Source organism: Pyrgilauda ruficollis, unplaced genomic scaffold, assembly GCF_017590135.1.
Source record: "Pyrgilauda ruficollis isolate IOZ18807 unplaced genomic scaffold, ASM1759013v1 scaffold3, whole genome shotgun sequence".
Classification (NCBI taxonomy): domain Eukaryota; kingdom Metazoa; phylum Chordata; class Aves; order Passeriformes; family Passeridae; genus Pyrgilauda; species Pyrgilauda ruficollis.
The window spans coordinates 21,702,698-21,834,589 of NW_024524377.1; the positions used below are offsets into that span (position 1 = coordinate 21,702,698).

The following is a 131,892-nucleotide window of genomic DNA, read 5'->3' on the forward strand; positions in this document are numbered from 1 at the left end:
GAGTATGACTCATCAGGAAAAAGCCTTTCTCACATAGAGAAGATAGAGATTTCAACATGACACCCTACATTCTAGATGAACATATTGGCCACTTGGTTATTTGTTGTTTGGATAGTTCTCAATTATGTTGTTTAATCTTAAAAATTTGAAAGCTCAAGGTTGTACCTTGTTTGCTTTTTCCCCAATGTAGAATGAAGGCCAAATGCTTGAAATAATTTGCAAAACAGAATTCTTGTTTTACAGCCAATCTCACAGCTGACTTCACTGGAGTTATTTAGGTGAATAGGGGAAGCAGATTTTGACCACAGTAGCTGTCTAGACTAGTAGATTTAAAAGTGGCAGGGAAATGCTTCCAAGCACTGGATTGTCTACACTGTTAAATGCTAAAAGAGTCCCTGACACACTCCTGGCTTTTCCCAGCTACAGCAGTTCCAAACAATTCTCAGGGACCTTTCCCCATAGGTAGCATGAACACAAACACCCTTTGGACAAGTGAGAGAGTTTTATAGCATGGATGTGGGCCAGTTAACACCATATGCCAGAGAGCAGTCACAAGTAAGTTTAAATTACTGGTGTAGAAACAATCAGTGCAGATCAAAAAAGAAAATCAAAATCTTGAACCTTCTCTTCATGAAAGGAAAGAGAAGGGGCAAAGGGTGGGAAGGGGAAAATACCAATTATTTAAACAACCATAATTTTTAAAATGGAATATTCCCTTCACTCATCTGCTTGATGCTAGAAAAACCTGATGTTTCTTCTGCCCTTGTCCATGTTTTATTTTTATTTTATATATATATATATATAGAGAGAGAGAGAGAGAGATAAAATATTATTGTTTATTTTTATCTCATTTCTTTATTTGCCTACTTTGTAGTTAGATATCAAGAAAAAAGACAATTTAAAAATGCATAGGTCTAATTTATTAATAAGCTTCTCAACAAAAAGTGCAGCTATATTAATGCTGAGCAGGCCTTTGTCCAACCTAAACATTCTATTGAAGTTTCTGTGTCAAAGGGCAAAAAAGGCGGTGCTTCAAATCCTTCTCCTCAAAATAATCTATGGTCAAGAGAAAAGAGGCTTTTGAATAACGAAGATTGGCTCAGTTGGGGAACTAAAAGCTAAATTGTGTCCAAGTCTTTGCAGAGATACACAAGGGCAGAAGGGCACCTTCAGGCATTCGGCCTCGGCGCAGCGTCGAGCACAATGGCAGAGATTGTACTGCTGGAGTGACAGGACCCGGCAGGGCTGAAGCTCCTAGAAATAAACTGGAAGAAGTGGTCGCCCTCTCACCCACTTCACTGCACCATGAGTGCCACTGAACTTGAAGGAGTTTTCTGGCCCCTAAGTACTTCTGTCTGTGCTGCTCACATTCACCTTTGGGATTCCTAGTACTGCAATAAATGTGGCACGGTGGGAAGTGCCTGAACTCTCCACTGTCACTGCTGTTGCCCAGGGTCCTTTCAAGGACCCTTCTAGAAAAGGCAGTGTGTGCTATCCTGTTAGAAACAGACTCCTTACAGTGGGAATGGCTGCTAAATTCAGTTTGAAGTGGCTCACAGAATCAAGATCAAGATTCTGTTTTTCCTTTATCTGTCCTAATTGGAATGAGGCAGCACCCCAAGTAAATGGCCACTGATAGTTTCCCATCTGTGCACTGCATTCTATCCCACTCTGCTTTCTGCCAGAGTTTGGGGATGAAAACAGTAGAGTAGATAATATTTATCTTTTCTGAGGACAGCCTGAGTATAAAGGCTGCCTTAAATAATGAAAGGTCACGTGAATTAGTTGTTTTGAGGATTTCTCCAGCATTTCAGAGGGAATTTATTTCAAATCATGTATATTAATAAAGCAAAGCCCATGGTGTTTCCAATCATGCTTGGTGACATGTGCAGAACTGCCAAATGGTCCATTATTTCTAAAAATTATGTGTCCCAAGGCAGTAGCAAACTTGTTTTCCAGACTGTGGGCATCAGTTTATGTGCTACACTTAGCATGTCTCTTTTTCTTGTGTTTTCCAATATAAGTTTGGTTTTAAAAATCTCATTCTTTGAGTAACATTTCTTTTTTTTTCAGAACACATGCTAAAGTGCCTGCTTATTCTGTGTTGTCCTCTAAGCTTTAGCACAGTTCAAGATGCAGAAAAACTGAAGTATAAAAATTAGAGATCTGAAATGTAATGGCTGTGTTGTAACACTACATAAAGATCTATATGTAGTCAAAAAATAAGATATGGCTGCACTTTTATATGCCCCATGTATTTTATCATGTTAATTATCCGTTCATTAATACTAGTGAGAGCAATTATTTTCTTTAGGGGTATAGAATTCCATATAAATCATGGTGCCTGAGGATTTTTAGAGGTTTTGCTTTTGGTTTTAGCATCTACTGGATTATTTTGTACTGTAGTGATAGCATTTCAGACAGCTTACTTAGAAAAAAAAATAGAATTTCCTTGCCTAAGAAAAACCCTTTAAGGAAGTATGTAGCATTTAATTCAGTCAAAACTTCCAGTAATGGCATCTTGTTAAAGATAAAAATACTGTGTACCAGTGACAAATGCTTATCAGGATTTTAGATTTTATACAACAGCAGAGGGAAAAAACATGCAAAATAATGCAACAGGGCACATCACACTTCTTTCCAGATCCAGCAGGTACTTGTGAGCATGTCAGCCATGTTGGGTATTAATTCAGAAACTAAAAGGTATGCATTTTCAATTTTAACACGCCTGTACTTCGGTGCAGCAGACCTTTACTAGGTAAACCCAATTATAAAGCAGTTTCCCCCATGAATTTTGTATTCAGGAGGAATCATGGAACAGATCTCAGCTGACCCTTCGGCCTATAAACTAGAATTCAGGGAAACTCCTTTGATCAAAAACTTAATAAATCATTTACCAAAGAGCTACATTGTTCTCAGCACAGCATGCTCTTTCCAGCTTTTAAAGAGATGACCTCACAGTTTTCTAGAGCAGTGCTTGATAGAGCACACATATCTCTGGCTTAATATCTGACTTCAGGAAAGCCCCTCTATCCATTTGTCTGCCTCACTCATGTTCTGTCACGTGCATCAGCACACAGACATTAACTTTGCCTCAGTTTCTTCATTTTATGGACAGAGATAATGCTAATGACCTCTGTAAAGCTCTTTGGAAACTGCTGATGGAAGATCATGTATTAGTGCTGCTCATGTGTAACTACTCCTCCTTTTCCCTTTCTGGAGATTAGAGTGCCTTGAAAATATGGAAAAAAAAAAACTTTTGTTTTGTTCATAAACCAATAATGTGGTAAAAGGATGAATGCTTGGAGTTGATCAGTTCTGCCCTCACCAGCAGAGCTGATAATAATCAGTCACTTATGTGCTATTTCACAGCTGATACCTCCTCCAAAAAAAATTAATTGCAAAAGTTTCACAGATGTCTGCAGCAGTTGACCAGAGCTCTTGGGTTATTGCTTGTCAGACTATTAATGGGTTTGGCTAACCATGACAGTCATTACTTTCCCCCTCCTGTGAGCTACTTTCTGTGTAATTTATGCATAGGTTTTGCCAAGATTTGACAACTTTCAGGATATTAACATAAAATTAGACTGCAGAGCTGAACAATGGGTGGCATTAAAATTAGCAGCAGTGGAAACCCATCAAAGAGAATTGGTTTCTCTCCTGCTTTGCTTTTAAGTTAATATTTTTTTATTTATTTTATCTTATTTCATTATCATTTTGGAAGGAAGAGTAAAAGGATAAATGCTGAAAACTGTTTTGTTTTGCTAGGTACCTTAGGAACCTTCAGAACAGGGAAGAAATTTCAATTAGACAAAATGCCTGGCAGCATCTTAAACAACAGCTAACCTGAAATCAATCACAGAGGAAGAAAAGTTAGAAGTGTTTTTTTGAAAAAGGGACTTTAAACAGAGCAGATCTCTGCTCCACACAGATTGTTTAGTGAATGCCATTACAGAATGCAATGTGTGTGTTAATAAGTAAGGACATCTGGTAACCAGCTTTTTTCTGATTCATTAACTGACTGCTTCTGTGGCCACAGGGCTTGATAGGGAAGGCTGCAAGACTTTTGCTCATAGAAAATGGGACTTCGATGTATGCTTTGTTCTTTGACCCACCATACCCTCCAAATTTTCTCCTATGCCTCCATGCCTCCTATGCCTCCACAAATATTTCAATTTGAAATCTAGGAGAAAACACTTAAAAGCTTAGAGGAATACTTCCTCCCATTTAATTGTACAGAAAAAAGAAGTCATACTCTACTCCCTATTCCTTCATTGATCTATAGCAATGCACCTCATCAACACACATCAGTAAATGCTGTTCTCTACTTGTTAGCATTTACCATGGCTGTGTTTAAATACTATATTATTCCCCTGTTTCTCAACGTCTATACTTTTTCAAATATGATTCATTACCATGGATGGAATATTTATTAACAAGAATTTAGAAATTATTGCTTTTTTGTAACACTACAGTTTTTGCCAGCCCAGAAGGGTTGTTGGTTTTTTTAAAACCCTCCATGAGATTAACAAGCTCAGACAGAGAAAGTAGAACCATCACATTGCTCATATGAAGTGCTGTTTTTCTTCATATAATACAAGTGAAACAGCTCCAAATGCTCTAGAGAGAATGACTGAGCAAAAGAAATCTAACTTGATAGTACATGTTGAGGGATGAAATGGACAATGAAGTTTCCATATGTTGTTTTTACGCAGTAATTAGAAACTGTCACACACCGTTTCATTTTTTAGTTTCCTTGGGCTTATTTGCATGTATGAGGCTTTCCTTAGAGCAGAATTGCAAACATCAAACTGGCACCCAGTTGAAATCAGAGGCAGTGATACGTGGGCTTCTTCCACCTTATGGACAAGAAGCCAGTGGTAGGTACTGAGACAGCCCAGAGCACAGCTCAGCAACAGCCAGCTGCAGCTTCACTCACCTCTTTGCCTCTGCCAAATTTTCTTTTCCAGGTTGAAGTGTTGGCCGCTCCTGTAGTGTACATTCTTGGGCATGTGGACTAGCTCTTGTTTCCAACAGAAACAAGGAATTTCATATATTAATATGCATGTACATTCAGCAGGAGTTTGGCTCCTTATTCCCTAAGGTTCCCTTGAAAATCCTAACAGTTTCTCAAGGGCAAAACAGGAAAACAGCACTCTGGCTCTCAGTTTTCCTCATGCCTACATGATTTTGACAAATTTTTCCAGCTCTTTGGTAATGATTCCTTTCTATATCTCGATAAACAACTGGTTCACTTAAAGCATCTGAATCTGGCCCTCAGAATTACACCAGAGGAGAAAGACCAACAAAACTGCTTACAGTTTATCTTCATTATCCTGGTGGCAATGATGACAGAGAACTTGGTCATACTGAATGGGGTTTTTTTCCCTAAAATAAGGGACAAATATATGTACATTTTTAGGTCAGCTAAGAAACTAAGTCTGTATGTGTTGTGTAAGCAGGTTAATGTTTTCTGTCTCTGTTTTCCAAGAATTTGTAAAATTCCAGAAAGCTGGATATGTATCTCTCTTGTCCATGCAAGACAGATTAGCCCTCTGGATTGTTGCTAAATCCTAATTCTTAAAGGATATATAACTCAAAGATGCAGGACTGTGAAAAGCATCAAAGGATGTTGATTACATTCATGGTTACATCTGGAAGGCAAAATTCAAAGATCTACCATGAAACTACTTTTTTTTAAGCACTGAACCAGATCCCTGATGTTATTGATGATCTTTTGTTCATTCCTGACTAGGAAAAATTATGTTTGTTTTGAAAAAAATGTCTGAATTAAGTTTTTCAGCAATCAGAAATTTTTTGTACTGTAATAGCACTGAAATGCTCCCCTTTGTCAGCTGCTCTGCAACTTCCCAGAGATTCCATCTTCAGACTTGACTCAGAGATGGCTCTAATATAAATCTAATTCTTCCATACAAATGAGCCTTTGAGAATAGGTCATGCTTACTCACAGTAATTTAAAACTGCATAACATTGATATTTACTTTTATGGGTTTTTTACTGAATATTTTTATTTTTTACCTATAATACATTGAAACTACAACTAGAAGCTTTTTCTAAACATGGAGACAGAGATCCTCAGAAACCTGTGAAGATAGGCTATTGATTTATACCAGAAAAATATATGGATATACTATATATACTATATATATACTATACAGGAGCTTTCAAAGGCAGTTAGAGTATCTTGCTTCTTTTTTGCAGTCAGAAAGACAATGAAAAAATTCAGTAAGGAAAATGCTTAAATGGGAAATGATGTAAAGCTAGTTTGAGAGATAGCAGAGATATCGGTCAGCACACTGGAAGGCATGTCATTGGTTATAGCACAGCTGCTGGAGGTGACTGTGTTGGTATCTGTAGCATGTTGATGTGTGAAGTGCAAAAATGAATCTTATTCCTCAGGAGAGTCCTGCATATGTCACGTATATTGTCTCATTAAGCCAATCCATTTATCAACCCACTGAATGCCAATTAAATTGCACAGGATGGTGCAGGTATATAGTGGGCTGATGGTGCCAAACTTTATTACAGCTGAGCTTTTCTGGCTCAGTACATTCCTGCATAGCAAAATGGCAGACATATCAAAGCCAAATTAAATGTTCTTGAAATAATGCCTTTAAAGAGGAAGAAATGCCACAGTCTGGCACAAAAGAGTATGAAATGTAATGTCACTTCTTAGTGTACTTTTAGTTCCAATGAAGATGTCACGGCTCAGATCCAGCCAGTGCCAAATGTCTTCACAGCGTGCAAATTAGATCAGTGTAATTTCATCAGGATGATGATCAGACTCTGTTGCAGTTCTGTGGCTGCATACACAACTTCTGCTGACTGCTGCAGTCAGACTGGCACAGCTGAGCTAATGCTGCCATCCTCAGAAAGAGACAGACGTTGATTTTATAGCATTCTCCTGATGCCAGAGTCCAAAGGATATTCCTAATATCCTGGAAATAAGTTGATTAGTATTTATTCTGAGGTTTTGACTCAAAGTACTCCCTTTTTTATCTCTGACCACAGTAACGTGAATATTTAATATATTCTTGTTATACATTATCAGATGATCAGGCTTTGACTGAAAGTATTTAAACTGTTAAAATGTGAGCAACAATAACCTAGCTGAGAAATCCATTGTGCCCCACAGTGTCAAGGCAGTGGCTGGGAGAAGATCTACTTCTTTAGGAAAGGTCTAAAGCCTATGATGTGAAGACAAACTTACCCTCTTTGGCAGTACTCATTAAGAGTACTGCCAGATGTACTCTGTTTGATTTAGTATCAGTCACTGTTTTTCTGACTGTTCACATGACTCCTTTGCTGGAGGTTAAGACCTGTATAGCAAGGATGGGGAAAATGAACATTTTCCTTCAGTTCAGAATTAAAAATTCACCATATTAGCTTGACTTGTGAATGCTTCACCCAGTGTATCTTATCTGCTGAATCTTTGGATATCAAACCCTCTCCTAGAGTGGCACACATTTTGTTCTGCTAATGTGGTGTGGGGCCAGTAAACCTCAGTGCTGCAGAAGGACAGACAGATGGGAAAAGTATGGGCTTAAAAAGACTCAGTCTGTCTGCTGCCTTTTTGTATGCCAGGTCTCCAGGTATACAACATGAGCCTGGCTCCTCTCATAAATATCATTGTTGTACAGCGAGTTTAAATCTACTGAGCCAATAATTTGCTGATAAATGCCTTCAGAAGCAGGAACATGGTGTTTGGTGCTTGATAGCAGTCCCAGTGCCAAGGCTTACCTTACATATATTGAAGGTTTGGGTTTGCTTTAGCTTTTTGCATGGAGAATTTTATATGTTAAATTGTTAGATTTGGCGATTTTTCCTCTCCCTAAAGCATTTGGTAAAGAGCAATTACTTATACATATAACAGCTAAAATCCCCAAACACCATGGCACACAGCCATTTGAGGCAAGTTGCCAAGTCTGTAGCTTCAATTAACCTTCATATATCCCCCCAAACTTGGAACACTATCAGAAGGCTATTATGTTCAAGCCTTACTCATGTGGTGAGCACTTAGACACTGAAGTTGAAATCAATAGCACTGGTGGATACATGACTGCTCATGTATTCAGGTTTGCACAAGCCGACTTGACTTTGTAGCAATCTCATCCAGTTTGAAGCAGGGAGACCCAGAAAATTGCAAATACATGGCTATTTCAGAATTTTGGCACAGAGACCAAGTCCATTGTCCCTCATATGGCATCTGTCCTTTACTGACCTATTTGGTCTCAGATAGGAGCCACAGAAGGTGGGTGAAGGGAAAGGAGCACAGCAAGATTTGGATATCCCATTAAATCTTTGAAGTAACCACTGATTCCTGTAATAGCTCTATGTTCATCAGACGTACTGTGCAAATGGGTTGCTCTCCCTGGAGACTGGAACAGAGACACTGTGCATCCCAGATGTTCCTAAGCAGTTTACTTACCCTCCCCTGTGTACATTTAATTCTCAAGATGGATGGAGATGGAGCAGAAATGGGAAATGAAATAAAAAGTCAGTTTTGGCTCTAAAGTGAAAATGTTACTTATGCTCACATGGAAAATGTAAAGCTTCAATAAAAGCAGATAAACACAGTTTTTATGTGGGGGCAGACAAAGGGCTAAATGCCCAGCTGGTACAAACTGGCATAGCTTCACACAGAAGTTGATTAAGCATAGTGCAGCTTGTGCCAGCTGAAGATCTGGCTTACAGTTACTGCTCAGTATCCCTATTGTGTGGGTGAAATCCTATCTGTTTAAGACAGAATATAGCAACCAGTGATGGACATTTCCTGTGCAAAGGCTACAAGAACCTCATAAGATTCAGCCTGAAAATTTACACAATTTTTAAGCCTCATGAATGCCATTACAAATGCCTATAAATTGAGAGAAAGTACTACTACACGGAGCCTGAAGTCTGGGGGAGGGGTGTGTGTGTGTGAAAAGCTTCCTACCAATAGAAAAAGGGAAATCAAATTTAATAGATGTACATGTTTTTATATAGAGTGAGAAATATTTAATCTGTGACATTTTTACTCAAATATTTCACATTTGTGGTCTAGAGGATCTACACTCTGAAGCAAATCAGATCTTTCAGCTGAGACAAGAAGCAATTCACCCAGCCTTTATGTTTGTGCACCTACCCTAATGAGGGGCTAGCACCCCAGGCTGCTCCTGGGGCATGCCAGGACCCAGATGCCAAGCTTGGGAAGACTCTAGCAGCAACATCTGGCTCTGTGGTGAGGTCGAAAGGCAGTTGTGCTAACAGATCTGGAATAGCCTCTGGGTCTGGGCTCTCTCAGGCTCTCCTAGGACACATTTTCCTTCTGCTTACCTTTGTTTTGTCAAACATGTAGGGTTTCCATTTATTACACATTAAAGTAATATGGACAGGCTTTCTATCTGATCAGCAAGGATGTTTCCTGTGCAGTACTTCTTATTTTCCCACAAATCCTTGCCTCAGTAACTGCTGCCCATGTAAACTCTTGCCACTTGATTTTTGCCTCTTTCATTTTATCAAAAAATGCTTTGCAAGATCTAATTGCTGACTGAAAACTTGTAACATGAATTTTTCATCTCATTTAAAAAAAAAAAATTACTTTGACAAATCAGTTTGCTAAAGCAGAAAAACAGCAGGGTTACTAGTATCTTTCGATTACTCATATTTCTGCACACATAGAATTAAACAATACTGATGGTGCAATAGAAGTTGCTTCTGTTAGTACAAATATACTAACAAAAGGCCATTAAGTTATGAAAGTTGCTGCTACATTAGCAGTTGCTACTACATTACATTAGAGGTAAATCCTTTCATGCTAATCTTTAAGACTTTGCTGTGCATTTTATATGCAATACAAAGCTTATGAAAAGACAGATCCTCACATCATTAATATAGAATGAAAAAGTTAAGGACTTCTGAATTCATGGTAAACATTTTTCCTTTAATTGCTTAACATGTACATATATGACCTACAGAAAAAAAAATATTCCAAGGGAACGAAGTCTGTTGCATTTATACTTGTGTGCTTCCAAAAATTGCAAGTTTTCTTTGTATCCTTTGATTTACAAGAAAATTTAATAAAAATGGCAAAACATTTCTAAATATGGTTTAAATGGATCATGGCTTAGGAGCTAACTAGGTAAGCTAAACAATATCTTGCAAATAGGGCACTAGCTTTTGGCCCTGAGCTAGCAAGAAATATGTCATCGCACATCTAAAATTCACTAATATTTAACAAATTAATGCTTACGGAATGCAATTTTTTCCACAGGCAGAGTACAAAAAGAAATATCATGGGATGGCATATGTTAGGTGTAATGTTCTGTGCACTGCTAAAGGTATTCAATAAATTTTAATGCAAGCTGAAATTTGCTTTTATAAGCCACTACAAAGTAAACAAAGAAATATGCCATAGAAAAATAATGCTGCAAGCGTTGTAGGTGTCTAATGGCAAAAAATTATTTTTCCCTTTTTCTTGTGGCAATGAAATAACTATGATAGTTATAATTCTGTGGAACTGAGGAGACCTTATTCTTCATGAATCAAAAAAAAAATTCAAGAAAGCATAAATCCAGAAAACATAATCCAAGGGAATCAGAAAGGACATGTGGATTAATATGGAGAAAAATTAATTGGAGCATTAAATGTTAAAGAAACCATGAAATGGATAAACAAGAGATCTCTAACTTAACATGTTTTTTAGAGATTTATGTGCAGCTCTACTTAGCTACAGGCCAATTCATGGTCTCAGGCTCAGTTTGTCTTGAATTTAGAGTGAAGCTTATGGTACATTTAAGTACTCATACTAAGGTTATATCATGTGTGAAGTGTCAGAGAGCCAGAGCTGGGGATAGAGATGGTGCAGTGCCATGATATTGTGCTGTATTTGAAACTGTCTCATGGAAACTGAGTTGACCGTGACAACCTCATTTATGCAGGTTTGTAATTGAGCTAATTAATAATCTGGGGTTATCACTAAAAATAACTCGGAAAAGAGTGAGAAACAGTTGCTGTTAGTCTGCAAACCATACTTACACACACAAATTGGAATCTTGAGAAGATATTTACTGATAACCTAGTCAGTACAAACTCCCAACTATTGTTCCCTTGCATCTCAAGGAGGAATGTAGCCTGACATTCACAATCTCCTAGTACATCATATACTAAGCTTTTCTGGTTTTTTGCATTCATCTGTGGCTGGGTAGAGGACTGAGAGAATCCATTCTTTCTAAATGAATTTAAAATTACTGGAACTAACATCACAGGGAAATAAAATGTGGAAAAGAATTTTGGCCCCAAAAAGAATGGTAAGTATGTCTGACAGATTTTTCTTTAATGTCCAAACACAGCTGAACTATACTAGGGTGAGTGATTAACTACGATTAAGAGGGGATGTCACTAATTTTTAGCACATAGGAAAAACTACATTTACTCAATGATAAGGAATTTATGACTGACTGTCACAGTCTTGCCTGTCCTTTGCTACACAAAAAGCATCAAAATAACTCCAAAAGAGTAAGAAAAATGATCAAAGCTTCACCCTGAAGGAGATTTCACACCAGTTTCCCTTGACAAGGGATAGTTTATCCTCATAAAAAAACTTGCCTCTCTTCCAGGAAAAACAATGTAAGCCATTAATTTAATTCCCCTTGTGTGACATATTGAAGAAGCATGGCACTAACCCCAGAGGGCGTGGGGGGCCAGCCCTAGGGAGACAAGAAGAGACAGCCACACGACCTTATGGATCAGCTAAGAGTGGTTAAATCTGCTTCTTGTCATAAGTGTTGACATCTAGGTGATATTACACAGAGCTTTATGAAATAAAATCACCTCACTCACTGTTCTCCATATTGTTTTTCTTAAATAATGTGCTCCAGTGACAGGAATTTTTCCAAATCTCTTCATACAGCAGTGCCTAGTAGATGGCTTTGCCACAAGCCCTGACAAAGCAAGTAGAACTGTTTTCTTTATAGAAACCTAGATACAAATACATGTACACTATCTGGTCCACAGCTACTCTTCTTCAGAGATGATGTACCTAGCCCTATCTGATGAGTGATGAGGGTAGGGAATCCTTAGTGATAATAAATGTTTCACATTTTTGAGAGACATATTTTTCAGTGGACTCTGAACTTCTTCATAGGGCACACAACTAAGTCCTACTTCAATTTTCAGCACATCTGTATTGTCTAATTTCACTTTAAGAACAGCAAAGGTTATAGTAAGGTATATTCTAATCCTTGTCTGTTTCTATTTATAGTTGTTCTGCTCATCCCATTCCTCTGATATTACTCCAAACAGCAGAATGTAGCCTGTTCTCTTTAAGTTAAAGGAGCCTCACAAGACTATTGGAAACATGAGCAAAGCCTGTACAACTTTTTAAATGTGAATCCAACATTTCTATCTAGGCACAACTCCAATTTACATGACTGGAGCTAGCAGTGAGACATCCATGACTATGACTTGATTGCTCAGGGTGTCAAAATCCAGATTTGGAGAAATTTTCACAGAATCTTTCTTTTTTCCTGGGCACACATTTTCCTGAACGTTTATAGAGGTTTCAGATTTTATGATTTCTACTATTCCAACAAATAAAATAGTTTAGTTTCTTCTATAATATTTAGAGAAGAACTTTCTTTTTTAATTAACACATATTACAAATTAACTTAGTCCATTGACTAACATACAACATTTGAAAACAAATCCCTTGTTTACAATGGTGCATCTGCTAAGAGTGGTCTCATTGATGCATCCAGCTCTTTAGGACTGTTTTGTTACATAAGTTCTCTTCAAACTGAAAATTAATATGAAATGTTTTATCATCTTTTCTAAATTAACATCCTTCAGTATGCCTCTTTGGTTAATGCAAAGAAGGCACGGATTACAGTCTCTTCCATTGGGTATAACAAGGGGAATAGTCTGTCATAAGATATTAGTTTGGGAATGTATTTGGCAGATTTATGGTGATGACTTTGGAAAATGCTGGGTTAGAGAAGTAATTTCAAGCATTCTTTTCAATTCAAGCAACTTGGCTGCTCTGGGGAATTTCCTCTTATTGGTACCAATATTGACTGTATAAACTACAGGGAACTTGGAGCAAATTCTTGGATGTGCAAAAATGAGCTTTCAAAAAGGCCATATAAAATAAGCCCCTGTCACTTTATAAGTAATAGCATCAGATCTGCTATTTATTAAATATGCTAGATCCAGGAGAACTTTACTTAAAACATCCTTGCAGAAGGGTAAGAGCTGTAGCATGGCTCTGCTCTGTCATAACCCTGAGGTTGATTTACACAGCCTCTGTCCCTGCCACAATTTATTCTAACTTGATGGCCAAGAAGATCAATACTGAGAGAGCAATAACATAGCTATCATTGCTAAATGCTTTTTCCCTTGGGCATTCCAGCCTGAGTAGCTGAGGAAACTTGAAGTGAAAAGTTGACTTCATAACTTTCCAATTTCTTTGATCCGGGTCAAGAAGGGAATCAGAGTAGGAACAACAGAAAGAGTATATGAGACAGTGATCCTCTTAAAGAGAAACAGTCATTTAAGCCCACCCTGGGGCTGGCCTGCAGAACCAAAAGCAGCTAAACATGCTGGAATACTTAAGAAAAGGACTCAATTTTAAAATGTGTGATTGATACCTGAAATTGTTGCTGAATTATGCAAAGCAAACTATTTCATGGCCCAAACTCTACTGGAAAGTAAAACTTTCCTCTGTTGGGAATTATCTAAATTAACCTTGTTGTTTCTTTAAATACTTTCATATCATTTATAGAGACTTGACTGTCATAATAGGTTACTCTAAGGCTTGTGGACAATATACAGATGCTTACCACTGTAGTTCTGTCTGAGGTTAACAGGACTCTGCATGGTTAAATATCACTCATTGCCTTGAGAGTACATAATACCCTTAATTCTTTACACACAGATCAAATGTTAGTATTGGAGAACATCTGTTTCTGCTTATATATTACAGGAAAAAAACCCCAAAGACTGAAAATTAGTAGCAGAGTTGAGAAATTTTCTCTCAGAACTTAAGCAATCATAGTGTTAGCAATCCCTTCTTTCCTGGGTTGCCTGGGCTTAATATTTTTTTAGTATTTCATCACTGATTTATTAGTTAATTCTCACTTTAAATTAAGTAGCAACAGATACTCTTGTTAATACTGAATAAATATATTTTGCAGTTGAACTGTTTGAAACTTGAACAGGAAAATAAGATATTTGAAGGCCCGTCCATTCTGTTCAATTTAGGAATGTCAGCCTATTTCATTCTGTCATGGGGCATTAAGAAAACAGCAGCGGCAGGAACAGAGCCACATCACTCAGTGGCACAAAATCTCCAATCTGTCTACTGAGGAAAATGGCTATAGCAGGTACATGGTGATTTCTGTTCCAAGACTTCTGTTCCACACCACATCACACTCTTTGCAGACACACACCTGCCAAGGGCTTGCCCCACAACTCCAAGTAACATCCAGGGGAGTACAATGCTCCAACAACCAACACATCCACATCCACCCAGACTTCAAGGTATAGTACTGCAGCCTCTTGCTCTGCACAGGCTTGGAGTTGGAGGAGGTATGCCCAGGCAAACTACTTTTCCATGATTTACTGATTTCTAAGCTGGATGGTCAGGAAAAGCCACCAATGGCCTTATGAAATCACTTATTAAACCCCCTAGCACGGTCATTGAAGGGGACAGGCAGGAATCTCTGGAGCCAGAGCCTAAGGATGAGGTGAGCACGTTAAGTGAGCCTCAGTAAGCCACCCAGCTCTGTGGGCTTCCAGCCTTCCCACTCTGAAAGGCAGCAGCCCTGCAGCGGCCAAAGTCCCCAGGGCAAAGGGGGATGGATGAGCCTCTCTCAGGGTCAGAATCCCATCTTGAAGCAGCCCTGGCTCCACTGCGGCTTTGCTGCATGACCAGGCAAGGATTCCCAAATCCAGGGAACCACATCTTTCTTTTTTATTTCCCCTGTGAAAATTATAATGAATACTAAAAATTTCAGTCCATTTGACCAAACTAAAACTGCATGTCTCAACCAAAAAGGATTCTCATGGGAAATTTCTGCCCCGATACAGTAACTTCTGCTCATGGCTGAGAGAGATTTTCTTTCTAGCTTTTCCATGTATCAAGCTTTTTTCAACATATATGTAACAGATACTGATTTGCTAAATTAAGGTTTTTTCAACAGTAGCCTAGTCTTTTTTAAATTCAATGGGAAAAACTCTAGAGTCTTGTCTCCACCATTTATCTGGATTTTTTAAACAGTGTAAAATCACATTATTACATAATATATGTTCCATTTGTCACAAATGGCAATTTAATTTAATACATTAACTCTGCAGTTCGCACATTTTTATAAATACTTAACAAGTAACTTTACAAAAATGTTCATGCTTGTTTCTTCTCATTAATGTTTCATTGTTGCAACATTGTTCAGTAACATAATAAAATTATTTTTATAGCAAGCAAGACATTAAACATTTTATGAGAGGTTTTACTTGGTGAGTTAGCCAGGTATGACCTCCTAGGTAAAAATTCATCTGCAGATGAAATACCTTCCTTTGTGTCCTTCATTCCTTTTTCCACCTACTGCTACTCAACCACTGTATTATACCTTCATTAAGAAAAAAATTCTAGAGATAATGGAGAAAATATTGTATCAGCCTCAATGTTTTCTCTTCTTTTTCTCTACCTGCTTCCTCTTCAGTATGGGAGTCATGCTTAGAGCAAATATCATCTGGACTTTTCTCATGGAGGGCAGAAGGTTATCATGTAGATAACTCCAATTAGTGCAATAATGCCTCAAATTTTTGATTAGAACATGTCTTATCTTCAGAGAGAAACTAGACCTGTGTAGGTAACAAGGAATAAATAAGCTGTGTTCTTTTCTTCTTGTTCAAAACCAAAGTGACTTGCACAGTTTCAGATTTATTCCATACATTCATGAAAGCTGTTTACTCCCTACATTTTAGAGGGAGCTGCTCGTACTGAAGCTTTTATCTTGAACTACTTCCATCTGGCTTCATTTCCAACCCACAGGTACATGACTTGATCAAACCTTTGAGTTAGAAACTTGTTCCTGTGTTTTCAGCCCATGTAACTTCATTTTAATTTCTAGCAAACATAATCATATCTAACAACAATGCTGACAAAACCTTCATCTGAATACACCAAAAAATACTATGTGCCAGCAATCCTGAACTTCTTCCTTTGCCCCATTCTCCCACCCATTTTATTGTGTCCTCCAGAAATCAGCCCACTTTTGCACCTATATAAAATAATTTCTGTGGTCTTCACTTGAAATCAGATATAGTTTTCATTGATAAGCACTGCTTCTGCTCAGTAGTATTTAAAGAATTTTAAGTCTTCTTTATTGTTATTCGTAACTAAAATCTCTCAGTTACATCAAGCCCCTTCACAAAATTTTATCCACTGCCAAGGTATATGGGGATGAAAATGCTCAGTCTTCCAAATTCCCAGGCCTTACGGAAAAGCAGCCTGGAATGGCTTTTCCCTGGACCTTTTAAAAAAGAACTCAGCTATGCACTCTGTAAGGCAGCAGAGTTTAGATTCTCTCAGGGTATAGTTTAGGGCAAGTTAGAACACAGTGGGAACAAAAAACCAATAACAGGAAATAGGAAGAATTGGTAAAAACTAATCTGAAAAAAAGACATTATATCCCTTCTACTCCCTTCCCTTAAAAAATATCACCAAAGCTGGAAATAGAATTATCTTAATTTGTTTTAATTAAAAGTTTGTAAAGAAGAGGGAAATTATGTTTCATTGTTGGAAAACAGTGAATCCTGTTGCCAGAATATTGCTGTATTGAAATGGGAGTTAGTTTGACTGCTTCACAATTTTCCCTGCTTTTTACAGGCTGAGATGCTGGTTTGCTTGTACCTTCCTTAATGCATTTTATACCATTTAATATAAGATCTTTGCAGCTCAGAAGCCTTTTTTCTTGCCCATCCCTGGAAACATAAGCTAGCTAGTACTGTGCTTATTTGAGCATATGGAGATAGATGAAGTCAAACTACATGTTTGAAGGAGACCAGAAAGACCTATCCAAATAGAAATAGTTCACTTTAGCTGCTGTGTCACCTCATTGCCCTCTGAGATGGTTAAAGTACTTGGCAAACTCATGTTACAAAAATTCTAGTTAAGAAGAAATTAGCTCAAGAATCTAAAATCCTAGCAGTGAACAGGTTTTATTTTTCCATAAGCCCCACAGGAAAATTCCTCTTGCTTCAATCACTTTCAGAAAGACCAAAAGAAGCATGAATATTTTGACATTACATCCTCCTGATGGACCTGGTTTTGCTGAAGTTTAGAAATCAATTCAGTAAGTGCCTAGCTTTGGTTGCTTCAAATATACTCTGCATAATAACAGATAAGAAAAGTGTTGTATGGAGCAAACAGAAGACAGAAGATAAGAAACTAAGCTTAGATACAGAGTAAAGATACTGAGTCTTTTCATGTTTCTTATATGCATGCTATTTATTGTAGTTGATTAAAAAATCCAAAAATGCCTTGCCTTCCTGGTGTTGCTGTTTTATGCTACATGCTATGAGAATGAGTGAATTACAACATATTTCAGTTAGTAAGGAAAACCATAAATTTACAGTGAAAAGAAAAATATGCATCATAGGACATAATAAAGAGGAAATCCGCTTTGTTTTCTATTTTATGCTTTACTTTCAGCTCAAAAGCATCTTAATCTGCATTGAAAGAAGATCACAAAACTGAGGAATGTTTCAGTACAAACGAATGCCTTAACAAAAATACCATTTACTAGAAGTAGTGGTGCTTTTTCTTTCAAAGGAATTTCCCCAGATTCATTCTGCTTTAAAAGTGCATGAAATTTACACTAGGGCATAAAAACCAGTAAACCCCCACCACATGCTATCCTGAAAACTGAGATGCAGCAGTGTATGGCAGCTCTCATTCACAAGATAGGAGAAATACCATTTCTGTGGGGTTGCAGTTGACACTTTTAATGTTGAAAGCTGTGCCTCTAGGAAGAAAACTGATTCTACATGGATATCAGAGCACGCTTTACCTTGGATGGTCACCCGGGAACAGGGTCCACAAAAGAAGCATCTAAGTAACCCTACCAGCCACCATTTCTCTAACACAAGATGATAAAAATAATTAAGCAAAGGTTTGTCATGCAAGCATGCTTAAAGCCAATGATGGCTGTAGAAGATCTGAGCGTGATTCAAAAGGGGAAAGAGCAAACTTGTGTAATATGGAAAAAACGACAAACAGCATCACTAGCTGTTGGCTGAAGGTTGGATTCAGTACCCATAATAATTAAAGAATGTTAAAAAATAATTCATGCTAGCCTACATCTCTCAGATCCTATGATTTTCATTCTAAATTTCTGAAATTTCCTACTTAAAATATGTCAGATAATTTGGAGTGCTCTCCAGTGTACCTTGACTCCTGAAAACAAAAACCAGTAGGAGATGAAAATTGGAACATGAAACTCACAAAAAAAGCACATATGAAAATATTATACATCTGGCATTTTTGGAATCACACCATCACCAAAGAATGTTTTATTGTACGCACAGCTAGAGTTGCTCATGTTGTAGGGAGCACATTCTTGACTTGTTTGCAACACAGAAATGAATGGCTGAAAATGAGAATTGAAACCTTGTCATCTTTTTCCTTCTAGCAGAATTAGCTGAACATTCAAAATTAACACTGTTTACTACATGTCAGTTTTCCTATTAGAACTGAACCACAAACCAACAATGATTTTACAAAATTTGCTTGCTATTCATCACTGCTCATTGACACTTGTCCAAACAAATTACTGCCTACCGATTATCTGAAATGCAAGGCTATTATTTGCACACAATTATATGTGATAGATCACTAAAGTCACATGTTATTTAGCTGTTAATTAGTTGATCTCTGTTCCATAAAAGTGAGCATACCTGAAAATCATTTCCCTTTAAAATCCCTAAGTCATTAGACAAAGATCCAGTTCCTGGTTTACAACTGGAGGTTTGTTTTGGTTTGGTTTGGTTTTTATTTGTTTGTTTGGGGTTTTTTGTTTGGCTTTTTTTTTTTGTTTTTATTTTGTGCTGAAGGTATAATCTAACTAAATAGAGACATCTTTCCTGGTAATATACGAAGATGTCAGATTTCAAAGCTCATTCTGGTCTGCGTAAGCTGCCTAACAAATTTTTCATTTCCTTTTTCCTTCACATACAAGTGTCAAGTAATAGGAGAGATGTGCTTGATGTCATTCATATACACTGTTCACAGACCTTGCTCTCACATTGATTACCTATATGTGCACACTGGTCTCACTCTATCCCTCCTCAATGGCGCACCATTTCAGACACCTGTTTCATGCTTGGCTTGAAACTTTTGCCCCTTGTATTACCTTGAAGAGTCATACCTAATATTGCTCTTACTTTGCTCACTTTAGAACTCATTACACCTGCCCTGAATCAAAAAACCTACATGTCGTGATTATCAGTTCAGTGGGTGTAGCCCTGTAGTGATTACTTTACTGGTGGTTACCAGTTCCAAAGGCTGTAGCACAGAGTCCTGCTGGAACCCTGGGAATCCCAAATAATCCTCTCCTCCTGCCAATGAAAACTTGGACAGAAGACAGAAAACTTAGACAAATGTTAGCTTTATGATTCTCTCTGCAACAAAGATCCCCAAATGCAATTTTACTGATGAGAGGTTGCAAACTTTTCAATAACTATTTATGTTTTCTTTTCAGAACCTAATTATTTCTTCTTTTCAAAAAACTCAAGGATGAGTTTTAGCTTCAGATCTACTGCATGGATCTGAAAGAGTTACATGTGATTTGTACTCGGACATTATATTTATGTTAAAGTTACTATAAGCAGTCTGTTTCATCTGGCATTTCACCCTGGTCTCTAACTTTCTATTCAGGAAAAACATTCACTTCAGACAATGATACTTTTATGGAAGAACTAAAAGTGTGAGCCCAAGATTTCCTTCCACTATGTTACAATGGTGTATCTATATTTTAGACAGAAAATAAACACAGTTTTCTTTCTTTCTGATATAAAGAAAATATAATAAATTTTGTAGGTTCCTTAACATGAAATCATGCAGGCCAAATACTAGTAATAGTTCAAGAAAATATGTGATTTATATCTTTTATATGGGGGGGTCAATATGATATTCAAAGTACTTCTAATAAGATTTGAGTTAAAACTGTCCTGACACAAAGATTTCAATATATTTCCTTAAGTAAGAACTTTAAGTAAGTATTTTCTTTAGTGTTCTCTAATAGTTCTTCTTTGTTAAAGAAAAGATTCAGTGGCTACATGCTGTGGGCATTTCCTCTGATTTTTTGAAGTAATTTCCAATGCTTTATGATTATTACATTTGTATGTGACAGTGATTATAGCACAAGAGATTACTGAAATACAAGTATTTTTAGACATCAGGGAGTTGTACATAGTTCCTGCATCTGTTAAGATCCTGTAAAAACCGAGCCAGATGCTGCGTGGTATGCAAACACTCTGAGTTGCAGAGATCATGTGTGCAAAGACTACAAAAATACTCTAAAAAGTAACTGTGATTATGATCAACATGACAGGCAGCTAAGACTGAATTCTGTCCATTTAAATTGCATAATCCACACAAGTTTATGGGAAAACTTCAGGTGTCACTGAAACTGGTCCTACTTGTGGCAAAATTGCTCTCAAATATTTAATGTCAGAAAGGATTGCTAACAGAGGCAAGTGGAGGAAAACATTTTAGAAAGATAAAAATAAGCACCTACTGCTCAAGGAGTGATTGAAAATAATTCACCATACCAATTCTCAGCAGGTGTAAATCAGTTTAACTCCAGTGACCTCTCATCCCCAACCCTCTCTCAGGCACACACCATTTAGCTTTGAGACACGGAATAAAAGTCTGCAGTCTGCCTAACAAACTGTATTGCTGCATGTTATGGTTTTTAATATATGATCTGCATGATTTACTACAGTGTATTTCTCTACAAGTCACGGCTCACTGTAAGCTCAGCTGGCTGTTACAGCCTTAGATGGCAAACATTTACTCCTACACATGCATCTATTGAAGTCAGACCCTGTGCTCAACTGATTGGATCCAGAGCTGCAATTCTGATCTAAATACCAGAACTATACATGACACTTCCTTTGTGTTTATGAATCTGCTTCAGATATCACCCCAGACTTACACAAAACTTTCCCTACTTGTAAGTAGCACAGTGCTTGCTGCATTCTCTCTTTACAGCTACAACCCTTGCTGAAATACAGTTTGCCATGTTTAAAATGTAATTTTAAAAGATGCATAGGCACCAGTTTTAACCCTTTTAAAAGATAGCTATTTCCCCTTTCATAAGTGTATGTGTGTGTATACAACTGTATCTATAGCTACATTTGTATCTACATCTACATCCTCCTGTATTTAAAGTGCAGGCTGCCAAGGATGAATATTGAGCACATTACTCTTTAATATTTTCATAAATGACTTGGATGATGGGATCAAGTGTACCCTGATGAAATTTTCTGATGATAACAAATTGATGAGGGAATTTGACATTTCAGAAGGGAGGCTGGAAGAGTGGGCTAAAAATAACTGTAAAGGCCTTGAACCTGGGAAAACATAATGCAGGAGCACGGCACAGGCTGCGATCTCCCTGGGGAGCAGCTCTGTGAAAGGGACCTGAGGATCCTGGTGGGCAAGCAGCCCAGTGGGAGTGAACAGTGCTGCTGCTGCTGCTGCTGTGGCAAAGAAAGCCACCAGGAAGGACACTGGGCTGCATCAACAAGGACATCACCAGCACAGAGAAAGAAATCATTATCCTACTCCTATCCCAGCATCTTCCACCTGAAGGTGCTACTTCCTGGTCACACTTGGAAAACTGTGTTCAGTTTTGGTCCCTGATACATAAAAAAAAAAAAAAAAAAAAAAAAAAACCCCACACAAAACAAAACAAAACCCGAAAACAGGCTGAACAGAATCCAGAGAAGGCTCACAGAGATCATCCAAGGACTGGGAAGCCTGCCATATGAGGAAGTGCCCCAAGAACTGGGCTTGTTCAGCCTTGGAGAAAGGTTTAGGGGAGACCTTATCACCTTATTCCCATATTTAAAGGATGGATGGATGGATGGATACAAAGATGAAAATTCCCTTTTCACAAGGACTCAAATGGAAAAGAAAAGTGGTAATGGTTACAAGTTGATCCTGGAGAGATTCCAATTGGACACAAGGAAAATTTTTCACAATGAGAACAACCAGCCATTGGAATAGTCTTGCCAGTGAAGTGATGGATTCCCCATCACTGCACAGTTTTAAGATTCAGCTGCACAGGGTGCTGAGCCATCTTGTCTAGACTGTGCTTTTGCCAAGAAGATCTAGATGATCCTTGAACTCCCTTCAAATCTGGTACTCTACGGTTTTATGATTCTTTGACTCATCACACTTATACACTCCAAACAATTCATGACTGTAAGTGAAACATTTTTGTTTCCAGATTACCCTATTTTTTCTCTTAAATTTTAATGTCAATATTTCTTTTTGCTTTATTCTTTGTAGAAATTAATATGCAGAGGAAGGAAAAGCAAAACCCCTTGTGAAAAATTACCTATTGCTTATACTTAACAGCTAGCAGACACGAACCATGATTAATAGAAGGAAATTACAATAAAACAAACTTCAGGGAACACTAACGTTTGCACTGAGATTTCCATCAGTCAACTTGTTCCATTTAAACATGAAGACATTAGAAAAGCTACAGTTCTCTTCTCTTGTGGAAAGCAGGCCCCTACTACCATTAACTTTTGGGATTGTTCTACCCTTCTCTGAAGAACAAACCTGAAATCCAGCAGTCATTGCAGCTGCTAATGGTTTAAAAAGCACTTTTTATAGAAACTTTTAAAAAATATTTAACATTTTATGGCTACATCACACTGAGTGACTGTGAACACTGGACCTCATTATCTGTTTTGGGGCAGAATTGTACTACTGGACTGACACACGTGACTAAACAGAGCTATTTGATTTCACAGTCTGCACAAACTGTGTCTAATAGCGTTTTCAAGAGCTAAACCATGAAAGGAGAAGCAACCAACACAAGATGAATACTCAAAAAACTTCTGAAAACTGAGATGACACAAATCTAAGTTTAATTTCAAAAAAGAAGACATTTATGGCCTTGAAAACCAGAGATAAACAAAAGAAAGGATCTAGACAAGAAGAAAGATAGAAAAGTAATGCACATGACTCAGTTGGGTTCAGAAGTTTATTACTGTAATCATGAAGAGATATACCCAACTCAAACTTTCCAAAATATAAAAGTGTGGTTGATTATCAGGTTTGCTCATGTATGCCTTATTCACTGTCTCAGACAAGTAGTAAATTTGAAAATGACTAATTGGTAGAATGGTCAAAATTATCTGAAACAGATTTCTTTTTAAACTGATGGCTGCCTTTTTAACTCTGTATTTTCATAAGTTTTATGTTTGTAAAGACCTTTAAACTCAACTTTGAAAGATTTACAATCACTGGGACATGAGGGAGACTGTTTATTGACTTATGCTCATAGTAACTGCAACAGCAGAAACAAAATTTGTTCAGAAAGAGATGTACAATATTGCACTTCCTTCTGCTTCTGAAGAAAAAATTGTAGGATCTTTTCACAAAACAGAAGGTTTATAACACTGATACTATGCAGTAAAGACATTATAACACACTGAATCATTTCAATATCTTGGGAAAATTCATCTAAGTAGAGAACCCATTTTTTATACATTGCACCAAATATTTACGCAATCATATTTTAAATAAATATGCCAGAATTTTTGTGAGGGTTTTAATTAGAAGATCAATTTTCATTAGCCAGAAAACCTAAAAAACAGCCAAAAAAAAATCACACTGCAAAGCACATTGATCTGATTTCATCTAATGATCATACTTTAGTTTTCTCACAGTACGAGATGAATACACAGATTGTAGCCTGGTTGAAAACAATGGAAAAACTCCCTTAGCAGTTAAAAGAGATAGAATTTCAAACCCAGTCTAAGCTTGTATAGTGAATAGTAGGGAAAAATCTCTGCTTCATTTAAGTGAAATGCCAAACAGCTGTAACAGCTACTGAAGGTCACAGAGACAGGGCCCATTGCTGAAGATGCTCAGCCTCTGGTAGCTCTAGATCTGAGTTTGCTTCTCTGTGAAACACACAATTTTGTCTTAGCTACACAAAATACATATTCAACATCTTATTTTTATCTGTCTGTGATGACACTTAAATTCTGGTTTACTTTTCTCCAAATTGCCTTCTGTGATCTCAGTAAGCAGAAATTTTTCTTAGATCAGTAACACTCATTTTTCAAAACAGATATTATGTCTTATTACCCCACAGGCATGTCTGTGGTGCAAACTGTATGCTCATTTATGGTCAGTTTTGTACATTAAATAATCCTGACTGTGAAAATAAAGAGAGAACTGTGATTCAGATATGTCACAAGAAAGAAGAAGGCTAAGATATTTTTTCTGTTTTCTTATGCGGTAGGTTAATACCAACATAATTTTTCATATAAAATTAAAAGTGCTATCACAGAGGATTTATAAGGATGTTTAAATATAGGTGTAGGGTTTATAAGCAATCTTTTCACTTGCTCAAGAATCATGACCATAAAAAGATAACTGTACTCTGCCTAAAAGAAGAAAACCTTTTGTTCTTAAAATTATGGTTCATTTTCATATCTCTAAGCATGATGTCATAAATACTGTGCTGTAGATTCTCCACTCAACTTATCTCAAACTGATAAAATTCACACATAGAGGACAAGATCCTCAATTGTTTTGAAATTCTGCAACCCTCTGTGCAGTCCCAGGAAGGACTGTCATGGGGAAGATATAGTAGGAAAGGCCTACCAGAGGTGAGCCTTTCCTACTATATCTTACTATATCCTACTATATAATAGGTGAGCTATTATATCACAAGATATAATAGAGAAATTGTACCAGCTGTAAACCCCAGTGAGATATTTGTATAACCAAGAGCTGGAACCTTTGCTTATAAACCGTATGAGAAACTTAACATCACTTTAAAATGTGTAAAAATCAAAAATGTGTGGTTTCTTACTGTTTAGTTATGAGCTTGATTCTTCTGCAGGTACTAGATCTTGATAAAGTCTTCGTTTATCATGATTCTCATGGAACGCTGCACAAAAAAAAACCCGTTTTTTTTTTTAAAAAAGCACCAGATCATGTTTTATGTAAGAGAGTTAAATAGAGAATATAGTTGTGATATGATATAATTAATGTAAAAAAAATATATCTTGACTTTTTTCCTGAATATTGGTTATACCTCAAAATTTATAGCTCCAGTCTATTTACACTGAAAGCAATATTGTGGAATTGGAAAAGGCCTGGAACTCTGTGTTGGGTTGACTTTTTGTGGCTGCCAGAGAGCCACTTAGCTTCTCTCTCACTGTCCTGCTCAAAGAGGATAAGAGCAGAAAGTATGATGAAAAAGCTTTGGGGTCAAGGTAAAGCCAGGGAAATCACTTACAACTCACTGGCATCACGAAAAGATTGATCAAGTTCTGGGAAAATAATTTCATGCCCGTTTTAATAGATTTGGAGCCAAATTAAAACACCACCTTCCCCAATACCAACACTTCTGTCCCCTGCCCAATTTCACTCTTTCATTCTGAGGTCCCCTATATCCCCCAGCCATGTCCAAGAGGTGCAGAGGGGATGGGGAATGTGAGGTTACTATGAGTACATGACAGCCCCTTCCTGCCTCTCCCTCCTCCTCACATTTTTCCCCAGCTCCAGTGTAGATCGCGTCCACAGGCTGCAAGTTCCTGTCCATGGGTCTCAGTTCTTATCAGGAGAAGCTGCTCCAGTGTAGCCTCCTCAGGGCAACAGTGGCTGTCATGAGAACCAGCTCCAGCATGGGTGCAATTCCTGCCACTTGCTACCATACGTGCTCTAAAGAGCCACAGCTTCTGTGAGGGGAACCAGCTCCAGCATGGGCAGTCCATGGCCACAGTTCTTGTCAGGAAAGCTCTGCACCAGCATGAGCTCTCCAGGGCCACAGTTTCTTTCAGGAAAGCTTGCTACAGAATGGGCTATCCACAGTCAGGAGCTCCTCCAGGCAATATCCACTGGATCAGTATGGGGTCCCAGAGGAGCCGTGGCCTGGGTGCCTTTAATGGCGTCTCATCTTTGCAGGCCGCGGGCAAGTCTCTGCTCTGGCACCTGTGGCACCTTTCCCGCTCCTGCCCTACCCCTGGTGCTTGCATGGTTGTCCTCACTCTTTTCCTGTCACACCTCACCACCTGAGCAGCGCTTTGTCCTTTGCCAGGGACTGTCAGAGGTGTCCTCAGCATGGCTGCCTGGCGCAGCCCTCAGGAGCTGCTGAGGGAGCCAGCTGGAACCGGCTGAACCGGCTGGAAGAGGCCGGAAACGGCTGCGTGAGGTGCAGGGCGGCCGCCAGCCTCTCCCTGCAGCTGCCCTGGTGCCCTTGGCCTGCCAGGGACGCCCTAAGCAACCTGCCAGCAACCCCTCAAGGCTCAAGGCACAACACCTTCCTTGCCAGGCGTCATGGATTTGGCCAAGCCTCCTCGGCCTCAGGACAAGAAGGGGGAGAACACAGGGAACATGTGGCGGACATGGCCAAGCCCTGAGGTGCCCGGTGCAGCAGCTGGGGGAAAACAAATACAGCTGGGGATCAGCGCCCAGCCAGAGCTGGAAACTGGTACAGCTCCACTCACTGAGCCTCTAACGAGGAGCTCATGTATGAGCTGAACTTTCAGTTCACTAAAATCCAGAGCTGTGCTACAGCTGAGCACACACCTGCATGGGCCTTCAGGACCATGACTGTGAGTGATTGTCTCACTGGAGTTATTAAACAGCCAGTTTCACTGTGCCTTCCGCTCCTTTATAAATGTGTGTGCAGGGAGTAACTGCTCTGTGTCTGTACAGATCTCCCCACAAAGACACACACCAGCAAGCATAGCTGGATGCAAACTGCCACTTACGTGCAAGACACACACACGGTCTTTCCGACTTTTGGAAGTACTGTTTCATTAAAAGGAAAGAAAATTATAGATCCTATTCATTTCCTAGGAAATCACTGACATCTCTGAATTGTAATATGTTGTTTTTATGGGAAGACTCCTTTGCTGAAGTTTGTTAAGGTATCTTATTTATTGTGTTGCAGTAACACAAAATTGCTTTGGGAGAGGTGTATTTTAGCCACAAAAGCTGAATATCAATATTCTTTGAAGAAAAAATGCACTCAGGGCATTCTCTTCTCAGACCAGACACACTGTGGTGCACCTGCTCAGGTAGAATAAGCACTCACTGAAAAGGGGGAATAACGTTTTTCAGACCTGATCCCAATGTATCTAGAATGTGTAAATTTTTAAAGTGAAAGGAAAAGCATGAGTATGCTATGAATTCTCAGGTCCATTTTGCAACAGAAGACATAGCCCATAGAATATGAGACTAAAATACAAATGTACATGGTTCATACATGTTTACTGGGCAATAAGTCTATAGATTTTACAAGTGCACAAAAGGCCACATACATTTCAAATACATCCAGCTAGAATTAAAACATTTCAGAAATAAACTGAGAATTAGGACACAACAAAAGCAAAGCTAAAAAAGAAAATATTAAAGCTACTACATGCAGTACTCTAAAACAGAGTAAGAACAACTCAGAGAAACCACGTCAAGTAAAACAGCATCTCATTGGTTTATTTCATTACAAGCTTTCTAGAAACAACATGTAACATGGTTTGTAGCGCCTATTATATATACAGAGGAAAAAAAAAATCCAAACAAACAGACAAATAGACACAGCCTACTCTGGCAAAATAACAGGAACAACTAAGGTCACCTGTAAGAGGAAGAAGTCTTAGTAGTATATCCTCTACCTACTTTGTTGTCTGCCTAATCTCAATACTACTACATTTTCCTTTAATGCAAGTGTAACTTCAAAAAAATTCTCTTTCAAATTATATGACAATAATACAGATTTGGTCTTGTTCCTGCAAGCCAGCAAAAATTCTTAATGTTTAAATTGTCAGGGTCTAAACTTTTATTGGACCTGATAACTGTGAAATCACAGATACACAGCTGGCAAATGACTACTTAACGAATGTTTTAAGTTGACATTTTAACAACTAGAGCTCTGACAGCTTGCCAGAAAATTTTTGTTTTCCCTAATTTTTAAAGAGGTTAATAAATTCATGAAGATACAGTATGGGGAATGGATGGGTTTTGGAATCATACTAAGAGTATCCATGAAAGAAGAACCAGAAAAATATTTTTATATATACATAGGAAACATAACAATCTAGGAAAATCTTTTATTTTCATCTCTTCTGAAGAATTCCAAAACTGTCATGTTGCTCATACAGCCATACAAAATCACGCAGTTTTCTCTGCCTTCTACCATAATTCCTTCTTATCATACTGTTGTTCTGGATTTAGCTGTGGTTTGTCTTAGATTTTCTCCGCAACTCTCTTGAATTCTCAGGGCTGGCTCCTCTTTTGAGACGCCTGTTTCCATCTTCACATAGAGTAGGAGTTTGTGCAGCAATCATTTTGTGCATATCTAGGATTTCATGCTAGCATCAAAGAAATGACCAGTTGATGAGAAATATTTTTAATATACTCTCTCAGGAAGCAGAATCAGACATAATGACTACCATCCCTCAAAAAGGTGACCTGGAGTCCATATTCAGAGGTATGATCTCATTGTGATGTTGTCTGATGAAGCACAGTATCACATCTTGAAAAATGTATGTTATGGTATACTGAAGACAAGACTGAAATTGGAATGGCATTTCCTCCAGATGTTTCCTTTCAACAGTTCTCTTCCAACAACTGTTTCAGTTTTGGTTTTTGGTGGATTATTTTCAAGAAATAAGGAGGTCTTGTGAGGTATTTTTTCTATCTGAAATATTAGCTGTTGTCACTGCTGGAAGAATATGGTCCACACACATCCACCCCTTCTAATTTGGGGCTGTTTTCATAGTGCTTACTTTTTCTATGGAGCCAAAGGCTTTCAGCGTCAGCATCATTTGACTCAGTTTCTAAAATATTAATTGCCCAACTTGCACCAATCACTGACCATGCCTATTTTTTTTGTTAGAAATTATTTAAAAAAACCCTTAAACATAAATGAGAAAGACAACAAAGAACCTTACACTCCTCTGAAAATATTCAGTCATTTAAATGTTCTTATATAAAAACCTTTGGAAAATAGAAACAATTAAGGCAGTCCTGTATAACGTAACAGTGTCATTGTATGGACATATGCACATACTTAAACACTGATGCAAACTGAAACTGACATTAATAGTAAGTGCCAAATTCATTCATACCTTTTCAGCAAAACTAATATCTACTAGTTTAAATAAGAGATATATGCTTTTACCTTTTGCTCCAGTTTATTTTGCTTAGCAGATGCAACAGACCAATGTCTAACTTCAAGCTGCTTTGCAGCTAAGAAATAAATCTAGGCAAAGTTTTTTTCAGATTCTGTTCCATTCCCATTGCATCTGATCTCTTCAGCAGACATGTAGGACCTATGAAAAAATAGAAATATGAAAAAAATAGAAACATAATATCAATAAATGGTCAGATTTTTTTTCAGTGTAGAGATGAATGTGTTGAAACATTAATAAATTATGGGAAAGTGGTGATTTGAATAAATTATTAATTTTGAAAAAAATTTACATTTTTTATGTTAAAATTCTCTGAACATACATATTTCCTTTTTATCTCAAAAATATTAGATCTAACTAAAATATTTGTTTTAAAAAGTGATAATAATGAAAAAATGCTACAACTGTGCTGAACCAGACTTTTACAAAGAAAGACACAGAAATGGTGCATGAAAACACTCTTTGTTTGAATTTCAGATGGGAAAGTTTCAAAAGTTCAGCAATTCCTTTGGGATGGGAAAAGAAGTTACTGCCCAATTCTGCTCAGAACTGGTTATTTAGTTGTGTCTGATCTTGCAACTCTTTGACAAGAATCTTTGACAAAATTTGAAGAAATAAAAAAGTATATGCATCAATCACACATGTACATATAATGATTAATTTCCAGTCCTACCTATCTGTAAATCAAAATGCAGTTATTAGTTAAGCTGTTGTTAACTATAATTATCTTTTGTTTGCTTCTTCTAGTCAGGTTGCCATAGTCATTGTCTGTATGACATTATTCTATGTTTAAATACTGGAAAGCTCTTTTGGCAGATCAGTCTTTACTTCAGCAGCACAATTTTTCAAGGGAAGAAAAAACTTCTTTAAAATATTTCCTAAAAGGACATCATATGAGTGTAAATATATTATAAGCTGATTAAATTAAAAGATTGCTTCTCTTTAATTCTAAATCAAATTCAGATCCCTAAAGAGAATATAAGCAAAATTAAGACCCTTGCTAACATTTGCTTTTTTTTGGTGCCTCAGACATCTGTGTTTAATTATACTTGTCAGTGGACAATACAACCTCTTCATGAGAGCTCGCATGTATCTTACAGCAGAGGGAAGATGAAATTTCTTGAAGACAGCCTTCGAGGTAAGAGTGTATTTGCCTTCTATAATTTCTCAGACGACAGCATATGAAAAATAGACTTTGTGGCCCACTGCCATTGTTGGGGGGTGGTGGAGGAGAAACTTACATAAAAATAAGACACAGTTATAGTCTGAACAAAACCCTAGATTTTCCACGTTTCAGTAAATCAGAAAGGTCTAGAAACTTCAAATTTGAAATAGCACTATTTAAGTATATAGACAATTTAAAAATTAAACTTTCATGTCTTTCTAATTAGGAACAGGAACTCAACCGCTGATTGTTTTTATTTCTAATTCAGAGTAGATTTGGAGACACTCTTCCATAAGCAGCGGTAGGCTTACACAACACACAGAACACCAGGGACAGCTGAAAGCAGCCATATCCATGAAGATTTTTAGCAACATGTGCTTTCATATATTTATAACACAGCAAAAGCAGTCATGTGATCAGTTACCCAACACCAGCCCATGCACAGGACTTAATTTAATACAAATGCCTTCCAACTTAGGGAATTAAAAAGTATATGTTCCACAAAGAAGAAAGCTGACAGACATTCAGAATCACTATGTTCTTGCCTCAGTAATTTTCTTTCCCTTTTGCTCACCAGCACTGGTGAGAAGAAGGAAAAGAAACTGCTTCATTTTAAGTTAGATGTGTAGGTTTTAACTTTGTAGACTTGCTACTTCTAGAAAGCTAAGGCTGTTACCTGAGAAAGCTCCTAAAGCTGCAGCATCAGTTTAAACCATCCTATAAATACAACCAACACAACTGACCAGCCATACAACATACAAACCATAAACCTGATCTAGGTTTGGGGGGGGGGGGGGGGGGTTTGCTGAGTTATTTTTAACCCAGATCACTTCTCTGATCTGTTTCACTGCTCAGACACTGAACAGTATCTGTGTAACAGGGGCACTGTATGATTCAAGAACATGCAAAAAGAGATGAGGACAGTCAGATGAAATGTACACATCTGCTGTACAAAATGCTGCCAAACTGCAGACTAATATAATTAACAAATCATCCCACTGGCTCCTCTGAAATTGCCTTAGATGGTGAACCAAATTCAAGCACAAGTCACTGTGATATTTTGCCTCTAGTGTTATTAACCCACAGAGGACTGTGGGAGATGTGCTGTTGCAAATGAATAGCAGCAAGATGTTTTGGGGAGAACATTTTTTATTATTTCAGGGTAACTTAGATATAAACTGATACATAACTAATATTTGATTTGTAAATACAGATACTTGGCTTCCAGTGTTAGTTCCACCTTTTCTGCAAATTCTCTTAATCCCTAATAAAACTCAAGTTCTCTCTCCATTACTCCATATTGTCAGTTGCATTTATTCTGCTCTCTGTCTGGTACCTGAATGGTACTGAAACCTGCGAATATTTCTCAAAATATGGATTTCTGACTCTCCAGTAATTTAGATTCCACTGATTTCATTGATGCCTGGTGGATCATGATCACATCCACTCTAGCAGAGTCCAGGAGACAACACACGCATGTCCTCCTGACAGGTGAGGTATAGGTCTCAATTTCATATCATAGCTGTTAAGCAGCTATTTATGTGCCAATAATTGCATCCCACAACTTTACAATCTACCTTTTCCTGTCAGCTAGGAGCCCGGCCACCATCTGAACATGGTTCCTGCCTCATGGTGGTACAACCATGTTACAATTTTTCACCAACTAAACCACAATTTAGCATTTCAGTTTTGAATCATGCTTGTTTTGCTGCTTTGAAAATGAGGGTGAAAACTTCTTGAGTAGTAGAAATGCAGATTCACAGCTGCTGTTGATTGTTTTAACTCCTTTGATGTCAGTAATTGGAAGGAAGATGAATAGCAGCTGAGAAGCTGTTTGACTCCTTTGCACGAAACAGCCACTGCTCCACGTCAGCGTCATCCGGAGCAGCCCTCTGATGGCTCAAGAGATGAGGACTTAAAAAAAGATACACTGCTGACTGGCTGTCAGATCTTCCACTGTGCTGATCTCATTCCAGAAACTATACATCTGCATGTGGTCAGGATGACAAGATGTTTCACTCTGCATTGCCTCAGTTCCCTGCTTTGGTAGTTGCTCAGCATTTTGCAGAAGTGTGAAACTTTCCACATTTCCACTAACTTAATGGAAATGAAAGGGGGGTATTTTCCCAAGAAGCTTGAAATGTCATGTTCTAAATTTCCATTAGGGAAATCTCACTGTTATTTCTAATGTGTATATCACAAATCATACTGGATTTTATTCCAGATGCAGTAAGTAATCTTTGTAACTAAAATTTTCATTAACAAGTTTGTCTGTTCTTGTTTCTCAGATTCAAAATACCATTATACATAGGTCATCCATATACAGGGATTATTATAGCAACAGGGAAGCCCTGGTATTCAAAGGACTTCAGTGAGACAAGATTTGCAACAGAAGTAAAAGCCTTGATTTCAGGATAAACACAACTCAGTATGAGCTAAATCAAGAATCAGCAACTGATTGCTGGAAACACACTGAGAAAAGCTCCTCACTAAGATGAAGAGGGTCCTTACAAGGCCTGCCAAATACCAGATCTCTTGCACAATGCTCATTTTCCTTTGTTCCTTTGCTGTCTGGAGGCATGGCTGCTAACTTTGTCAGCAACTGAAAAACTGGAGTGTGAAAAAGTTACTCTAAAATGTAAAAAAAAAAAAAAACGATGGGGGACTGTTTTGACTACATCACACGTGAAAGGAAGGAGCCATCCTCAGTGAGCAGTCTTGCACAACATGGGTAGGGCCAGGCTCACTGTGCTCTGTTTCTGCGGCACTGGTTTCAGGAATCAAATATCCCCCACCGGGGGAGGGCAGGCAAGACCCCCTCAGCACAGCGACGGTGGGGAAGGCTTTCAACACAGGGGTACTGGGATTTCTTCCTAAATCTAAAAGGAAAACTCAAATCTTCTCCACACTTCCTTTCTCACAACACAGTCCTGCAGTTGAGTGGAGCTGCCCGCCCGCTGCTCAGCAGGAGATTTTAGGATAAGTTTCCAGTATCTCCATCCCCCATTGCCGGCCCGGCCGGCCAAGTGTGTCGAGGCGAAGCGAAGGGGACGCGGCCCCCTCTGCTCCGCCGGTGTTGGGGTGGCCGCGTCCCACGGGGCCGTGCACTGCCCGGGGACACGGGGGCCATGTCCCTTCCGCAGCGTCCCCGTGGGCGCGGACGGGGCGGGGAGAAACCCGACCCCCGCCGCCTGGGAAGGGCGAGGGGCTGCGGCCGCGCGGGAGGAGGTGGCAGCGTGCCCGTGTGACTCCCCCATTCGCGGGGACACCCCCAACCCGGGCCGCGGTGTGGGTGACCCAGGGCGGGGCAGGGCAGGGCGGGGCGCGGCGCGGCGCTGCCCTGCCCTCTCGCTGAGCGGAGAGGCGGGAAGCCGGCGTCGGTGCGCTGCCGGTCGGCCGGAGCCATGCGGAGCTGCGGGAGGGCGCGGGGCGCCGCGGGCTGGGCCGCCCCGCTGCTCCTGCTGTGGCAGTGCCTGCCGACGGCGCGGCCCTACAACCTGGACACGCAGGACGCGCTGCTCTTCCGCGGCAGCAACGGGACCTTCTTCGGCTACTCGGTTCTCCTGCACCGCCACGGCGAGGAGCGATGGTGAGTCCCCGGCCCGGCCGCCCCCGCGGGTCCCGTCGCGCCTTGTCCTGGCCGCGGCTCCTCACGCTGCCGTCTCTGCCCCGCAGGCTGGTGGCGGGCGCGCCCCGGGCCAGCTGGCCCGCCAACGAGTCGGTGGTCAACCCCGGGGCCATATTCCGGTGCCGCATCGGGGGGAGCTCCAGCGGAGAGTGCGAGCAGCTCCAGCTGGGTGAGTCGGCGGCGGGGCGTGGGCGGGGAGACCCCGGCGCGGAGCGGTCGGTGCCCGCCGCCCTGCGCGCACCGTGGCTCCGCTGCCTTGCGGGGCGCGCTGGGCCCTTCCGCCTTAAACTGCAGAATGCTCTGCAGAGTGCTGCGAGATCAGCGCTACAGTCCAAGGACTGTAGCGGCGGCATCAAGAGAGATAGCATGCACCAAAACTTGATTTGGGGAAGTTAGGTGTGACAGATGTCGTTCCCACAGCCGTTTCGCACCTTTCAGCCTCCGAGTCAAAAGCCCCGTGAGAGTTTCGGTCTGAGCTTGCTCTGCGGAGAGCTGGTACAGCTTTCAGGGCAGTGGGTGAATGCACTAAGCTCAGGGATGGGAGGGTGGAAGTATGTGCCTAAATCATGTTTTCTCCTGCAAAGCCTTCTCTTCATAGAAGCCACCCTAAAGTAACTCTGAACCACAGTTTTCTTGCTGATAGGTTCTCCCTGCTTGCAGATTTATTGGCGTTTCAGACGAACAAAGTTATTTTTGACTGAATCAGTTTTTATGGGTCCTGCGTTTAACTTTGTTTCTCTCTATCTCCACAGTCTCCATACTTAGGAGATGTAACTGGCTGAACTTACTCAACTCTCAAGCGTTTGATACTTGTTAAAAAGGGGAAGGCTTTGGCTGGGTTGCCATGAACATGTGTGAATTGCTTTGGGCTCTCTTCCTGTCCCACTTGCATACAGTGCTGTTTGTGCTATTCATATGCTATGGAGAGAACCTTCCTCAACTTGTACTCTGCCACCCTCTGACCAAGAGTATCCCATCCGTTATGAGCTCACCGCCCAGTAAGGCGAAGGGCGGGAAAAGGGCTATCAAAATATTTGAAAGACATAGCACACCATGAACTGGTGGCTGTCAGGGCGGAGCTCAGCTTTCTGTGACCAAAAAAATACTAAAACAATTACTTCTCTACATGTCTGTGTCTAAAACTTAGAACTAACAGGTTCTATCTTTTTTTTTTTTTTTTTTTGTAAGGTGTAGTCCTATAAGAAAAAGGCAAGCAGTCGCTGCTAGAAAGAATGGAAATTAAATTTATACCAGCCCAAGTAGTTTTTTGGGGCTTTGTTGAGTAATTTCATTCCAATACTATATCTATTAAAAAGTTATACATAACAAGACTTTTTTTTTTTTTCCTGATTGCATGTTTCTTATGAGGAGGCTTGCAAAAATTCTAAGAGGTCAACTGAAGTGGTGAAGTAAAATACACTAAGAGTCAATAAATCCCTGTTCCTGGATTGGTGGTAAAAATAGTCCTTTACTGTGTGAAGGAAGAAAAGGAAGGGTTGAAAGTTTCAGGTTCTTTGAAATCTACAAACATCTGCAGTGCCTTTCAGTTTGCTCATTTAGCCAATGGAGAAACAAAATCTCTAAAGAAATAATGTGATGTGTTTTTCTTCAATAGCTTAAGGGATTCTAAATGAAATGAGGCAACAGGTATATGAAAAAGTTTATGTGGTTCCAAAGGCTTAGCTTAATGTGGCCTCTATTCCCAGGATTGAAGGCTGCAGGTTACACAACATACTTTTTTAAACAATAGTTATACCACATTTTTGCAAACTAGGTTTCCATTACTGCAAAGATGACATCTTTGCATCACTAAGGTTTGTCTGTAGTATTTCTGAAGTTACATGGAAGCTGAAAAGAAGTGCTGTATTGTAAAACAGGTCATTGAGGTCAGTGAAGAAACCGAAGGCAGCTGTGGTACATGGCATGTGAATGAAGTGGCGTAGTATCTGAGGTCAGAGAAATATGCAGGGGAACTTGCAATTACAAAGCTGAACTTAATTATCTCTCGTCTAATTCATTCAAGTTTGGGTTCTGATCTCATAGAATAGGGAATTTCCTTAGAAAAATGTGTTGTATTTATGTATACTGCTGAGCAGGCACAATGAGAAATAAGTGTTTCTATCTTGCCCTTAAATAGATGAATTCCTATTTTGTTCTGGTAAAAACATCTTTGAGGTGGTAAGTTTCTAATTATAAGTCATAAAAAAGTAGAGGTGATAACAGGCAATAGAAATGGCTTTCCAAATGTTGGGCTTCTGAAATAAATGGATGTGAATTACCTAGAGACACAAGTATGTTAAAATACTTTGTCACTCCTTTTCGGTAAAGTAGCCTTGAAACTGCCATAACTAATTAATGAAGGGTTTGTGAACCATTAGGAAACCTCTGATCACACGAAACTGCTGCTGTCACAAGTTCCTATCTGCTTCCTCAGTAGCAAAAGAGCTGCTGGGAGCAGTCTTATGCTGCAGTCATCACAGTATCTAGGATAACTCATCCAGACATACTTTAAAGAATTCTGATGTTCTTCAAGATGTTGCAGGCCCTGGGCTGATTTAAGATCTGAAAAGAGCAATGAGATAAACTAGCAAGGCTTTGTCTTCCTAGCCCCTCACTGGCACTTTTAAATCTCTCTTTGATTGATGAATATAAGAGTTTTCAGTCTCTTTTTGAGTTCTAGTACTTCTGTTTATGGTGTCAAGTGTTCTAGACTGCAGATTTATTTGTATTTGGAGTATTTTTAAATAATGGCTTATATTAGATGCGGAGGCTTGTAATCAAACTTCAAGTTTGTTTGATTACAAAACTTCAAGTACAAAATACAGTACTTCAGGTTGAAGCACTAAAGGTCCATCTTCTAGTCTTGAGTTTCAAATCCTTGCCCACATCAGTTTGGGGTAGTCAGGGATTATTGCAGAGGAGTTTACACAAAGTTGTTTATATGTTTTGACCTACTGAATTTTGGACATATGAAATGTTACAGAAATTCTTCAATAGCACTGCTGTCAGATTTGAAACACTGATTGGCTGGTTAAAGTATATAGGAAATAATTTGTGCAATTTGCCACCCAGTCTAAAGAAAAAATCAGTTTTAGCTACAAATGAATGCAGTAAATTCACTGCATACTGTTTAACATAAGGCCAGAAAGCTCTGCCTGCAGTTTCAGTCTTGCTCCCTTCCTTTAAGTCTCTGCTTCAATTAACCTGTGAACAAATTGCCCTCTAGCTCCCCCAGCTGAATCATTACAATGGAAAAGTGAAATGTTAATGGTTTTCCCCAAAGGCAGTGTCTGTTCAACTTTGATTTCAGTATGTTTGAGTTTTGGTAGTGTGGCTTTTTTATGTTGCTTGCACTCCTCATACCTTGCAAGTGGCATCTTTCAAATAGCCATGCTGTTCCAAGGATCATGGGATCTTCTGGACCTAGGTCTGTTACAGAAGGATGGAAACAGGTGTCATTTAAAATGTTTTGGTTGAAGTCATTTGAAGGACATAAGAGGGATAAAATCCATCAGATCTATGAAAATAGAAAGTACTTCCTGGGTGAGTAAAAATAGACTCTGAGACCCTGACACCTAGGAGCAGGATATCAGAAGGCTTATTGCCTTTGCAGCAGACTTCATTGCTTTCATCAGTTAGCAATAGGACCAGAGGAGTTATGGCAGGATAAAGTGGGTGATGAGAGGCTGTTGGGCATGGAAAACACTGGAGCAAGTTATATAAACTGGTTTCTCAAGATGACATAGCAAACATGTGTATTATGATCCTTGAGGCCAAAACCAGAAGTGGCTTTATAAGTTATGACCATATTTGTCAGCAGTTGCATTGTTTCTGTGGATGTGTTCAGAGGGGATTATAGCAGAAGTGTATCTTCCAGCTGTGTAATGTACACAGGCATGGGCAATTACTTATTTCTCAGTGACTTTATGACAGCACGTGCTCCTTTTCCCTGAGGCAACCAAGCTGCCATGTCCTCTTGAGCTTATGCAGTGCTACTCTGTTGCTTGTGCAGAATACTGCATTTTCTCATTTGATAAAGCTTTTGTAATGTCATAGCCTGAGCAGGGACTCATCAGGGTGTCTGGGATGTCAAGTTCTTGCTTCTCTCTCCCACAGAAGTCTGTAATTTCAAGGTGGTTGAATACTTGCCAGTCAGAGAAAGGGAGGAAACATAAGGCAGCATGTCAGCAGAGGGCCAAAATAATCCTGAATCAACATATACTGGAGCAAAGGAAAAGGGGAATGCAATCCAATGAGTGTTGAGGAATGAGGGTGCTTTTTCTTGTTACAAACCTCTGAAAGAGGCACAGGAAGGAAGCACTGAGACAGGCTGAACTTACTCATCTCTCACATCATCATTGTCTGGTTTTGTTTGATTTACTGATAAAAAGTCTGTCTCTTGGGGTCTAAATTTATTGCCCTGGTCTTCTCTACTTCTTCCATGTCCTGTAAATCCACATAAAAATAAGTCCCAGGTAAGTCATTGTTAGAAGATGATGGAGCTCATTGCTAGAAGAGAATTATCAGAAGTGCCTTGTGCAATTTAAAGGAGGACTAATTCTTACACATGGGAGTATAATGGAGTTTTCTTTTCTGAGGAGATTTCAATCAGATTCATGTGTTCTATAATTCACGTAAACCATGGAAATGTCTCCATTAGGAAGTGAGAAGTTTTCCATTGCATAGCTCCAAAATTCAATTCCAAAACTAAATTCCACACTTGTTTCTGAAAAGCAGTACATATTCAGTACAAGGAAGTTCACATCTCTGACATTAGCCAATAGGATAATCTATGTATTCATTTAAACTCTCTAGTGCATTGGACAGTAATAAAAGTTCTGCTCTCAGCACAAGATGTTTTGTTTGGTGGGTCAATTTTTGTTGGGGCAAGGGCTGAGAAGGTGTGGGGTGTGATTTATGGGGCTTTTTTCCATGCAAACAATGTCCCATCAGCATTAGTATTCTGTGGTCTGTACTGACATCCTCTTCTGGGTAACTAAACTAACTCTTAAACCTCAAACATTTTGGGTTCACCTGTAGCTGTATTCAATCTGAGAAAGTTTTAAAAATTATGCAAAAGAGGTTATTCAAATGACCTAATGTGTTTCCTTATTTTATAAGAAGTTTTTTTCATAAACTATTATGCTGATGCATAGAAAATACCAGTTCAACAATTTGATTAATGCTTATTCATACAAATATCTTAAAAATTAAAAACTTCCTTTATATAACTTAGAATAAATGCGTAGCTTCTCCTTACCATGGGGATTGCTACTCCTTTCCAGAAGAAAGCAAATGTTTGCGAACTTGTCAATACTGTAGCCTTTTGGGCTGTGGGGGCAGAGTTAGAAGACATTTCCATGTGTTTTCTCAAGGTTTTAAAAAAGAACTCTACTTAAGAACTACCACTAAGTGCTGCTAGTGAATAATTGCAACAGTGAAAGAAGAACGCAGGACGTGCTTAGGTAATGATCTGCCATCCCCAGTAGAGGTGGCAGTTACACAACCTTTATTTGATAGCCATTTGCAGTAGAGATTGTTTTAAGGTCTGCTACCAATAGACACATAGTTGGAGAGATGTTTGCTTTAGGCTGGAGTTTAGTTGGCACTCACAGGTATTACTTGTGTTTCTTATGAACATTTAGGCTAAAAAGCACTTACAGGGACAACCCTTCACCAGAATTGAGTGTAATGTCACTTTCTGTCTGAGTAATGATGGAGAAGCTCATCCTCACTCCTTCTATCACATTCAGAGCCAGTATGTTCCCTTTGGCTACCGACAATCATACCTTGCTCAAGAAGAAAGTAAAAAGTCTATGTGACCTGTGTGAGACAAAGGTCAGGTCCACCACACCCAAACTGCTGCATTGTCCTCCCAGAGCTCTTGGGTGCTCCTGTTACCCACTACATTGTTCTTCACCTTGTCTCTCTGTTCAGATCACTGGTCTTTGTCTCCTAGGCCAACCTGGTGGTGAGCGCTGTGGGAAGACGTGTGTGGAAGAGCGGGATAATCAGTGGCTGGGTGTCAGCTTGTCGAGGCAACCAAAGGAGGGCGGATCTATCGTTGTATGTATTAACCACTGGGCCTGTGTGTCAGACTGCAGCCGGCTTTCTTAGGCTTCCATGTTGAATGCTGTGTTTGTTTTATATCCATAGGCTTGTGGACATAGATGGAAAAATGTGTTTTACGTCAAAAATGAGCACAAACTGCCACATGGCATTTGTTTTGCCATCCCTCCTGATTTTCGAACTCAGCTGAGCAGAAGAGTATGCCCATGCTATATAGGTAAGCAAAAGGCTTGAGTCCTTTTGTAGGGAAGGGTGAGATACACAATTGAATGGTGCAGAGTTGGTGAAAAGCCTGTGTTGCTCTGTGTTCTGCAGCCAAAGGCTTGGAGGGTGAGTGCTGGTGATATGAGCCCAGTTTGTGATGTAAAGATGTTTATCACTTCAAAGAAAATATGCTTTCAAAAGGCAAAAGAAGTAATTGGAACAGGGCATCAGAGTAGTTTTTTCCTGGGCTGCATTGCTGAAGGATGTGTTCTTCTCAAAACCAGGCCAGTGGAGGACATCCATCCTTTCTTTACTCTTGGCATTGCTCTGGAGAGTCTCACAGCAGAGCAGTAGAAATACCTGCAAGTGATTGTTGCTGTCTGCTCCTCAGCCTTTGATACAAAGGTGCTGCAGTGCCTGTCTCAGTGCATGTCCTTGTCCCTTACTTGCCTTCTTCCAAGGTGCTGCTGTGGCATGAGACCTTCAGGGGTTCTTCCTCAGAGAACTTCAGGAGCAAAATAAGAGTCAAGACCTGAAGCTATCAAATGATTCCATCCGTGCTTTCCCATTCCTATCTACCATCCACCCAGGAGAACAATCTTGTGCCCCTGTGCCTTGCCAATGCAAGAATCAGCTGACAGTCTGATTTTTTCTGTGCAGAGTAATGCCATCAAATGTCCCACTGCTGGCTTTGGAGACTTACACGGGGTGGTGAAATCATGGGTTTTTGTCTTTGGAGACTTTAAGTGTACAAATCTATGTATGGAATGAAGGGAACCCTGATGGCAGGCAGTCAGCAAAGAATTGCAGGAAAGCAGAGCTGGCACAGTGTTGGATTGCTAGGATGAAAGCAGTATGTCTAAGACTGCCATAACACAAACCTTCATGGCACCAGTGGAGCACAGGGCAAGTTCAATCAAGATACATAAGCCTGTCAGAGTATGCCTGAAGTATGGAGTGGAAAAGTATCCAGATGTGGTGTTCAAACTATTTGGCTGTTTTGTTCATGGAACAATTTTGAAAGTATAGCCTTTAAAGTCACAATATTTCAAAGGCAGGTGTTACAATAGTATATTGCACCTAAAGGCTATAGTGGAAACCAATATTTTTAGCTTTATTACAGAAATGAAAACCAACTTTGTGGGGAAGGCAGTGGTTTTTTTTTGCTAAGTTGTCTCAGCTTCTGTTGAAAGCCTGGTGATAAAGCTCTGTAACTATGTGCCTCTCATCCATTTTAATATTTCTTGCCCATTGCCAGATCATGCACGAAAGTTTGGAGAAAACCATGGGTCATGTCAGGCTGGAACGTCTAGCTTTTACATTGAGGTGTGTATTAAAGATACCAAAAGTGTCTCTGTTTATATACTCACTTTTATGTATAATGTCTAAAAGTGGATGTGTAAATGCAAACATCAACACTGTATTTTATTGTGGGAGGCAAAAATCACTTTTTAATGTATTTTTAATTGAATCTTGCTATGACTTGCATGATAATTCTCAAGCAAGACTTTAATTTTTATTCCCAAGAATACTTTTACACCTTACTAAATCCAAAGTTATTTTTCATCTAGAAAAAGAACATGGATATAGCAGAAGATGAAATTTTATTATTCTTTTTAATCTGTTTGATGTAACATTTATAATGCTTACCTTCTTGCTTTACAGAGTAATATTCTATATTATTTAATCTCCATTCCACCTTAAGATTGTAATTTCTAAAAAACTCTTTTGAGAAGAGGATATCCTGATTCTTGCTGTGTTTTGTTGTTACAGTTCAAAGCTTTTAATAATGGTATTTTTATGAAATCTGGAAAACATTATCTGTAATTTAGTAGTAAACCCCAGTGCTGAGCCAGATGCATCTCCAGTAGCATTTCATAGAATTCACAGGAGATCTAAAGAAGAGCATTTTACTTGTTTTGCTTATTTTTGTGAACATTTCAATGTGAATAACATGGCTGTGTTTTACTTTTCTTTCAGGACTTAATTATAATGGGAGCCCCTGGATCATTCTATTGGACTGGTTCTGTGTTTGTATACAACACAACTGCAAATACAATCCACTATTACACAGATTCAGATAACGAAGTGAAATTTGGCAGTTATCTAGGTACTTAAAGTATTTAACACTTTACTAAAATATAAGCTAAATAGCTGGTTTTGGCGGGAGTGCACAGTGTTTTTCAGTGTTTTCACTCTTAAACCCAGAGCAGTTCTAAAGATGTGTTCTGATTTTGTTAAATATGATAAGGCTTCCTCTCTGTTCTTTTTATGAGGAAACTTCTCAAACAGTGGATTTCTATTCTTATAATCTCACTGCTGACTTTTAACCATTTATTGATTTAGAAGGTAGGGATGCTTCTGATTAGCAATGGTTTTCATTTCACTCAAGTCTGCAATGCTGCCAAGAGCTTTCACAGACTTTAGAAACAAACTTTCTTCCAATGGTTTTTTTTTAGTTTTTTATTGCAAATATATCTTAGTCTGGATATGTGAGAAGGCAAACCTCATTTATGAATGTCTGTAACCAAGGCCATGAAGTTCTACTCATGTACCTATATCCAAGTAACTAGCTGAATTTGATGCTACAGTTTGGAGAGGTTTGTGCCAAAAAAACAACAGCAGCTTCAGTCTTCTCACTACACTGAGAAAAGCTCGTCTGTCCTTCCTGAATTCCTAAGCAAGAATATTTTTGCTTGTGACCATTGGGTTTTGCATTTTCCCATTCAAAGTTCCGGTGCGCGTGGATAAACATTTCCTGTTTCTGATTCCACTCCTGTGACAATAGGAAGTTGGCATATGTTATGAAATAGCTATTGTGAAACACAGTGAGCTAAGACTTCAGAATTCAGTTCTGGGCCTGCAAAGGCCACAGTGACTGTGGGAAAGTCAAGCAGGAGAGAGACTGGCTGGTAAAGGGGATCAGACACGCAGATCCCTAGTAGAGCTAGGGAGACACCAGTAGACACCCTAGCAGACACCAGTGGAACTTCTAACCTTTCCCAGGACAAAAGAAGAGCTTCAGAGAATGGAAAGCTCCAGTTTTCCAATAGTAATCAGCAGAAAAAGTACTGCACCTATCTAGGGAAAAAAGTTCATTCCAGATTTCTGCTTCTACAAGTATAAGAATGAGACTTTCTGTAATGAATGAGTCAAATCATTGATAGCCAGAAGCCAGATCCAGGCAAATGGGTAAAAACCTGCATAAGGACTGTGTTGGGGAGAGATTAGGGAAGGCCTTTCCACACATATGTGGTCTCTCTTAGTTGCCTTGGCCATCCAGGACCTTATACCAGCTGGAGTTTGCTTCACTCTAGTGATCTGGTGCATGTTGGCTCAGCACAGCCATATGTCTTCTGAACTTGACCTTCTACAGGAAAGTGAAGAAGGGCACCATTGACTCATCTGTATGTCTTTACAGTAGCAGCTGTGATAAACTTGGAATTTTGCAGTTTCACGCTACTTTAACTTCTGCTCCTTTCCCTCATAGTGTGGTTGAAAGGATTTAAAGGTATCTTCCTTCCCTCCCTCAGCACCTGTCCCATCTTTGTAATTATTGAAGATGAAAATCTGTTCATTGTTAATTCCATTACCAAATTATTTTTCTTAGAAGTCTGAGTTTGTTGCTCCCTTTAGTAATGAATAAAATTATCCCTACCAAGTGTTGGAAGTATATTGTAACCACAGTGTAATTCAATCATGTGAGTAGATACCATTATCTACTTACTCTATTCTTCCACTGGTAGGGACCAAGATGTTGGCATCTTTATTTATGTTTTTCATTAGCCTGTTAAAGAATAATAATTAAGAAACTGGAGACTACAGGAAGTGCAGTAGTATTGTGGCATTTTCCATAAGTTGGAAGAAACAAAGGTGTTCATGTACCAGACAACTGAAAGAAAGAAGGAAATTGGATATTTGTAATACATAATACTAGGTAATATTTTCTAGACTACTTCAGAGTCTCTTGGAGAGTAGTAGATAATGGACTTCTATAAAAGGAATTTTCAAAATTATTCAGGCTTTCAAATCAGCTGGCCCTGATGAAACTGTAACCTTAGGCACTTAAACTGCCTTAAAGAAATCATAAAATAGAAGACAATTTTAGAAATCTGAGAAAGGCAAGTAACATTTCAGAAAACTGACAAACTGTAGTAATGGTAAAAAGGAGAAAACTATGGAGTTGGAAATAAAATTTCATTTCTCTGTGCCTTTAAATTTAAAGGGTCAGTTTTGTGATTTCCTCTTTCCCTGCCAAACATTTTAATACCATTAAAGAAAAATGAGAACTATGTGATTACTGTAATTCTTGTGTACATTTGACTTTTTTTTTAAAGTCCTTAAGAATTTGTAATGTTTACACATTAGCAAAACAAAAATAACTAGAAAGTAAATGTCAGAGGAGGTAAATGAAGGTTTATCCTTTATTTTTTTGTTGAGTAAATAAAAACTAGGTGTTGACCTTCAAGTGATAAATTTCTCTGTTCGTCTCTTTTAGATTAAAATATGAAAAGAAAAAGGTGGCTTAATGAGAACTTGAATTCTAGGCAGTTATCTTCACAGACAAAAGATTCAAAGCTTGTTCTCATCTATCCAAAATGATTTTTCCATTTTGTCTGCATGGTGTGAACATCAGCCGTCATTCAGTAAATGCGAGAGTAGTGGAATGTTATCTGTCTTGTATTCTGAGCTGTAATGTACTCTGGAAGGAGTGAGGATGACTTGTGCAGCTACAGGTTGAGGTGTTAGCCTTTGTTTTGCAATTCAGTGTCTGGATGTCTGCACCAAAGTATGGTCCTGTTTATGATCTCTCTGCACATACAGAAATGCTTTGTGAGGTAGATTTATTTACAAAAGCTGATGTAATGTTTTCTTATTGCATAATGAGGCTTTTGCAATTTGTTCCTGACATTTTATGTCTGTGTCCATGGTGCTCTGTGTGTGTATGTGCACATAGAAGTAGCACTACATCTAATTTTTCTTCAATCCAGTTATAATAGTCAAAGAGTAACAATTGAATCAATTATTTCCACATTCCAGTGCTTGTACTTGGATCATTTTTATTTGCATTAATAGTATGGACTTGCTGAACAATTGCAGAATATACATTAACAGAAGGTGTTTACAATTCATTTTATTGTCTCTTGAAGTATGGCAGATAATTGAGTTCTTGAGAAGAAATGAGTGTTTTTCCTGCTTGATGGAACTTACTGTCTGTAGTGACCTTTTACTTCAAAAACTTTCTATTCTGTTTTCATTGCTAACTTGCATGAGGTCTGAATGTCAGATTTATGATAATTTATGGTGTTGACAGCTTTTATAAGGCATGCTCTCATTCTTTCTTTGTTACATAGCATTTCCAGTATTGAATAGTGCATTTCTGATTTGCAGGATACTCTGTTGGAGCTGGACATTTTCTGACGCCATCCAGTATAGAAGTAATTGGAGGGGCTCCCCAACAGGAGCAGACTGGTAAAGTAAGGAATTGTCTATAATATTGGCTTAAAGACTGTAACCCCACATAAACACCCATGATCTTCCAATTTAGATTAATACATTAGAGACAAGTACCAGATATGACTTCTCAGGGGGGGAAAAGTTGAATAAGGAATTAGGGTAGGCAGTCTGGATAACACTGAAGAAAGGTGCAGGAAGAAAACAGGAGATAACTGTACTTTGTGATATTGTGCACTGTTTTGCTGATTCTCTAGCACATGCTGTAGAGAAAGCACTGGGAAGTATTTCAGATTGCAGTTTGCTGAATTCTGCTTTTATTTTCTTTTCCTTTTAGGCATATATTTTTAGCAATGAGAAGCAACTAAATATTCTATTTGAACTAAGGGGTAAAAAGGTAAATCTACCATATTACTTTTTTGCACCTTACAACTTCTAACTCATCTTCATCAAAATTCAAACATAATAATGATTTCTTGTCTGCACACAGCTTGGTTCTTACTTTGGAGCTGCAGTTTGTGCTGTGGACCTGAATTCAGATGGCTTCTCAGACTTACTAGTTGGTGCTCCAATGCAAAGTACCATCAGAGAAGAGGGAAGAGTTTATGTCTATATTAATTCAGGTTCTGTAAGTATTTTCTCTTGAAAACACACGGCAACACAGCCGTTCTGGTTTAACAGGCTAAGGGGAAGAGCTTTCCTCTCTTATCCCATATTTCTAGATATGGAAAAAGCAGCAGTAGAGCTGTGATGAGTACCCCAGCAGGGAGTGTACAGCACACCCCCAAAAGGCTGCAGTGTCAGCTGTGGCACAGTTTCTCCCACCAGTGCTGGAGCTGCAGACAGACTGGGTTCATCTCCTAGGAGCCGTAGGTGGTGACAGCCTGCCACTGCAGCCCCTTTCCAAGCTCTCCTCCACTACTGTGCTTCCCACTGAACTGCCATCTGAAGAGCAACTTACCAAGCCTTCAGAAGCATACAAGGACTGAAGCATTTGCTTGCAGTTACTGGTACCAGTCAGGAAAGAGACTGGTACTCCTCAGTTTTGCAAATGACGTGACTGGACAGATCACGCATTAGATCATGCTTCTTTTTATTTTTTCTAAGGTTCAGAAGTGAAAGTGTAATTACTTCACTATTCTTTCACTAAATACCATAAAATGTATTTGAAAATGCTTGCTTCTACATCAAGAAGTTTGGTAGGGTTATATATTGGTATCCAAGGCAGTTTTCACATTTTGAGTAATGTTCCATTTATGTGCCATTGACTCTTTTTCGTCAGGAAGCAAAGATGGTAGAGCTGAACATAGAGCTCAGCGGGAGTGACTCATATGCAGCAAGGTTTGGAGAGTCCATAGCCAATCTAGGAGACATAGATAATGATGGCTTTGAAGGTAAGAATACAAAGAAAACCTGTTGGGTTTTATTCTCTCTGATTAATGGAATGTCATAATAAACCAGGAGGATTATGGAAGTCTGAGAATTCTTTTGGTTTGGCACTCGACTTTTCTTTTTTGACTTGAAATACAGCTGCTTCACAGGCATTGACATTTAATACCAAGGCACTAGGTTCTGTCTAATAAAGAGCATAAGCATAAAGTGATAGCATAATCTGTAGCATAAACTTTTGTAACTCAAATAGAATCACTAATCCTGTATTAAATATCTGAGACGAAGGTTGGGGAACAATTTGGCAATTCTGTAACAATCATAAACAAAAATGGAGTCAAAATCTGCTTCTTTGTCACCAGTAAGTACTAAATACATGGGGATATTGAAAACAACCTGCACGTTGTGACACTGGAAATATTGAAATAAAAAGTGGATGTAAGATGGAGAGTGGCAGCAGGAAAAAAAATTGTGAGAAAAAGGCTGGAAGCAAAATATAAAGAGAAATTGGGTAATAAAAAGCATTTTTCTGTAGTAATTAAAAAGCAGAACAGAGCCATCTTCTTCAATGATCTAAACCATCAGTATCGGCCCTGTAAAGATAATGGTGTTTGTTGGTGTAGAATCTGACCTCAAGAATGTGTGTGTAATTGTAAGAGGCACAACTTGACTGTCGCATTTTCATCTCACCAGTAGAGAGATGTATAATGTGCTTTATGTGGTTTAGTCACCACAGCATGGACTCAGTCAGTGTGGATTCAATCAGAGAATTGCTCTGTCAAGCCAAACAGTCAGAGGCTTTGCGTTTCTTGTGATTTTGGTTTGGTGCAGCATCAAGTATTTCTGATTGGCAGATACTTCAGTTTTTGCTTATTTGTAAATGCAAGTTCTTAGGTATTAATAGTGACTTTCAAGATGGTATAAATAATCTCCCCATCACTCCCTCCATGGCTTGGTTAACAGCCTCTGGCTATTTGAACCATGGGAGTTTTTGGTAAGGGCTGTTTAGAGTGGATTGGTGAGTAGATATGTTCATTCAATTTGTTATGAGTTGCCACACCCCTCTGGGATTAGGTCATCTAGGCATAAAACATATCCCTTTGTACCAACCAGCTACCTTCATTTCCTTGTTAAATGCCTTTCCAAGCTTATTATTAACTGTTATGGACATTTCATAGAAAAATAAGTGGTTTATTTTGGGCACTGTAATAAGAGTACTTGTGTTTCAGTGACTTAATTCATGCGGGAGGAACAGGAAAATCATCACTGTTCCATAAATACAAGGCTTGTTTTTTTCTTTTTTTTTTAAAGACCATGATAATTTTGCCTTTTTTCATGGTAACCTTTTAACCTCTTAAGGGTCAAAATTAGCATTGTTGGAAATAGACTTTGTCTTTAACAAAATGGCAGTATGTGATGGTTGCTTTTCACACATAGTAATTAAGGCAGAATCAGATTACTGAGCTGGTTTGTATTGTTTCTGTTTGCTTTATATCTGTGTTCAACACTGCCTTTGAATTCAGGCAAGTAAATCTGGTCTGGCATTGCATGCATCAAGATTTGCATTTCTTAAACTGTTTGGTGGTCATATTTCCTAGTCAATGATCATTGCTGAATTGTTTTTCCACAGATGTGGCAATTGGGGCTCCACAAGAAGATAATCTAAAAGGGGCCATTTATATATACAATGGCAGGAAAGATGGAATAACACCATCATTTTCACAGGTACGCTTTTCAGTGCAAAATACCCAATCCAGAAACCCCAAGTTTAAATCTGAGAGGGTTTTCCCTTCATTTTACAGTCTGACCATCTGAAGTATATTAAAAGACTTCAGAAAATTTTTATGTGGTCTGTGATTTCCAGTCATAATATAACATGTAAGAGAGAAAAAAATTGTTTTGGGAGCTTTAAAAAAGGTTTATGGGATTTAAATTCAGCATCAGGATTGTTCTGCTAACATTTTTCTTTGGAAATTTCAACTCAGAGATTAGCTTTCCAAGAATAATTTTCTCTTTTACATTTTTCTCCTCAGAGAATAGAAGGACAAGAAGTCAGTAATTCTTTAAGCATGTTTGGACAATCCATATCAAGTGGCATTGATGTGGATAACAATGGTTATCAAGGTAAATTAAGCAATTTTGTTTATTTTTAATTTTTAAAAGAATAGAAATTCATAGGGAGCAGACTTATTGTGCTGCTTGATACTTTTAACAGAAGCAGAATCTGTTATTGAGGTGACATGTCACATCTCATATTTTGGGAAGAAAAAAGAAGAGGTGAAGCTGAGGCCAGGCAGTCAGTTTTCACGGTCATGTAACTATTATTTAAGGACTGAGAACAATGTAAATGTGAGATCGTAGTGCACAAGGGCAAGAGAAATGGCATGTATATTTTCAAAGCAGACGTCTCATCTACAAATGTCACAGTGAGCTGGGCACTAGAAGCATGTTTGTTGTCCAGGTTAGTGTGCTAATCTAAATATATTGCTGGCCTTCCCGGAGTCTGGATTTTGACAGGAGTCATGGGCTCCTTGGCTCTCAGTCTGAGTGAACAATACTTTAACCTCACTTAGGGCTCATGGCATTGAACTAACACCATTGTGGAGTTCTTGTGGCCATGACAGAGTAGTGCTAACTTGGTGCCAAGCATATATTAATTGTTTTATACATATCATCAAAACATTTTGACATTTTGCAGATATGTCTTAGGTCTGGCATGTCTGTCCTGCTCTTGGGGATGTAAAAGCACAAAGTTGCCGTGTTGTGTGTCTGGCTGTGTCCACAGAAAGGTTATCCAGGTTAATTTGTAATGCTGGCCTAAAAGGCAGGTTGCAAGTAGTCTGCTCACAGGTCAGCTCTTGGTTACTAATCTGGCAGTCACATCCTCAGGCCCTTATATCATTTAGTCACCTAACAATTCACTTTTGCTACCTCATTTGAGAGGTATATTTACTGTCTATATTTCTTTCCTTCTTGCATGAATCGATTACGGTTCGTTTGGAATAAAGGAAATACTTTTCTCTCTCTCTGTCTATCTATAATTTCATACATATAATAGACATAAGCAAATCAGTTACATATATAAAAAACAGTATGTGCATGTATAGCAATATTGAATATCTGGATGGAGAAGAGGACAAATATCTCCTATTTAGCTGAGTTGTCCTTCAGTATCAACCACTTAAATGTGAAATAGAAATAAAATCATCACATTATCAGTATCTTGAAGTCCAGAAAATTAGCATGCAGCATTTATGGACAGTGCACAAGTATTTGAGGAACTGTCTTTGAATATAGTATATCCCTTCTATTAAATAAAGGGCAAATGGTGTCTTATTATTCACCAAAAGGTGAATATGCTATAAAATGCTTGTGCCTAGGAAGTAATTCCTGTTGAAAAATTATGATTATTGATACATTCTTTTTGTGCAGATGTAGCAGTTGGTGCATTTTTCTCTGATTCTGCTGTGGTGCTGAGGTGAGATTGCTATGTTTCAGTACTTTTAAAGACTATACAATTTAACTCTTTTTTAGTGGAATTTATTAAAACTCAGTAGTTTAATTTAACCTCATATTCTTGATATCTTCAACTTCAGTCATTATACTCTAAAAGGCTCTACAAGTGAAACATTTAAGTAAACACATTGAAAAAATGAAACTATCATTCTGTAACCTTTTGAGGTAAAAATAATTTGCATACAACTGTTTGAAACTGTCTGAAAAATGCAGATAACTTTAAAATTATAATTCTAAAATACAAAAATAGATTGTCAGGGATGGTTAGTTTTTGCAGAGATTCTGTAAGCTATATCTGAACGTTATTTGTGTTACTCTTTTCTATTCTTAGAACAAAGCCAGTGGTAATTGTTGAAGCTTCTTTAAGACATTCTAATGCAATAAATCGAACTAATTTAGACTGCATGGAAAATGAGCAGCCTGCCACCTGTATGAATTTGAAGATCTGCTTTGCCTATAGAGGACGAGAGGTGCCTGGTTATATTGGTAAGCTACTGGAAAAATAATCCACTATATGTATTAATTTTAAATGCACCTATTTACAAATAATGCTACTGGTATTTAATAAACCATTAATCTGACTTCAGTACAAAATGAAAAGCTGAAAACATGGATACCTCTTCTATATCATGATTACCCTATAACATCAAGCCATTACACTTCAGTTTGGAATCAGAGCACATCCCTGCTAGAACTGCTGGAGTTACTTGGAGAGACAGCAGCATTAAAAGGGTGGTATTTAGATGTCCTCTAACAGCAATCTTCTCAGGCATGGACCAAACCAGATGGGACTGCTGGAGGATGCTGCCTTCCCCTTGGCAATAGAGAGAAAACATTCCTTCCCAAACCAGCTCAAGCAGTCGATCATACCATTGTGGGGCATTTTGTGAAAGAGGAGGAGTCCCACCAACATTACCGAAAAATAAATCTTGTGTTGTATTTTATATAATGCATATTTTCCTTTTGGCAAAAACTGGTATTGCTGGAAGTGGTGTCTTTCAGAAGGAATATTCATGGTAAATTAATTTAATATAATTTACTGTCTAAATTTGACTGTATTGCCTGAGTGCCTTTAACCTACTTGTCATGTGCTATTTGTAAACTGCAAACAGCCCTTCAAGTACATGATATATAAAATTAAATTGCTCAACTCTTCTATGTGAGAACAGACAATAACCTTTGGGAGCATGTTACAGAGAACACATGCAGCGATGAACTGCAAAGTTATGTGTCTTTTCATCTTCATCAGATCTTTTGAAATTCATATTAATTTTGAAAGATGAGCAGTCAGACTGGGTCACCCTCGCTGGACTTGTACATAAGACTTTTTAATTAAAAAAAAAGTACTAGTAGGAATTGTAGGTAACCTAACCCTTGGCAAAAAATTAGAAGTACTGGATCTGTAATGCTCTGAAACTTGCTTGCAACTTGTTATCATAGCAATTCATGCTAACTTAAATAGAAAAAACTGTGAAGTTAAACAATATTTGTCAGTGTTAGTTGACTTAAGTCTTTGTTGTTAGTTACTGTCAGCCCTGTAACTAACCAAAGCGGGTTTTCTATAAATAGATTTTGGTAGAAAATATAAATACAATCTGATAAACTATCTCTGCATGTATTGGAGCAGCCATGAAGCAATTTTCGGGTACTAGAAGTTTTTCTTAGCATGGATTTATGTCAGTGTTTTTAAGCAGAGCATTTTTAAATGCATGTTACAGAATATACTTATGGAAGTGAGTCAGAAATTGTAATTTCTACCATAAGCTTATTAAGATTGCAACACTTAAAGATTTATAACCATTATTTTCCCTGGGGTTTATTTTGTAGTGTTGCTTTATAATCTGAGTGTTGATGTCAACAGAAAAGAGGATACACAAGCAAGATTTTATTTTTCCTCCAATGGAACATATGATACAATCTCAGGAAAAGTAAAGATTTACAGCAATATTACTGCCTGCAAAGATCATCCAGCATTTATGAGGGTAATGTAGTTTTCAGTATGTATTGTCTTGTAAATCCTTTGTTCTCCTTTGAAAAGCAGACCTGCTGCAAAAGAACCTCTTCTGTTTACAATTGTATCACATCATTTTGGAAGTAAAATGTTTGTATTCAGAACTTCCACAGTTAATATATTTTAATTCTGGTGCTTTCTCAGCTTTCTCTGAGGAAGTCAGTAGGTCTGCCATCTCTTACATTAGTGAGAAGATGTATAATCATAATAATAACCACAGTGATTAAGTTGGACTGTGAGCATTCTTGAAATTTTTTCATCATTTTTATGCATTGATAGATCATATATAGATTGACATTGGTTTGGATCAACCATGAAGATAAAACATTCATATTCTGCTGAACATTTCTGATGGAACATCATGTACTCCTTAAAGCAGAATCTTAAAACTTGCAATTTTTATGTTTTGTCATCTGTAACTGTTTCAAAGAACACGTGTATGGTCTTGTTCCTGTTTGTATTGTGAGTAGATAAGGTAGACTCAGCTAAAAAGCAAAGAACCCATTCCTGATCCATAGGAAGGGGAGGATTGCTAGAAAAGTCCGTAGTTCAGGGTTTGTAGTGTGGTGTGCTTTGTGAATTTGCTGCTAGGAACCAAAGGCTAGCAGGGTGTGAAGAAGAGCACTGCTTGGGCTTGATTTTTTCTCTTCAAGGAATGCAGCACTCACCCATAACCTGAAGGTGGAAATGGGGTAGGAAGAGCACTGGGGCATGACCTATCCCCCTGAAAGAGGAATAAGTGACTTGTCTTGAAAGTGGAATAAAACCTGTAATCAGGACACAGATAAAATATTTTAAAGGCCATTCAATTAACAAGAAAAAGTTAATCACTTTTATTCTATCAAACATCTTAGAAGCTTGTCCTCCAAAACAAAAATTTTGGAAAAACTTGGAAGTCCTAAACCACAACAAACAATAAAAATCAGTGGACACAAAGGAACCACATTTTATTAAACTCACAAAAAATAGATTTCTCTATTGTCAGACCTTAGGTAGGAGGGAAGAGAGGGAGTATTTAGATATACTGGGAAATAAGGGAAATAAAATAATGGACTAGTTTGCCTAAGATTTTCTTTGAAATCCTCAAGGTAGCAATTCTGTGACCTTTTGAAACAAACATCTATCAAGGTGACTGATGCAGTTGATCCTGCACAAAGGGTGGAAAATAAATTTTATTTTCTACAGCTACAAAAAACCTGCAGGGAAATATTCTTCAGTGTATTTTTCTTCTTCCTTGATTTCCCTTACTTTTTGTTTGTGGCATGGTTAGAAGCCAATTATTCATCATAAAGCTTCAGGGTAGAAAGGAAAGCTTATGTTACCTACTGGAAAATTTCCCAGATGCATCTCAACTGATAGTTGCACCTCAGTGAATGTTGCCTGCAGGAACAATGGCAAATTGCCACTTACTTTATAAGAGTTTTGTAAACTAAGGGAGATGTGATTGACAGCTGACCTTGTACAGATTGCTGTACCAGCATCAGCAGGTATTTGTGTAGGAGGAAGGAATTGATTTGCCTCATCACTTCCTATAGTCCATCATTAGGGTTTTTTTTCCCTCCATAGAATTCAATGTTCTTTTCAATTCTTAATTAATAGCATTATAAGTATCTCCTTCCACCCACTGAGGTTTCTGTACTTGCATGAAGCTCCTAAAGTTAAGTAAGTGTGAATGTCTGTCAAGTCCAGTCCTTGCAAGAGACAATATAAATTTTATGTATTTTGAGTAAAGGCTAATTAATAGCTAATTAGTATAATGGAAGTAATATAAAGCAGATGCAGAGAAGACCTTGTGGAAAATTATTACAAATTAGATAATATGTGATTTGGCCAACACAAGCTTGCAGATAAGAATTAAAATAGTGGCCATGTGGAAGGACAATCAGTGTCTGTCTAGCCCCTACATTTAGGGAATAATTTAATCAGGTTTGTTACTGTTGGTGCTTCAAGCTGTTCAGTTTTCACAAGTAGGTAGTTGGGACTCTGATCTGAACATTCCTATGCAGGCAAGGCTTGATGTACAAAACAATCATTTACTGAGGAGTTCAATCTTTTTCATACAGAATGGGAAATAACGGGCAGAAAAATAAAATGCAGTCACGACTTGATTTAGTTGTACTGTGGGAGAACTGTTTTTGATTTCATATGTAAATACCCATGGGGTTTGTCCGGCCTCATTCCACTGGTTAACTTTCTTCATTTTAGCCAACTTTGCCTGTTTTTCTACCTGGGCAGTGCAGCCTTTCATAGGTGTGTGAAGCAGGATTATTGACAGAAGTAGGCTCGCTATTTAGTAAGGTATCTCCTCATAGAAGAATCATCCATTCTGAAATGGCTGATGCTGTCTTGAACATATGCCTTTATGCATTTCTGATTGCCTCCTTCAGCAGCAAAGATGTCTGGGAAAGTGGCATATGGAATTATTTTACATGTGAAAAATAGGTTTTGCTGTTTTAGCGAGTTCTGGGCAACCTTGTAACTTTAAAACATAAGCATACTTGTTTTGTCTTATATGATTAACTCATTAGGTTTCCAATTTTCATAGAAAGATGTAAGGGATATCTTGACTCCTGTACATGTTGAAGCGAGTTATCGTCTGGGGCATCATATTCTACAGAAAAGAAATGTTCAAGAATTTTCACCACTTCAGCCTGTTCTTCAGCGCAGGAAAGAAAAGGATGTTATAAAAAGCAAGGTTAGTGTATGAGTTCTCTTTTTTCCAGTGCAGTGAGTAAATATTCATGTTTTAATCTCCAGTTAAAAAAAGCTTCACTGATTCATAGCATACGAAAGAATGCCTTTTCCAGACCTACACCTAGGGATTGTGTCTTGATATTAATTATTAAACCAGAATGCTAAAAAAAGCCTCATTTTTTGATAAAAGTCTTTGCAGAACTTGTGTACAATCTATATTATGATTTAAAAATAAAGAAGGTATGTGCAGAGAACTTGCCAGCATAAGTAGTACTGTACATCTCAGAACCCATATATGAAATTTACTCTTTGAAATATCCATTCAACTACACAGTATGAGTCACTTTCCAGTATAAAATTGTACTCTAAAATTATTTCTGTGTTAAATACACAATATCATGCTGGTATTAATCTTGAAGTGTTGATGTTGCTGCAATATTAGTTCTTTAAAGATACTGCAGGTTTTCAAATACAGAGTTCGTGAGGGGAAAGGAAGAGTATATTCTTTGTAGTTTAATAATTATGAAATTAACCTTTTTTCCCAAAAAAATCCCAACTCATTAAGAGACTTTGACATTAGTGAAAGTCAGAATGTGCTGAATTTTTAACTTTTCACAATGGTAAGCTCCCCAGAAAGCTTGGTCAGAGCACCAAGCCTGAGTTGCAGAAGTGTTTGGACAATGCTCTCAGGCACAGGCTGTGACTCTTGGGGATGTCCTGTGCAGGGCCAGGACCTGGACTCAAAGATCCTCATGGGTCCCTTCCAACTCATCTTTCTCTGTCATCTCTGTAACTGAGATACAGTTGGCCATCAGAATGCCCAAGATATGTAAGAGCTTCTTTTAAATGGCATGCTTTGGCTTCTCATGTTCATTCAAAGTTTTGTTTTAGAAACCTCAAAGTTATAGAGAAGGAAAGAGGGTGATGTTGAATACAGTGACAGAAATGTGCTCTAACATACTGATAACCAAGGCACAGACACCTGCAACTCGTGGTGTCTCTGCTCTCATCAAACCTTTCTAACAGTAGGATAGGTTAAGGATTGTGTAATTAAACTCTTGCAAAAATTATTGTGCTGTATTACAGGAGAGACTGCACAGACATCAGTTCTGGATCTTCTAAAACATTCTGCCCTCCTTGTGTACTGCTGTAAAAATTGTCTGAACATACACCCACAGGTTTCACTGTGACAGACTGAGTCTGGAAAGCCTCTTCACTCTTACTCTGGATGCACAGAATGTGTTTGGAAAATGGAAAATCATAGCCTGATTCAGTTGTATGTTAGCAGTAAGAGCTATTAGACACTTCCTGGTGCTCAGTTACTAGGTGGTGGGTTTCTTTCTCTGGAAATACTGTTTCTCACTATTGGAACCATATGACACTGAAGTTTTTTTTTTTTGCTTTGTGTGTTTTTTTGTTTGTTTTTTTTTTTTTTTTTTTTTTTTTTTTTTTTTTTTTTTTTTTTTTTTTTTTTTTTTTTAATTTGGCTTTTACAGTTTATTTTTGCAAGATTTTGCTCCCAAGAAAATTGTTCAGCTGACTTGAGAGTTTCTGGAAAAGTTGTTTTTCCAAAGTAAGTATAATGTAGCTTTCATTTTTTTTTTGGACAAGATTTAGTAAGATTTTATTTAAATTATTCCTTTATCTTTTGTATATACATAACAGTAATTTGCAAATTCTCAGGACTCCCTGAAAAAAAAACTAGAAGTAAAGCTTCTTAATTGAAGACCATTTCTAAAAATCATAAATCTTCCAGGAAATGTAACAGAAATCTATATGACTGAAGAACTCTTATTGCATAATTAGAAGGTTTTACAGCTCATAAAATACATCTTAAAAAAATTGTGTTCTACACTTTATATATTACTGGGCTAAGATAACACTGCACAATGCACACTCAATATGCAGACATCATAACTAAAATTGTAAAAGTGACAAGGTATTGGTTATTTCTGCTGCTCTTTCTGGATATAGTGTATTTGTACTGTATGAAGTCTAAATCATCTGTATAAAACTGAAGATATAATATTCTTATATAAAAGAGACAATTGTTTTAAGTTGCATTTTATCATCACAACCTTTACTGACTATTATATTTCAAAGTAAGAAATACAGGTGAGCAAAAAGAGGAATTGTACCTGTTGTGAATCTCATCTATTTAGCTATTTTACATGTAACTTGGATTTTCTTGTGTCATTCATCACTTTTCAAGTTAATTCTACTTAAATCAAAATACCAGTTTGAACAACCTAAAATGGCATCAAAAGATGCTGACAGTCACCTAATGCAGATAAATCCCACCTGTGTGATCCTGAGCACAAACTTTGTCATCTTCCTGGATTTCAGAGTAAGATGAGTATCCTTCTGCCCACTTTAACATGTGGCCTGTAGCATGAGTCTTAAGCCCTTTCATTTTCTTAGGCTGGATGGTCATTTTACTTAAACACTCATAAACTTCTCAGAAAGAATGGTTGTGCAGCATTTTCATTCGTGACATTAGAAATGCAGTTTTGTAGGCGCTTCCAAGCTCTAAGAAAGAAGAACAGATTACAACATATCTGCTTGACATTAGGCACCAGTAGCAGATTTGCAGTGTAAATAAATAGTCTAAATATCTTGATAAAGTGTGAAGTATCACCTTAAATTACCTTGTGCCCCTAGAATCTCGATTAAAAACTAGTTAGCTGTGAAGCGATAATTTATTTTGTCTTGACAGAATGCATTCATTATCCTTGAGGAGCAAAGCAAACACCTTTGGCTTTAAAAGAATGAAATCAAATAGGGATGGCAATGTAATGCTTTATTTACTGAGTAACAAGTCTTCATGTATACACTATCATGTTTTGTTTAAATTGCTTAGATTTTGGCCTGCTCTGTAAGTTTCTAGTCTTCATCATGCATTTTTTAATGAAGAATGAAATATGATTACCAGGGAAAAGCTCTAGTTCAGCTTTGTTGTAGTCCCAGATGTGCACCTGGTGCTTTTGTGTACTTGTGTGTTAAGCTGGGAGGCATCTTTGTGACAGCATATTGTTAATGAGCTTGGCTTTAACGTGGGTAAGAAGAGTCAGTGGTGGGTATATAAGTGCTAAAACAACGTTCCAATTTAACCTAAACTTGACAAGCTACCAAAATGTTAACATTGTGTTTTTCTTTAATTTGCTTTTGTCTTGGAACCTATCTGCTTATGCAGTGCTTTTGCCTTCTGTTGCTTTTATAAGTGCCAGCTTCTTTCCCAAAGGTGTTCAGTGACTAATGCTTTGGTTTCGAGCCAGAATATCTGATAAATGTCTATTTCTAGGCACCCTTTCTACAAGTCTTAATTAAACTTTAATGTCAAGCTGAAGTTTACTTTTAGCCCCCGATAGGGTGTCTGTACTTGTAACATGATTACAGAGCATTGCATAGATCAGAAGAGAGGCATGTTCACTGTGCCCCTCTTCATAGTAACTGAGTCCCACATCTTGAGTGCAAAGAGTGAATGCTGAAATCATGTCTGAAAGTACTGTAGCAGTGGCACATTGCTGTTCTGCCTGTGAAGGAAAGGACTGCTCTTGTAAAGGCCAGGAGCACGACTGGAGTGATGACAATTTCCTTTCTCTCTCATTAACCGCTTCAGGCTTTAAGGGGTGACCATCACACAAACTGGGCTAGTGCCTTAGTTACAGAATTGAGTAAAACCTTCCCTTACATCTCCAGTTGGGCTTTGTCAGAACCAACTGAAACTACCAAAAAGAGTAGATTTGCCTACAGGCTGTTTCTAAAATTACTTTCCATTTACATTATAATTATTTTTACAGGCCTTATGATAAGAAAACGTACCTTGGTGTTGGAAGTGTGAAGACTTTATTGTTGAACATTTCTCTGCTTAATGTTGGAGATGATGCATATGAAACTATCCTCCATGTTCAGATCCCTAAAGGTCTTTATTACATTCGAGTTTCAGAATTGGTAAGGAAAAAAAATACCTCAAACAGTAATCCTTTGATATTTTTCTTTTTCAGCCTGGTGTTTTTCAAATTATGTTTATGAATGGTTGAGTTTCTTTAGATACTGAACCTATGCCCCTTCATCAAAAGCTGCCAAAACATCAATTTTTAAATTCTTAGACTTGTAGCTACCTAAATCAAGTGCAATTTAATCAATACAGATGATTTACATAATTTCAGTAACAACTAAAATAAATAATAAAAAAAAGTTTTAAAATATTTTCAGGATGTTATGGCTGGTTTTTGGCTGATGATGATGTTTTCATGTTTTCAGTGATCACAAAGATCTCATTGAATCTTTTTCCCAAATACACAGGCTTATAAAAAGTCATAAATCTATTTGTGCTCTCTTTCTGCCTTTTAAAAATAACTGTTTTCCATGTAGAGTCCCCCAGATCCACCTTTGTGAGTTGGCTTTTAATATGGGTGGGTCTGGGTTTGGTGCATGTGCCTTAGCTTCAGTAAAAGCAAGAAGCAGATGAAGTAACTGGTACAATAATCAATATAATCTGTTACGTTAAAGGGGTCATGGGTGTCCTGTATATTGGCATCAGTGAAATAACACCTGGTTCAGGAAAATATAAAGCACCCAATGTTAGTGTGTGCATGTAATTTGAAGTGTCTGAAAACAACCACCTTTTTTATTATAATCATTAGTAACTTGTCCTTTATTTTAGGAAGAAAAACAGATACATTGTGCAGTATTAGATAAAGAAATTAATGCAGTGACACTTGAGTGCAGTGTTGGCTATTTATATGTGGATCACAACTCAAAGGTAAGCTGTAAATGGATTTCCTAGCTTTAGAAACACCCTAAATATTGAGGGTTATGAGGATTTTCATGGGGGGGAAAAATCTCTGAATCTCGTCTTCAATCCCAACTAACATCTCTTATCATGTTAGTATCTGTATCTCTCCTGCTACTTTTAAATGAATTGCTTAAACACTCCCTGGAATAATTCATTAAGTGTTTGTATTGTGCATTGACTGATTGTGCTTGGCTTCTGGACAAGTGGGCTGACTAATGCCATGGACATATGTGTTAGGTCAATAGAAAGGGACTAGAAGACACAAAAAGCAAGTATTTCCTTAATTATGAATTTTTTTAGGCAGGGAATTCTAAATAAGCTTAATAAAAATATTTGCATTGAAACTATGTCAAGGTACACTATCATTTCATATAAGGAAAATTTTATTTGTTCTACAGCTGGATTATAGTTTCTTCTTGGATGCAAACTCGTTAACCAGAGCAGAAGAGGACCTCAACATCATCATTAATGCTACCTGGTAAAGTCTAATTAACATTGCTCAATGGAAAATACTACTAGCTTTGGAAAACAGATAACTGGAAAGGCTTAGCAAGCAGGATTGCAGGGAAGTAAATTGGCTGCAAATCAAATAGAGAAAGAGAAATAAGCAAAAACAAAATAGGTGATAGATATTTAAATAATAAGTAGGTTTCTACCTGTAAAAAATGTGGAGGGCATTAATGCTTGACATGTTTTCAATTAAATATTTTTATTTTAATAAGCTGAGAGGTCTGCTTAATATTTTTTACAGAAATAGTGTATAGCTTATGATGGTGCCTTCAATACAGATTTTTTTCTCTGCATTTTTGTAGTAAAAATGAAGATGGGAACATGTTACTGGATAACACGCTGACTTTACCTATACCTCTAAAATATGAGATTGAGTTAAATACTCATGGGTGAGTCACCTGTTGGTATTACCTGCACATCCACAGAACTGTTGTCTTGTTACTGTTCTAAATTCACTAAGTTTTTAGGCAGAAGTGTGACATAGCTAAAAAATCCTGGGACTGAGTTAGCACAGTTGTCCTGGGCTCTGACTTAGACACTTGTAAGAGTTTTTTTCCACTACTGTGAGATGAGACCTTTGGTATCTGTGATGCTTCAAACTTGTCTCTGAACAGACTAACATGTTTGAAAAAGTGGACTGTCTTTTCCAGAAAGATGTGTTTAATGAGAACATAGCAGATCCTCAGATTCCTTGCTTAACATGAACCACGATCTGGGTTTGTTGTGGGGCATTCATGGAGCATAGCTTTGGTGAGGATTTATGACTTCTTATGATTCATCTGCCTTTTTCAGAGGAAAGAGTACATATGTAGAGGGTTTCTGTTCCAAAGGGAGATGATTTCTACTCTGTGTTCCTAGATTTACTTAAAAGCTAACTTGGGTGTTTTCTTCCAACCAGTCTTACTAGAGGTAGCATGAAGCAGAGAGTTATGCTAATGATACATAGGAATTCTGTTTATTAACAATTTCTAAACCATTGTAGGTTTGTGTCACCAACCTCATTTGTTTATGGAGCAGAAGAGAAAGATTCAGCAGTGACATGTATGAAGGAAAATATCAACTTCACTTTCCATGTAAGAGTTTTCCTTTGTAAACCCTGTCATCCTTGTTTTGAAGGTTAATGTTTAATGCATCTCATGATAGTCTAGACAGTTAGTAAGGAAACTTTTAAGAGTACAAGGGCACTATGAGTAATTTTTGTGCATTAGTGATGAGGAGTTGCTGTTAATCCCTCTTAGAAAACTCTTTTTGGCCTGGCAAATCTTCCACTGAGTGATCAGAGAAAAATTCCCTAACACAAGCAGGATTGAAAATGGTAAAGCAGTTCTTAGTTGCCACTTCTTCCTTTCAGAAACACTTCAAAAGGAATTATGGTAAGAAAAAGGAGTTAGGAGTTTCTTGTCAGAGTACCTATAGCATCAAATTTGTCTGCAGTGGATTAAAAGCAGGAGTTTGGATATAATCTCTCCTAGTTCCTTTTGCATACCGCCCTGGCAGGCAGTCTGCATGACCTCAGGTACTCATCACGGATTAGCACTACTTACTCATCAGCTTTGGAGGAGGGAAGGGCTCAGTAAGCCCACAGCATGAATGAACAAGGTGTTAACACTCCTAGCACAATCACTGTCGTGACAGCATACAGAGCAGCTGCTGCCCCATTCTGTGCAGTTTTATGTATTTATCCATGTGCAGTTTTGTTCCCTGAATAGTTTCCCTTGAAGTTTCAACTGTTGAACTCTTCACCTCTTCCCCACAAGGTTATCAGTGCAGGACCAAGCATGTCTCCAAATACCAGCCTGGAAATAATGATACCAAATGCTTTTCCACCCAGGGACTCCAAATTATTCAACCTATTGGATATCAAGGTAAGCAAAGGCTACTTAACGTATTAGTAGCTGAATTCTGTGAAAAAGAGAAGCAGAACAAAATCAGCTAGGTCCTCAGTCTGTGTTTGATTTGCTAGCCATGGTGAAGCAGAGTGAACTAGAACAGGATCATCTTCAGCCCCACGTGTTTTATTCTGGAAATAAAATTTACATTTTTAATAATGATGGTATATTTCTTTTCAGACAACGGCTGGACACTGCTCCTATAACAAATATCCCATGAACTGTACTGCAGCAGAAAAAAATGGAAACATATTAAAGGATGTCATCACTTTCTTTTCAAAGCCTACTAAGAGGCACATGGTAAGGTCTGTCTTTTGGCATCAGTGGGAAATGACTGTATGAATAAGCCTTAAGAAAAGAGTGTATCTTACATAATGAAGTCACAGAGCCATCTTCCAAGGATGTGTGGTGGGACCTGTGATAAGTTCAGGATAGTCATAAGTGACTTTAGTGAAAGGGGTGAGAACTGAGCTGAGAAAGTTGATTAATGACACATTGCTGAAGTCAGGGTGGATGACAGACACCTACAAAAAATTGCCAGAGGGATATGGAACTGAATGAGTGGGCAAGCAGAATGGCAGAGGAAATTCAGTAACAAACAGAAAATGATGCATCACGGAAAAACAGGCTTTATTTAAATTACATGAAGTATGCAGATGAAATATTCTTTGTCTTTTCCTCATCAAAACAGTGCCATCAAACATAACTAACAGGAGCTAGGTAAAAAAACCCCAAATGTTAAAAATAACTGAATTCCAAGGAAGACTATACAAGTTAATGGAAATCAGGAATTACAAAATATGTGGAAATGATATTTGGCTGGGAAGCTATTAAAAATATTTGGGAGGCTGGGAGAGTGCCATACATGTGTGGCCTGTTCCAGCTCATCCCTCTGTTCCTGCTCACAGACCCTGCTGGAGATCAGACACTCCACTACACAGTCCAAACCACAACTGCTATTTTAGCATTGCATTGCTGAGGCTTTGTCCTCATAGAAATCTGTTTCCTGCACTTTGTCTTTGATAAAGTACAACATAAAATAATGTTGTCATCTTAAAAAAATAGCAAAAGCAAACAAAAAAAACCCTACCTATTTTTAAAAACTGTTAATCTGGGGCTTTTAAGTAAGCACATTACAGGAAATATCATCCAATGATTGAGATAAAGCCAGAGATACTATTGGATACTAGAATATCCATTCAGTATTCAGCATGGTAACCTTGGATAAAGAATAATGTTAAAGATACAATAAACATAATCATATACAGCCTTGTGTTTTTGTCTTCTCCAAATCTGTGTGAAGTGGTGCTAGTTGTCAGTGTACAAATGTAGGGATCAACCAATTACACTGTTTGCACTGGATAGCAAAGAGTTATTGTCATTCATCATTATTGATAAAAGCTAATTTGAAATAACAGTGTAAACATAAACCCTAAATATGTAAACAAATTATGACACTTGTTCTTTTTCAGACTTACAATAACTGAATTTTTAATAAAAATTGCATGTTTTGTATAACCATTAGGTTGGTCTCTTGTTACTGTACCTTTAGCACCTCTGGAATGACAGTGATGCATGACAACCTCAAGTTATATCCTGAGTTTTCAAGAATAAACATGATTCCTTTTTAGTCAGTTCCTATTGTCTTTAATGCTAAGATTATATAGTTGATAAAGTTAAGTTTTAATCTTTCCCTCCCTTGTACAGTACTGCATGAAAAATGACAGCCTTTGCTTACAAATACATTGCAAGCTGGGAAACATGGAAAGTGGAAAAGAAGCAACTGTTCACTTGCATCTGGAGGCTACTCCTTTACTTTTACAAATGGTAACACATGAATTTTTCATACTTGAGGGGAATATTTCAAGGCATATTTGCAGTATTCCCTGCATATAAATTCAAGGTATTAGTATTTGTTTTCTGACAGTGAAACATGATTCAAACACAATTAAATCTAAATCTTCTAGGTTTTAACCTATTTTGTGTTGCCAATGCTAAGGCTCAAGGTGATGTATGAAAAACAAAAATATGTATTTTATTTTGTCACTTTATATTTATAGTATGTATTGCTTTGCCTATTCTGGCTGGGTTATGTACGATGGGGATTTAATTTCAACTCGTAGTTGTATTTTTCTAAGAAAAGCAGCATGGATGTGGACTTAAGTAAAATCCAACCTGGCTTCATTCCAGCTTCTGGTACTAATTTGTTTTGTGCTCAGAAAAAGGCACCATTGTGTGTTTGTGTGAGATTCTGGTTATGTCAGCAGCTGTTTTATCACTTTTTGCTGGGCAGGAATCAGTGTGTTAAAGTCATTTTTTAAAAGATAGATTTTTTTTTTTTTTAATCAGGATGATGCATCAGTATTGAAGTTTGAAGTAAGAGCGACGGCCTGGCCAGAAAAAAGTGCAAAAGTTATTGAAATACATAAGGACAAGCAAGTTGCATATGTAAGAATTCTCTTAGGAATTTGTGATGAACACATTAAAGTAGAAAAACTAACAGCAATTAATATTGCACAATTCTGTACATACCTATACACCAGCAATGAATATAGTGTTAATTACTTTTTAAATTAATTAATTTTCCTAGTTTTTTTTAGTATCTATTAGGGAAAAAACTCCCAACAGTTAGCACTAAGCTTATTTTCTGTTTTTCAGGTCTATTTGGAAGGAATGCACCACCAAAAGCCAAAATACCGTGTTACTGTGCTAATTATTTCCCTCGGCTTAATAGTTGGTGTTACCTTGTTATTGGTTCTTTCCTTTATATTATGGAAGGTAGGTTTTTAGTATTCCTTAGCTGCTTCAAGTCAGGAATTTATACTGTTGAAGGACTTTTGGATATGGGTTAAAGAATAAATAACATTTTATTATGATCTGTCCTTTCTAAAGAAAGATAATTCCTCCTGTAACTTGGGGGTCTTCAAAAGTATTTCTGCATTTTCTCATGTCACTTCATCTTCTGCCTGTTCTACATTTTCTGTTGCTCAACACCACAAGTCCCTTTGCAATGTTTTATATGGCATCTCATGTTTGCAAATGATTTATGTATTTTAATGATATCAAATGGATCATTTTTGTGTAATGGTTCTCCACATTTAATATCACTTGACACATGATGACTGATAGTTTAAAACACAGTTTCATACCAGTATAAAATGTTTGATATTTCAAACTGCAACCTAAATAGTAATAAAATTCTGTGTCTAAGTAAAAGAGAAAACTAATAAGGATGCAGACCCTCTGACAAGTGATTAAGAGATTGTTAACTTCTTTACCTACATGGAGGCTTTCTCCATCCATCATTTTTACATGGACATGTAGGAATGAAACAAATTTAACTGGAACATTTTATTACCATATTTTTAAAAATACTGGATTCTGTGGACTGTTAAAGTTCACAAGCCCAAGTCTTTACTCCATACAGGAGAGCATTAACCTCCCAAAAACCAAAAAAAGAAAAAGCAAACCTACTTTTTTAATTGATGAGTAAAACTTGAGTACTTGGTATGACAAAGCACTGGCAAATACCATACCTCATATATGCCACACATAGGCATTTTTATTTTAATTAATCTTTTATGGTTTAGATTTGATGACAAAGATTTGCTGACAACAGATTCCAAATTATGTATTTCAGATTGGCTTCTTCAAAAGGAAATACAAACCGGTCCCTCAAGACACGAACAGAAGAGACAGCTGGAGTTTTAAAAGTGGGAACAAAAATGACTAAGATGGCAAATAAACATTTGATTTTAAAATGAAGAAATTAAAATTCAGATTAACTCACAGGAGAAACATCAGCAAAAGGAAACCTAAGCTGTGAGCTTACTTGTTCTTACAAAACATGTTTTATTTCCTTGAACTGTATGGAGGATACACTTTACAATACTGTTCTAATATGAAAATGGTAAACCAGTTTGTTCTGAAGTCTGCCAGTAATATTTGAAATGCAATATATATGTGTGTATATATATATATCTGGTTTCAAACAGACAGAAGAACACTAAAGATAAAGAGAAGACAAATTACTTACCAAAAGGAAGTATATGTAGACAGCAATAATTTTGGCCAATCCTGGAAAGTAAGATCTCAAACACATTACCATGAGTTATTCTATCATTTTTAAGGTTTCAGTAATATTTTGATCAGGCATTCAAGAAGAAATGCTCTCTCATCTTTGTCTGGCATTTTACCAAGGATAAATTAGCTCATACCCCTAGGGGACTGTAAGCAGGACACACGGACACAGAAAACGGCTCTCAGAAGCTCTGGGCTTCTGCAGGGAGCCTCGTAAGCTTTGGCTTCACAGGCACAGCCACATCACTGAAGGTACTTAGACACCCAAGAAAGCCAGAACCAGGAAGGCCAAAGGTGAATTCAGAGCAGGGAATTGTGTGGGGTAGCCTGGAGATGCAGCTGTAGGAAGATTAAAGTATTGGAGATTATAATTTGTAGTCATCTATAACATGGTACTTGCAAGCATGATAGAATTACTTGTTTCATCCTTTCCTCAGACAGTGCTGCCATAAGGTTTTGGACTTCTCCAATGAATTATTTCTATGTGGGGTTTTTCTTAAAGCAAGTATTTATTTTTATTTATTTGAAGATTTTTCTATAGTACATATTGTAGGATTTAGTGCTGGCATTCTTCCAGAACCTGAAAAAAAAGACAGGCTTAAGCTGACAAAACAGAGAGACACAGGTACCAAAAAGACTCCAACTGCCAACTGTAATGGGCCAAATTTTATCTTTAGATTAAGTACTTTAGAAAGTACTTAATAAAGAAGCCACTTGGAGAGCCAGCTTGGGTTCTTGGAAGGTGTCAGATAAATACCATCCAAACAGGCACCCTCAGCAGCCACTCGGCAGAAAGGCAAAGGACTGACCAGAAACATGGATCAAACCACTGCTCTGCTACTCCAGGAAGTTTCTTCAGCTAGCTAAGTTTGCACTGCCACCTAGCTTTGGTGAAACAGCACAAGGCACAAGGGAAACAAACCTTCCTTTGCTCCCCAGAGCAGCTGGAGAACATTCAGCTTCTTCAGTAACAAGATTTATTGCAGCAGAAGGTCAGAGCCTGGCTGTGAGGCTGGGCCTTGGGTGTCTTTCTGAACTGCACCAAGAATGGAATGTCACCTGCACAAATGCTTCAGAGCTGCACCATCCATCCTATGGGAACTAGCCTGAAACTCAGACCCACAGCAAGTGCCTTCAGCAAGCACTTCTGCTACTAGAGTGCTTGGTGCCATAAAAGCCATGTTACCCACAGATTCCAAAGGTATTTGGGACCATTTTGTATCTTCCTTTCACTTCATTTGATGCCAAAGATGTGGATCACTCCAAAGTATGTTTTCCTCTAATATCTACAGTGCAAGGACAAATGAATGTGCATATATTTTTTTAAAAACTCAAAATAAAGTATGTCAAGAATTAAATACTTTCTTGCAAATATGTGTGAAAACTGTACCAAAAAATGCTTACCTTCCAAATGGCTTTAGTGAGTTTTTGCACTTTAACCAGAAAAACCTTTCAATAGAAATTAGCTTGAAATTACAGCATACTGTGAAAAATATACCTCAAATACTGGAAGAAGCATTCATGTTCTTTTGAATACAAACAATGCAAGGAAGTGAAACAAAAGCATTTTATTTATCTTTTAAATAGTTTACATAAGTCAGTACATGTGATAATGATGCCTTGGAAATTGTACACTTTCTATTCAGATTTGATTGTTAACATGTATATGTTGGCTGCCTTTTCTTAGGATATGAAGCAAAGTTATGAAGCTTTTATAAACCAGGTTGACAAAAAATGAATGTACAATGTCCTGATGGTGGCAAGATTATAAAGTATTACTAAACTGCATTTTATTTAAAAAAGCCCCAAACAAGTTAAACAGATGAATGCCGTTCGTTCTGCAAATTCAATTCTTTTGTTAAATTTCATTTAATAAATAAGTTAAATCTACTAAATGCTGCTGGAATGCCTTTTTAAACAGCTGAAAGATGTTTAGTTTGAATTGCCTTAGCATGTTAAAAATACTTGATGGTATAGAGTATGAATTTTAAGTGGAGACTGCTGCCTGTGACTTGGACAACAGGCAACAGCTTGGGTTTAGGAGCCAAATCCTCATCTGCAGTACTTTAGGTGCAGTGCTCAGTCCTGTGTATTTATCACAGATAAGAATTTTTACAACTATTTAAAATCATAGTAGCTATAGATCTCTTGTAAAGACTTAAGCCCTTGATGTAGCAACATCATACAAAGACTGGATTTCACATTTCACTCGACTGCTTCCTGAAGAAAGCACCTAAACCAACTCACTCTTGCCCTGACACAATGCAGCTTTCATTTGTGCACTGCCTTCTGAACCACTCCTGGAGCAGTGACCAGGAAAACATTTGTTATCCATGGTCCTGCAAATGGAAAAATGTGGTCTGCTACTTTTCATCTCAAAGGAAGCCAGTTCCCAGAAAAAATATAGTCTTCATTTGCTGTCCTCTGAAATAATTGTCTTCAATATTAAGTAAAACACCAAAAAAACAAACACTCAAAAATTATGTTTATGCCCTACAAGGAAATTATAAAAATTTAAGTCAACTCTTAAGTTATTTATCACAACTCTAGTCTTAGCAACAACAAAAACTATGCTGAATAATGTTTAAATTCTAAGACAGAGACAATATTAATTTTATACAAAGAGCAGTTTTTAAAATACATTTTAACAAAGAAAAGCCATACAGGACATCAACATATTCTTTTATATTATTTGACTAGAAACATTTTGAGAGAAAATGTATTAAGGCACCATTAAAAAATCATTAGTAGGAATAGAAGTACTTGATTAAAAAAATAAATGCATACATTTTTATTTTGACATTTTCATTTTTTTATTCTTCAGCTAGAGCTGGTGAGTAGAGGTATGGTTCTTCCCTATGCTGAACTGAGTTACCTGACAACATGGATAGCAGCAGCAGACTTAGAAGTATCTCAGTCTAAAAAAATCTAGACTAAAGAAAAAAAAAAAATTCTATTCTGATGGACACTTCTCAAGCCCCAAATTGGTAAGAGACCAATACAAACAATTTTCACTTTTTAAAGCCTCACACCTTCAGTACAGTTAAATAGAGCCTGATAAAAATATATAATTTAATAACAATTTAAACCTAGAATTAGAGCAAACCCTAACCCTTACCCATTAAGCTTCTGCTACAACTGACATCAGGACAAGTCCAGACCTTGGAAAGCTGTGCATAGGGGTAAGAACAGGATTCTTTATTACAGAATTCCCAGTGTGTCCCTTCTATATGCAGTTGCACGTCACTTGGGAACTCTCCAGATCATCAGTGTTCACTCCATAGAGATCAATAAGTTGAGGATGCACCCTGTGAAGCAAGGAAGTCAAACTTTATCAATCAAGTGTCATCAACTCTTGCAATGGGTGTGCTGCTTCTTGAGGTTGGTGAGGAGAATTAATATGTATGAGCTTTTATATGGAAATAAATCAGGGTGAATTACATTTTGACAATTCCTATAGGATCATCTTTAGAAGAATATATATCCTACAACATGATCTGCCTTTTTTTTTCATATACCAGACTTACTCTGATCTGTGTGCCTTCAACTAATCCTGTGTGCATTGCAGAAAAATGAGCTGCTGCCCACTTAATTCCACTGATAATCCTCCCATTTCCTATGTATTTGTAGTCTCATTCTTAGATGCTGGATGTGGAGACTATTCTCAAGCAGCATTAAGTTTTCCACAATTGAAGAACTACATGTTTTTCTTAACCTTACACATGCTGCTTTCTAAATGGGAATCCTTGTCCCAAAAGGAGCTCCTCATGGAGACACATTATACACATCTGTTCTTCAAGGAATGGAAGGGTAAAGTAGCAGGAAAGAAGAAACAAGAAGTAGTAAAGCAACAAAAGAGAATGGAGTGGAAGCTGACAAAACACCAGGATGAAAGGCCATGTGAGTTATAACAAACCTTTCCAAAGATGAACACAAGGCAGCCAAGGCAGAGGCCCAAACGATGGCGGAAGGGCCAGACCCTGCAGTGCAAGCAGTTCTGTGTGGGAGCATTTAGAACACCTGACTCTGGTACCATCTGTGCTCTGCAGAGATGTGACACATCTGAGATTGCAGCACTACTCTGTTACGGGAATATGGTCCCTAAAAGGGATACTGAACCTTACCGGACATGAACTTCCGATGCTTCCTTCATTAAGTCTCCATCTATATTCCAAGGGTAGTTTCCTTCTGCATTCAGACACACATTTTCCTTGGCATCAGGTCCACTTTTAAGCCTTGGTTGTACTTTTACTTCTCGAACTGTGTAGGTCTCAACAAAGGGAAAATTGAACTAAACCAAACACAGACAGACCGCAAATGAAGATAAACGATGCAGGTGGTAGCTTAAAACAAAATGGGTTACTTGAAATCAAAAAGCTGGCACATTTTTTGTTCTAAGTAGGAACATTTAACTCAAGCTTTGACCACATGAGCCATTATATATTCCAGCTAGTGTTTATAGATTAATGTGTTGTTTATATCCTAAATAGTGCCTCAGGAAAAAAAAATAGTGTTCCATTTGTATTCCTGTATTGGACTCGATCAACCTGCAGGTAAGGGGGTAGATTTTGCACATACCAAATACTTTCAGAATATATGAAAGTCCAAGCAGATTATTTCCTGTGCTCTGTTCATTACAGTCATCTTGTCCTAAACCAGGCTAGTTAGAATTCTAGTAAATGATTTGTAACTACAAAGGCAGAGAGAAAAGCAAGGCCTTCCTCCAAAAGCATAACTGGAAAGCTTAAGCTATTTCCTCAATTCAGCCATTAATGCTATCACCTGAATTTTCACCCATCTCTCCCCCAAACTCTCTGGCTGTAGATGAATTCAAACCCAAACCTTCCTGTTGCAGTGATTTCTCATAATCCCAGAACACCTGAATGAGTACCAGTGTGTTTGGGCCATGCAGTGGGCTTTAGACAGCAGTAAGATCTGTGCTTGAATGCTTCATTTTTCTCTTCCATGACAGAATTATGACAATTTTGAAATACAGTTCTGCAAACATAACTAGATGGGATGAATACCTGCTAAAAATCAATGCTCACAGCCCACTGCTACCAGCACATCATGCCATGACCTGCTGAAATTACCACCTTCACCAATTTCTGACACAGTTGTGTGATGCCCCTGCAGTTCTGCACTCTTCATCTCTGCACTACACAAAATTCAGACACAGCATGCATTTCCTTATTGTGGTGGAAGGGCTTTACACCCATAAAACTATGGTACAACAGAAACACAATTTAAACCACAACAGATGGACTGAAATAGGCTAATCTGTATTAGTCTAGTGATTTAAAAAAAGAAAAAAAAAATCAGATAAAAAGGGGCTAATGTATTCTGACAGGAAGCTAAGTCTCCTTACGAGGATGCTAACATTAACTCTTGCAGCTTGTCTACTTTCACGATTAACTGTTCTTTTTATAATCACCAGAAAGAAATTAAGGGTACCTGATTTTTTGCACTGGTGTATCTCTTCAGATGCTTTATAAACTCTGTTCGAGAAGTATTTTGTACAACAATAAGAGCCATGCTTCCATTGTTCAACCTGAAAAGCAGACCAAAAAGATAATTATCTTTCATCATTAATTTGGAAGTATAGCAGGCACTTCAATAGCCTAGATTAGAAAGAAATTTTTTCAAAAGCCTACAAGAATAAATTAATAGGATAGTCTCAATGGTTTTTCAAATCTTTTCACTGACCCCCCAACCCTGTAGATCAATATAAATGATGCACTGAAGTTATTCAGCATCAATATATTTATAACATACATTGTAATAATAACTTGTAGTCCTTTATCAATACCCATAATTTCTCGAATACAATACATATAATCTAAGAAAAGCTTGCTTTTCTACTTAACAGATGGCTTTTAAACATCAGGGATCACAAACTTCTCTTTTTACTTTTCTCTCCAGCAACAAATAACAGTTACCATAAGTGCTGTGAGGCAGAGCTGTACCCATAAAACAGTGCCAAGGTGCATGGAAGCCCCCCCAGCACAGACCCAGCGCAGATGGGTTCCCCCACCCCCTCCACCAACACCCACGCTGCCCTAACGAAGGTGACATCTCCAACTCACACTCTCATAGCAGTTCTTAGTACAGTTCTATTTATACATTTCACAAAACAAAATAAAAGTTAAGGACTGAGAGTTTTGTATGAGATAAAACAGCCATGTACTAGAGATTAAACAAGAGCCCGCATAGTGCAGATGTTCAGTAGCTCTCAGTATCCAGTCACCACAGGTATTTTAGCATCTTTGAGAACTGGGGTCAAACTGTGAGCCAGTGCCAGTTCTCCCATTCCTTAATGGACTGGGCACAGAAACTAACAACTGGAATATCCATGCAACCATGCCTGAGTCCCATTTGAGTTATAGAGACAGATCAGTGTTCAACAAGAGTACCTGATGAACATGGCAATCCCTGCTGAGACTGCCTTCTGGAGAGAGATGTTGTATTTCCTATCTTTTGCACATATATTTATTCATTTATTCAGCATCTATGTTAGGAAAATATCTTAAGAGTGTTTAAAAAATTACTTCCAGCCTACCAGCACTGAAAGGGATAGTTCAGACAGCTACTCAACAGCTGCATCAGGAAGGTTCTCAGACCATGGTAACAGCACTATCTGGGAGGGTATTTGTTACATAAACATTAAGCAAGTCACCTGGCACAGCAGTACTTTGCTGATTCAGGAAAGAGTGATGATGACATTTAAAAAGTTGCCTCCTTATCATATTTGTTTCAATAAAAGGGCACAGCAGACTACTGGGCATTCAGCACTAGGGCCTTTCATCTTTAGAAATTACTAAAAATTCTCATTAATTCTCTAAAAAGCCCCATCTGCAGTGAAGCACAACACCTATGCTGTGAAAAAGACATCCCCCAGGGCTCACATAGCACAGACAGTTAAATGTATCTGGACACGTTTCTGCAAATTTAGACCAGTGTAAGTGGTGTTACAGGCAGCAGCCAAAGCTTGCACCCCACTTCAAATGGCTTCACATGGCAGAAACCTCTTGGCAAAAAAGAAGAGAGAGAAGAAACCCACATGAGTTCCTTCCATAGTGGGCCTGGAGTCTCTAACAATCACTGCCACGTTTTTGTTTCCCATACTGAAAAGACTTACAGTCAATATGTTATTCACTATGACAAAGGAAGCTCCTGTTTGAGTCTACCCTTCCTACTCTACTAGCTGACCACACTTCAAGATTATTTTTAATAATAAGAGCTGAAAGAACAAAGGGTATTCTTACACACACACAAAAAAAAAAAAAAAAAAAAAAAAGATCAACTGAGCAGCTACACTGGGAGAGAAACTGGCTCATTCAAACCTGCAATAACTGCATGGAGTTGTCACAAAATTCCCTGTCACTGAGAAATGGGGAAGAACAGAGAGAAAGAGAAAGCAAAGCTAAAATTCTCATCAGAATTTTCCAGCTGACTGGAAAATAAATGGAGAACAAAGTTCCTAAGATGGGACAGCATCAGAGCACTATCTTGAGGACTGTGAGATTAGAGGGACCCTGGGAGCAAAGAAAACTTCTCATTAAGAGTTTATTCATAAATAATTTGGTTCTACATTCTTTCCAAGAAGTCAAATTCTTAAGCCATTAATAAGCCATTAATTTTGAAGAAAAATACCTCATCAGTTCTTCTGCAATTTCAGCTAGTGACAATCTAATGAAAGAAAAGAGACTCATTCCATTAACTTCCCTGAGTGTTGGGGTTTTTTTGGTACACATTCATTTACACACACATGAGTCTCTGCATTCTTTTTTTGAGGGAGAATTTTGTACTTTGCATACAACTACGAAGCTTGTACTTGCTATTCTGCTCAGTTGCCAACTGGATACAACAGGCACAAATATTTACCACGTAAGAACTGCTTTGGTCACCACAAAGCAGGCTCTCAACAAGGAGCTAATGCAGAAAGAGTCAATGTCAACAACCAGGTTACATACTCCTTTGTTTCCCCAAACCTTGCATGTAGAAGCTTAGTTTCTCAAGTTCTGAGGGAAACCAAACAAATAATAACAATAAGAAAAAGACAAGTGTGAACTTTAGTCCTTAATAACATGAGAAAGACTCATATTTCATTTTTTACTGGCTGTAGAACGGAAGACAAGGGCCACTTTTATATTTGAAAAAATAAAATTAAATCTAAGGGTGAAGTTTCCCCATAAAGCCAAATCCTATGACAGATGACTGCTCCATGACTACTACTTAAGTCAGACTTGCCAACTAATTTAATCACAGCAATTATCCACTCATAATTCTAGTTAGACTGCTTGACCTTATTTGCCTGATCCAAAAACTGATTACAATTCCTGGGATTATCGAGTCTGCTGCAGTCTACGCTCCCTCCCCCAGTCCAGAGGGACTAGACTACCTAAACATAGGCTGATATTCTCGGAAAAGCCAAGGTCTTAAGGTAAGATGTCAGAATTTATAGACATGACTAATTCTCTAAACCCATACTGACCTCGTATTAGGTGCCAAGCCTCTTGGTGCCATTGAACACAGACAAGGGATTGCCATAATGCTCACATTCAGGAAGTGACCCTGAATTTTCTGCCATTGATCCTTGCTACCTAAATATAACAGAGTAATTCTATATTACTCCAGTTAATCAGCCATGGTTCACTTTTAAAAAATCCTAAAAGCAGAAACTCACCTTTTTTCATTCTATCTTTCTTCTTTCTAAAAGGGTGGAAACATGTAGGTTAAAAAAATTGAAGTCAGTAGCACATTTAAGCAACATATACATTATTAAAAAAGTAACATATTAGTGGAACTAAAAAAATCAACAATACTAAGTGGAAGACTGCCTTGTAACAATATCCTCTATAACAGTCTACAGGAAACACTTGACAACATGTACAAGTTTGCAGTTGTCAAAATAAATATTTTTTAAGATTATATCACCTGTTAATTAAATTTGAACAAAGAAAAGAATATGTACAATTTTATTCTTTAAAGACACATTTCTGTAGCTTTGGAATTGCTTGAGTCAATTTTACTTACATGTCCTTCTCATGAGTGTCTTCCTGTGGAATTTGTAGAGGGAGAAATGATAATTCACATTCCTCTGGCCTAGAAAAGTATTGACATTTACTATGATGTAAACCAGTATTCTGAGTGTTATACACACTTTTATCAAAGTTAAGATGATTTTAAGGAGATTCTGAATGCACAGAATTTATCTCCTCTTCAACTTGTAAGAGGGATATACATCACATCTGAGTTAAATCTATCTACAATTAAAATAAACTACTGCTCTCTCTCTCTTTATGAGATTTATTATTATTTCACTTTCCTCAAGAAAATAAGAAATACTAGAAAAACATAACATCTCTTGGCATACTTGAGATCTGCCAGGGTTTTGATGAAAGCAAAATCCTTCCTCTGGCTGGAGGGCATCCAGCGGTGCTTCTCTGCCAAAGCCAGCGTCCTCGCCCCAAACCCAAACATGGCCGAGAACCCAAAGCGCAGCAGCTTGCTTGTAGTGCTGAAAGTACACACATCTACTGCCTGAACGTGTCCTAAAATTCCACAGATAGAGAACAGAAAAAAAAAAAAAAAATCTGTGTTTCAAATGGCACACAACTTACCATTTCTTTTTCATCTACTTTAGCTGGGGGAAAAACCCCTCCAGACTCTTCTCTGTCTAGGAAATGAAGTTTTACTAAGCAAAACCAGAATCAACCTAGATAAAATTAAGACTCCCTCAAAGTAGTAATTTCAGACGCTTGAAAATGTTTAGCTACTTCATAAGGCTGCAAAGGGTCTGACTCTTAATTTTTTGCACATTTTCAACAAGTAGAATGAAGGAAAATGTAATATTGCTAATATTTGCATAAATCTCTGCAACCGTTTCACCAAATATATGTAATGACTGCACATTGTACTGGAGGATATATGGGAATGCTTAAACATAGGGTTTGAATGTATTCATGTTTACAGTTATCAAATATAAACATATAATTCTGTTCGAGACAGAATATATGCATTTTTTCTTTAATAGACCCTGAGCATCTTCCATTGCATTCAGGATGTCTGATTTTTAAAGAAAGAGAGGTTTAGATTTTGCCTGTAAAGGGTTTTGTATTATGACTTGAGAAATAGAGCAAAGGCTCTTCCACTGCAGACTGCAGGACCAAGAAAAGAGATACTCAAGAGGGACCTTAATCTTTTTTCACTTTTTTAAATTTAAAATAAAAGTTCTAAAGAAAGACTGCTTTGAGAGTAAAATTAACATTTTTCTGACAAAGTATTTGCTATTGGTAAGACCCAAAAATAAGGTTTATACTACCAATCTACCTTTCCCTTTTAGCATAATTACATTTTCACATTCAAAATCCATTTATTGTGCAGATCTAGTGGCAAATGATATAGTTTTTTCTACGAATAAAGCTTTCTTATAGAAACTGTTACTATTTAAAAGAAAGGCACCTGGAGCTAAACCCAGGATAGAATCATTTGGGTTTAAAAGCCTTACAATACAGGTTACAGTGACACAGCAAAATGCTATGTCTTTACTGAGCAACTGGTTATGACAAACTTCTACACATTGCTTTATTATTTATAATCTGGTAATGACTGTAAAAATATTTACCCATTACAATGTGCAATGTTGCTGTCACTGCATGTTTAATACCATAGAGTGTATGGGCCAAAATATTTGTAGTACCTGTAAAAGTGAAAAAAAAACTGCTGTAAAAAACATGAGAGATACAGAATAACCAGAAAAATCTACACAGCATTTTTAATTACTGCATTTCCAAAAAAAAAAAAAAAAAAAAAAAAAGGCCTGCCCATAAATTGTCTTGTTAAGAGCAGAAATGCTGAATAGTATTAAATTAAAACCTTTCAAACTTCCAGAGGTCTATAAAATCTTCTCTGCAAATTCATTCACAAGTGCCATAAAAACAAATCAGTGGGAGAAACAAACTTTTCACAATATTGCCTGTTTGAGGTTTTTTAAACCATCTCCTTTATCATCACCTCATACATACCCAAGTGCTGTACTAAGGAACTGGAAGGCAGATTATCTAAGATGTATTTGGGGAATACTTTTAGGTTGGTAAAATAATACCCAGACAGTATAAAACCATATATTTTTCAAGCCAAATGATATTTAATTTAGTCAAAGATAACTGCTGTGCTTCTTGCAGGCTACATTTTAGGTCCTTGGAATAGTGAATAAAATTCATTACTGCACATCAGCTTCACAGGTAAGAACTCAATGACTGAAAAACAGGGCGGGCAGAATGTGACATCTGACAAAGAGGTGACTTGCACTCAGTGCACCAAAACTGATCCATCTCTCTTTTATTTGTCACTGCCTGGACACTGGCAGCCAGTCGTTCTACCAGCCACCAGAGAGAAGAGAAGATCAGATTTTGAAACAAGGGAGTGAATAAATCAGGTGACAAATAGAAGAAAAAGTCAAACCCCAGCAATGTCAGCACAGAGCTGAAAAAGAGAGTGGAAAATCAGCTGTCAGTTTGCAAAAGAAAGAAGCAGAGTTCTGAAGGCCCATGACTGGTGGTGATTGGTATGTCAAGGCACTTTACCTGGGTAAGAAACATGGACATATATATGTAAATGTTACCCTTCTGCTTTAATACCTAGGACATAAAACACTGTGCATCAGCTGACTTTTTAATAGAAATTTATTTTTAAAATCATGAAGGAGCAGTTGTGTCTTTCCTAAATAGGTGTAGTTTTAAAAAAATTTCAAATTTATTTTTCTTATTTATGCCATTGCTTAGCCAAGCAGCAGAGCAAAAGAATTCACCTCTGGAAAAATAAAGGCCTGCCACCAAACAAGCAGGATATTGACTTGTTCATACCACCGATTAAGGGATGAATAATTCAATAACTGTTTAATTAAAAGAACAAAAATTACATAAGAATAGTTTAGAACATAACATTCCCATATGAAAATGAGCTCACATAGACTTTCAAATTATTTTTCTTGTTTCAATTATTTAATAAGCTACAGCAGCAATAGACAATTCTGGATGTTAAATTTGCAAAAGTTTTATGGAAGAATTACTTGTATTTCTAAAGTAGGGGAAAGAGGAGAGGAAAGGGAAATACTGTCACATGTCAAGCAACAGGCACTCAATATTTAAATAAGCACTTAAAAAAGCATAATGTAACAGATTGAAAAATTTTGTTTATCCTCAAATTCTGCTTTGATGTCATGCAGAGTGTAGAAAAAAATACTGAATTTGCAAAGACTGATATACATAATTACAAAGCTCTAAAGGCATCATGCCATTCTTGTTCAGGAATATATTTTTTATTTTTTCCAATAATTTCTCTAAATAAAAAAATTTAGTATAACTGGGAATCTCACAGATCACCTGCTAAGTCCTTAGTGCACCTTAGCCTCTGAAAGCAATTCAGAACTTCATGGAAAGCTGCCATACATCAGAGAGAGGAGCTCTGTGTTCCTGCTATATGAAGGAAGTGAGGTACATCTTTTAAGGTAACAGATACCCAAAACTTGCAAAAAACCCTACTTTTGACCTAAAAAGTAATTCTTCCAGAATACTACAAGTATATGCCCAACTCTATTTCATGTTTGAACGACTTGACAATATTTAATGTTTGAATGACTTGACAATATTTCATGTTTGAATGACTTCATGTTTGATTTAACTTCCAGATCCAACTAGTTTTGTTTTGCCAGTGAAGGTAGCTAAAGATATAACTCAAAAATACTCAAATATTTCCTTCAATCAGTATTATACAGCTCTTATCAACTGTTATGAGTCGGTCTCCAAAACAAAGGAAATCACACATACAAGCAGCAGATCGTTACAAGTCAGACAAACCATGCTTACTTCCTGTGTGTCAAGACAGGGCAGTTGTTATTAAAAAAAAAAATGTTTCACTTCTCACTGAAGATCAAGCTAATTAATGAGCACAAGGTGGAATACAGTTTGGAAGATCAAGCTTGGTACGAGTTTAAGCTGCAATCCTGATTTAAGAGTAATTTATCAATGCAGATGGCAGCAAGATACCAAACAACCACAGCTGAAGTCGGTACCAATCTTCCAACTGACTTTAATGAGACTTAAATCTCATTCCTACTAAACAGGATAGGCACAAGTAATTGCATCCTTCTCTTAAATCTTTGGAGCTCATTAACATTTGCAGAAGTAAACAAGGCAAAATCCCACCCTTTCAGGACTCTGAGGAAGATAAAACAAGTTCTGTGTTCAAAAACAAAAGCACCACATCCATCCTTCCTCAAGTTGAAGAATTAGACCAAGCACAGTTTTGTGGGAGCAAGCACCATCATATTCTCTAAAAACTCCACTTAGTACATGCCTACCAGCACTTTTGATCCCAATAATGACTGAATAATGTGCCTAATTAACTAAGTCCTATACAAGCAGGATGCCAGACAAAATAATCCAAACCAAAACAAACAAAGTAAACCCAAAAACATGCAGCCTATAAACAAAGTACAAACTATAAAAGTTATACAAAAATAATGATATAAGCCTTTCTGATTTTAATGGTGATTCAATAATGGTTTTAATACCACTATTCATACTCCCAAGTAATCTCTTTTCCCCTATGCAAACTCAACATATTATTTACCAACAACTGTTCCTCTGAACGCTATCATATTACTTCAGAGACTAAAAACCTTTGATGCCCATGACTTGCACTGCTCACACATTAGTAAGTCACATTTTTAGTTCTCACTAGAGCTACTCAATTTAATGTGAAAAGGTTTTATCCATACAACCCCAGCATCTCTATCATCAGCATTTTTTTACAGAAACAAAGAAGATTTTATTACTCCAAAATGCAATTCTGCTCAACATATCAACTGATTTTCCTGACATTACAAACAACTTCCTACCACCTCCTTTCCACCAAAAGTGCAAAAGCATCTCAGTGAGAACAGAGTATCTGCAGGTCATGTAAAGCATGACTGATGAAGGTACCAAACAGAAAATGTAGAGAAAAAAATTGTCCTTGGAAGTGCAAGCACTTCTGCAGTACAATTAACTTAATTAACCAGACGACATGAATATTCATAAGGCTGTTAATGTCTCCCCCATCCAAACAGATAAATGTGATGTAATGACTTCCTAGTCAAGCATAGCTAAAATTCTGATGAAAACTGCACCAACATTTTGGTTCTTTGCCTGAAATATCACAGAAATTAACAGTCCCTCAGTAATATTTTATTTTCTGAATTAACTGGGAATCATTAATTTATTTATATGAACCACTTTGGATCAAAAGGTTCAGAGGCATCAGATATGGATTGTCTCTTGTTCTGTAGCAACTGGATAGCTTTTTTAACGTCCTTCCACAGATCCCCCTCCCCTTTCTCTGTTTCCCCCTCCATACAGTTTCTTAGCAGTAGTTCCCATAGCAACAAACACTCTTGCTAATGGCCAGCAGTACAACTGCAGGCTTCCCCACATCTCATCCATTTGATTTGGACCACAATAAGGCAGCTCAGTAGAGTATTTCAGTAAAAACATACTCCCCTCTGGACCTCTCTCTTCAGGAGGTAAATTGTTTCAAAAGCATCTTCTTCCCATCAAGATGACTGAAAGTTCAAAATGCTGTCTTAAGTACTTATTATAGAGGCTAAAACCAGATTTTAAGCCACCCACATAATACTATCCTGTAATTCAGTTGTTGATTCTACTTGGCTGGATAATCCTAATAATTTTGTACAATGGATTTCTGGTGGGAAAAAAAAGTTAACTGACCAGAGTTGCATCCTCATGAGAACAAGTATCACACTTACCTGTTTCCTATCTGAGTACCTCATGGAATATCAGGAATATGGAAATCAAACAAACAACAAATTATTTTTAAGAACCTATTAGGAGTTTCTCACAATATCATTTTATAAACTGTTCTGATCCTCCTTCACAAAATCAATGCCATCCTATGTAAGAAACCCTACAGAATTCTTTTGGGTTTACAAGTCCTTTCTGATCACAACATATTTGTCTTAAACTGAGGAGAGAAAGCACCAGTGAAAGGCACAGTGACCTACACACGACATGGAGTCAGGGGCTGCAGAGATTCTGTCTCAGCACCATGGAGATATTCACAGTAACTGAGCTGGTAAGTGATGGCCCAACTTTGGTACTTAAATTCATTGAAGTCATGTCTTTGAGATTGCTGTCTCTTTTACCAAGGGTTTTTTAACCCAAGAGAAAGCCGATGTAATATTGCTCCTTTACAAGCAACTAATGCTCCTTTTATATGTGATCAAACCAAATCAAAGCATTTAAAAATCTGTTTCCTTAGTTCAAAGTGACATGCTCCTTTTTTTTGTAGAAAACTCAAAACAGTGATTTGCTGTTTTACTGGCTGTAGAAATATTTTCCTTACCAGTTAAAAACATCTGAGAAACTATGTCAAGCAGTCTTATCAAACACCCACACCACAGAGTAGTGTTCATGCAAAAATCACCTCTCTTCAAGAGAGGTGATTCATATAGCAGTCCAGAATCAACCCTGACTGTACTGATTTGTGCTGGTTTTGGCTAGGGTAGTTAACTTTCTTCCCAGTGGCTAATATGGGGCTGTGTTTTGGATTTGTGCTGAACAGAGGGTTGATAATACAGAGATGTTTTTGTTATTGCTAAGCAGAGCTTACACAGAGACAAGGCCATTTCTTCATTGTACTGCCATGCTGGTGAGGAAGTTGGGGGTGCCTGGGAAGGTGGGAGGAGACACAGCCAGGACAGGTGAGCCCAGCTGACAAAGGGATATTCCAGACCATATGACACCATGCTCAGTGTATAAAATGGGGGAAGGGGGGACACTTGAAGTGATGGCATTTACCTTCCCAAGCCACTGTTACGTGTGATGGGGCCCTGCTCTCCTGGAGATGGCTGAACACCTGTCTGCCCATGGGAAGCAGGGAATGAATTCTTTGTTTTGCATTGATGGTGTATGCAGCTTTCCCTTTTCCTATTAAACTGTCTTTGTCTCAACCCAAGAGTTTTTCAGCTTTTACCCTTCTGATTCTCTCCTGATCCCACAGGTGATCAAACAGCTGCATGGGGCTGGGCTGCTGGCTGGGCTTAAACCACAACAGCTTTTGCTGAAGCCTTCCTGCTGGGCACAGCTACACTCCCAGGAGGGCAAATACAAACACTGAGGAGAAGGGACACACAAACCCCCCAACACAAACAAAACCACACCACCAGATACAAGTTAATAAAAGAGCAAGATGACTTTTTAAGAGACATATTTTCATGTCTGTAAAGAAAAAAGTAGTTTTTTGCACACCTTTTTTTTTTTAATATAATGCACACAATGTATTTCTGGGACACCATTTTAAAATAGACCCTAAGCATGAATCCAACTGAGAATTCTGCCAAGAAAACTGGAGATGCAAAAAAAGGAAAATCTAGAAAACAAAGTTTTCATTTGGTATGATTTCTGTCAGGAAATAAGACTGAAACTTGATCTTGTATGGATCAGCTGAAAATTATTTTAGTTTTATTCTTTCTCAGCTTCTTCCTTCAGGCAAAGAGCTCATCTGTGCCATTACTATAAATTATCATTACAATTTAAAATCAAGTCATTTGTAATCAATATAAATCACCAATTTAGGACATTTATTCAATAGCTTCCTTACATAACTGAAGCTTTAGCATCAACAACTGCCTTTAGTACCCAAAACTGTAAAACATGCCAGAGGGACTAAAAACAGATGACTAACAAAAGGTGACAGTACCTTTCATTCTCACCTGCTGGTATTACTCCAAGAGGAACCGGTGCTCTGACAGGCTTTGATACATATTCTGTGTCTTTCCCAGCATCTATCTGGGCTCTGAGCAGCAGCCCATGAGCAACTTCACTGACAGATCCATCTCCACCAACACAAACCACCCTATTACAAAACAAAAATACCAAACAGTTCAAAACAAGCTCTTTCATAGCTGAACAAACAAGTGGAAGGCAGCTACCCCACACCATATACATAATGATACTTCAAAAAGCTAGAAAACATTCTTTCTTTAACAACAGGCTTGGGTTTCACTGTCAGATCAGTAAATGTTACCTCAATGCTCCTTAAGCATTCTTATTTCTGCTTTCTGTCTGAGTAGGAGTAAAACTTGAAAACTGTCAAAGTTTTTCTTACCTTACCACACATCATGCACATGAACTGATCAGATGGAAGGAGCAAACACATGTTTAAGTGCCTCAGTGGAAAAGCTCTTTACATCTTTCAATGCTGACCCATACAAACATTCCAATGCCTTTTAATTGCCCTTACAATAACAACTCACCAAATATTGCAATAAAATAAAAAAAAACACTTGAAAACAGCTATTTTCATACACTATGCAGGCAGTTGAGGGATTTAGCAAAGTATAAAATCCTAGTGCCAGCAATCCTTTGCACAAAGGTACTTAATCACTGCTTCTGGAGCGCGTAATTAAACTCCCACCTGCTGTGGCTATAGAGAGGAATGCATTTGTCTCTAAAAGCTCTGTTACAGCAAACCTTGTTTTTTCCTTGTTTTTGTTTATTTAAGTACATATTACAGTGATTCTCCAAATTAGTAAACATATTTTAATTACAAGAATAATACATTCCAAGCATTTATGACAGAAGCATCATAGTTACTTTGGGAGGATTTCACCTAAATTATATTCTTTTCACATATCTGTATGAATGCAATTGTGAAAAGATGTCCAATCATTCAACCAGGTAAAATTGGTCAGATCTTTATAAGAAAACACATTATGTTATTAACGTTATCAAATATTTAAATTCAATTACCTCATCACCTTTAACATTTTTTTTCAGTTTCTATTACTATTTCCAAGCTGATTTTTCATCTCTAATTTTCAGGACTACTTCCTCTATCTAGCTAAACACTGCCACATTAAATAAAAAAATACAATATATAGCTTAAAAAATAGAATATAAAAGTTCGAAGCACATTTTCTTCCTGCTTGTAACCAGGAGTCATTGCTTTCGTTTGACTTATTTTTTGTTTATTCCCAGGCTTAAAATTCTCTGTCACAATAGCAAAACCAGTTAATCTTTGAAGTCTGAAAAATTGTTTACCCAGAAGGACTTGTGTGGATTGTCTTCTGGCTATTAAAACTTTTGAAAACAGATATATATTCCTCTGATTTTGGAGTGCTGTGTAGATAGAGTCCAAGGAATAACATGAAAATGCTGCTAATTTTGATTTTTACTGTTTTAGCATTAATCATCAAGAGTTGCCTTTTTGGCTGTAAATAGAGACACCACCAGGCACCTGGGATTCCAATGCTAATCAGTGAGAGCCTGCTATGCATAAGTAGTAGAAAGTCTTGAGCAAACAAATTTTACTTAGACCTTGAAGAAAGAAAGAGAGAGAAAGAAAGAAAGGAAGGAAAAGAAAGAAAGAAAAGAAGGAAAGGGAGGAAGGGAAGGAAAGGAAGGAAAGGAAGGGAAGGGAGGAAGGGAGGAAGGGAGGAAGGAAGGAAGGAAGGAAGGAAGAAAAGTCTTTCTGAGAAAAAGAAACATCTATTTAACCATTAGATGCAACTTTCTTAATCAACTATTCACTAAGGACTGACTAACCAGGCTACTCTAAATATCCTTGATACTTTAGGCTCCTGACTAGGGAAGAAATGTATGTATGGCATTGTCTATTTCTGTCTCTGTACAGATAGGAAAACCCAGCTGAGATAGCAGCATCACAAATGCAGTCTCTCTATTTGTCACCAAAGCTCAGCCACAAGTCAGGGGTAAAAAGCCAAATTGACAAAATGCCTCAATTTTCAATGTCCCTGAATAAAAAGTGGATAGCAAAAAAATGTAGAGTGTATGAGACATCTGACTGTGGTCTTTCAAAGTACAATAGTGACTGGGGAAATCAGAGAAATTATAAATACAAACAAACAGCTTTGACAAAGAATTAACACATAGCAGTGTCACTTTCAGAAATTACTGAGATATAAACTTCCAGTTTTCTGCTGCAAATCATAAACTTCAGTTTACTGTTAACATGGAAGGAACCCTCACTCTCCTAGAGAGAAAATCAAGCTGAGAAATTGCATTGCTATATTGATTACATACTGCAATGAATAAAAAAAACATGTTGTCTTGTCATTTCTACATTTTTGTGTCTCTGAAAAAAAAAAGAATAGCAAAATAGGTAAAAGTACACATGCCTATGGTCTTTCAAAATGGTTCTAATTTTCCAGCTTGGATCTGGTTACTGGAGAAAGCCTTACAGGGGAAGTACTCCATGTCAACCCAAAGATCGAAGATGAAACAATTCAAAGATGACTCAGTGTAGAAGTATTAGTGAAAGAAGGCTTTGTCCAGGCTTTTTCTTCTTTATCTTTGTATTCTTACAAATACAGAGACTGAAACCCTCATGAAGCATATTTCAGAGAGCTTTATGTTTATTTACCATTACTTATGAATCCAAGATACATTTCTATTGTCAGTAATTAATAAATACCAAAGTATTTAATGAGAACTTAATTTCCCAGGTTTCATATATATGAGAAACAGTGTAACTTATTAATACCCATTCACATAATTTTGATTGGAATACAAATAAAAAACAACATGATGAGATTCACTAACCTCCATAGTGACTAACCAACTTACCCATCAAATGCCTGCAGTTCACATTCTTTAAGTACTGAGAGAGCATGTCCTTCATATTCAGTTACTGTGGAAAACATCAATTAGCAGCCGATTAGATCATTTTAAATTATTTTGTCAATCCAACATAAGGAACACAGAATAATTCAATTCAGATTATTTTTTAAGTCATTAGTGCATTAAAAGTATGAGAAGTTATATTTTACAGTTATGCTAGCTAAAAGGCCAAACACTAAATTTCAGCTGCTATCAGATACGTGGTTATTTCATGCATTTAAATTCAGATAATTCAAGATGTTTGTCGCATCAAAATGCAAGTTCTAGCACTGACACAGTTGGTAAACTTCAGGAAAATAAGCATATCCTCAGTTAAGATAGAATTACTTCAGGATCAATCAAAGTTAATTGCCTTTGTGTTAGGATATGCAAATTGCTAAATCAAAAATAAGAGGAGTTAAACACAGAAGTATGAAATCAAGCCAAATACCAGTGACAACAGCATATAACACACAGAGGAAGGTGGCACAAGTATACACCAGAGTTCATAGCCTCTGGAGGAAATGAATCTGTCACTCCACATTGATGTCTCTGTGTTTGCTGATACCCTGTATAGTACTGTAAATGCCAGTGAAGACAGGATAAACTGGCATACTACAGATGGCACGAAGCATCATAACTACATTTAGCATTTTCTAGGGCAGCTTTGCCAGAAGAGACAGCCCAGCTGCAGCCACCCATCAAAGATTTTTGCTGACTGACATGACACTTGCAGATGGATTTTTTGTGTAAGAATGTGCATCATTATATGCAAAATTACATTAATCTTTCATGCTTGTCTGTCCCTGGTGCTCACATAGTTCAAGGCTTTTCTCCAGTGTTCCTAAACACTGCTAAAATTATTAGTCTTGATGTCTAAAACAATCATTCCATAGCTGTACCTGTTCCAACAGTATTTCTACAGACTATTCAAAGGCTGCTTACAAGAATTGAAAATACCCCAATCTCTTCCTATTTAAACAAACACACAAGTATGTGTGTGGACATAGTGAGTGTATATATCTTTTCTCCCCAAAAATGAGAAGGAAAACAAAATCAAAACAAAGGTGATACAACTTCTACACTTCACACTGAAAAATTGTTTATATTCCCTATAAGTTCAAAATCCCCCAATCAGTACCAGTAAGGTTCTAATGCCTGGTGTTTTGAAAATTCTTAATTAAAAAAAAACAGAGTTGTTTTGATTATATGGAAGGCAGAGATTTATCATTTTGCTGCAGAAACACCTATCACTATAATAACTTTTGCGAATTATTTACAGAATTTACTTCCATGCAGGCCCTCTCTGGAATATCAAAGCACATTTTACAAGCTACCATATTCAGCCTTGCATTGCCAACAGGAACAATGCTTTTATCAATATCTGTAGGCTGTGTGAAAAGTAACCAATAAAAGTGTGCATCATGCAAAAATGCAGAAAGGTTCAAATATCTTACCATTGCTTAGCTGTGAAAGAAACTCTTCCAGTGAAAATAGAGTTGGTTACCAGGTTACATGCCTTTTTAAACGAACATGATGACATTTAGAAAGTTATGAGTACAGTCTAATTAAAATGGAACAGTAAATAAGATTTATTTTGTAACAGAAAACATGCTCAGTGCTTTCCTAATGTAATGTAAGTTATGCTTACTGTTACAGAATTAATTCACTCAAAGAACAAGGACATGAAAATGAAGACAGCTCATGTCTACAGAGAAACCAATAAAGGCAGTAAAAATTACTAATGTTAGCCAGATTGAGAGCAAATCCATCCTCTTTGCATCTAATAGCTTAAGTTTGGGAATTATGTAGAAAAACTGCTAAAGGCTTAAGATTGGGGAATTACAAGAAAGTTAAAATTTGATGAGAGAATGATAGAGGATCTATTTTGACACATCATAACAAGAAGGCAGTGAAAAAATGAGGTTTTCAGGAAAAATTTTGTGAGAAACTATAGAAAATAATTCAAGTAGAAAAAGAACCTAGAAAAATTCAACACAGACATAAAATGACCATGTCTAGAAAGTTTTCTGCAGGCTTGACAACCTCCAGAAGGGCATGTATAAATCATTCTGATAGCTGGAAAAAAAAGCTAAGTGTTTGAATATTTGGCACTGTTCCAATTTGGGGGAAAACAAACAAACAAAAAAACCTACTCAATGTATTTCAGTAATAGGAAGAAAGCTCCTTTCATTGTTTGAGAAGGATCCAGATCTCATATTTGTCAAAATCATTATCACAAGAATATTATTTAGTTATTTTTGACCATTTCTAATGCATAATTTAGAAAGATTTTCTTTTTCAATAATGTTTTGTCCTTAAGCGTCAGATGACAGTATTCTGAAGGAAGGACACCAAAGGTGCACCTCATTTGAACAGAGTCACACCTACTCCAAAAACACTTTAACATCCTCTTCACAGGGCAAGCAAGAACCAAGGGCTTGGCCTCTACACACAGAAAATGTAAAATAATATAATAGTGATATGAAATTAGTTCAACACTTCAAAACAGGGGATGCTTTCGTGTGCCACCTAAACATACTGGCACTCCTGCCACAGAATGGAATGCCAAAATCAATGGGATTAACTGTTACTGATAACAGCTTTTTCTCATCCAGCATCAACACCAGTTATCTGTTGGTATTTACCATATGGTAAGTTTAAACCAATGCTATTTGTCCAACTCTCAAACATTCCTTTCTTTTGTGGTTCTGCCCTAAAAATAGGAGTTTGGGAAGGCTGTTATTTTTGCCTAAAAGTCCAGGTTGTAAGTGTGCATAAATGGAAGCAAAAGAGTCAAAACTAGGAAGAGAAGTGAGACAAGCCAGGATTCTGTCAGTGTTTCCTTTATTTATTTTTCTTTAAATATGCGTAAGACTTTGCAATGCATTAATGTATTTCTAAAATACTAGCTCCAATTATCACAATTTGCCAGTACTTGCAGGCATCTCAACAGTGGAGTAAGCTTTTGTAGAACTCAATTTTTGGAAGAGTCACGGTTCTTATCCTAGCAGCCACATCCCAGCACAAAAAATTGCCCAATTTTTAAAAGAGGACAGATTTTAACTATTGTTTCACCTTAGCCACAGTTCAAAGTACTGCTTCAGTTTAAATTTGCTAATTCACACTTTCTAGAGCTCTAAGCACTTCAGAGATTTGCTTACTGCATGTGACAAAAATAACCCAAAAAACCAGCAAAACACAATCCACTCCATAACACCTTTGGTTTTTTTTACTGAAATTATTAAAGTGTAGCACACAAAGCCATTTGGGGGAGGGGAAAAAAAAAAGGAAGAAAATGCTACAAAATTTTTAACTAATTAGAAAAAGTAAATGCTACTTCAGCACTCACTTATTTACATACATGTCTTTAGATTGCCATATGTCCTTGGGTAGGAGAAAATATTTCCACTCCAAACTTCTAAACACATAAGAAGTTTATTCCAAGAGAAGCTATAATGAAGAATAAGATCTGAAAAGCTGATCAGAGAGGAAGCAACAGCTACCAATGTACAAGACTGGCTGAGGAGAGCTCTGTCTTTCAGCACTCCACTGTCAATCTTTGATGTTCTGAAGTGTTTTAAGTAACCTGAGAATTTTTTATGTTATTTGCACCAGAAGCTAATTCAGAGGTTTAAATTTGCTACAAAATTTTTGTGCTCAACTAATTTTAACTTCTCATTCAATGAATTTTAAATATGTGTACATGGCGAAGTCTAAATGTAAACTATCTTCAGTGCAAAAATTGTACAAAAGCCTTCACAATTTCAGTATCTAATACACCTTTGTATGCCACCAGTTATGCAAATATTGGCCATGTTCCAAAACAGCAGGAAGAGCAAGATGCACACTCCAACTTCACAAAATCCAAAACAATTATGGCAGGAAAAAAAACAGTTCTATTTACTTGAAATAAAGTGCTTGGTTTTATTAGAATAGGGTACCAGTGGGCAGGATTTCTACTCAGCACCCAACACCATCCTCTTTTTTAAAAAAACCCATGATTCTTAATTATTTAGTTCTCTACTAGCATAGAAAACTGCAATGTAGTTTTCTCATTTTGCCTGTAGGAGGAGTGTTAGGCAGCTAATAAGCACAGGAGTATTTCAGCATTGCCAAAATGACCTTAATTAAATTACCTTAATTAAAGGATAAGCCATTAAAAATGTTTCTGGCTCGACTCAGAAGTTTCCTATTAAAATTTCAAAGACAATTTAAAAAATAAACTTAAAACTGTTTTTATTCCACTAGTAAAAATTTTTTTGAAACCTCCACAAATTATATTCCCAGCTTGTATTAAAACTTTTTTTTTTAAATTGTGACCAAACAAGGCTAAGTCAATTCCTAATATGACAGCATTATTAATCTGTTCACACTAAGATCCATGCCTTCCAGGTGGAAAATATGTCTGAGAATTAAAGAGAATTAAAATTTATATAAAGCTGCTGGCATTCCCACTCAGTTCAGGGTAGTTAAGAAATCATTGCTACAGAATTCTAATACAGACCACCTTTTTCACATTTCTTCTAATGCGTCTTTAATCTTCAATTTATTTTACTTTAAATTGTGGGCTAAGTAGTTAAAAAATACATGGATACAGGGAATAAAATTAGCAAGACAATTTTCATCTACCATTATTGCACTAGTATATTCTCATGGCTAAGTCAGATTTTATCAAAATAACTTTTGGCCTGCAACCTGAACTAGTCACCAGTTCATAAGAAATTTAAGGAACAACTACAAGATGAGACCTCTTATAATTTGTTTAAGCTGACACTGATAATTTTCCAAGTCAGTTACAACAGACATAGGAAAAAAGACTAATTTACTAGTATTGATTACTATAGGTGAAAAATACTGAATCAATAAAAGAATTACTAAAGCACTTTTGGACAAAATAAAAATACATTGTGTTGTATTAACTAGAGTTCCAAATGCAGTACTTGCAGTCAGAGGCAATAAGGATTAGCAGTAAATTCAAATAGTCTCACATGCTTAACTGTTAGCTTCACAAAGGATTAATTTATACTTCTGAAGCAACTTACCTGTGACATCAGTTTTTATGTCAGCAAGTTTAAAAAGAGGTGCAACTTTTTCATAATAAATGCTAGTGGCTTCTCTTTTGTGGCTGCTTGGATTAACAAAAACTTTCAAGGATTTAGGTCTGTTTTGAAAACCTAAAAAGAAAACGAAACATTCAAGATTACATACAACCTGACTATTTTTGCAGCTTAAATGGTTCTTTAAAATCAGAACCATTACAATACTTTGACAGGATAAGTAAATTACAGTCTAAAAAAGTCTCAATTTCTTCTTGCATTTGTACTACTTATCTTTAAATTACAGTATTGATGAATTTTGTGTGCACAGCTAATAAACAGCTGTAGGAACCTGAAAAGAAGTGTATATGTCATAGCCTAGTTAAACCCTGATTCAGGAGCAGGGTAAGTGTGAAGTTTGAGCACCAAAAAATTAAAAACCACAAACACAGGAATATATCCTTGTTGGAATTTAATGACTCCCTCCCAGCAGGCACACGAAAGGAACATCCAACAAAACTGACACAACAATCCAACACTCTTCTGAGAGTGTAAATCAAACGGTCCAAAGGAAGTCCAAAAATATAAAGAAACAGAAAATTGGCAGTATCATTTGGAAATCTGAGAATTATTGTTCATTTAGGCCTTTGGAGTAACAAACTCCAAGGAAATAACACTGAGAAATACTGCTATGCAAAGCTGAACCTTCTCTTGCACAGTGATCCCATGAAGTAATTTTATTATTTGAAACATGGCATTTTGTTGAAGAGTAAATAACTCATACTAAACCAATAACATTACTTTCCAAATTCCCTTTCCTAGAATTCCTACCACGGTTCAGTGAGGCTGCTTTGCTACAAGAAGCAAGCAGTAGTGTGCAATACTGCTCTTCTTTTGGTGTTTATTTAAAATACTCAATTTGAACAATCCAGAATTTTGTTTCAGTATCAGGGTAGACTATCACTTTCTTAGCCAAATAAAAGCTAGAATATCTGGCAAGTGTACTGCTTTCAACATTCAAGAACAAAATTAGTAGTAGCCCACATCTCCAAAGAGAGCCAAGAATGAAAGCACATTTTCCTGCCCCATGAAGAATACTACTTCAATTTTTGCAGCCATATGTACCCTCAGTGTCAGCAGGGACTTCCAAGCTCATTCCACTTACTCTACCTCAACAACTGAACAGGAACAGTTACTCAAAGAAATTATAGCTAAACACTATTTCAAAATTAAAGAGGAAAGAATTCCTTAATATCAAAACATAATTATAGACGTCACAGAGATAATTTTTCCATTTATTTCAACACATCAAAGAATCTTGAACAGAAAACTAGCTCTTTATCCAGTTTGTGTCAGAAAATTTAGAAGAGTTCTTAAATATACTGAAGGAAATTATTGGATCAGTTTGCTGCTATAATCACAAAATCATACACAAAAAAAAAAAATGTATAACCATGTTTATGTCAAAATGTTACACAGAGTGCCAAGTCATTGCAGAGCAAATTAATCCTGGAGAATACTGAACGCCTGCAGTAACAAGCACCTGTGTTCAAAAGCATCTCTTTCAAAGGAGGAAAAAGAAAATAAGGAACTTGGTGAGGACTGTGGATGTGTTGTAGGGAAGGGTTGCTGTTCATGAGGAACCTGATCAGCTACAAGAAAGATCTGAGAAAAGCCTGACGATGTTCGATAAGACAAACCCAAAGCCCAGCACCTGAGCCAGCCAAACCCTCTGAGCGTGGGATGGGGCCGGGCCCAGCGGGCAGCACTGGCAGCTCCAGCACCTCAGGGAGCACTGGCAGCTCCAGCAGCTCAGGGAGCACTGGCAGCTCCAGCCCACAGCCCCCTCTGAGAGCACTGGCAGCTCCGGCAGGGAGCACCTCAGGGAGCACTGGCAGCTCCCGGGGGACTGGAGCTGACATGAGGGAACAGTGCCAGGGCAGTCAGGAAGGGCAGGGGCTCGCTGGGCTGCAGGAACAAGAGGGCAGCTGGCAGTCCAAAGGATATCACCACAGCCTTGTTCTCAGCACCTCCTGAGCCTGAAGCTGAAGAACTGCCCCCACTTCCAGGCCTCCCAGCACGAGAGAGATGAAGGGCAGCAGGTCTGACACAGAGCTGCCCCTGGAGCAAGGGGCCGGAGCAGGCCGCAGGCAGGAGAGCCGGCCTGGCCAGCCCCAAGGACAACACCTACTGAAACCTTTCCTTGAGCATCTCCTGTGCGAGCCACAGGCCACCAAGCCAGGCTTCCCACAGGTGCAGGGACAAAGAGGCCATGGACACAAGTGGCACAAGGAATATTCCAGTGAATAAAGAAAAACACCCTTCACAGGGAGGGCAGCCATGGATGACACTGTCCATCCTTAGAGGTTTTCAGACCTTGTCTGGACATGCTCTTAGCAACTTGATCTTTATTAGAAGCTCACCTGCCCTGAGCAGGAAGCTAGAATGGATCAGCTCCAAAGGACCATTCCAACCTAAAATCTTCTTGATTCTCTGGAAACAGAAAGAAGCACTGCAGGTATGTACTGCAGTGCAATTTCTTATTACAAGAATTACAGCACAAACAAGGAAAACTAAACAAAAGCCTCCAAAGACTATTAATACATACAAATAATAATCATAAAGACATGTCTTAATTGAAATCTAGTAACTGGTATTGTTGCAGTTCTTTAGAAATTATAAAAATATTAAGACCAAAAAATAATTTCTGTGACTTTATCATTTGCCTAAAGCATTAGTAAAAATTAAGCAGAAAACTTATAAGAATAAGGACTCCTGCTTCAAAAGATGAAAGATTTAACCAAATTCATATATGTGCTGTCATGTTTCTTATCTTATTTACAAGAAACTGTGATCAGCTGGTCCTCCTAACACTCAACCCCCCACCAACACCCACAGCTAAAAACCTGTAAAAACTGACTTCAGTCATGGATATCTGAGTATACCTTTAAAGTTACAAAAAACAAGCCAAAATCACACCCCAAACATACAAATATAAGAGTACAATGGACAAAGCAGGGGGAAAGAATAGGACAGTACAGTTTGTAGAAGCAGAGAAAGCAGACGAAGTGTCAAAACTTCTGTTACCCGTTCAGTGTGAGTTACAGTTCTGCGAAACAGAGATCAGGAGAAAATTAAAGGGAGAAAAGCAAACATCACTATCTCACTTCAGTGTTTTTTGCATGTGAGATGTAAAAATTTAACCCTAGGTGGCAATATAAAGTTCCAAAAGAAATCCTACAGAGGCAAAAGAAAATAGACTTTTCAGTGGGTGGGGGGAAAAATCCTAGATTTTTGAGGAAATGGTTTAATTTATTTTTTTTAAGAAAAATTAATTTGTTAAACCATTCTAAACCAGAAACTGTATTTATGATTATGTATATTGGGCTATTGCTGAAAAGCATATCAGAGTTAATATATAAATCCCAGCAAGATTTTAAAGAACCAAATGAATTCACAGGTTCAAAGTATTAAAATATTCTCTTTATGACTATTTGAATATCAATTTACTTTTTTAGAGAGATAAAACATTTCATTGATGGAAATATTTTTCACAAACATTTGAGCTGAGATAGTGCCCTACTGAAGTGATTTTATTTGCGCCAAATAATTGCCAACTGACATGAAAGGATGATCATGACAAAATTTATTACTTTATCATTCTTGGTGTGCACCGGACACATTAGAACACACCAAAAAACTGAGTTTAATGAAAGCATATCCTGTAACAGCCAAAGATTAAACTTTCACACAATATAATTGTGAAGCTTCTTTAAAGTGTTTTTGAATAATAATCTTTTAATTGTCTTTAAACAACATCTATATGAATGAATCAATGTCATTGACTACTGTGTGCAACTGATCCCAGTCTGCCAGCCTTTTGGGGCTCCCCTAACTGGTATTCTGTTATTGTTTTCCCTGGCTGCTCCATTTGAAACGAGCCAGCAGCCTAAAGCAGGAAGGCCAACTGTTCCCCTAGTACTAACAAATGTGCTAATATGCACTAGTTTAAACTTGATCTATCAAGTGAATCAGTGAACCATGAAGGGTGGTGGGTCAATCAGGGTGTTCTGAAAACAAAGGCTCCTAGGGCAGCAGAGACGCTGTGCTCAGACATACATCTGTGCTGCTTTCAGGCCCCAGCCTCAGGAAAATGGGTTTATGTTACAAAAGTTAAGAGCCTGGAATCATGTCATTACCACCTACATTTATAAATACTTTATACAACATTAGGAATATTATACATGAGAAAAACTAACACTATGAGACAGAGTCGTTGATGTAACTATGGAGACACCACTGTTAATATTAACTAAGCAAAGTTAATGTTTAACATTAATGGTTTAATTAAAACTTCATGCATGAAGTTTCAGGCTTTCATATCAAATCCCCGTGTGATAGATACTACAGAACAGCAGATAAAAATAAAATGCACTTTGTGCTATTTTGCTACTTTACCATTTGTTCTTAACCACATTTACTGTCTTTTGTTAGTTTAAAGAGTTTTTAAGTAAAGCTTTTTCAAATCAGCTGTTAGTAAGTCTTATCTTGTTAAAAAAAAATGGATGAGCATTGACAACTGTACATTTTCTCTCATTTTTGAGCCTGCCTCAACCCTTTCAGACCCACTGTGTATTTGCATGTGCAGAGGATTTTAGATGAAACAGTGAATTCTACTGACACAGTGTGTCCCCACAGGCCATGCCTGTAAATCCTGTACTACAAGATGTGATGTATAAATGGAAATCACTGAGAGTGGGTTGTGCACCAGGGCTGGCACAAGATAACAGCACACTAGACCCTGTCTAACCTGCCCTTTGGGGCCTTACAGGAGCCAGCCCAGAGCCAAGGCTCCAGAGGTGCATAAAGATGGCAGTGGTCATCTTACAGCAGTTTAACACACATGGGATGTACAGATCAGATTTCAGGAACACTCTATCAGTGAGTAAGCTCTTCATATCTAGCTGGCATGCACTGGAACAGCAGCAACAGCAGGCAGAAAATAAGAACTTCCTCAAATATGGGAAGATGGTGGTACATATATTTTGTTACCCTGTCACACACCCACAGAAAGAACCATAATAGCAGTCACTGTAACTAAATTCTAAGCATTTATATCTGTGTGTGCTCACTTACATGATAACAGGCTTCATAAAAATTACAGCTCAGTTAAATTTTAAATTGAAGTGCTCTGAACACAAAGTCAAAGCAACAGAGGACACTCACTGTGAAGATAATAAAAACGAACAGGGAAAACACCATTTATGTCATGACATGTGTCATGCCAGACACAGATCACACTGTAAAAAGAAAACTGTGTGCATGAAACTTCAGAAAAAATAAAATCTTCATTAGAAACCTCCAAATAAACTTTGTTTAATTTAAACCTCCAATTAAAATTTGGAGGTTTTATTCATACTATCACCAATAAACTTGCTATTGTTGTTCCCTAATTAATGTACACGCATAAAAACCTAAAAACTTGTCAAAGAGTAAGGTAAACAAGTAGAAATTTAATTTATCTGCAGAGGAAACACACCTGTCAGTAACATGTACTCCCATTTGTCAGAATGTCTCAATATTATTGACCAAATAGATATATATGTTCTACTTTGATAAATCACCTGCTTTTAATTTGATCCAGCCCAGAAACAATAAAAAAAATCCTTCAAGTAAATAATGCAGCTGCCTATGAAAAATTACTTTGTGATCAGACAGACTGGGGGAGCAGGGAGGGCAGGGAAGTAATAGTTACTACTTCAAAAGGATAAAACCAGAAGCAGCCATTTGAGTTCATTAACAAGAGTGACTCCAGCACTATTACCAAAAAAAAAAAAAAAAAAAAAAATCACTGTTTCACACAGAAATATCAGCCACTGAGAAATCAAGAGAACTCAGCTCTCAGCCGCATTGTATAGTTTTAGTTCAGACTTAGAAGAATATACACATTAGCAATTGGTATGATGAGGGTTTACTTTGGTTTTTTTATCTCTCTGAGTCCTGTTTATTCCTGAAGTAGAAGGCACGGAGAAAAAAATGTACTGATCAGAGATTCAGAAAACATCTGTACAAGGTCTGAGCTTCTGGAGAAAGACCGAAGCAAGAACTTGAAGCAGCATTGCACAGAATACTTTTTTTTTTCAGGTTCAGGTGGCTTCCAATTACAAAGCTATAAAACACAGACTGCACCTCGAGGTCAAGGCAACCTGAGCTAGAGATACTGCAGCTTTTTTTTCTGTGAACATATGGTATCACTGCTCCTGATAGATGGACAGTAATCTAGGTACAAAACAGACATTTGCTCCTTATGCAAATGTCCTTGCCTTTATGGGTAGCTGGAGATCTACAGGAATCCTGGCACTTCTGCAGATTGAGATATTTCATGATAAAGTCTTTCAAAAGGGGAAAAGGGAAGGCACTTTTCAATGCACATCTTCACTGGGAAAATCCAAAGCATACTGTAAACAAACAATGCAAGAATGCACCATTAATAACTTATGTTGTTTCTTTAATATCTGCTTGTGAAACTTTAGTAAAAGCACACCATAAATTCTTATTCAAAGTGTTGTTCCAAACACTACAGATGTACAAGGTTTGAATTCCATAATCTGGCTCAGTCTTAACAGTTCAGCTGGAGTTCTAATAGTGTGTCACAAGATAGACTGCTTTTCTTCTGTAATAAAAAAACTCATTTACCATAATCTGTAAACAGAGGCACCTTTTGGAGTTAAATCAGAGTTTGGTATTGGGGAAGGGATGTAGTTTTAGTTATTTAAATCAAAAGTGTGCTACATTCTGTGCCTTTCAAATATAAATTACAGTGAAAGGCTTGGATTTCATGTGGGGCTCTTTCCCCTATAAGGCGAGTATTTTTTTCTTAATTCTGATAGAGTTTCCATAAAATAAAATAAAAAACCCCAACCAACCAACCCTACAACTGATTAAACAAAGCATCCTGAAATTGGCAGTAGCCTAGGCAAACACAGAAAGATACTTTTAAAGTAAAGAATTGCATCCCATCATTATTGTCAATAAATTTTGTATCAAATTATGAAACAAGAGTGCTACAGAACCTTAAGAGCACTGCCACCTGTGAATTCATGAAGATGAGAAAAGTCTCTCCTATTAGGCTCCTAAAGAACATGGAGGTCTCAAGTGGGATTTCATAAACCATCACCAGTAAGTTCCTGAAGAGCTCCCAGAAGTGCAACTACTGTAGTACTATCAGTTATGATGCAATTTCAAGTGAAAATATCAACTAAATATGTTATTCCTTTCAGAAGCAGATTTCCCAGAAGACTCTTCAGTCAGAATAAAGAAAACCACTTCTTTTCAGTATCTTCCAAAACTCTTCCAAAAATAACATCAATTTGTTTCATTTTTACAGATACATTAGTCAACTATTGTCACTTTCCTAGATTTTACACTTCACCATGTAAAACTTCAGCAGTAAACATTTGCCAGAAATAAGATTCATATCTTATATGAATTTCTACAGGCAAGATGTTTCTGAGCTTCAGTCAGCCTCATGTATTGACAATAGAAATAAATACGACATCAACCTCTATTAAATGCTTACCATTTAAAATTTCCTTCAGATGTCTAAACCATGACTGACAATGATCTTCACTTAAGTTATTTAAATGGATAGCATAGTCTGTAAGCTTGTTCTCTTCTTTATTCAAGCATTTAAAAATTGTGATACCCAACAATGTACCACCTTTTTTCTGCCCTGCAAAACGACGACGTTTCAGTTTTACTGAAAATACATCCTTCATTTCAATAATCTCCTCTTGAGCCTGTAAAGCCACACTGGAATCACCTGTAAGGGGAAAAAAAAAATAAAAAAGCGTTACTACAGTGATTGGGAGTAACAACTGAAAGTATTGTTAGGGCTTCATTTCTAGGTTCACTTCTTGCATCTGTTCATGCTTGCATTGAAACTCATGGCATATCATTTCCCTCAATCATTGGTCTTTTGTTTTACCAACTTTGTTATGTATCCAGCTGTACAAACAAAACAATTTCAAAGAGGTTATTTACCCAGCTTTCTGGTGTTCAAAAAAATTAATAAAATTTCACACTCTAAGAAAGACTTCTTTTGAATTCGCACTCGAAAAGCAAATTCTTTATTCACCTAAATCATAGCAATCATAGCAGTCATATTTGCAAATCATAGATCAGAAAGTGTGCCATGACCCAAGCTGATTATATGCTCACTATATTTTCTCATTTGATACAACCATTACCTTTGTGTTTACAGCAGAAACGTATCAGAAAACTGTCAAGGGAAAAATAGACAAATAAGCCAAAACTGTGTTACCCATCTTTGCTTTCATTTTTGATTTATGAGTTCAGTTTAGAAGACAAGAAAAACATTTTGAAAAAAGTTGAAGATCCTCATCCCAGGGGAGATTTGTGTCAGCTAAGGGAAGGTTTTGTTATCTTGGAGCTGCTATTGGCGTGGATGCTGTGGCTGCAGATGCTACCACTTCATTTCCAAGTGCCTTTTGGAGATGTATCAACTGAGGCACTATGGTACAGGCTTCTCCTTTTTCTGCTCTCTTCAACTACATTTCAATTCCTCAAAACCAATGTCAAATACACAAATTGAAGGAAAAATATCACCCTTCCTGTAGGTATCAGATTCTTTGGACGCAGAAAGAAAATTTTCCCTGCTTTCTTCATAATTAAGCAGATCTGATACAGCACATCAATAAAGGTCCCTTTGCAGCCCAATGCAGCCAACGCTAGAAAGCAGAAAACTTCCCCAAATCTAGCAACAACTCTGGTTTGTCAATAGCAAAAACTGTAGCAGATTCTGTTTGATGAATAGTTCCTACATGCTGCACTGGAGTGTTGGGAAAACCTATTTTAATTGTCACCCAGGGAAAGACGGACAGCACCCCCTACTTCATTAGACCACATGAAGCTGAGGGTTTGAGAAAGTCACATACTTTTTTTCTGGGCAGCAAAAAGATGACTTTGTCAATTCTTGTAACAGTTTGATACTGTCATTTCTCAACATCATTTCTGGAAGGGGGCTATGCAGTGATAATTTCTCTGTCCAGGAATCCTGGATGACTTCTCCTCAGCCATGCTAACACAGCTAAAGCTCAAGCCAATAATGACATCTCCTCACAATTCTCAACCAATTCATTTTCTCCTGTTCTGTACCAAATAACCTGTGACAAATAGAAACATGACCTTGCTATATTTCCCACATATTTTTTTCCAACTTTTTATAGTCTATCATCCTTAATATCTCCATAAATCAGCTACTAAGGTGTAAAACTGGACTGAAATCATTCCACTCTTAGCAGGAATACTGTGACAAGTAATTGAGAGTACTGTGCATTGAGACAGTACACAGGAAACTGTCTGTAGTGCATATTTTCAGAAGTATACAACAAATAAACAGGAGAAAACTCACCTAAATACTTCTTTAAAAAAACCCAACATAAATCCTGAAGTACTGTAACAACTGCTGTAAAAGTATTTTCAGTCAATGTATCCTTTAAAAATGAGGGAACTGAGGGGGAAGAAGTACTGTATGATTCCATTTGAACTACAATTTTACACAAACTCAAAGTGGACATTGTACAAACAAACTTGGTACTAACATTACCAAAACCAAAATCTTCATTTCTGTCAAAATTTGTATCTTCTAAAACATTTAAGGGTAAATAGTCTTTGTAGGCCTGAAATGAAAAACTGACTGGTGGTCCAAAATTACCTAGAACTTCATAGTTTAACATGTACATTAAAGAGTTGTTTTAACTTTTAGAACAGAATTTTTGAGGGGGTTTGCTTAGGTTTTTTCACAAAGTCTCACTGTCAGACATCAAGTACACTGAAAATGCCAGCACACAACCTCCATGTTTTAGGAGAAAGGAAATTTAACCACAACCATTCTGCAGCAATAACTGATCTGCAACATTCATTTTCCCAGACCAATACAAATATTCTAAGTGGGCTTGATTTTTAAATACTTTTAAATAAATCATTCTTTAAAATAAATCATATTTTGGATTTAACTCTTAGTTTTGCTGAGGATATCATGAACTCTATTATGCCAATGTTATGGATGTGCCTCACATATAAGTTACAAACATTAGTCTATTTATCCTGCACAAGTCAATGAAAATGAAGGCCTGATAAAACACTTTTTATTTCCCACTGGCTTTCATAAAATGACATTTAGTCTTAAGCCAGGTAAGTTCTGCATCTTCTTTTCATGACTATTTCAGCCAGTTATTTACTTGCTTGTGCATCTTCCTCTTACTCTGTATTTATCAAATTCTGATGTTGCTCAGATGCATATCAAAACTTTTGATATTTAAAATAAAACTTTCTTACTAGGCAGCACTAGACTTTCAAAACCACTATCTGACTTTGTTGGTTTTACAGGAATACATTTCCAGATGCATCCTGGAAAAGGATATAAACTCTAGGAATGCTGAATTGCATAAAACCATCATCCTTGAGTTTTAATTTCTAGAGAAAATGTTGAATTAGCTAGTAGGATTAGTACAGCCTATTTTTTCCTAAAGTTGTAATGAAATCTGCATAAAACCCCAGGCATATTCTATAACTTTCATTTTCTCTCCTTACTGAAAATAAGACCATCTCAAATGAAGTAAAATTGTATAAAACAACTCAGAAAAAGAAAATTTAAGTCACGAGCTGTGTTTATAAAATATTTCTAGAATGAGGTAGCAACCAAGCTTACTTTTGCAATAACGTATATATTGTACTAAACACTTTTTAAACTTTGAAAACCGCATTGGCTCGTTAGTATCGTATTGGTTATTGCGAGCAGTTTCAGGACATTAACTGTCCTCTCACATTACTCAGAAAGATATTGGGTACCATCTGTTCTTGCAAGAGATTTAAGTGTACATCTATTAGATATCATGCTATTTATTTAATTCAGTACCCACTTCCCATTGTTGTATCTTCTGGAAAAAAAAAAAAAAAAAGTCAATTTAATTACAAGGAATAAAGATAATCTCTTCTACCAGGCTGCCCTGTCATCATGAAAGCAGAGAGGGAATAACCTGCATAAAGTAGGTTACAGGCGTTAGGGAAGAGCAAAACTAACAGCACTTAACATTTAACAAAGATCTAACAAAACCAGAATATATGGCACTTTAAAAAAAAAGTTACTATAAGCCAAGGGCTTGTCTGAATCAATCTCAGCACATCTGCCTGATGTAGAGCGTAAACAGGATTAGAGTTGGATTTATCTGCTTGACGCTAATTGTACTCACAGTTTATGCACATGTCCACTTTTTTTTTTTTTTTCAAATACATCATGAAAAAAAAGAAAAACCTGCCTGGATAGATGAATTTATAGGAAGTTTTATGCCCCTATATATCATCTCACTAATTTCAAGCAATGAGACTATCCTACTTTTTTCTTATTTATGGTAGTCTAATCTCTTACTTAACAAAAAAATTATGTCGGAATCAACCACACTGAGCTAAATCAAAATATGAGGAACTAATACACTCAAACAGAGTTTAATTGTAAATAGTAAACCACATTTTAATTAAGTAAGTTAAGAGTGTTAAATACCTCATGTTTACCGCAAAATTTATGAAAATTACACAAAGAAAAAAAAGCAGTACAACTGAAAAATAGAAGTTTTAAAGAAAATGTGGTATTTAAATATAAACACCAACACTTCAACAAGGAACCACTTTTTTGACAATTACCTTACCACAGAAGCCCAACATCTAGATGTGGTACTTAATGACTTGATTTCCATAACAAATATCTGGAGTACATGGAAAATACCAGAAAACACACATTAAATGTGACAATAATTCAAGTACAAGAATTGGACACAAAGCAAAGAGACTCCCTTGGTCACAAATGCTTCCTATGACCTTTGGCAAGATACCGAGCCCTCCTGACTATAACAAATAAATAAATCTTTGACACATTTTAGGCTCTCTACATTCTCAAAGTTTACTTCCTTAATAGTTGATTGATATAGCTGAGTGAGGTGTAACTTAACAGAAATAATTAGAAATTTTAAAAAATCATCCAGACCATACTAAAGAAAATACAGTGATCAGTACTTATTAATGAAGTGTATTATTATAAAACATTTATTTATAACAAAATTGATCACAGGCCATCCTATACTGTATGAACACTACTTTCAAAATAACCATTCAGGACATACAATAAAACATTACTATATTAATATAAACCCAAAAATAAAATAAATATAATTAAAAATAAAATTATTTTTGACAGTATGTCTATAAATCTATGTTTAGGAATATTTAATTTAATACCTAATGCCTATAAACCAGCACCTATTAGTCCACCAGTTACTAAGCCCATTTTTCCCTCACTGTAAATCAGCAAAGCACAGAAAGCAGCATGAGCTGATTCATAAAACTTCTACAGTTTTCAGCTACTTATTAAGAAGGGCTGGCAGTGAGAAAAGCAGATATGATCATTCTTGCCAGAAAAGCCAAGAAAAAGTGTAAAGCTTTTCTGGCTATTTAGCACTTATTTAACTACTCTAAACATGAGACAGAAAAGCTATTTCAAAACACATGAATTTTGAATGATTTCTAATTTCAAAAAGATAGGTAATGCAACACTTCTGGCAAAATTTGATGCTATGCCTCTTATTCTCTTCTGCAAGCAGAGAAAGCAAAATTCCAGTTTCTGCTTGCCAAAAGTAAGCTGAGGAGAAGATGGTACAGCCAGGATCAGGTTGGGGAGGGGCTGGTTTTTGTTTGAAGATTAGTTTTACATTACTCTAGTCCTTTTAAAAGGTGTTACAGGAGAAGTTTAACACATGCAAGGCCCTAATCTAGAAATACATTTCTCAGACTGTGTGCAATGACCTGCTTGGGAGCAGCAAGGAGCTCAGAAAGTATTACAAGGGACTGAAGAAATGCATCTCAGTTTGTGCAGAGCTGGAGAGGCGCAACTACAAAAGCAGGGTGCAACTACTCACTTCACCTTTTAATGGCAGCTATTCACTTGCAGCAGCAGCTGTATTCCTTCAGGGCAGAAAACTGAGCTTAAAAACATCTGACAGGAATACAACCCATTTTCATTCTCCTTCTCTAGAGAATCTTAGTGAGAAGTGATGTATTTTGCCAAGCAAAGGCAATACCTTCCTGCTAATCCCCCTCTCAATACAGACTCCTACCCTCAGCTCCCCTGCCATGATTGTGCAGCCCAGCCCTTTTCCTGAAGTCTGGCTCTGGGCAGAACCCAGCTGAGTCAAATCAACTCCTAAAGTAACAGAGCTTGCCCACTTTTTGCCTGGCTTAGTCTTCTGACACGTTGTTTAGTACGGTCAGTTCAACACAAGTCCTGTAAAACTAGAGATGCTACAAAGTGCTAAGAAAATTCACAGCAGGGAAGAAGGAAGAATTGGGACTGTCTCCTTTCATCAGCGGGAAGTCAACATGGGCTAAGCCAATCTGCTCTGCATTTTCACTTCCAATTGCTAACTCCCCGAAGATCACACAGATCAGCAAGAGTCAGTGAGAACTGGAAAATATGCACAGTGGCTTCTTTTAATTCTTTAGAGCTCTAGTGACATCTTATACATTAAAAAAAAATTAATTAGAAGTCTCAGAATACTCCACTTTACAAAACAAAAATTATACATTCAGTCATGTTTCACTGGACAAGGAGTTATTCACTACTCTAGCTTAAAGAAGTCATCTTATTTTAAACTACTATCACAGATAGCTACCTGTAAAAAGAATATTTTTGTGAAGAATAATGGACATATTTAAAAAATAAAATTCCAAAACAAATTTGTACTTCAGGTTTCAATTTTTCAACACAATACTAGCCAAAAACCCAAGTAATTTTCCAATGAAAATCTCAGTCATGGGATAAAGGCTTACATTACATAACAGAATAATTTCACTTGTTTCTAAACAATTTTACTATATTTGCCCACAGCATGGGCAAATCCATCTAAAATTGTAACCTCCTGCCTTTCATCTTCCTCTCTTGTCTCTCACCACTTCTCAAACGGTTCTCTCCCCCAAGACACCACCACAACCAGCTGATTCCAGCCCCTGTTCTCCACCATATCTGTTAAAAACTAATCCTCAAGCTTCTGAACATCCCCCTCAAACCATAGGGCTGTTACACATAGAGCCCCTGTGCACAGCATCCTGTCACAGCAACTGAAAGCAGGGCAGCTTTAGGGAATGTTTGGTGTAGTCCTTGAAGTCTTGAGCTGGATCAGACTCAAGCACTTAAAACTTGGTTAAGTTTCACTACAGCTTTCAAAGACAGCAATAGGCAAACTTCTGAAAAGAACCATCACCAAACTACTTAATTCTGGCTGAACCAAAAGAAAAGAGGATCCCATACTATAAGAGCACAGATTAGTACAGCTCAGAGGCTGGCTTTGCTGGAGCCTTGTGGAGAAAAGCCAGGCTTGGGGACTTGCCCTGTGAACATGACCACATCTCAGAGTGATGCTCACACACTGCGTCCTGGTCAGCAGGCCATGGAAAAGGCCTTTCCTCTTGTAATGAGGCTCATCAGACATCCATCCATCAAGCTTTCATTAGTGTCTTGACTCAGCTCTCACATAGAGCAGTGAAGTACCTTGCTTATTAACTACAGCCTAATGGCAGAATTTCATTAGAAAAACATACTGACACTGGCAGTTTGAAAAGAAGTCAGATAGCTTATTGAATAAATACCTCTGCAAAAAAAGCGTGATTGAAGCTTTAGCAGAAGGCCTAACGCTGTTCCAGAGAAAAAGCTTCACTGTAAGGAAGAGTTTCCCCTTCATTCCACAAATACATTTGAGGGAGATGATGAATTTAAAAATAGCATAAAGATCTATTGGGAATAATGCTAGAACAACAAGGTAAGCTGAAAGGAAGCAAGTCAGACAACAACTGGTTCCATCCTGAAGCATTTGAGAGGATGCATGAAACAAAAGCTTTGATTTTAATAATTACACTTTCTTATTAACACCAGAGCAAGAAAGAGGTCACTGGAAATGTACTATAGAAAGCTCTACATTTTATATTAAGAATATGGCCCACATACTGCCTAATTTCATAACATGATTTGACAAGTAGCTGCAAACCTTTCATTTAGTGGCTTAAACTTTGAGACTTTTCATTTAGTAAGAGGATTTATGGTAGAAACTTCAGAGTAACAACATGGTAAAAAGTGTCACTGATTTCCATCATTTCCGAAAACGTCTGCAAACATATGTATCCGATTAAATGACTGACCAACCATACACCCATCATAAAATGGAAATTATTTTCAGAGATATTTCTGAAATAAACAGAAGACTGGTATCTAGTAGCCTAAATGATTTAATAGAATTGGCTGGCAGAGCTGAAACATACCAAAGGATCCCCAAAGAGGAAACATGAGCCTAATTTTACATTTCCTCAAAAGCATCTCACACATACACAGTGTTTGGTACCTACTAATTTATGTTACAATCACAGCAATTACTTCTGTCATTTCAGAAAATAAGGGGAAGTGGGGAAGCAAATGACCCCCTATGGCCACATAACATTACAGAGTTTGATTAATACAAGTTAACAATTACTTTTACTTGGAGCCTTACTTGCACGAGATCTGCCTCAGCCTCAAATACAGATTTAGAAACTGTCCATATTGCTAAATATCAGTGTTCAGGGAATTCATTAAGTCTCAAATATCTGAATTTCAGTCTCTTCTGGAAAAGGTTTTCATGAAACATTTTCTTCAGGAAAAAAGAACAAGCAGCCCATTCTGAAAACAAGTCCATTTCCTTCTGTAAACTGTTGATAATTCATGTGCCCTAGCAAGTCATGCTTTTAGTTATCAAAGCACAGCTATCAGCTGCTAGATGAGCTCATCCACGAACTTCTACATGTCTGGCTTTATACTCATTGATCTCTGGTCTATTTCCTTTTTTTCAGAGATTTATGTGTGATCCTTTGTATCATTGTATCTGCATCTCCTGCACTAGCCCAAGGGCAAGAGATGGCAATAGCACCACCAGAATCCTCTGACAAGGACAAACCCCTTCCCTCACCCCAACGCTCAGTTGCCACTTAGGAACAGGAAGAATGCAGGCTACACCACTTTGCCTGCAGGGGTGAATGAATATTATTTTGTTCATGTATACCACACTTGTAACAAACTTAAAAGAAAAGCATCAAAAAACCACAGAATTTTATTAGATCGTCTTTATAATATAGATTTTTTTTCTTTTTACTCCTTTCTCCTTATGGACAGGGTTCATATTTCTCTAACTTTATAAAATATTTTGTCATAAAAAAAAAATATAATTTCTATTACATGACAGATGTACAATACAAAAAATTACTTAGAACCCAACACCATATTTAAGGTATTCTTAGTCAATTGTGCAGTATACAAATTAGCACTTCATATAAAGAGAAGGCTTACAAAATGCAACACTTCATTACAATTCTTTTTATTATATAGAATTGACTCCATTTGCAATGATGCATAATTCTGTGACTGAGGAAATTACATTCTCAGACTGTCATCAATTTTAATTTTTTTTTTTTTTTGTAGCTTAACACTATGACACAGCTCTCACAAAAGATTTGATAGCAATATGATGTGACACAACTGAACCAAACCTTAATTTCACTCACAGTGAGAAATCACAGGATTAAGTAACACTGTGCAGTCTTTTAGAAAACTTTATTGCTTCCAGATGGATGCAAGTTTCCTTTCAGCACTGATTTTATCTTCTGTACACAGGGTGCCAATGTTACTATAAATATAGTCAAAAGCAGTTATAAAGATAAATTATTAAAATATTGACATAAACAAGGTCATACAATAGCTCCTCTCTGCACAAAGCAAGGACAACTACATTAGAGTGCTGTCTGTCTCACACATGTTCAATACAACAACACGCACCCCCTTTTCAGAAATTACAACCCATACATGAACAAGCACAAATTTCCAAGGTATCCATAGAATGATTTTGAATTCCAACTGCGTGCTCTTTGCCCCATGTTGTGTAGTGCCATGTGTTTCCCTGCGTGGTGCCACCAGGACACCCACCTGTGCCCGTGGATCTGCACTGAGCTCAGGGCACGCTCGCTGCATCGAGCAGCAGGACTGTTGCATACACACTGCAACACACCCGTGCCAAGCAAAAATTGTAGATAAGAAATATCTCTGAGCTAACTTAAATTTTGGTCCATTGCATCACACATGCATAAAGTCTATCAACAGGTCTACAAAATGTTTAGCAGAAGAAATAATTCTAGGGAATATCTGATTAGTCTATAAAAAATTATATGTAATGCTATTTTGAAAATTAAAATACACTCAAAATTATTAGGTGAAGCCTTAGAGTTGTTTTAATATTTAATGTTATTATACCATTCAGAAATTACATTAATAAATGGTAATGATTTATTTAAAATATTGTTTGAAATTTTCATGAGATTCCCAAAAATCTGGAGATCTCCATTTTGAATCTCCATTTGTGGGACAAGTTAATGCATTTCAGAGAACATGCAGAATTCACAAAATGCTTTATGAATAAAATGTCAACATTGAGTATAATGAAATTCAAAATTAAGTATAGAGATAAATTGCACTTTTATATCAATCTAAATTAGTATACTAAGTATATATGCAGAAACCTACCTATTTTCTGTCTGCTTTAAAACAGAGCCACTTGTCAAAAAAACCCTTCAAAAAAACCCACTCCAAAATGCTCCACAATGTCTGCTTTCCATCCTGGCATGCACCAACAACTTCCAACAAACCTCTCCGATGTATTTTAAGAAAGTTCTTTGGCATCTACCACCAACTCCTGCTATCCCCAGTATGGTAACTGCATGTGCACATCATATTTACATATCCATTCCTAATCCTGGTACTAAGCACTAAAATCAAACAGAAAGATTACTGATTGACATATAACAACAAACAAACAAACAAGCCAGTTCCTGATCAGTCTTCACTGTTGAATAAACACATCAGATGACAAAGATGCACTCCAAATCTCCCATAATACACACAAATTTTTACTCCCCCAAACTTTTCAATGTTAGCATTGCACCAATATGCACAGGGATTACCACTATGAGGCTGAAGTAAGTATCTTACTTGCAGACCCCATGAATTTTACTCACAGCATCACAATCCTGCATATGGTGGTAGAGTCAGGGAGCCATTCCCATTCAGAGCACCCACACAGCCACAGAGAGATGCATCTTCAAACTCTTCAGCACACACTTGCACAGTGTGTTATTGTTACTATTCCATGCAAATCTTCCTCTATCACAATATTAAACTTATTTTTCTTGTTTAAAAGTAAATTTAACAAATATTAGTTTTCACACATATCCAGCCACACATTCCACATCACACAATAATCTTTGACTTAGCCATAAAGTGAATTAGTGCAAGAAAATTATCACTACCTGTGTTCAAGAAATAATCAGTATTGATATCTTGGCACACAGCTTTCAGCAGCTGACATAACAAATGGAAATGGATGGTTCATATTAAGGGTTTTCTTCTGTAAACATCAGAAATCTTCTCAAATATATTTATGGATAAATAAATATAAATTCAAAGCATATTGAAGTTACACTTTTTTCCTATTCTGAAGTTGATCAAACTAAAACATTTGCAGTTGTTTCAGACTCTTATCCTATCCAAGTCTAACTATGTCTTTGGAACTTACCTTCTTTTCTCCATAACAAAAATAAATATATTAAAAAACCTAATACTATAATAATTAGAAGTAGTCATATGAACAATATTTTCAAGGGAATTATGGCTAAGAAATTCAGGTTTCCTGTACAGTCTGCTACTGCACTGTAATTCTTAACCAACATTTAATAAAATTAACCCCTTGGTATTTTTTTAGGCAAAGAACATACTTTCTTTAAACTGTATTGTTCCACCAATAAAAAGAGGTACCTTGCAAATGGAAGGCTACGCAAACTGAAGTTCAGATTTTATCATTAAATCTTGCTTGGCACTGCAGACACTGGTGGAATTGCAGACTAGTGATGTGTGTGCTCTTACTCAAAATATCATTTAAATATAATTTAACTGGTTTCTGGTACGTAAGAGCATCAATACCAGGACAGAGCAAACGTCCATCTGTCCCAGTATCTTATATCAAACCATAGCCATAAGCAGATGCTAAAAGAAGAGAAGGAATAAAGGAAGCATTTATTCTGTTTCCCACTAATACTTTTCCATTCCCCACCTGTTTTCATTTGGGACACCCTGAACTGACTGTGGTTTCTACACATTTAAGAGCAGTAAAATGAGGCCTGCCATCTCCATCTGAAGCCTCAAAATCTTTTAGAATTAGCAATCCTTTGGCAGTAAGTTTTACAGTTCTCTTAGCTATTCATTTGGTTTTCAGCCTGATTCTGCTCAGACGAAGCACCATATTTCTTATGTTGCAGAACTGCCATCTATTTGGTCCAGACCCCATCTCAAGTACCTTCCTTTCAGACCAAAAAGTGCCAGCCTAGTCTGCCACTCTCATCCAGAAGCCATTATGTACCTTTACCCATTATCACCCCCTGAACCTTCTCAGTCTCACATTGCCTTTGCTGAGGACACCAGAACCACACACAGTATCCAAGATGTGGTTAAATAACTGCTGGTTTATAGAGCATACAAACATCTGCTTTAGCCTCTACTTACATTCTAATTATCCTTAACATAATAATCCTAACAACTGTTTAAGTGACAGATGACATTTTCCACATGACAAACCTATAACCATACACATTAGGAATGGTATAGCTACAGCTCCTGATCTTTATTCCAAGCTGATGGCATTCAAGTAAGAGATCGATACACTAATAATTACACTGTGTGTAATTACTCCCACTCTTGGACTCACTGTCCTGTTGCCTAGTCAAATCTGTAAAATTGCCATGTCTTTGAAGTTGTGCTGTAGGAAAGAACTTACTTTATTGCTCTAGTCCCACATAAAATCAATATTGCTAAATGCTAATGAAAAAAAACATATCTGCTTTAAGCGACACAAACATTCATATGCACATAAATCACTACCACCTACTCATTTCCATCATATTCTAAATAATTAACTACTCAGCAAATGCAAATCTAAAAAAAAAAAATTCAAAAAAAGCTTTTATTTAATTTTAACTTGTACTACAGTCAAAAAAAGAAACAAACATTGATCAGGTACTCATTTTTCTGCTAAGCATTGCTTTCCAAACCAACTCCAATTACTACTAGCCCTGTTTAATGAGTGTGTTGCAGTTAAGTGTCCAAGAAACATTACATTTGACATTAAATACTCAGAGTATTCTTTTTCCGTAAATAAAAACAATACATCTGTATACAATCTTTTCCCAACCATGGCAACATACAATACACTTATGTTTACCAGGGAATGTCAGCTGCAGAATCCATGGAACGAAATCACAAATCTGTTCAAAGTTTGATGTTGACATGAGTTACCACCATCTATAGCCATCTAACTGTTAGTGTATTATTCACTGGCACCACGATAATTTTGATCCCTAGCTAATCACCTCACTCCAAGTTAAATTACATAGATGTGACAGAGCAGACCTTTGGGAAACGCAAAACCACCCAAGTGTGAAATCTTCCAGTACCTTTCTTGACAGAGCATTTTGACAAGTCTCCAAAAGGCCATGCAACAAACAGGAGAGCAAGGAGAGGACTTGGACAGGAGCAATCTCATTTTGAACCATCTTCAGAACAGTCAACAGATCAGCCAGGCAAAGATGTGCTATCTTCACATAGAAACCCAGCAAGTCACCTTGAATTTTTTCCTATTTACTGTTAGCAATTTATTTACAAGAATTTTCACTCATTGGAGTTACATAGGCCTTTTTTCAAAAGCCATTTTCATATGTTATTTTTAACTGAGAATATTTATTCTATTTCTACTATGCTGTACTAAAACAACACAGAACAATATAACTACAAGATGATTTTTAAACTTTTGTCAAATGACAGGAGGGTGACATAACAATAAGCACTTAATTACCCAAACTCAGATCAGTATGTGCAAAACAGCATTATATTTAGTCATAAGGATTTATTGTTGTTACCCTTAACTTGATCATTCACGTGTCAAATTTTGTTTTTCCAAGACTGCCCGCACTGTGTAAAGATCTGTTTCCAGGATACCTGTAATTGTGGAGTACATAACATCTGTTGCTTTGCATTTTGAGAGCCTCACAAAGAATACTTTCCTATATTCACTTGAGTGTATGGACTGGCAGAACAGATATATTGTCACAGTTCAAATAAACTGACAACTACAGCAACTATTCAGTACTGAAAAGCATCCAACTAACTACCATCTGACGTTGCTCAAACAGGCAAAAGCCAGGAAATTCAGAGTTCAGCACTGAATTCTGTTAATGAACTGACCATTTGTTTAAACTTGCCACACACAGGTGAGAAATAGCCACGTGCTGGACTGGAGACCTGTGAGTTACACCAAGTCATTGAAAAAATCGTTGTCAGTGATTTAATATATTCCTTTGACAACTAAGTGAGAAATTGGGAAAGGAGGAAGTTCTACCAGATCTTAAACATAAATGAATTGTGTTTCATCAAATCCCTTACACATAGGCTACCACACATCAAGTCTCACACAAAAATTCAGGCTTACAACTTCAAATTTTTTTATAACACCTGGTTTTACTGTTCAAATCTGCTCTTCAGCTAAAGCGGGAAGGGTTGCTAAATTGCAGGACAAGAGTTCCAAAACTACTTCCCTAGTGAAATAGTTTGAGATGTACCATCCACACCTTTAGTCCACAGACATCAGTATTTTTTAAACCTGAACAATTGAAAAGAAGATGTTCTAGTAACTTATTTCAAGTCAGCAGTTTAAAGAGATTTTTAAAATGACAACCCAAAAAATTGATAGTTAATGTCTATGAGACAGGAATCAATTTAGAAAAGAAGCCTGGTAAAACACAATTCTACAGCAGTCACAGCACTAAACGACAAAAAGGTCAAATTTTGAAAGGAAACAGCAGATACCACCACAAAACTAGCAGATGTTCCTAAAGGATCATCTGTACAAAAACATAAGCATATGTGAGAGAAATCCAACACTATCACGAAATCAGTTGGTGTCTAACATAATAGCAGTTCCTTATGGCAATATGGTAATACATGTATCAGATACTCAACACATTATGGTTTTTTGTCTGCACATACTGTTACAACATAAGTCATAAAAACCAGGACCACTGATTTCCTCAAAAGGAAAACATTAGTTCCACAACCCACAAATGTTAAGGCACACAGACTACTCTGTTCTTCAGGTTATGTTCTCAGATTTTCTTTAAGACAGACACTTAAGCTTTTTCTTAAATTGTCTTAGTAGGATAAAAATACCTCTGGAGAACTGCATGTCCTGAATAAAAACTTCCTTCTAAAGGCGGTGCGTAATGCAGCCAGATATAACTAAATGAAACAGCAAACAAAAAGGGATTTCTTCTATCCAATATCTATTTGTTTGGGTTTCACATAATTGCAACAGTATCTATTATTTACCTGCTGCGTCTGTGACATACACAGTTAACAAGACATTTACAAGGAGAGGAAAATTGTTTCTCTAAGTTTAGTGTTATTAATTCCAACAAGAGCAGATGACAGACTTCCCTGCTTTTATTTCTATTTTGCAACTGCAGTAGAAAAACCATTTCCATGCATTTTCCAATTAATTACGATTAAAAGTTAAGACAAGCAGGCAATATTTGATGCAATAGAAATAGACAAAGGTGCACAATAGAGGGGTACAGATTCAGGGATGATATGGTAAAATGACAATCAAAGAAAGAATACAACAGCATCTAGCATCTGAAAGAGGGGCTAAAAAAATTAGTGTTTCTGAAGGGCCAAAAACAAGGATAATTAAGAAACTGAGGTAAGAGATTTGACTGCATAGCCCTACTTAGGTAAGGGACTTGACTGGATATTCTTTAATAATTTAAAAAGAACAATAATTTAAACTGAGAAAGGGACTCAGTGTTACAGCACCATTGTGGATATGAAAATATCACTAGCATGGGCATCAAAAATTGGTTAGCACATCAACTTCTTTTTTAATATATACCTTTGGATTCTCTCCATCATGCTATAGAAGCAGGACCATCAATTGACTCTTGCACACCTTTGCCCAAAAGGCACAGTCAAGAGTTGTGAACAAGAAAATTACAGAACCTTGACACCTTTTTTTTAAAAAAAAATCACATTCTACTCCTCATTACCTTATTATGTCTCCTCTAACTCCCAGTGATTCCTCACCCTGTACCACACACCCCCTCACACCACAGCATCACCCTGCATGTCTCCCTGTCCCCAGTGTCCCCTCTGTTCACTCACATCCCTCTCCACAGCACCCACAAACCCCTCCCACACGCACAGGACACTGCCCCAAACCCCCTACACTCCCATAACACATGGGCTCACCCTCAGCACAGCGCTCCTGACTGCCCCCTGATCCCCACCTATCTTCCTCCACTGCCCCTGTGAGCGGCCCAAGGCCAGCAGCAGCCAGGCCTGGCTCGTTCCCGGTGTGCCAGCTGCCCGATGGTGCCCAACGCGCCGTGCCAGGCACCCAGCCACGCACCAGCCCCGCTCCCCAGGCAGCAAGAGGACAGGAATAAAGCAAAGCACAGCCTTACCTGTAATCATAGAACATGGCAAAGACTTAATTATTGCACAGTGCTACAGGAGAAACAGGAAAAAACCCAACCACAAAAGCAAAACCTTTATCCAAGCCTAAAACTTGCTGAGTTTATGGCCTACAAGAGCTTTAAGATAACACAAACCACAAATTCATCAACAGAAAGTTTTGCGTTAAACAGGCCATAAAGAAGGCTTACTTTCTATGAAAGCTAAATAAATCCTGTTATTTCAAATTCCCATTGCAACAGAATCCAACTCACTAACATAAGCAGAACTTAATGTGTATGCAAACCTGAATACACAAATACAATTTTCAAGAACTAGCGTAGAAACTTTTTTCTTGGAACAAAGAATTCAATATCTGATCCCTCTCTTTGGAGAATTAAAGTGCACATACAAGGCCCTATTAGGTATCCAGAGGATGTTAGCCCTTTTCAATGTAAGCAAAGAGGTGCATAAATGTGTGAAATACAAGAAAGAACAGAAAGAATGAAAAAAAACCTAAGTTGTGCCACAAACACATCAACTGATCTTCTGATAAAGGAAAAAAAAAAAAAAACCCCACAAGATATTATGTTCAAAAGTCCCCTGAAATAAAGAACAAATTTTAAGACTCCTTTAATTAGTATATCTTATTTCCACAGTACATTGTAGATTGGTAAATTATTTTGCAGCTTCATGCAGCATTTTTCTAACAGACATTAATTTTACAGACTTCCTGGAAAAAAATTTGAGTGTCTTATAAGTTGAGACACCATGGGATTGTTTAAAACTGCATGCTTTCTTCCTTCAATTCACATCTTAAAGCCATATGTTAATGTGGCACATGAACACCTCACTTTCAGTTACATTTCATATTTTTTACGTGTCTTCCTTAAAAATAGATTTTCTGTTTGGATAACAGATAAGCCACTTGGAGAAAATATGTTCTCTGCATGTCAGACATAGAATCAAAAGCTTTGAATTCAGTTCTCTTGGAACTTCAGTCATTCACATTTTGTAACAGCCAGTTTCCATTTCCATTATTCCTGACTGACCGATAGACTGACAGATGTCTTACTTTAGAGATCCCAAACAGACTATTGGTATCTATTTCAGCCACATCTGTTCCTAAATAGCCTTGGCAACAGGCCACTATGCACTCGGAATTAATTTTAAGTCCTTTATTGCTGACTCTTCACTGTTGAAATACATCAGTGATTCTTTTTCCTTATTGCTGCACTTACATAGAATATCTATAAATGTAAGTTTTAGATTAATATCAACAAGAACTATAGCACACTATAGATAAGAGTAGTACACTTAATATATTGATTTGTTTAAATTCATTATAAAAATATATATTATTTGATTCATTGTGAAATATATATTCAATAGTACATTAGCCTCTGGACTGCTCCAAGATCTTATTTGCTTGTCCATTAATTAATTTAGAAATTATTTTCAATTACCTATACTTAAAAAGCAAGTTTTATCCAAAATATTACTATTATTACCCAAATAGTCAGTCCAGCCTGCACGCTGTCAGTCAGATAATAACTTCATATATCATTCAGTGTAGTACTAAACTGAAGTAGTTTAGTACTAAACACACAAGAAATTACACTTACAAAGTTTTTCAGGATGATCGATACTGGTAAAGCATTGGACAATTGCCAGTTTTGTTAGACTTCCTGCCTGGCAGAAATCTGCTGAAAAAGTGCAATTATTGTTAATCCAGAAACTCTGTGGCAAACTTTAAAAACATGCTGGAGGCTTTAAAAATTATCAGAATTAAACTGGAAACTTAGAAAAATCACATATAATATTCAAATCTGTACTTAAGATAGTTTGCTACAGTTTTGAAGCAGCACTCAGTATGAGAACCTCCACAGTTCAGGGCTGGAATATCAATAGAGAAGTCTTGCCTTTTTCTTAATTTCCATGGTTATAATATAGGAATGCAACATAGAAAGAAGCTAGAGGGACAAACTACCAACTACTGACTGTGAGCTCTGTGTCTCATTGAGGCACTCAGTGCACTGTGAAAAGCAAGCAACCAGCTATGGGTCAGAGGGGTTCTGCCTCCAGGGAGGAGAACGGGCTCAGCTGCACACCCAGGCTGGAGCTGCAGCCTTTCCAAGGGGGCAGCTGAGCCCTGCCTCACGCTTGCCCACGTTCCCACCTGACAGATTCTCTCAGGCTCCACATCCAGTCGCCTGCCCAAGACTCACTTCTGCCATAAGCTCTGTTATAACAAATAACAAAATAAATTCATAATGGGTCATGCTTATTTCAGAGGTAGGAACTTTGCTGTAGAGTGAATAACGAAGGAAGCCATCAAAAATCATCAGCAAGCATGGGTAGCCATCTCTTGGAGATGGAAGCTGCAGAACTCCAGGACAGAGTAAAGAAGGAAGTCCTCCTGATAATCAGGCTGCCTAGAGCCCCCCAGGAACAGCACAGTGGAGCAAAACTACACATACATCACTGTGACATGACTGGGCCCAGGCACAGCAGATGCCCTGTGCTTGGAAGCTGCAGCTTTGAGCTCTGGTAGAATCTGGAGGAGCCAGGGCTGCACAAACTACCACGTGTAAGAGCAAATGATCAGAACCGCAGAGCTGCGGATGACAAACGACAACTTCAGCAAGACAGGAATTCATCTGGAGAACTATGGCAGGTGGAAGGTTAGGAAAAAGGGAACAAAGCAACTACCTTATAGTTCTCTGATTTTGACAGACTGTAGCAATTGCCATATAAGAAAGACCTTTCCCTAAAAGAGGAAGCATCACGACATAAGAGTCCAAGCAAGAGACATTCAGCAGCACTTGCAAAGTGTGAAGACCTGACGACCTCTTAGAACCTCAGGCAAACTACATTAGGAAGCTTTTGGTTTGGAGAGAACATGCATAAGCCAAATCCCAGTGGAAAGACTTGTCCAGAGAGCCTTTAGCCATCTCTGAACACTCCACTGCTGTACTTACCTACGAATGAGACCCTACCACAGATGGCTCCTCCCAGCACCAGTACAGAACACCCCAGGGTAAGTGCTGCTGGGAGCCAAGAACGAGGGAAAGAAAAAACATTCAAGCTCCAGAATCTGCATTTGACTGCTGCAACTGCAGCCTCTCAAAAATGAAACTATTCAGCAGCTCAATGCCACATAGTATAAAACCAAATTGTCAGAGAAAGAAGTTTCACCATGTATTTAATACATGTGCAGTAAAAGCCCAAATCCTGACAAAATTGGCAGCAGTTTGTCAGTGCTGCTTTCCACAGGACTCCTGAAGTCCTGCCATCTGCTATAGGTCTGACTATAGGCATACGTCATTACTTTTCAGGAGCTATGAAAAGTTTGTGATGTTTGTATGAAAGTAGCAACTGAGAGGGGTGAATTTTTCCAAGGAAAACAAACAAACCAAACCAGCCAAAAAAACAAAAAAAAAAAACCAAAAAACAAACCAAAACAAAGTCAAAAACTTACAAATCCCAAACCACAGAATATACTCCCCATTCTCTGGAAGCATGGAGCAATATACACTAGAATCTATTCTTCCTGTCTGAACCTTAATATCCTTCAGTGATGACAATTACAAGACAATTACAGACCCTAGTTCCTGATATATGGCAATGCAGCCTACATTAAAGAAGGCAGAACATAAAGTGACACTCATAATAGAGCTCCACAGGCAGAACGAAATAATTAATAAATCACATTACAGATCACATACACAGAGACCTGTAGACAGTCCCAAAAGAGAAGGAAGAGAGCCTTCAGCACTAAGTAACAGCACTACTTCAGGCACCCAGACTGGCTCCCCAAGAGGAAGGGCTGTGCCCCACACCGGGTGCGGGGGCGATCAGAACTCAGCGGTCCGGCTGAAAAGCAGGTATTTAAGTGTGAGTGCAGCACTGCACTAACACGGTGACACCACGCAGAGGAGAGGAGTCAACAGCAGGGCATGACTGTGTATTTGTTCAGTTTCGGCAGCTCCGGTATCCCAACATGCTCACACTAAATGAGCCATAATGACTTCACCTGCGAGCATGTGACTACTTCTTTGCTTCTCTAAATGCTGACTCCATGGTGATGAGATCTTACCTACAGGAACTTTTAAGTTCTGTCCAATACACTTCTAAAATAAACGTGGTATTTTAAGCCTGGACAAGCTAAACATGCCATCCCGGAAGGCAAACACACTGCCTGGAAACAGCATTCCTGAATACAGCTTTGATTTCTCTTTCATGTAAACACTGGGAGGTCACTGAAATAAACAAGCACTTTTAGGAGTTCAGGAGTGTATATGCAGTTTTACAACTACGTATATGTTTTCACAGTTTCTAGGAAAAAAATATCTCTTTGGATACATTCAAGCAGCATCCTTTGCTTCTTAAACTTTTGTACATAATTTGTTTCACTTGATCAAATCCTGGAACCACACTTTCTCAGTGCGTTGCCGCGTGAACACCACAGAGCAACGACAACCTGCAACAGAAGCCTCAACACAAAACTCAGGCACACCCCGCAAAACCATACTCTCTTCTCTGTACTCTAGTTTATGTAACTGCCAAAGAGTATAAGCCGGGAAAAGTTGATGCCGCAGAAACAAAATCAAATCCTCTTACTGCTCTGCCTGGGGCTAAAGAGGCCATAAAAACATGCTCTCTACCTTCTGTCCCTTTCGTATGACCCACCAAGTAGACAAGGCTCTTGCTAGAGAGAGCTGGTACAGGTACAAGACACTCAAAGCGTTACGAACAATTTCTTTTTCTTTTCAGTCTTCAAAGGAACCTCGAAGGGAACAGAGGTGCCCGACGGCACTGCCTTTAAGCACTTTACAGCAATCCCGGTTTAGGGTGAGCTGCCCGGAGAGCCCCGGCCGCCTCTCCCCGCTCGCCGCGGCCCGGCGCGGGCGGACACCCCTGCCCCGCCCTGCCCCGTCCCACCTGTGGGGCTCTCGGGCAGGATGGGGCTCCAGCGGAGCCGCCGGGCGCTCAGAACCACGTCGCAGCTCCTCTTGCCGATCTCGAAGATGCCCCTGAGGAGCGGCTCGTCCCCCGCCGGGGCCGGCGGGGCCGCGGCCAGCGGGGCCACCCTCCGCCGCCGCTCCTGGGGCGCGGCGCGGGCGCGGCCCTGCGGGAGCCGCAGCCCCGTCCTCGGGCGGCGCCGGGCAGCGGCGCAGCGGGGCTCGGCCCGGGCGGAGCAGGGCGGCACCGGCCGGAGCCGCGTCAGGAGCGCTGAGCAGCGCCCGAAGGCGCTCGGGCGTCTCAGCGCTGTGCTCTCCTCAGTTACTGCTCCAAGGAAGGAACTCTCCCGCTACAGAAATTAGATTTCCATGTCAGAGTCCCAAGTGTTCCACTTTTCTGTTATCATTACAATATTGCTATTACTTAGCTTTAGAAAACCACGATGTGAAGTTCTAATAGCCCTTGCATTCTAAAAAGACTGAGTCTTTCACAAGTTGTGATTCTGACATAACCTTAATGTAAATACCATGTTGGCATTCGTGGTGCAAAACAGATTATTGCCATAAACCCGGGTGGAGGCATCATCCAGCTGTACCCTTCATCCATAAGAATGCAAAATATTGCATTCCAGCAAAACAGTGACTCAGAGTCTGATACTGACTGGTACTGGAACAGATCTGCTATCAAGGGGGCCAGTGCAGAAGAAATGCCCAGAAAGTTTGCATAGTCATCCTTCATCCTCAAATCTTGGATGCAGGGGAGGAAGACCACTTTACTCTTGCTCTATAAATTATAGCCTTCACTGCTTGGAAGTACGACAGCTTTACTCACAGCTGCTGTAAGATTCACTGATGACAATCACGTTACAGCGCAGGGCCATCTTCCCTTTATAAGGTGCTTCTGAGCCTGTAAGGGCTAAACTTGTACATTTATAAAGTTTTATAATGGCATGGTGGCTTACTAGGGTGTGAAAAGGATATTCTTAAAGAAGAAGTTCAGTGATTTTATTTTTAATGTTTGTAACAATACAAATGTAGCTGTCCTGAGAAATAAAGCAATAAATTGAAAACATTTCCCTTCGCTGATGGATACAAAATACAGTTTAAACCACATGTTAGAGTTTCATCCTGTGATGTTTAGCCTTGTAGAAGAGAAATGTTGATTACAGTCAAACCAGCCAATAGCTCACAAGATGATGCATGTTCTCAAGGCACGTTGCCTTCTTTCATAATTCCATAAAAACCAGTACCGAGGTACTTATTATGTAGAGAAGACAGGTTTAAGACACATTTTAAAAGTCATCATGGTACAACTTTTTGATACTTATTTCCATCTATTACTTTGCCATGTTTAAAGTATATTCCAAATATTTGTTAAATATGCAACCCATTTTCAATTTGCATCGAGCCATTAACACAGCTTTTACTGAAATGCAGCCCTCACCAGTTTGCCTTTCTGAATCACATGACCACATAAGGTATATGTTTGCTTAAAGCTTTTAGTAATTATCTCAGTTTTCATTTTGTCCTTTAGATCTTATTTGTTGGGATATAAATACCTCAGCTGCAAAGTTATCATATAGAATAAGATATAAATAATTTAAATTATGTGTAGAGTGTAGAAGTTTTGTGCAAAACATCTTTAAGCAAAAAAAAAAAAAAAAAAAAAAGAGTGGTGAGCCAAACAAGCTTGCCTTAACATTTATCATTCTCATACAGCAGTAGATGAACCAATTCAATTTGTGCCTATTATTTGGTGTCAGTGATCTTCAATGTGTTTGCACTGATGTCATTCAAAAGGAAAGCTAAATCATTAACTGGAAGATAAAGAATAATATGAAGCTAGATATAGTCAAATCTCTTTTGAGGCCATATGCCCTGTATAATTCCCTGCAGTCATTTGTATTTGTTTCTGGGACAATTTATTAGCCTATACCACCTAGTGTATATTATATATTATCACCAGATAATTTCTCCTAAGGTAGAGGAAAGGGTAAACTGATAACTGGCTTAGAACCCTAAAATAATACTGTTTTCAGTACCACCAGTGGGAAACTACTGCAGTTCCTAAGAGACTTGTAATATCCTTTGACTGATGTAATTAAAACTTCTAACACCTTCTTATAGGCATTACTTGAAAAGTCTATTAAATCAGTAACAGTTAAGGTACTAAATATATTAGATAAAAACATGAAATAGTAAGAGAATTCTACAAAGTAAAAACAACCATAAAAGTCTGTTCATTGTGTTTTGCTGCTGTTCACAAATCCTCAATGCCCACAGTTCTTTGTAAATCTGAGACAGAATTTTTTCCTGGGGGGGAAAGGTTCCAAACAAGTTATTCTAACAGACTTTTTTTTTTTTTTTTAGTTATCACAAATTTCAGATTTGCACATTGAATTTGGAAATGCATGGAATAGCCCAGCAATATAATTTTGTCAATTTTTCTAGGCTATGTCTGGAACTCTCACACATAGAACTCCCTTTAACTTTCTTGTAAGAAATGTTTGTGTGTATTGATGTGATGGTATCAGTGGTATCTTCTGTGATGTTCTCTTATCAGAGAAAGAAGATGCATGACAATCAGTAGGAATTGTATAGTAGATATTCAAGCAGCAAGGAGCACTGAGCCTACCTGCAAAGTACCTGAGCAAGGAAGTCTGGGGAGGGTGTTAGACTCCATCCCAGACCCAAATCATCAGCCAGGCTTACAATGATGAGGCAGGTCTGGATCAGCAGGGTTCAGAGCCAGGTGAGGATTGGAGCTGAGCTGCAGAGCAGCATCACAGCATCTGGAATTGAAAAAGTTGTAGTCTCAGAAGGAACTTGAATAGAGCTCCAGGCTCATGTGTAGGGTTGGTGATAGGGTTGCAGGTGGGGATGCTCAGGGTTTTTGAGGCTCATTAGTGGCCTCATGGGCCTTGCAGCCAGAAGAACAAAGGAGGAACTCTGAGGAACAGTAGGAGCAGGCTGCTTCATAAAGGAAACGGGATTTAGAGTGATTACAGGTCAGGTAGGATCCCATATACCTGACGAAGGTAAACAGAATTGTGTGTAGCTAAGTTCAAGAGCCCAGACAGCCAGACAAACCCCTTGTATCAAGGCAGGTCCAGCATCAAGCTGAAAAGCAGAGTCATTAGGTGAGGTCAGGTGGCAGTAGCCAGTGTCAGTGCTAGCCCAGCAGCCAGCAGGGAAGCTTGTGTTATCAAGGCAGGTCCAAAGTCATACAAGAATATTGAGTTTGTGGGTCAGGACCTGGATATGGCACAGACATGGCTGCAATAAGATGAAGGCAGACACCACGCTTAAGAGCCGCTTTTAAATCACAGATCTTGCATGAGGGAGGAGACATCTCCCTTGTGGTGTCCCAGAGTTTGCTCTCAGCAATGTGGACCCAGGGGAAGTTTTATCCCAGGTCAGGATGCTGGTCTTGAGCACAACCAGATGGCCTAGGAGATTGAAGCATCCTATGGCCCAAGAGAAGAGGTAGTAGGAAACAAGGAGAGGAGCTAAGCTCTCCGTAACCAAGTGTCTCTTTCTGGAAATCATCCCTTGCTCTCTAGATGCTAAGTAGGGAGAGCCTCAGAACTCTTTTCCAAAAGAACCTTGTGAAGTGAAGAAGGAGGTGGGACAACCTGTGACAGAAATAGTGAGTGAGGGAAGTACAGCTAGTATTAACTGAAGGACAGCAAGCAGGTAAAGCTTGCTATTGGAAAATATGTCTTCCTACCTCAGAAAAAGTGTCTGTAAAAATGCAATGAGGTTAGTAGGCCAGTTTTGGATTCATAAGAAATGTGATGTTCAAGCTAAGGAACAGGAATTTAGACAAGAAGCAATGAGAGGACACTGGGGAAAATATCTTGTCCCCATTCCAGAGCTTTTGAGTGAAAATTTCTGGTAGCTGACTTGTTTTCTGCAGCTAATGGAGATTTCCTTCTGGAGAAACCTGAATTTTGAAGTTGGCAGCACACCCTTGGCTTCTATGTTTTTCTGGCTACAGTGTGTGTTTATACAATGAGAGTTTTGTGTATAGTCAGTTATACTTCAGCTGTTCATTCACAGAAATTAGCTCTCTTAAGTATGCTCCCTTCTTACATTTCTACTTCAGAAAATAACCTTTTGTAACTCTTAATATTAGTTCAGCTCTGCTGAGTTGGTTTACCATGAAGAAGTGACATTAAGCAGAACACCAAATTTTTTGCACGATAAGCAAAGCCATAAATTATTCTGGAGGAAAATGGTATAAATGGCCAGTAGAAGAGAGCATTACTATTGCTATACATCTTCAAATTTTCAAAAGAAGGAAGGTCTTAAAGAACAGAGAAAGAAAAGTAGGTAAGGAAATGGACAAACCTTTGCCAAGAGAACAAGTGAAATTATTATGCAGGTACAAGAAGCTGCAGAAATGCAGTCTGAAGTTACAACCATTCCTGATACTCCCATGAATTGAAATTAATCTTAATCAGAACAATAGAGAAAAATGTGGTAATAGGAAGAATATAAAATGAGAATGTTTGATCAGAATATATTATATTTTCTTTGCATTAAGGTTGGTATGCTATCTTTTTAAAGTAATTTTTTTCCCTCTGAATCTTATTTTCTCTTGCTCTGTCACAGCGTTGGTAAACATGTAAATATTAGTTGTTTCTATTTTATTTCATGCAAAATTCAGTTAACTCCATGCTGCAAACTACTACAAGCTAGGAAACTGAAAACTAGGGCTGATATTCTATGTTTTACATACCCTGTAGGCAACCTAAATACTTAAGAGAATGCTTTGAGAGCATTGTCAGTTTTAATTTTGTATTGCATAGCTTCTGACAGTTTGTTAAATACATATATGAATTATTTAAAAAACACTTATGTAGATATTAGTGTATTTGTAGATCTTCAGCTCGCTGTTTCAGCATGTATTTACGTGCTATATTTTTCTAGGGTTTTTTGTAATATGGTATTTTCAGCTAAGGAAAAAGTGTAGACCATTTATAATTTCTGAAATAATTACCATACAACCCATCTTGGTCAATAAAAACAACGACCAATTTCTGCATATTTTCCCTGATACAGCATCAGGCAGAACTCCAAGTTTCATTTCTGTTCTTCTTCAACAGAAATGAGTGAGAAATAAGTGGGTTTTGTTTGATTTTTTTAATCTTAAGCTACTTTTTCTATATATAAAAGAGAATGAAATGTAACTCTGTAATTTTTAAAACCATTTGACAAGATGGTTCTCTGAACAGAAGTGTTGTATTTTTAAAAAAAGAGACACGTTTTTAGTATGTCAAAAACAATTGATAAGGTCATGGTGGATCTAGTTTTAATCCAATACAATATTGAAATAATTGCAAGATTTCTCTACTGTTACAGAAGATAGAAAATAATTGTTTTTCTTGCTCTCTTGTTTTCTATTAATCCTTATTACCTCTGGAATTGCATGTTGCTTTTCCATGTTAGTTTATTAGTATTCTGTAACAGTATCTTTTGGAGGAAGAGGCTCTCTGTTTTCTTCTGGTGAATTCAGGAATCTTGGTTCTCCTTGGATCCACTTCCCTTCCCCTGGAGATTCCTTCTGAGTGCACTGGGCCACGGTTATTCAGGCACGTTGTTCATTTGGGCTAGGTAAAACCAAGGCTTCAGTCTCCCAGGCAGCTTGTGGATGTAACCTGGGATTCCATCATTTCAGACTCGTCAGCTGTGTCTGTCACAGCCAGCCAGGTCCACAACCTCCACAGAACCTCTTGTGCTGTTCCAGAACACCAAGAAGGGAACAGCTGCAAGTCATGACTGTTTCTTGTATACGGTACCTGCAGATTTAACCTCAAGCATGCACTGCTGGCAGAACAATTTCTGCTCTCACAAGTATGTCATAAAGAAGAAGGGAAACGCCATTGGTCACAACCAGCCCTAAAAATAGAGTTTTAGGCCTGTGCTGGCTGACCCAGTGTGTGTGTGGGTACAAATCAACCCCAGAGTTTTCTCTGCATGCGGAAGTTGGATAATCCCACTACAGCCTTAGTTAATTAGCGATATGTTCATAGGACAGGAACAGTGTGAGTAATTCTTTCCATTAAAAGAGACCTTGATAGACCTTCCTGCGGGAGTCAGGAGCAGAAATTTCAACATTTGGCTTGATGTTAATAATATGACAGAAATATCATGGAGACATCACAAGCGTCAGCAAAGTGGGGGAGGGGGGAAGATCTCCAGTATTTTATAAGGGTGGTGATAGTGAAAAAAACCACCCAAAACCAATTGAAATAAGAAAACTCGCAAGTGATTTGTAAATTAGAGCCTCTAGTTACCAAAATGCCTAATTAATTTTCCTTATTAGATTGCTCATAACATTAAAACATTACTTTCTCTGAAGACCACAGTAGCAAATTCTGGGATAGCCTAGGTAGATCTTTTAAGTAGGTTGCATTGGCTGGAAGAGTTGAATTTTGTTATCAACAGTGGAAAAAGAAAAGGTAATTGAAAAGGTTTCTTGTGCTTTGGAAATGCCTTCCAAATATTCATTAAACATTTAAGCGACTAAATTTGCAGAATATGTTCCTGACATTGGCACTGGTTCTGTGGTATTTCTCTCATCAGATGGAAGTACTGTGTGTTATGCAGAGTGCATTCATGCATAAACAATATCATTTTCATAAATTAAAACCTCCCCTGCAGAAGGAACATCTGTGCCTGCCTTTGAATAAAAGATGGTGGCATGTGAGTTGCCCCTTGACTGACTAGAAGAATCCTCGTATTTAGGAAGAAGGCACATAACCAAAAGGCAAGCAAGCCTGGGTCAGCTTTTTCAATTTTATCTGAAAAATCGTCATTCATTTAAACCCCTTGGGTTATCCAGGGCACACTTACCTGTATTGCCAGTGACTGGGAAAGGTTAATGTGTGCTTGAAAAGTTGCCTTTTGCGTTCTTTCATTTCAGATTCAGCAACAGTTTTCAAGTGTGGAGCTACAAGCTCTGGTGAAATGCAGGGAGATGCTGCAAAATGCATCAGTCAGCATCGCAATTAAATTGTAGCATGTTTTTAATGGGGAAGCCTGGCAGCAGGGGCTGCTGAACTGCTAGGACAGGATTGCCATGCTTACACGTTGGATTTCTGTAGCTACATACACCTTTAAAATAGATGCCAGAAGCTCGATTTCTCCTGGGGGAAAAAAACGCCCTCATCCATAGGAAAGCTTGTTTACTTTCTGCTGGGTTTAGCTGAAATATTTATGCAATACCTGCGCTTCGTGACAGGCTTCCTATAAAGTATTTCAGATATCGTCTTAAATCTGTTTCTGATGGTCAGAGGCAAAGACCTGTTGATAATTGTTCCTGGTCATTAGGGGAATTGCTCTCCCGCAGGTTGCGTCTCCGGGTTTCTTAAGCCTCAAATATAATCAGCGAAGATTAAAGGAATACGCTTCCCGTCTGGGAGAGAGGAGGGGACGATGAATCGACAGCGCGGCTCCAGGTCTGCCTTGCGGGGGGAAGGCGCACCTGCTGCCGCCGCGCCGGGGCCGGAGCGCCCGCTCCCGGGGCGCGGCTCCGGGCCGGGGCTGGCTGCGGGCACCCGGCCGGGGCTGGGGCTGTGGGCACCCCGGGGGCCGGCACGGAGAGCCGCGGGCCGGGCTGAGCCGCCCGGGCCGGTGCGGGAGCCGGTGCGGGAGCCCGTGCAGGCGGAGGCGCAGCGCCCAGCGAGCCGCGCTTCGGCCCCGCTCCCCTCATCCGACACATCAGCATTGCAAATAGCCGGGTTCGCTGTAAACAAACGAACGCCTCCCCGCCTCGAGTACTTCTCAAGGTAAGTAAAGAATCCGTGTCCTTTTTTTAGTCCAATTTTATTCTACAAATAATAAGTGTTGCACCTTTCATGAGCTATCCGAATAAAACAATAATCCCATAGGAATTACTTACACTAAGGAAAAAAAAAAAATCACATTTAAGGAAAAATGCAACATTCGACCAAATGTTCAATACTATGTTGTTGCCAAAGGATGGATGTTTTTTTTTTTTTCTAAAATCCCAGTGTGCATTACACCATAATATACAGGATTACAAACAAAATTACAGTACAGATTGATTCCAGTTGAACCAGCGTTACATTTCAAACAGCACTTATTCTGGACTGCATTGTACATGCAATAGCTATTGTTCTAATTACGGATTAAATGGTTTGAATTTGTTTCAAGCTACCGTACTAATCGACTACAATAGGTATATAGCCCGACTTTAACAACCTGATTAGATTTCGGTTCAGATTTATAAGATGAGCATATGACAACCACGGATTGTGTGAACATGTATAAAATCATGCATTTATAGCGCCTGGAAAAAAAAAAAAAAAAAAAAACCAAACCAAAACCAACCAAAAAAATCCAACAAACCAAAACCACGGAATGCGAAGAGATTCAAAGACTAAAAAGAAACAGTGCAAATTGTATGTGATAGTCAAGCAGCTTTCGATTTAAAAAGGGTGTTGGCATTTGCTTATAATCTTTATATACAAGTTTGTGCAAGTAATGTGTTGAAATGATATGTTTTAATAGAAAATAAGTCTATCGTTCTTATATCTTCTCAAGACCTAGGGGATCTGGTTCTTATTGTACGGGGTAAAGGAAAAAGAAATAAAGAAAAAAGAAAAATAATTTAAAAAGAGACTTGGATGGGAAAGAAATTGCCCGGATTGTGCATTTTTTTTTCTTCTTCATCTATTTGAAAAGGAAAGAAGTGCTAAGGCAACATAACTTCTCTAAGCACTTTTCTGCTGGTTTAAATTAGTTAAATCATTTTGTATAAATTAGATATAATTCTACCTTTCCAATATGTATAAAAATTGATGAAGCTGCATGGTTTAAAATAGGAAATTCACGTTATAAAAAGTCATTAAAAATTCTGTACAAAATCACAACAAAATAATTCAGCATGGGAAAGGTAACAAGTAGTAAAACGTTGGTTGAAAAATATAGATTTCATATATATTTTGTAATTGGCCCATCGCTAGTTTAAAAATTGCATAGATCCTAATTATTGCTTGTGATTTTGTTATCCCGATCAGGTAATTGACGCGATCCCAATGCCCCTACCCCAATTTACAGCGTCGCTCGGAGGAGCGGAAGCAAAGAGCGGGCGAGCGGGGCCCGAGGCGGCGGCGGGGCCCGCCGGGCCGCCCCCTGTAAACAAGGCGGTGGCGGCGGCGGGGCGCGGCTGGCCGGCCCTGCCTGCGGCGCGGGGAGGCTCAGTCGTGGAAGATGGCGTTGAGCTGGGCGCTGAGGACGCGCTCGTGGTGCGGGTGGCCCTCGTAGGGCGCCAGCCCGTCCACCGGGATCTCGCAGCGGGAGGCGGCGGGCGGGAAGATGGCGGCGTGGGCGGGCGCGGCGGCCAGCGCGGCGGCGGCGGCGGGGTAGTGCATGGAGAAGGCGTAGCTCTTGTCGAAGTCGGCGGCCGGCTCGTGCTTGAAGGAGAAGTTGCCGTTCACGCTGAGGGGCGGGCTGAGCGGCCCGTCGAAGGCGGGGCTGGCGCCCTCCGCCAGCCCGCTCTCGAAGAAGGGCTCCAGCGCGGCGCCGTAGGCGTGCGGCGGCTTGAGGTGGAAGAGGTGGGAGCTGTCCATGGTGCCGTAGGGCGGGCTGGGCAAGCCCGGAGACTGGTAGGGGTAGGGATGCGCCGGGAAGGGCGCGCCCGCCGCCGCCGCCGCCACGTGCGGGGGCACCTCCTGGCTCTGCTCGGGGAGGAAAGTCCGCGGGTTGAGCTGCAGGCAGCCGGCCACCAAGTTGGTGGTGGGCTGCGACAGGCCCTTGCAGAGGGTCTGCACGAAGGACACCAGGTCGGGGCTCTTGCCCGAGCGGAGGATCTCGGAGAGCGCCCAGATGTAGTTCTTGGCCAGGCGCAGGGTCTCGATCTTGGAGAGCTTCTGCGTCTTGGAGTAGCAGGGCACCACCTTGCGCAGGTTGTCCAGGGCCGCGTTCAGCCCGTGCATGCGGTTGCGCTCCCGGGCGTTGGCCTTCATGCGCCGCAGCTTGAACCGCTCCATGCGCGCCTTGGTCATCTTCTTCTTCTTGGGGCCCCGCCTCTTGGGCTTCTGGTCGTCGTCTTCCTCCTCCTCCTCTTCCTCCTCCTCTTCGTCCAAGTCGTCCTCCTCGTCCTCCTCCTCTCCGTTCCGCAGGGAGTCCTCCTCGGCCTCGGCGTGAAGACCCTCCAGGTCCTCCTCCTTCTTGTCCACCTCGTGCTCCTCGTCCTGGGAGCTGAGGCACTCGTCCGTCCAGCTCGGGGGGCCCTGCGGCTGGGGCTCGCCCATCAGCCCGCTCTCGCTGTACGACTTGGTCATGGTGAGCCTCTGCATGGCGGAGGGGACAGAAAAGAGACGTGTCAGCACCCGGAGCAGCGGCCGTGGCCCCGCGCCACCACCCGCGGGGAGAAGTTGCCCGCGCTTCGCTCCCCGGTCCCGCCGCCCCCTCCCGAGGGAAGTCCTGGATTCCCCACCGTGCCAGGGCAAACTTTTAATTGTCTCCGCGTTTCTGCCTTGTAATTAAGTTGACATATGTTCAAATACCATTATGTAACTCGCCGATATTAGCGGGGAATATAAGAAGATTATGCTTGCGGGAGCCAGCCCGGGCGGCACGACGCAAAAGGACCAAGCGTGGGTTGGTTTGTTTTGTTTTGCTCCGGAAAAAAATCCTCAAACATTTTTACCGAATAGGAGAAGGGAGAAGGAGGACACACGCACACACAGGGCACCTGCAGGGACGGATGGCGCCTGTGACGCCTGTCCCCGCCGCTCTCCGCGGTTCCCCCTTGCCGGCGCCTTGCGTGGGGCTTGTGCCGCCCCAGCGGGCGCCGAGCACCTGCTCCCCGGGCCCGCCTTCGTGCACAGGACTGTCACCGGGTGCCTGCCGCGGGGCTGCCCGCGGTAACAGGTGCGGGACTGGCCCCGGCTTCCCGTCTCCGTCGTCTCCTCTGCTGCAAACGAGCATCGGTTCCCCGCTTCCCGTGTGGGGTTGCGACCGCTCCCCGGTAGCGTCGGGCACACCGGGAAGAAACAATGCCGCACGGCCGCCGAGGCACAGCCTGCGCCGGGAGCGCGGCGATCGCGTCCGCGGAGGAGAGGGAGCCGAAAGTTCGGAGGAGCATCGGTGGAAGCACATTAACACATGTAATATGCGTCTGTACAAACGGACGCACATATACATATTTAAATGTGTGTATGGACGCACATACACATTTACATATATATGTATGTGTGTGTGTATACACACACGTACGTGGATGGATGGATGGATGGATGGATGGATGGATACAGGTGTGCCCGCACACACCAGCAGGAACGACAGCAAGTGACAATAAAATCTGAAGCCGCTCCGACAGAGGCATGTCCCGTCCGCCCCGACGTCGCAGGGTCCTCTCCCACCCCGGCAGCCGCCGCGAACCCTTTTCCCGCGGGGGTAAAGCACGGTTTCCCGTTACCTCCGTTGCTCAGCCTCTCCTGCGCGGTGACGGTCTCATAACCTCGGCACAGCTCTCGGTGCGAGGGCGCCGCGCGTGTGTGCGTGTGGTGTTTTTTTTTTCCCGAGGTTGCCCAGCGCCGGGCTCCCCCCGTTATATAGCGGGACGGAGGATGCGCGCCGGGGGGCCGGCACCGGGACCCGGGCACCGCGCGGCC

The 131,892-nt window shown here is 38.3% G+C and overlaps 3 protein-coding genes across 3 annotated transcripts; 1 reads left to right on the forward strand and 2 right to left on the reverse strand.

The window, feature by feature from the left end:
- The first annotated feature begins 33,941 nt into the window (after positions 1-33,941).
- On the forward strand, positions 33,942-68,754 carry ITGA4 (integrin subunit alpha 4). Its single transcript, XM_041473420.1, has 28 exons — positions 33,942-34,211; positions 34,298-34,419; positions 40,210-40,316; positions 40,407-40,536; positions 41,782-41,849; positions 42,504-42,633; positions 45,915-46,000; positions 46,315-46,374; positions 46,468-46,605; positions 47,260-47,371; positions 48,997-49,091; positions 49,400-49,490; positions 50,799-50,844; positions 51,214-51,368; positions 52,710-52,864; positions 55,439-55,588; positions 57,084-57,160; positions 59,388-59,538; positions 60,254-60,352; positions 60,784-60,863; positions 61,198-61,284; positions 61,878-61,968; positions 62,653-62,760; positions 62,965-63,084; positions 64,492-64,611; positions 65,134-65,232; positions 65,443-65,562; positions 66,425-68,754. The coding sequence occupies exons 1-28, from the start codon at positions 34,027-34,029 to the stop codon at positions 66,515-66,517; spliced, it is 3,075 nt and encodes a 1,024-aa protein (XP_041329354.1). The 5' UTR covers positions 33,942-34,026; the 3' UTR covers positions 66,518-68,754.
- A 935-nt stretch (positions 68,755-69,689) lies between these two features.
- On the reverse strand, positions 69,690-121,122 carry CERKL (ceramide kinase like). Its single transcript, XM_041472718.1, has 14 exons — positions 121,074-121,122; positions 120,222-120,566; positions 99,165-99,407; positions 91,592-91,723; positions 86,514-86,577; positions 83,639-83,781; positions 77,492-77,566; positions 76,241-76,418; positions 75,901-75,969; positions 75,551-75,576; positions 75,359-75,467; positions 72,319-72,415; positions 70,989-71,155; positions 69,690-70,172 (listed from the first exon to the last, which is right to left on the reverse strand). The coding sequence occupies exons 1-14, from the start codon at positions 121,120-121,122 to the stop codon at positions 70,091-70,093; spliced, it is 1,779 nt and encodes a 592-aa protein (XP_041328652.1). The 3' UTR covers positions 69,690-70,090.
- An 8,349-nt stretch (positions 121,123-129,471) lies between these two features.
- Positions 129,472-130,572, reverse strand: NEUROD1 (neuronal differentiation 1). Its single transcript, XM_041473252.1, has one exon. It carries the CDS (start codon positions 130,570-130,572, stop codon positions 129,472-129,474), a length of 1,101 nt encoding a protein of 366 aa, XP_041329186.1.
- Between the last annotated feature and the right edge of the window lie 1,320 nt (positions 130,573-131,892).

What these genes read in the sequence shown, in the direction of transcription:
- ITGA4 (XM_041473420.1), top strand. Translation starts at nt 34,027, where the DNA reads ATGCGGAGCTGCGGGAGGGCGCGGGGCGCCGCGGGCTGGGCCGCCCCG. An exon ending in GTGCGAGCAGCTCCAGCTGG is followed by an intron (nt 34,420 to 40,209) that starts GTGAGTCGGCGG and finishes TTTGTCTCCTAG; the next exon opens with GCCAACCTGGTGGTGAGCGC. An exon ending in GAAATTTGGCAGTTATCTAG is followed by an intron (nt 42,634 to 45,914) that starts GTACTTAAAGTA and finishes TCTGATTTGCAG; the next exon opens with GATACTCTGTTGGAGCTGGA.
- CERKL (XM_041472718.1), bottom strand. Translation starts at nt 121,122, where the DNA reads ATGGCCCTGCGCTGTAACGTGATTGTCATCAGTGAATCTTACAGCAGC. An exon ending in GACACTCATGAGAAGGACAT is followed by an intron (nt 75,577 to 75,900) that starts GTAAGTAAAATT and finishes CCACCCTTTTAG; the next exon opens with AAAGAAGAAAGATAGAATGA. An exon ending in GAAAGATAGAATGAAAAAAG is followed by an intron (nt 75,468 to 75,550) that starts GTGAGTTTCTGC and finishes TGTTATATTTAG; the next exon opens with GTAGCAAGGATCAATGGCAG.
- NEUROD1 (XM_041473252.1), bottom strand. Translation starts at nt 130,572, where the DNA reads ATGCAGAGGCTCACCATGACCAAGTCGTACAGCGAGAGCGGGCTGATG.